Genomic DNA, 104,512 nt, shown 5'->3' with positions numbered 1-104,512 from the left:
CGGTTGTGTAGTTGGCGCTCCGCCGCGCCTCACCTGTCGCGTGGGCGTGCGGCCCGGAGGCCGCCACGTAAAGGGGAGAGGGCCCTCAGCCCACCTCGCTGCTTCCCAGAGCCCAGGGACTGAGAACCAAATAAAGGCTGTGAGAGTCTCCTGGCCCTAAAGTTCCCCCTGGGTGCTGCCGGGAAGGCTGTAAACACAGTTGCATCAGGAGATCGTTCAAGAAAGTATCCGGCGGTTTTCTTCCCTTGCTGCTTACCAAACCAGGCTAGGTCTGGACTGCAAGAGTCAAGCAGCCGCAGGTACAATACTTTGGATTCCATGAGCAACGTGGTAAGACCTTCACCTGTAACCCTCCCTAGAAACTAAATCCCCAGCCGCCCTTCAACACCGCAGCCATTAGCATCACGACAGAACCCCTTTTTTTAGCTTTCACTGCCCCCAAACTGAAGGAATAGGAACTCAGAAACTTTAAAGCCATATATATAATATTCTTTCTGCTGTACATTGCCTATCTTAAGATTAACAATAGTGATAGTCGTGTAAATAATTCCTACCTGTGGAATAAATAAGAAAAACACTTTGAAGAACTGAAACCATTATGCTAATTGTAGTTACAATTCATTCATTCATCCTTTCATTCATTCATCAAAGCATATTTATTTCCTGAGTGCCGAACACTGTTCTAAGTTCTGGGGGTACAATAGTGCACAAAAACTGAAAAACACCCCTACCCTTATGGTGCTTTCATTCTAATGGGAGACAGAAAATAAGTAATAAATATGTAGTACATCTCTACAAATGCTATGGAGAAAAGGAAAGCAAGGACAGGCTGGAAAGTGTGCGTGTGTGTTGGAAGGGGGAGAATTTGATGCAATATCTTAAAGAGGGTAGTCAGGGAAGGCCTCGCTGAGAAGGTGATATTTGAGCAAAGAACTGAAGAAAGTTAAGGGAGGGAGCCTGGTATATTGGGGAAGTAGTGTGACTGCGGTGGAATGAGATGGTTGGAGAGCAGTGGGAGTTGAAGGCAGGTAAAGGGGTGCAGGTGGAGTGAGGGAGAAGTGATTGGGGCCAGACCCTGTAGGCTATTATAAGGACTTTAGCTTTTATTGTGATTAAAATAGGAAGGTTTGGAGCTAAGGAGTGACATGATCATGGTATGATTAGATTTTCAAAGGACCCATTCTCTGTCCCCTTCTGAAGATATACTAATACATCCTAAAGTAATATATTTTAAACAGAGACATTTTTAAAACTATATATCACGGTCTTGGAACGTTTATCTTTCCCTAAATGAACTATTTATTCCAATAAGGAACATAATAAAAACCACAAATATTTTCTTTTTGCTATGTAATCAGGACTACATACACAAAGCTGTTATGCTTCGTAAGACTGCAGATTGTTAAGGAACCTACTTCCTCACATCTAATTGTTGGCTGTAAAACTTCTCAAACAATATGTCTGAACTACCTTTAGCAAAGTTAATAGAGGTCTCAGATATTACTGGATACTATACTGGTATATGATATTTTCAGTACGTTAGTACTATTATTCATTTATAAGGGTCCTTTCATCGAAAGTTAGAGTACTTCACTAAATATTAATTAATCATGCTATCAAGTTCTAGAGACAGTTTTCAAGTCTTCCTATCCTCATTTAACACCTGGCTGGTTGCCTGGCCAAGAAGTTACTTCTAGATTCAGTGCTAATACCTCTCAAAATAGCAATGATTTGGTAGCATATGATGGTCATATCCAAGTGTAGCCTTAAACCCAGAGAAGAGAGTATAGTGATGGAAAGTTTACCTCTCATCCTGAAACAAGATGTTTTTATTTATAACTGTAGACAGTAGGCTCACTTAAAGTGGCCTAGAGGAATGTTTTCCAAACACTATTACCTTTTAATGAAATAAAGTAGAATTCAGAAGAAAAAAAATACAGTGCATGACATAGTACATCTTCACAAGTACTATTTTGTGAAAATTTTGTTTCACTTATATATGCCTATTTTACTGAGTTGAGGGATTAAGATATAAAACATTTATCTTATTTTGAACAGACATACATTCTGTTTTTTATTCCCTCACAGTCAGAAAAGGTCTAGACTGGCCTAGAACCTAAGGAAAGAGCAGAAGTAGGAATTAACATTTTTAAAATGTCTGCTATATATCCCATTATTAATCCTTACAAGAGCAGTATCTATTATCATCTTCATTTTACATATTAAAGAAACTACATTCCAGAGAGGATTAGCAACTCTTCCAATGTCATATAGCTAATAGCCAACCTTATTAAGGATTTGAACTTAGTTCTCTCAGTTAGGTATCTTCCCTGGACTTTGCATTCTCTCTCTTATAATTGTTACAGCCTACCTTTGTGGTTAGGATTATTGCATAGCAATTCTGAGAGATCAAAACTCCTATTTATCTCGTACTGATGAGATTTAGAAGACTAATGCTGCTCTGAATTCCCCAGATTTGGCAGATATTCAAATTAGGCTTGGTATGTAATCCCCCTAGGCCTTCTACTGAAAAAAGTTTCAACAAAAATAAACTTACAGCGGTGTTTAAATGTGTAAATAGATATGATCACCATTTTATCTATGAAATATGAATTAATTTAACCAATCAGCAAAGTTTGCTTTGTTGAGCTGTAAATACATTCACGGTTTAAGACTATTTTGCAGCTTTGAATGAACAAATTCAAACTATCAAAATCAAAGTAGCATAATCTTTATGCACTTAAATCCATACTGTCAAGGAGAAATCTCCACTGTTGCAGTGAGGAAGAGTAGAATTTTGTTGAAAGATTAGCAAAAGCGCTATTGCTTCGTGCTGAGTACTTCTTGGTCTTCATGAAATAGTTATCAACACGACTTTCCTGTTCCCTTAAGTTCAGGTTTGCAACAAAGACAAAACAACTTCATGGATTTTGTCTGTAATAATTCTGTGGAAAATCGTAATTTTAAAATTCTTTGTTCAACCTAGGGTAAATCTAATGAGCATAGTCAAAATACCATCTTAAGTTTCAGGAAGTAATTAATAAATTGCTATTCTTTTAGCAAATTTCATTTGCTATATTTTTAAACTGTGGAGAATGGAAGAAAGAACAGTATCCAGATTTTAAAGTAGAACTCCACCAATGTACCCAGAAGCAGATGTCCCTGCCTATGGGTTTCATTTTCTGGGATGTGCAGCAGGTCTTCCCTATCAGGAACTGGATGAACCTAGGTAAAGTGGCTTAATGACAGAAGCTTTCAAGATTATCCCACCAACTCCCCTTGCTCTGATTCCATGCTTAAAAGCATTCTAAGGATTATATATTTGCCTTCCAAGTAGGTATGCCTATAGGGTGAAAATGTACTTATATGCCTATTTGAGTATTTTATCATATTCTTTTCTGTTTGCTTTTAATTCTTTATTAGTTCCCTTCCAGTTTCAGACTGATGTGAAATCTTTAGCAGTATAACACTATGAGGCTCATAGAATATTAAAATTGGAGGGATCTTGAGGAAGCCTGAATAGAAAGATGGTCAAACGCAGATATTTTCGAGATAATTTAAAATTTCAGCATTCATATACACAATACTATATATAAAATGGATAACTAATAAGGACCTACTGTATAGTCCAGGAACTTTTTTCAATACTCTGTAATGACCTATATGGGAAAAGAGTGGATATATGTATATGTATAACTGATTCACTTTGCTGTACAGCAGAACCTATCACACATTATAAATCATCTATACTCCAATAAAAATTTTTTTAAAAGAAAAAAACAAAGCAAAACAAAAAAGAAGGAAGCAACACCCAGAAAAAAAAATTTTTTTAATCCCAACATTAAACATTTATTAACACCACTAGATCTTATATTAACTAAATAAAAGCAGAAAAGCAATGAAGCAATCTAAGTGATCCTCTTAGTATTCTTCACTTTAAATGCTCTAGAAAATGTATAATTAAAAATAACAAATTATAGGGACTTCCCTGGTGGTGCAGTGGCTAAGACACTGCTCCCAGTGCAGGGGGCCCGGCTTTGATCCCTGGTCAGGGAACTAGATCCCACATGCATGCCTCAACTAAGATTTCGCATGCCACAACTAAGGAGCCCGCCTGCTGCAACTAAGGAGCTCACGTGCTGCAACTAAGGAGCTGGCGAGCCACAACTAAGGAGCTTCCCTGCAGCAACCAAGACCTGGCGCAACCAAACAAAAATAAATACTTTTAAAAAACACAAATTATATCATAAGAAAAAATTTAATGCTGACTAGATTTTTTTTTTTTTTTTTTTTTTTTTGTGGTACACGGGCCTCTCACTGTTGTGTCCTCTCCCATTGTGGAGCACAGGCTCCGGACGTGCAGGCTCAGCAGCCATGGCTCACGGGCCCAGCCGCTCTGCGGCATGTGGGATCTTCCTGGACCGGGGCACGAACCCGTGTCCCCTGCATCGGCAGGCGGACTCTCAACCACTGCGCCACCATGGAAGCCCCTAGATTTTTTTAATACTGCTTTGAATTGCAGTTTCACAGAAAAATATATTTATATTGAGAAATGCACCTACATTTTTCTTTTAGTAAAACTAATCATAAATCATTAAGAGATACATCCATAAACATGACTGATCATAATTTTTAAAAAGAAAACATGTAAACATTTAATACAATAATCCCATAAGAAAGCAAACTCAGTAGGAAGTGAAAAATGAACGACTAGTATAAAATTTACTATATAGTACCAAGTTAAGCTTTTCACTAAGTGATTGTTATTATAATTCACTCAAAACACTATAAATTCTATAAAAGCATACTTATGATCAAATATCACAACAGTAGATATAGTGAAGAAAGCATAATTGGATTTATATATCAAGAAATGCTTTAAACTAGAAGAAATTAACCTACTGTAAATTAGTAATTAGGATATTATTTCTAAAACATATTTCTTTTCTACTTGAGGTCTGATTTTGATGCCTGGAAACAGTCTTCAACATGCTATGATTCTATAGGATATACACAATCACAATGTCATAATCATAACAAAATGCCATCTTTACTGAATAGAGAAATAGCCATCCTGCCACTCTTGATAGTCCCATCACATCCACAATTTAACCACTATCCATTTCTTAACAAAGGAAAGGAGATAATGAAGGTTACTAAAATTTAGATTTTTTTTTTTTTTTTTTTTTTTTTTTTTTTTTTTTGCGGTACACGGGCCTCTCACTGTTGTGGCCTCTCCCGTTGCGGAGCACAGGCTCCGGATGCGCAGGCTCAGCGGCCATGGCTCACGGGCCCAGCCGCTCCATGGCACGTGGGATCCTCCCAGACCGGGGCATGAACCCATGTCCCCTGCATCGGCAGGCGGACTCTCAACCACTGCGCCACCAGGGAAGCCCTAAAATTTAGATTTATAAAACTATACAAGACAGCGATTTCATTTGTTCCAGCAGTCTGCTTCTAGCAAGATTAATGTCAAATACACCCAAAAACTCCATGCAGTCAGAAGCAGAAAATAGGCCAATAACAGATAAAGCGATAGCGGTGAGTGAGGAATTTTCATAAATTCTTTCACAATAATCTTTTCACAATTTACTGGGAGTTGGGAGAAGTCTGGTGTGAGGCTGAGGGAGCTAGCAGGCTGCTATTAATTAGCAAAATAATTTACTTGTAAACAAGAGCTTTAATGAACAAAGTTCAAGGCAGTAGACATAGGTAAAACAAAACAAAACGTTTACATTTCTACTTTACAACTTGTGAAAGCTCTCAGGGTATGCTCCTATAGGACAAAGACAAATGTTTTATACTCTACAAAAGAGATATGAAAATAGAGAATTGCTTAAGTGAGTATCCCAGAAAATTGTCTATTTTTTGATGAAGAGGTACAAGGATCTCCATACTCCAGCTTATCAGGGGAGATGAAAAAATGCTAGACTAGAAAAAGAAAATAATACTGAAGAACTATAAGAAGTAAAAACTTCTGAGGCAATGGTGAAATAAAGACAAATTTTTTAAAAGATGAAAAATGGAATACAAAAAACTGGCATTAAAAGAACAGCCAGTGAAGGGACTTTCACTTCCAGGCAGGATGGAGTAACAGAGACTGGATTTAACCTCAACTTGAAACACCCAAAAGAAAAAGAAAAAATATATGAAGGAAAAAGAAAGGTTTTCAAGACACTGGATACCAGGTAATGAAGGACAATCATCTCAAAGAGATGGGAAACAAACTACGTGAGCAGTTTATTGCCTTCAGAGAGTTTTCAACTGATGGTATGGGTAGGGTGGGGCAGGATGTGAGATCCATAGAAAACCCATCAGACTCTCTTGGGTTGAGGAGACAAAGCTGAAGGTACAAGACAACTAGAATGTGCAGGACAGAGTACTGGAGAGGAGAAAGCTGGACAGAGTTGATATGCAGAGGGTTCCCTCTAGTATTCAGCAGAACACTGAGAGCACATGTATGGGAAGAAACTATCCTAGTCCAGGGAAAGAACCATCTGAAGGGATTAGAGGGACAGTGGCCAGTAAGACAACATGAAGGTGAAATAAAGAAGTTTTCAGACATTAAAAAAAAAAAAGAGAAATAATTCATCACCCAGAGCACCTGCACACATGTTATAGAAGTCCTTCAGGCTAAAGGAAAATGATAACAAGTGAAAATAATGATTTATGCAAAACAATAAAGAACACCAGAAATGAGGAGATGGAGCTCAAGACCCATGGAGAAATATGTGTGATTTAAAAAAAATTATTTCAGTCTCTTTAAAAGATAATTCACTGTTTAAACAAAAATAAAGAAGTATTGTGGAATTCATAAGTTGTGTAGAGGCAAAATATATGCCAACAATAATGCAAAGACCAGGTAAAGAGAAATGGAAGTATGCTATTGTAAATGTCTTATATGTGAAGTGATATCATGTCAAAGGTAGAATATGATAATGACTTACACCATGTGCCCTAGAGCAGCCTCCTAAATAGCAACAGCAATAAAAAAGCCAAGAAAAAAAATAAAGTGGAATCATAGAAAATATTCAATTAATCTAAAAGAAGGCAAGAAAAGAGATCAAAGGGAACAAAAGTAGATAAGAGAAAAAGAAAACAAGTAACAAGGTGATGATTTACACCTAACTATATTAATAATCTCACTAAATATAAATAGGATAAACATTGCAATTAAAAGGAAAAGATGATCAGATCTGATACAAAAAGCAAAAACCAATTAAATACTGCCTACAAGAAACACACTTTAAATATAAATGCTAATAGGCTAAAAGTAGAAGATTGAAAATGAATATTATGCCCCTACTAATCAAAGGATAGCTGGAATGGATACATGAATAACAGTGCAAATAGATTTCACAGTGAAGAATATTATCTGAGATAAAGAAGGTTATTTCTTAGTGATGATGGGGTAAATTCATCAACAGCACTTAAGAATCTCAAATAATCACTTAAAAATAGAGTATCAAAATGCCTGAAATAAAAACTGATAGAACTGCAAGGAAAAATACACAAATCCACAATTATGCTCAGAATAATTAATATGCTCTAATTATGCTCTCAATAATTAATAGAACAAACAGAAAATCAAGAGTATTGCAGACTTAAACAACACTATCAACAAACTTGACCTAATTGAAATTTATAGAACTTCTTGCCAATAACAGTAGGCTACACGTTCTTTCAAAGTTCACATGGAACATTTATCACGATAGACCAGATCCTGAGCCATGAAAAAAGTTTCAATAATTTTTAAAAGATTCAAGTCATACAAAATATGTTCTCTGATCACAATGGAATTAAATCAGAAATCAATAACAAAGATATCTGGAAAATTTCCAAATGTGTGAAAAAAATATAACAGCTCAAATAACCCATAGGTCAAAAACAAAATCAAAAGGAAAATAAGAAAGTATTTTGAACTGAATGAAAAACAAAACATCAGAATTTGCAGGATGCTACTAAAGCAGTGCCTGTATTAAAAAGAAGAAAGGTCTCGAATCAGTGACTTCAAGTTTTTTTTATTTTTTATATAAAAAACTTTATTTTTCAGTTTCTTTCTACCATAAGAAACTGAAAAATAAAGAACAAGTTAAATGCAAAGTAAATAAAGGAACTAATAAAGACCAGAGAGGAAATTAATGAAATAGATAACAGGAAAACAATAGAGAAATTAATAAGACCAAAACTGATTTTTTTTAGAAGATAAAGAAAATTGATAAATCTCTAGCCAGACTGACCAGAAGAAAGGTACAAATCACCAATATCTGGAACAAGAGAGGTGATATTACAGATTCTACAGATATTAAAGGGATACAGTTATAAAAAACCTTATGCCTAAAAGTTTGACATTTGGATGAAATGAACAAAATACCTATAAGACAAATTACAAAAGAACTCTTAAGAGGTAATAAATAGATACTCTAAACAAGCCTAGGTCTATTAAAGAAATTGAATTTGTAGTTAAAAATCTTCCCACAAAGAAAACCTCAGGCCCATTGACTTCCGTACTGAATTCTCCTGAGCATTTAAGGGAGACCTAATACCAATTCTACATAAACCCTTTCAGAAAATCAAAGATAAGGGAATACATCCCAACTTATTCTATGATGCCAGCATCACTCATCATTTATCTAAATTTCACCATACCATCTACCAAAAATTATCTTATATTCATGTGGATGTGATAAATATGGGGTAAATGACAGTACAGTTAGTACTCCTAGTATTGTTGAGGTAGTACAGTCCTTTTTGATTGACTGACTATGGCAAAACAGTGATTGAATAACAGACTAATGTCAACCGTAGAGAATTTTAATAGAAGCTGAGAACATGTAGGCTATCAAACAATTCAATGAGCGTAGAGCAATAAATAACAGTTTCTTTCTGGCTCATGGAAGGTTCAGTGTGAATTTTCCTCTTCAGGAGGCTCTCCTGGAATGTCTCCTTCAAATCATGGACTCAGGGATCCACTTTTTGTTCTCTCTGAGGTCTTTTTTTGCAACAAGTCAATTGGAGAGAGAGTACATCTTTGCACTGCATGTTTCTGGCCAGCACTGAAACAGATCATAGGGCACTTCTGCCTATATCCCACTGACCAAAACTCAGTCCTATGCCTAGATGCAACAGGAGCTCAGTATGTAGTTGTGCTGTATGCCCAGGAGGAAAATAAAGCAATTTGGTGAACATGTCGCATTATATCTGCCATATATATTATGAATATTTTGTATAACAGCATCAGGATTCACAAACTAAAACCATGATCCATATCTAACAAGATGACATAGGTTTAAAAAATTCTATAAATCCACTTAAATCAAAATTGCAAAGTAAAGATTTGACTAAACATCAGCTAGTTAAAATATGGATCAAATACGTATTAATTTGAGACATTAATTGAAGTATGAAATCCAGGTTAAGATTTTCTCTCTGCACCATTCAGGCTATCCTGAAATACTGTATTCAATCCTAATTGATGCACGAAGAGAACAACTGACTAATGGGAGTAGGCCCAAGGATAATATTGGGTTGGCCAAAAAGTTCATTTGGGGTTTTCTGGAAGATGTTTCTTTGAATGAACTTTTTGGCCAACGCAATATAACTAAGGTGGAAAACTGAAAACTTTCACATGATAATTAGTTGAAAGAACTATGAAAGTTTATCCTGAAAGAAAGATACAGGGATAACAAATAGCTGTTATAAAATATTTGAGTGAGGGGATCATATGAAACAGAGATCACACTTATTCTTTATGGTTCTTGAGATTAGTACAAGGACCTTTCAAGTAGAAGGATAATATGGGCTCAAAATAAAGAAAATCCTTTATAAATAATTGGAGCAATGGTTCTCAAAATGTGATCCAGAGTCCCAGCACAATCTGAGACCTTTTCAGGGGGTCTGCTAGTTCACAACTATATTTAAATAATACTAGGATGTTATTTGCCATTTAGATCCCCATTTTCATGCAAGTGAACAGTGAAGTTTTCCAGAGGCTACTTGATGTGTCATAACACAAAAAAGAAGACATAAGAACCCCTTATTAAGCTAGATATTAAAGAGATTTGAAAAGAGATAAAACCATTTCATTCTTCTCACTATAATTTTTTTAAATACAATTATTTTTTTCAATTTTATTGAGGTATGACTGACAAATAAAAATGGTATATATTTAAGGTGTACAACATACTTATATATATATATATATATATATATATATATATATATATATATATATACATTGTGAAATGATTACCACAATCAAGCTAACAAACCCATCATCTTATACAGTTAGTGTGTGTGTGTGTTGTGTGTGAGAACACTGTAGATCTATTCTCTTAGCAAATTTCAAGTATACAATGAATTATTATTAGCTGTAGTCACTATGCTGTACATTAGGTCTCCAGAATTTATTCATCTTATAACTGAAAGTTTGTACTCTTTGGCCAGCATCTCCTATTTCCCCCCACTTCTTCCAGTCCCTGGTCCCATACTACCCTCTGTCTCCATGAATTAAACTTTTTAAAAAATTCCACATATAAGTGAGATCATGTAGTAACTGTTTTTCTGTGCCTAGCTCAAAATTATTAAAATTTTAAAACATTTATGCTAATATCTAATGGGCTTATTGTTGCTATTTTAAATGAACTAATTATTTAAATGCCTCATTTTAATTCCTAATATCACTATCAATAGATATACCCCATATAAACAAAAAGCTCTTTGTGATGTTTAGTTAGTTCTAACAGTATAAATGGGTCCTGAGACAAAAAAGTTTAAGACCCATTGAATTAGAGCTATACAAAATGGGATGGATTGCCTCAGTAGGTACTGAATTCTCTTTCACTGAAGGAGCTAGCTGGTCAGTTATTAGGGGTATTGTGGGAGGCATTCATACTACAGATTTGGATTAGCCAACCACTGAACCCCTTTCCAAATCTGAAATTTAATGATGCTAAAACTCAGTAATCCAGTAATTTCATAAAATACTGATAAGAATATAAACTTAATTAAAATTTGTTTCATCTAACATCTATTTAGTGTCAGAGCCATACTTAGAATTCTGTCGTCTTTCTACTAAACCACTTTTATTTCTTCCCCTTATCCTGTTCCCATACCTAGCAACCTTATGTTTACTTCCAGGCCTTGGCCAGGCAAATAAATGGACTGTGTTCTATTCTAACTAGAACCATTCATGAGCTCACCAGCTAAGATGTTTGTTGGTTGTGACCAGCTTCCTTTCTTAACACTCCTTGACTGAATAGACAATAGATTTCTTGGACTTCTGGTGTGCTGTTTACCATGACTCTTGTTTTCTATTTGTCTAAGGCATTCAGAGTACATGTTAGCAAACAAAGATTCAGTTGTGAGATGTGGGTGGGAAGAAAATAAGAAAGAAGCCAGATGAAATACTACCTAGTTTTGAGGTCATCCATGGAGTGGGATGAGTCATAAAACAGTAAAGCACATATAATTGTACACCAACAAATACTTTCCCAAATAATGAACCTGAATATAAAAGGTACATTAAATGAATGCCATGCAACACTTTCTAAAGCAAGTGTAAAAAATCAGTAAGAATGGCATGCTATGAGCATGGAGATACTGTAGGCACAAGTGTTAATTAGGTACTACCATGTATGTGCCATAATATTCAAGCATCGTTGTTGGTGTCAAAGTTTTGGATCAGTTACACATTCCTTTAAAATATCCATGGTTCAGAAAATTGTACCTATATTATATTTCCTTGCCGAAAAAAAAAAAAATGTCAAGAGTAAAGGCAAAAATCCTAAGGTGAAATTCAAACAGTAAAATAAAATTGCCCATGGGATACTTGCAATGACACCAGACTGATCTGGAAAATAGTTTCCTACCAGTCGGTAGGTGCCATTTTATGGCTGTCCCAAACTTAAACACTAGAGATAATTTCAATGGTCTCCAAACATTTTTGCACTTATTATCTGAATATTTAAAGAGAAAACAACCTAATTATAATGATTCCTTGTCCTTATATAGTAGGTACAGAAATGTTGTCTTCTTTGAATACTAGAAAAGTAAAGGCCAGTATACCATTTTAGATGTTTTGAAGACAATAGATTCAATCAGAGAGAGCTGGCATTGTTACAATTTTCACCACACATATACAGAACTTCCTTACACTATTCTTGCAAGTTTTCTATAATTTGTAGAAATATAAATTTAGAATAAATTTAGAATAAAAGTTTAAAAATAAGATTTTATCATTACCTTTCATAAAACACTACAATCCTTTCCATCATACTTAGAATAAAATAACATCCTTCCCACAGCCTACAAGGTCCTATATAATTTAGCCCCTGTTTACCTCACCAACATTATAACACTTTACCACTTGCTCAGCATACTTTAGTCATAAGGTTCTCCTATTTCCTTCACATGACAAACTCTTCTCTGCCTCACTGTCCTTGAACTTGCTAATCTCTCTGCCTACAATATTACTTTCCAGGATCTTATAAAGCTGATATTTTCTCAACATTCAATCTCAGCATAAGTATCATATCAAGTAGGCTTTCTCTGTCTTGATTGAAACAATCATCACACACACACACACACACACACACACAATCACCTTGTCCTGATAGCTTTCCTTATATCATTCATCAAAATTCACAAGTATTGGGCTTCCCTGGTGGCGCAGTGGTTAAGAATCTGCCTGCCAATGCAGGGGACACGGGGTTGAGCCCTGGTCTGGGAAGATCCCACATGCCGCAGAGCGGTACTGAGGCTGCGCTCTAGAGCCTGCAAGCCACAACTACTGAGCCCACGTGCCACAACTACTGAAGCCTGTGTGCCTAGAGCCCGTGTTCCACAAGAGAAGCCACTGCAATGAGAAGCCTGCGCACCGCAATGAAGAGTGGCCCCCGCTCACCGCAACTAGAGAAAGCCTGCACGCAGCAACAAAGACCCAACTCAGCCATAAATAAATAAATAAATTTATTTTTAAAAAATTCACAAATATTTTCCTTACCTGTTTATTATTTCTCCCCTAAACCAAATAGTTTTGTATTTCCATTTCTAACATTATAAGCATTCAATAAACATTTGTCAAATGAATCAATCTGAAAGAGAGCCACAAAATAATTATCATAATTATCATTATGATAGCTACCATTTAAACAGTAACATGTTAAGTCCTTTATGTGCATTATTGTATCCTTACCTTACCTACTATATCCTTACCTTACTTACAACTGTATCCTTACCTTACCTTTTTTATTATTTTTTTTAAAGTTTTATTTTATATTGGAGTATACTTGATTAACAATGATGTGTTAGTTACAGGTATACAGCAAAGTGATTCAGTTATACCCTTACAAGTATCCATTCTTTTTCAAATTCTTTTCCCATTTATTACAGAATATTGAGCCAAGTTCCTTGTGCTATACAGTAGGTTCTTGTTGGTTATCTATTTTGAATATAGTAGTGTGTACTTATCAATCCCAAACTTCCAATTTATCCCTCCCCTCCTCATGCCCTTTCCCCCTGGTAACCATAAGTTTGTCATCTAAGTCTGTGAGTGTTTCTGTTTTGTAAATAAGTTCATTTGTATCATTTTTTTTTTAGATTTCACATATAAGCAATATCATATATTTGTCTTTCTCTGTCTGACTTACTTCACTTAGTATGATAATCTCCAGGTCCATCCATGTTGCTGCAAATGGCATATTTCATTCTTCTTAATGGCTGAGTAATATTCCATTGTGTATATATATACACCACATCTTCTTTATACATTCATCTGTTGATGGACATTTACTTACCTTACCTGTCATAGTATGACGAGCAACTTCTGAAATGACTCCCAATGAACCCTACCTCCTGATACTTATGCCATTATATCATCTCCTTCCTTGTGTGTACTGGCTGGACTTAGTGACTTGTCTCTAACAAATAGAATATGTCAAAAGTGGTGGTGGTTCTGAGTTGATAAAAAAAAATAGTAGCTTCATTGAAGTGAAGCCTGATGCATACAACCTTGACCAATTTATCAAAGTTAATAACACTGCCAATATATACTGACATAATGTACCCATGATATGATACAATGGAAAGGGAAAATCACTTTTGTGTTATCCTTCTAATAATGTAAAACCTCAACAAAATCATGAGAAAATACCAACAAATCCAAATTAAGGGGCAGTCCTACAAAATAACAAAATAACTAGAAGTTCTTCCAAAAAAATGTCAAGATCATGAAACACAAGGAAATACTGAGGAATGATTACAGATCAAGGAGACTAAGGAGACATGACAACCCTGAATAGGATCCTGAGTGGAAAAATTGTTGAAATCTGAATAAAGTTGTAGTTTAGTTTTTTTTTTTTTAAAGTGATGAGCTGTCAATTCTGAGACTATGCTATAGACCCCTGCAACTTCCATCTGGCTTGCACTTACTCTTTGGCTCTTCCTGCTTGCTGCTCTGATGAAGTGAGTTTCATGATATGAGCCACATGGAGAGGCCCACATGCCAAAGAACTTCTGGTCAAAAGCTGGTGGAGTCACTGAGGCCCTTGGTCCAACATACCTTGAGAAGCTGAATCCTACCAACAACAGTATGATTATCATACGATTGAACTTGGAAGAAGGTTCTTCTCTATGTGAGACTTGAGATGACTGCAGCCACAGCCGACACATTCAGTGCGTTTGAGGGATTTCAGGGCTGAACAAGGGAAAAAGATATGACTATGAAGTGGCTGTTGTACATATGAGCATTATTTCAGCAACACTTTGACAGGTTTGCATGTGGGGGAAGTCCCTCATGGCATGCTAGTATTTGGAGCCTAAAGCACTATCTAGAAGGGGATGGAGGGACAAGTGAACTCCCAGGGGAAAGGGGGCTTACATGTCTAGGGGATGTCATTCAGGAGACCAGTAGGGAATCTGGTTCAGAGAGTTCCAAAGGGCAGCAGCAGCTCTGCTTTTGTAGCTATAGGGTTTATTTTATCCATGGCCAGCAGATGTTGGGCATAGCTTCACAAGATAGGCAAAGCAGTCAGACTCAAAATGACTAAATTCTGTTTATTTGGGCTATGTTGAAAACAATGTGTAAAAATTTTACTTTGGCACCAATGACCTTTTGAGCTAACAGGACACAGTCTCCTGTGATGAAACAAACAACCTAGGGGACATCTTTGGTTCATTTATAAAACAGATTTACATTAAAGTTCTTCTGTAATTAACTAGGTTAAATAGCAACAACTTGCCTTTAAAAATCTCTCAGCTAAAGTAAAACCATAACTTTTAGTTCTCAGGTAACTCTGCACTGCCACAGAAGTATTATTCAGGCATATAAGAGGCTCAAAATTCTTTGAGAAAAATACTGGCTCCTCTCCAGGCATTACTGTAGACTCTTGTCCCAGGCACCTCCATGAGGTGGGATTACGGATTACCTCTGAGCAAAAATAAAACAACTTCTTTAATTTGTATAACTGCATCTTATTCTGCTATTGATCATAATCCGTAAAGAACATATGACTCTTTTCAATAAGATACACAGTCTTCATTCCAGTCACTGGCCAGAGAGCATAACTTAGAATTGGAAATCTTGTGTGCTAAAAGTATAGATGAGATGTTACAGTCTAAGGGCAATGTTAGCCATGAAGTCTTCTAAATTCTGAAAGTTCTATCTTTAAGCCAGAACTCTAGAAATTAGAGAAACTTAGTTCCTGACAGAAATATTTTTACTAAGTTATATTTAGTATCTGTATTTTTTTTAGGATAAACTATGTCAAACAGCAGTAACAAATTACCACTCCAACTGTGGTGGCTTAAACTAATAAAAAAAATTTATTTCTAGCTCCACTGCATGTTCAAAGAGGATTTGAGAGTGTTTTCTGTGCTTTACATAGCCTCTCAGGGGCCCAGTTTGACTGAGGTGCCATCTTGTAGTTGTACCATCTAAACCATATGGACATGGCAGTAGAAAAGAATCTGATCTGAAAGTGACCCATTTCACTTCTGCTTACATTTCACTGGCCAGAACAACTAACACCTAACTTTAAGGGGACTGGAAAATGTAAGTGAGGGTAGGGAATAGAATATTTGATGAATATTATCTCTGTGCCAGTATCATTCCTATACGTTTGTGAGGACAAGTATGATAGATACACTTGTTTGCTATTGCTGTTTTAACAAATTACCACAAACTAGTGATTTAAAACAACAAAAATGTATTACCTTAGTCTTTGAAGGTCAGAAATCCAAAATGGGTCTCACTGGACTACAATCAAAGTGCTGGCATTCCTTGGCTCACGGAACCCTTCCTTCTTCTATCTTTTTTGCAGTACGCGGGCCTCTCATTGTTGTGGCCTCTCCCGTTGCGGAGCACAGGCTTCAGACGCGCAGGCCCAGCGGCCATGGCTCACGGGCCCAGCCGCTCCACGGCATGTGGGATCTTCCCAGACCGAGGCATGAACCCGTGTCCCCTGCATCGGCAGGCGGACTCTCAACCACTGCACCAACAGGGAAGCCCCCTTCTTCTATCTTCGAAGCAAGAAGTGAACAGTTGTATTTTTCTCACATCACACCATTCTGACACTGACTCTTTTGCTTCCCTCTTCCACATTTCAGGGTTCTCATGATTACATTTAACCTGGATAATCCAGGATAATCTCTCCATTTTAAGGTCAGCTGATCAGAACTTTAATTCCATCTGCAACCTTCTCCTTTGCCATATACTCTAACATACTGACAGGCCCCAGAGACAAGACATGGACATTTTTGAGGGGCTGTCATTCTGCTTATCAAAGTAGGATATGAAAAACATATGTGCAGCTTTGGCATACTGCCTGTTATGTTAAGCAATGACTTTTATATAAAATTTACATTTAAGGCACTTCCCTGGCAGTTCAGTGGTTAAGACTCCGAGCTTCCACTGCAGGGGGCATGAGTTCCATCCCTGGTCGGGGAACTAGAATCCTGCATGCCAGGTGGCGCGGCCAAAAAAAAAAAAAAAACAATTTACATTTAAAAAACTGTTAAAACTTCCTTTCATCAATTCATAAGAACAAAGTAACACAACATGTTTTCCTTTTAGTCTTAGAGACAAGAAGAAGAAAATTGAATTCGGCAATACATTGCCATATGCATTTCAGTATCATTTTCTGAAGCAAGTGAATCCTGTTTTCCTAGGTAGTCTTATAATTTATTTCTCCTTAAAATAAGTGCTCCCTGTTGCTTCCAATGCTTTTAGAACAAAAAGTTTTAAGTACATTAATCAAAAATAGAATAATAATGTCACTATTGCTAAATGAAAGAAAAATTATAGAATATTGGATGCAAAGTGAAAGGAAAAATACATTTTGAACATTTTCTACAGAATGAACTTGTTCTTATATTTTATTTTCAGCCATATAGAGAGCAAGGTATGCATGTACTCAGAAGAGAGAATATTCCAAAGAATGAAGAAAAATCCCTTCCCCCAAGGAGCATAACATTTATTTGGAGTGATAAAATCATACACATAAAGGGATAACTAGCTACACCTAGCATGAAATAAGCAGAAAAGTGTCTTTAGTTAAATGCTACGAGAGTTATATAAGAAGGAAAAGAAGGAAAAATGGGTAATTATCCAGAAAAAAAAGTCTGATGGGACAAGAGTAAGTTTTTTTTTTATAATAGACTTTATTTTTTAGAGCTGTGTTTTCGGTTTATAGCAAAATAAATAAATAAATACATAAATAAGAGGATGTACAGAGATTTCCCATATAAACTCTGTCCTCTGTCCTACACATGCAGAGGCTCCTCTGTTATCAACATTCCCCATCAGAGTGGTAGATTTTGGGTTTTGGGTTTGTTTTTGTAGGTCCTTTTCTTCTCTTGTGTTTCCCACTTAGAGAAGTTCCTTTAGCATTTGTTGTAGAGCTGGTTTGGTGATGTTGAATTCTCTTAGCTTAGTCTATCCTAAGATAGATTACTTGCTAGGCTACAAAACAAGTCTCAACAAATTTAAGAGAACAGAAATATATCAAACATTTTTTCCAACCACAATGGTATGAAATTAGAAATAAGTTACAGGAAGAAAAATGGAAAACACAAACATGTGGAGGCTAAAGAGCATGCTACTAAAAAAGAATAGGTCGATGAAATCAAAGAGGAAATCAGAAAATACTTTGAGAAAAATAAAAATGGAAACACAGCTTTCCAAAATCTATGGTATACAGCAAAAGCAGTTGTAAGAGGGAAGTTTATAGCAATACAGTCCTACCTCAAGGAACAAGAAAAATTTCAAATAAATAACCTAACCTATCATCTAAAGGAATTATAAAAAGAAGAGCAAACAAAGCCCAAAGTCAGCAGAAAGAAGGACTTAATAAAGATCAGAAAGAAAATAAGTAAAATTGAGAATAAACAATAGAAAAGATCAGTGAAACCAAGAGCCAGTTTTTTGAAAAGATAAACAAAATGGATAGCCTTTTAGCTAGGTTCATTAAGAAAAAAAGAAAGTGGGTCCAAAGAAACAAAATAAGAAATGAAAGAAGAGAATTAACAACCAATATCACAGAGATTCAAAAAATCACAAGAGAATACTACTAGAAGTTATATGCAAATACATTGGACAACCTAGAAGACATGGAAAAATTTCTAGAAATATACAAATTTCCAAGACCAAATCCAGAAGAAATAGACAACCTGAACTGACCAAACATTAGTAGTGAAATTGAATTTTTAATTAAAAAAACTATAGCAATAGTCCAGGACTGGATGGCTTTACAGGGACATTCTACCAGACATATAAAGAAGAGCTAATATCCATCCTTCTCAAACTATTCCAAAAAATTGAAGAGGAGGGAATACTCCCAAATTCATTCTACAAGGCCATCATTACCCTGATACCAAAACCAGACAAAGACACTGGAAAAAAAACAGAAGAAGAAGAAGAAAATTAAAGGCCAATATCTCTGATGAATAGAGATGCAAAAATCCTCAACAAAATGTTAGCAAATTGGATTCAGCAATATATAAACAGGATAATACACCATGATCAAGTGTGATTCATTCCAGGGATGCTAGGATAGTTCAATATCTGCAAATCAAAATTTAAAAAAGGATGAAATCACATGATCATATCAATAGGTACAAGATAAGCATTTGACAAAATTCAACATCCATTCATGATATAAACTCTCATAAAAGTTGAGGGAACATATCTCAACATTATAAAGGCCATTTATGACAAACCCACTGCTAACATCAGACATACTGGAGAAAAGCAGAAAAGCAGGAAGTTTTCCTCTAAAATCAGGAATAAGACAAGGAAGCTCATTCTCACCACCTCTATTTAACATCATATTGGAAATCCTAGTCACAGCAATCAGACAAGAAAAAGAAATAAAAGGCATCCAAATTGGAAGGGAAGAAGTAAAACTGTCACTATTTGCATATGACATGATGTTATATATAGAAAACCCTAAAGTCTGCATGAAGAAACTATTAGAACTAATACATGCATTCAGTAAAATTGCAGGATACAAGATTAATATACAGAAATCTGTTGCTTTTCTATACACTAATTATGAACTATCAGAAAGAGAAAGCAAGAAAACAATCCCACTTAAAATGGCATCAAAAAGACTAAAATGCCTAGGAATAAACTTAACCAAAGAGGTGGAAGGCCCATACTCTGAAAACTATAAAACACTGATAAGGTAAATTGAAGATAATACAAAGAAATAGAAAAATATCCTGTGTTCCTGGATTGGAAGAATTAATATTGTTAAAATGCCCATACTACCCAAAGCAATCTACAAATTTAATGCAATCCCTAACAAAATATCCATCACATTTTTCACAGAACTAGAACAAATTATCCTAAAATTTATATGGAACCACGATAGATCCAGAATAGCCAAAACAATTTTGAAAAAAAATAACAAAGCTGGAGGTATCATGCTCCCTGACTTCAGGCTAAACCACAGAGATACAGTAGCCAAAACCCCATGGTACTGGTACAAAACAGACACACAGAACAATGGAACAGAATACAGAGCCCAGAAATAAACCCAAACACTTATGATGATCAATTAATCTATGACAAAGGAGGCACATATATACAATGGATAAAAGATAGTCTCTTCAATAGATGGTGCTGGGAAAACTTGACAGCTACACATAAAACAATGAAATTAGAACATTTTCTCACACCATACACAACAGTAAATTCAAATGGGTTAAAGACCTAAAAGTAAGCCTTAAAATCTTAAAACTCTTAGAAGAAAACAGGCGGAACACTCTTTGACATAAATCGTAGCAATATTTTTTTGGATCTGTCTCCTGTGGCAAAAGAAACAAAAGTAAACAATAAGCTATTCGGACTTCCCTGGTGGCGCTGTGGTTAAGAATCCACCTGCCAATGCAGGGGACACGGGTTCTATCCCTGGTCCGGGAAGATCCCACATGCCGCAGAGTGGCTGGGCCCGTGCACCGCAACTACTGAAGCCCGCACGCTCCAGGGCCTTCGTGCAGCAACTACTGAAGCCTGCGTACCTAGAACCTATGTTCTGCAACAAGAGAAGCCACTGCAATAAGAAGCCCGTGCACCACAACGAAGAGCAGCCCCCGCTCGCCACAACTAGAGAAAGCCCACGCAGCAAAGAAGACCCAATGTAGCCAAAATAAAAAATAAAAAAGATAAGCTATTCAGACCTAATTAAACATAAAAGGTTTTACACAGCAAAGAAAACCACTGACAACTTACTGAATGGGAGAAAATATTTGCAAATGATATGGCCAAAAAGGGGTTAATATCCAAAATATATAATCAGTTCATACAACTCAACATCAAAAACCAAACAACCTGATTAAAAAATGGGCAGAAGACCTGAATATACACTTTTTTCTACAGAAGACATACAGATGGCCAACAGGCACATGAAAAGATGCTCAATATCACTAATCACCAGAGAAATGCAAATCAAAACCACAATGAACTATCACCTCACACCTGTCAGAATGGCTATCAACAAAAAGTCTACAAATAACAAATGTTGGTGAGGATGTGGATAAATGGGAACTCTAATACACTGTTGGTGGGAATGTAAATTGGAGCAGCCCCTGGGAAAACAGTATGGAGGTTTCTCAAAAAAAACTAAAAATAGAACTACCATATAATCCAGTAATTCCACTTCTTGGTATATATCCGAAGAAAACAAAAACATCTTAATAAATCTTAGCACAGCTAAATCTCCATAGCATTTTTGCCCAGCATCACAGTCACTCAGTCCTTTGTAGGTTTAAATGCTGGTGGGCTCACCTCCCTCCTTTGAGATGTAGTTCCTTGAGGGCATGAATTCTCAATAGAGAACAGTTTCATCAAAAATTTAAAATCTGATACTTAAAAGTGTCTTTGCAGCTTCTTCATCTGCACTTGCAGCTTCACTAGATACATTAACGTAGAAAGTGTAATGATCCTTGTTAGCATTAAAACATTCAAAACTAACTCCAAAGAAAGGTATTTCAATAGGATTTTTAGCTGTTTTTTTTTTAAGACTTCTTCTTAAGGTCTTCTCATTAGTAGTGAGAAAGCTTCCTCTGATTGTTTCAAAAGCTGCTAAATTGGTGTTAACCAGTGACTTTGGGTTATATTTTCTCTATTTATCAATCCTCTATGAACTATAATAGTTTGTGACACATGGTCTATTGTAGCAGAAACTTATACGCAAATTTAAGTCTTAACACTGCTCTCCAAATTATTAAAATCTTTATTATAATTGGCTTGTTTTCCAAAAAAACAAAAAAAAAGTATGTAGATATTTACACATACACACAGAAATATATTATAAGCACCTTCAAATTGGATCTGAATATTATTGTTTTACCTTATTTCCTAGTTGCATAAATTTTCAAATAATATTTTTAGACAATAGAATATTAAGAAAGAATATAAATAACCTAAAATTATTAATCTTTAATTCTAGATAAACCTATATTGTACATTGATGTTTAAAATCTTACATACATTAAAAACATATGAGAAATGCTTTATAAGAATGTACTTTATTATGAAAATACAAATCACCACAGATACATTTCTACTACTTCGGTAAACATCACATGTGATTTCCCTTTTCTGAAAGTAGGACAGCAACAGATCTTGTAAAATCTTTAAAGATTCTGTTTTCACACTCTGATCCTCAGATATTCTGCCATCCTGCTGGTTCAAACAGAGAAGAGTCAAACTGTCGAGTAGAGTTTCACATAAAGACTGGTTTATAGATTTTCATAAATGCATGTTAAAGTTAGGTAAGAAAAACATATGGTAAGATATGAATACCCCCTGCTTCACACTTCCCTCTGCCAGCCAAGATGAATAGGGCAATGTCTGCCCTTACACATAGGGTCATTGACTAATGTGAATAACAAAGAAGAAATTTTGTCAGTTATTCATTCTCCCAAGAGAACAAAAGAAACACTGCAGAGAAGTTTTTGTTTCAGAACAATTTCATTTTTATTTCAATATTTGGAAAATTGCTATATAATTTGGATAGATGTAGAATCATGTATGAAATAATTATATCAAAATTTTTCTATAGAAACACATTTAAGCTTAAGAAAAATTCCACAAATGGTTGACACATTTTCTGCATTCGAATTTGAACATTTCTTTAAGTGAAATAATTATGATTAATCATAAAATTAAATATAAAAACACAAAAATGGATATCAACTTAGGTACCAGTAGTCTTTATCAATAAAATTCAAGTCAAGGTAAAAACAGAGAGGTATATGATCAAATTGAATTTTATGTCTACTAAAATTAAAGAAGCATGAAAATATGTATTGCAAACTGGCCAATTGACCAGAGAAATTTTCTGAGGAAACCTCTCCATTAACAGAGATAAATGTTAATTTTAAAATGTCTCCTTTTGGAGAATAAATATGACCTTCATATAAATTTTTATTATATGAACTAGACTGGCACATCTAATATTTGAAAAATTATTGAGAAATAAATATCCACAGCCCAAATGAAAAGTAATAAGAATAAACTATATGAAACCTAAGTAAGCCTACATAACCAAAGAGCAATAACTAATATATACGATACCATTGCAGTCAGAATTAACTTATGTGTATTTTCCCATTTCCACTTCATGCTTTTCTTTCAATACTTTCTATTGAAAGTATTAAATATGTATCTTATAATATCTTTTAAAAGTGCAAAACACAGAGACTATATTATATTTATACTCAAAATATATAAAGCTTATAAGATCACATGAATCACATTCACTTATTAAACATGTAGTTATATTAAATCATTTAAAATTTTATTAATATTTAATAATATCCCATTGATAGATTGACAATGTGTAATTCTTACATAATGATGATCCACTTCTTTCCTTTTTTTTAACTTTTAGATTCTTCACAACTGTAGGCAGGATGTCAGTTTTCCTGTGGTAAATATTTATATAGGCCAAATGCAATAGCAGTGAAGAAGATAGTAACTACTTTGCAAATAAAACCTGAATTTGAAAAAAATACAGCCATCAGATGTGTCAATTTATTTAGAGCAAAAATGTTTGTGGAAAGAGCCATTTACCAAAGAAAAGGTAAGTATATTTCATCTATAAATGTACCAATTTTCCAATTGTAGAACGCAATTAATGTCATAAACTTATGTCAAGTTACTTAAAGGAAATTTTAAAAATATGCTTATAAAACCTTTTAGACTTCTTAAACAAATAGCCCAAGACAAATGCAAAGTGTGTTACTATTTCACAGAATGTATTAATTCTAAAACATAAAAATGTATTTCTACTTTCAGAACTTAATTATCAGCAGAAACTGGAACATTTTTAAACCACTTCATGCAGCTTTACTCCTTGAAATAGTCATCATTTTCCAAATGCCAATAGAAACATTTTAGAAAAATTAATTGACTATGTAAGTTTTTAAATTCATTTTCATTTTTCAAGTTTCGGAAAGTTAATATATTACGGGAATTATATAAAAGTACTTGAAGTTTGTATGCAAATAACCCTGGTCATTAAAGTAAAAAATATTTTACAGCAACAATATCAGTTATCTGACACTATCAATTACAGTGGTTTCAAAGATAAAATAGGAAACATTAATGAGTTATTTGTAATGATACAATACTTCAAACATTTATTTATAACAGCTGAACACTGCAAACAACCCAAATGTCCATTAATAAGAGCATGAATAAGCTATAGCCTATTCATAAAATGAAACAATACTCAGAAATTTTTTAAAAGCACAAACTACTGCTATAGAATAGCATGGATGAATCTCCCAAAAGCATACCATTAAGCAAGACAGGTGAAAAACCCCACCAGCATGTATTATATTTGCATAATTTATAGAACAGGCAAAACCAACATATTTTAATAGAAATATGAAAGGGGTTTATCTGTGGGGGAGGGAAATTGACTAGCGAGGGGCATAGGAGAAATTTCTATAGCTTCTGTTGAGTGCTGGTTCCACAGGTGATTGATAGACTGATAAATTTTTATTAACTTTTTTGAGTTGATAAAATTTTTGAGAATCTGATGAATGCCACAGCCTTCCTTTACAGAAGACATACAATGTACAAACAGAATTTTAGGATCCCCAAAATATACTAAAGTTTAATGTGGGCTCCTAGGGCTCATGCATCCCTCTTGAATAAGCCTTGTTCTAGAGTAGTGGTATGCATAGAACTTTCTGTGACAATGGCAGTGTTCTACATCTGCACTGTCCCATAGAATAGTCAAATGTGACCATTAAGCAAGTGAAATTTGGCTGTTGATACTGAAGGACTGAATGTTTAATTGCATTAAATTAAAGTTAAATAGCTATGTGCAGGTAATGTCTACCATACTGGACAGTGCAGCTCCAGGATCTCTCACATAGCGTCTTCAAAGTTTACTGTGATAAAAATCACCCGAGGTGCTTTATTAAAAATATACATTCCTACCACTAATTCTTGGTTGGTATTCTAAATAAAGACCTCAGAACTTATATTTTAGCAAGCACTCCAAGTGATTCTGATTCAAATGACTCATGGAATAAAATTTAAATACTGGTTTACACTAAATTGCTGCAAATGTATATTCCTATTTCAGTTTCCTGTATTTGCCCTTTCTGAATGTAATTCCCTATGTTCTGTATTATCATTATCCCTTTTTTTTTTTTGTCTTTATTGAATCTGTTAACAACACTGCTTCAGTTTTATGTTTTGGTTTTTTGGCCCCAAGGCATGCGGGATCCTAGCTCCCTGACCAGGGATCGAACTCGCATCCCCTACAATGGAAGGCGAAGTCTCAACCACTGGACCGCCAGGGAAGTCCCTCTTCCTTTATTTTTATCTATCTATCTATCTATCTATCTATCTATCTATCTATTTATTTATTTATTTATTGTGGTACGCGGGCCTCTCACTGTTGTGGCCTCTCCCGTTGCGGAGCACAGGCTCCGGACGCGCAGGCTCAGCGGCCATGGCTCACAGGCGCAGCCGCTCCGCGGCATGTGGGATCTTCCCGGACCGGGGCACAAACCCGTGTCCCCTGCATCGGCAGGCGGACTCTCAACCACTGCGCCACCAGGGAAGCCCCCATTATCCCTTTTAGTAGCTCCCTAGTAGGGTTTCTAATAGTTCATCAATTTTCTCAATTATATGCCACATTTGAAAATAGCTAAGCATATTACAGTTATATCTAAAATGAAAACTAAAAGGTTCAGCAGACTTTCTTAGGAATAATGCCTAGTTTTGTTGAATTATCTCTGAGAGATTAATTTTGACTTCTTAAATGCCACTTTTGACTTTTTAAATTTTTAAAAAATTTATTTAGTGTTCAGTATTGACTAATAAGCTCACTGGACAATTGACTTCTGATTTAGAAGGCATTGCTGAATACTGTTTATCAAACAGATATTTATTACTGTTAAATATTAGAGGCTATCATATGTGGTTCTTTGAACTACTGAACCCACTCAGTAAAACCACAAAACATATAAACACTTTTAAATACTTAGCACACCAGAAGTATCTATACAAAAAAACCACTGAAAGTTAATGCTGATTAAGGCTTCAGAAATTATGTAGTCCAACATCTTCATTTCACAAGAAGATCTAGTGAATTTCCCGAAGTAATACAAGCATATCTAGACTTTCCCCAACACTTTGACCATATCACTATAGCATCCCAATTTTCTATATCTCTTATTTATTCAACAATACTGAATGTTTGCTATATGTCGGCCTTGTTTTATCACTGAGCAAAAGAGACGACGTGAAATTTACATTTAAGTGGGGTGAGAGTATTTTGATACTTTTCAGTGGTGTAAAATTTCTTTTTAAAATTATCCAATCTCTTTTACTGCAGAAATGGAAAGGGCCATAAGGTCAAGCAACTTAGTTGTATATGTATACAGGCAAAATTGCTTCCAAATTAAAATTCTGCTAATCATCACCCTTCATTCAGGAATAACATAAAACAATTGTGTAGTTAATGCAATGTCTCAAATATTTACATCAGTTCTATAGTAATTTGGTTTCTAAAATGTTTTGTATATAATAATATATGCTTCTTTAATAATCAAAGTGTCCATTTGTTCTTAGTTTATTATGACTATAACTTACTCTAAACCGCAAGTTTTTAAAAACAATTGTACCTAGAGTCTGTCATACAGACGTATGCTAACACATATATATGGAATCTAAAAAAAAAAAAAAAAAAAAAGGTCATGAAGAACCTAGGGGTAAGATGGGAATAAAGACACAGACCTACCAGAGAATGGACTTGAGGACAGGGGGAGGGAGAAGGGTAAGCTGGGACAAAGTGAGAGAGTGGCATGTACATAGATACACTACCAAATGTAAAACCGATAGCTAGTGGGAAGCAGCCACATAGCACAGGGAGATCAGCTCGGTGCTTTGTGACCACCTAGAGGGGTGGGATAGGGAGGGTGGGAGGGAGGGAGATGCAAGAGGGAAGAGATATGGGGATATATGTATATGTATAGCTGATTCACTTTGTTATAAAGCAGAAACTAACACAATTGTAAAGCAATTATACTCCAATAAAGATGTTAAAAAATTTTTAAATAAATAAATAAAAACAATTTTATTTCTCAATATTCTTCAATAGATATCACTTACATACTCCTGCCAACAGGTAGGCCATTTTTGTCTTGTTATAGATCCAACAACTTCCAGTGCTTCCACAGCGCTCAGTATCCCGAAGGATGCAAGAAGTTTCTCCTACTATTTTAAAAATTACTGGTCCAGGTATAGTCCCTATGAAAAACACAATGATTGTAAATTCACCATGAAAACACTGTAGGTTGGGATCAGAATGATTTTAATCCTAAACGTAAACTTATATATTTAGTCATCATCACTGTAAACATATCATTTAAAGTTATCTAGGAAGTTGCTTATCAATAGGATTGTTAAAAACTGAAAACGTAATTGAGTGTTTTCGAAAATCCCTATCCCTGTAGATATAAAAAAAGGTAGATCTTCATCTTCTTAGAATGATATGCATGTTGTTATTTAGTTGACATCTCAACATTTTTGTTAATTTCTAAATGAAAAACTTAGGAGAAAGTATTAAAACAGAGATACTAAATATTGATTTTGTCACCTCAATATATCTCCTAAGATTTCAAATTGTGAAATTTTCAATGACTGAAAATTTAGTTTTGAAATGCAATGTATGCCTGTTATGTATCAAGATATTGCGAAAATAACTGAAAATGTAAATGCTTTGGCATGTTTGTAGCAGCCCTAGCTTCAGAAGGCCTCATATGCAGAGGAATAGTTGTGTGCTGAGGGAAATCTCTATATACTCACAGAGACATTTCCTCAGCAACAGTATTGCTTTCAGGTAAAAGTGAATGCAGTCTTAAAAATAAAATTAAATAAGTAAATAAATAAATGCCACTAGAAAGACATTAGAACTGGGTTTTCAGAACTAACATATCTAATGATTGACCATCTTCCTTAAGAAATTTTCGGAGTGCTCATGCCTCATGACGTTTTGATTCCTGTCAAAGACCACTGCCCATCACCAGATTTCCCAGTCTCAGTGAGTGCTGGTACTCTGTTTATAATTATTCAAAGTGAAAAACCTAGGACTACTACTCATTTTTTTCTATTTCCCACCATATTTTTTCTAATCCATGATAAACCACTGTAACACTAACTCCAAGTACACCTTGAATAAGTTGATTTCTCTTTTTCATTATAACCCCCAGAATCCAATTTAATATAACTCTGACTTAGACTTCAGCAAAAGCTTCCTTTTTCTTTTCCTCCACATTTATCTTTGCTAAATATTTCTCCCTCCAGCAGCAGAGTTATCTTTTAAATGTAAATCAGATAATATCTACCCTCTGCTTAAGTTCTCTGATGGCAAAACCCTGAAAGATCTAGAGACAGTTGTATCTAAAATATCATCATCTTATTCCACCCTCTCCCATTCAAAAATGCATCAGCCTCACTGGCTTCCTTTCTGAGGTAGGAAGTTGTGCACTTGCTGTTTCTTATGCTCCCTCCTCCATTAAGAATCCATCGTTATCCATTGGATCACTTTTGACCATAAAAACATGCTCTAATTTTTCTCAATTAAAAAAGCTAATTTAAACATTGCATATTGATCTAGCTACAGAACAATTTCTCTGATCCCCATTAGAGCCACACTTAAAATTTTCTACATTCTTGACTCCATTTACCATATGGCTTTCAGTCTTCAATCCAGTCTAATCTTGTTTCCTTACCCCACCAATAATTTTAATCAACTTCTTGAATCAGAGCTCCTAATATAGTCATAATGTGGATTTGAAAGCTATTTTTTGCATTTTAAGAAAGCCTGAAGTACACAGTGCATCACCCTCAGCAAAGCCAATTTGTTCTTTGGACATAAATCTTTTAAAACATCAGATTCAGTGTCTTTGGTAATGAGAAATTTTTAAAGCACTAGTCTAGGTTAATGACTTCTCAAACATGCAAGCAATGCAAAATATAGTTTCTGTGCTTATATGTGCTTTGTTTCAGCTTACCAAACCACTTGTATAAGCTTGAAGAATATACTTCTGATCAAAAAGATTCTCTTCTAACTGAATATAATATTAATGCATATTTTACATGACAGGATAGGCTTTACATTAAGTATTATTTTTTTACACTAAGTATTGTCTCCTAAATTCTGTAAAGCAGCTCCCCCATTCAATTGTTTTGTGTCAGTTTATCATAATTATTTATTTGAAATTCTAAATATACATGTTGACACATGTATAAATCAAAAAAGAAACAGTTCAATTCAATGTAATAACAGATTGCCAAAAGTCCATACCAAATATTCTCAAAATCACAAAGGTCACACCCATGGCCAGAGAACGGTGTTTGTCAGATACAATCCTGCAAGCAAATAGCAATGATATCATGAAAAATCATTATTATTAGCTGTAGAAAATGTTTGCTAGGTTCAGGGGTAATTTTTTTCCCTGTGCATCCATTAGACTAAGGTTCTTTGGCCAGTTGACAGAGTTCAATCTGGGTGAATTAACTGCAACTCTTCCCATTTTTCCATATTCTGCCCCCTGCCAACCAATTCTAAAGCTACTTGAGCTTCACTAGGAGGAAGCATTTATGGCACAAACTCTCTGCCCCAGCTTTGGCTGAAAAAAATTTAGCACTACCCTTCATACTTCACATTCTTCATTCTGTGGTGCACATCCATTGTTTCAGATCTCTTCCTTTTGTCCCTGTGAAACTTACTCTCTACCTTTCTCTACCTTGCTCTCCATTTAGGTAATGGACTACATCAATAGGCTCTCTTGCCTCTGGATACTGATTGGGTTATGCCAATAGGGTGCTCCAGAGTGAGAAAGGAAAGTGAAGTCAAGGTCTTCATTCCCAGGCTCCCTCTCTGCAGTTACCCAAGTTGACTGGGTCACTAGGCAAAGCAGTACCCTCTACAGGTCTCTCTTCTTCCTACCCTTGTTTCCCTTTGGGTGTTGGGTGGTAAGAGACCTGAAGTATTGCACTATACTTTGGGATTCCTTATACCCTGCCCGCATTTTAAATAGCCACTTTATTCAACCTTACTTGAATTGTCCTAATTTGAGGGTGCCATCTCTTTTCGGTTGAACCTCTGACTTTTACCCTCACTATTCAAAAGTTAAAATAAATAAGAAATAACTTTCTCAAATATAAAGAATGAAGATCTCTGTATTTTGTATTGGTCAAGTATTTGTTTTAAAAAGAAAAATAATGTACAAAAATCACATATTAGTATTTTGGAAAATAAACTAAAATACAACAAAAAATAATCAACCCTTGAACATTTTAGAAAGTAAAGAAATAAAAGCTACATTTAAAATGGATATTTTAAATAAATCCTATGCTTACCCTTTATTTCCTTGTTCCGGAACTTGAATAATAAACAAGTATGACCAATACTGTCATCCAAAATGACTCAATTTCTTAAAATGTAGCATATGTTCAGTACTTTATGACTATTTTGTAAAAAACGAGATAATTCCACCTGTATCAACCTGGTAAAAATATATGTTCTTTCCTCAAATATATACTACTAGGAAATGAAAACGTATTTACCAATTCTTAAAAGATAATGATGTTTTTAAATGAAAAATAATTTAACTTTTATTATGAGCAGATTCATTAAAGGCATATAAAGGAAGTAAAGTGTCACATTTTAGAACCACACTTTAGGATAAAGTTTTTGGTATAAAATAGAAATGTGGGTCATATGCCTAACTAAAATTGAGTATTCTGCTTCATTTAGCATAAGCAGTTTTTTTATATGTAGTATGATAATGGTGTTCTCTGAAGTATATAAAGAGCTAACAATAACTCATAATTATTAACAAATATTTATGTATCTTCAGTTTGATTATAACCTGCTTTCTGACATACAAAAGAAGATGAAAAGATGAATGATTCTCATAATTCTCCAAAATCAGTTAAATGAACAGCAAAACAAGAAATAATATTCATAAAACACAATTTTTTAGTGAAAAACATTACTATGTTTTAAGAATAAAGTGAATTTTTTTGGTATTTTGTCTAAGGAGTAAGGCTATGATGGTATGGTTTAAGAATTTCATGGAATAAACAAAATATTGGTTAGTACTCTTCCAAGATGTAAAAGACAGCTTCCACTATCTCTTATGACTTCTAAATATATATTTTCAGTCCATATCTTTCTTGAGTTCTAGACTTAAGTTCCTATCACACACAAAAGTTGCTCTTCCCCTGGTGCTCCCTGTCACAAGAAATGGAATCATCACCCATGCAGTTTTCAAGCCCAAAACCTGGAAAGAAGCATGCTTGAAAGAGTATTCTTTTCCTCATTCACCACAGACAATCAATAATAAAATACTGTCATTTTTATAAATAACTTTTTATATATATATCTCTGATTTTCTTCATCTCTAATTCCACTGGCCTATTCCAAGCGTGCATTTTTTGCCTGAAGAAAATAAAACAATTTCCTAACTTATCTGCCAACAACCATTTTTATCCCTGCAGTCCACTCTCCACATAGAGCCACAGTGATTTTTTTAAGGTAAAATTCTTATTATTTCACTAACCCACTAGGAACCTTCAATGGCTCATCAGTCTCATTGCATGTCACCTCACAACTTTTGCCTTTACCACCCTCTTTGTTTACGACATTCTATCATACAACACTCTTATATAGCTATTTCTTGCACTCAGAGTCAGAGTCTTTGCATACATTGTTCCCACTGTGTGAAATTCTCATCCTCCATCTTTTAGGGTTTAGCTTAAACGCGATTTCCTTCAGGACACCCTCTCTAAATCCCCAGAGAGGAGATTTAGTTTAGATTGTCCCATAATTCTCTCTTGGCATTATTCTACATTTTCTTTGCAGTATGTTTTAATATTACAACTGAAAACTTATTAGTGAAACTACTTTTTTTTTTCCATCTTGCCACCCTGCAAAGTCCATCAGAGAAGCAGGAATCTGGTCACTTCTGTTCCTCTTTTATTTCATCTTTTTCCCTTAAAGTGCTCATCCACCTTCTTGTTTAAATCCATGGTAACTATCACAGGTGAGAATACATACACATATTAAAATAATGATGGATGGGGACTTCCCTGGTGGTGCAGTGGTTAAGAATCTGCCTGCCAATGCAGGGGGCACTGTTTGATCCCTGGTCCGGGAGGATCCCACATGCTGCAGAGCGGCTGGGCCTGTGCGCCATAACTACTGAGCCTGCACTCTAGAGCCCATGTGCCACAAGAAATTTAAAAATAATAATAATAAAAATTAATTAATTAAATGAGGGATGGAAGGGAAAGAAATGAAGAACTAATTTTTCTTAATGATCACCTTGATGGAGCAAGAACTGACAAATCATGATATTGATACTTTTCTGTTTAGACTTAAGCCTCACACAGCTTCAGATTTCATCAGAATTCTCCAGAGGAAAAAGAATGGTGTCATTCTTGGCCCCATTTGGTCACCAGAAACTATGCCAGTTTGCTTGCCCCCTAGTGTGACACTCTACCTAGACCTAGTCCATGTTGTCAAGCATCTACCCCTCATCAAGAATTGTCAAGAATGTCAGGGACAGCTTTAGATCCCTATTTCATCTCTAAAAGCTTCTGCTCTCTCTGGAATTTTAATCCCTCTAGTTCTCTGCCACTTTGTGCCTTTAAATATATGATTTTTAATTTAACCCAGCTTTTCTAGTTATCCTCTGTAGGAGCATTGGCCTGCAACGCTATTCCATCCTACACCACTTCCATGACATTAGCACTTGATAATGATTTCACAATTTATGTATTTGGTTTTGACTTTTATTGTACTTAAAAAAAATAAATTCTGTTGAATTTGGAGTATGATTATATTTTGGAAAGCTATACAAAGAGCACATGCTGGAGAGACATGCTTACTTACACCCCTGCTCTCATCTACTCTCATTTCTATCCCATCCCTTTAGGTTATCATTTTCATCACTTTCTTATTTATACCTTCACAGTGTTTCTTTATGAAAATACAAATGATTATAAATGCATACCTCTAGACTCTCATTTCTTCAGAGGAAGTAGCAAACTATTGGGTTGGTCAAAAAGTTCGTTCAGGTTTTCTGTAACATCTCACGGAAAAACCTGAATTAACTTTTTGGTGAACCCCATATATTGACTGTTCTGTACCTGATTTTTTCATGTTACAATATATTCTTAAGATCCCCTCCTATATGAACATAGAGCCCCTCCCTATTTGTTTTCACTTTCATTATATTACATTGTGCAAAAATGAAATCATCTACTCAACCTGTCTGTTGCTCTTTCACACTTAGTTTTTTCCCAGTGTTTGTTGTTTCATGTATATAGTACATACATAATATGTGGTTGTATGTAATATAGATAGCCTTATGGATGTAAATATATTTTTTGCAGGATATCTGCAAAAAGGATTTCAAGAAGTACAAGTGCTGGCATAAAGGGTAAACATATCTGCAATTTTTTTTAAGTATTAAAGATACCCTTTTCATCAGAGTTGCACCATCTTGTGCTCTTTCAAGCAATATATGAAAGTACTTTTTTCTATACAGCCACATAAACAGATCTATTATCAATGTTTTATTCCTGTCAACTAGGTACATAAGAAATACTATCACATAAAAATTTTTAATTCTATGACCTTTACTGTAGATATGGCTGAATATCCTTTCATATTTGTATTTTGTTTTCTTTGATGCTTTTCCACTTTTCTGTTGGGATGTTAATCTTAGGAGAGCTTTACTTATTAGAGGAATTAATCTTTTATAGAATATGAGTTGCATAAATTCATTGTTGCTTGGCTTTTGACTTTGCTTATTTTTTTTAATTTTATGGAGTAAAACTTATCAGTCTTTCCCTTATGACTTCTAGATTTTTAGTCATAGTTACAAATACCTTCACCTTTTAAAAATAATAATGAAATTAGCTGATTTTTTTACCACTTGTATTATTTAATTTTTTTTACATTTAAATCTTTGTCCCATTTGAGTTTTTCCTGGTGTATCATATGGGTTCTGGATATAATTTTTTCCCCAAAGTCTGTCCCCATTATACCCAAACCACTTTCTTAAAAGTCCATTTTTGATGCCCTTATTTAGAATTTTACTGTCATTATATTAAATTCCTATATGAGTTGAGATCTATTTCTAGACTTAATGTCAGTCTATTCATAAATCAATATTATATTGCTTCAGTGTTGAGACTTTATGGTGCATTTTAGCTTATGAGGCTAAGCCTCTGTTACTGTGCTTGTTTCAGATTCCCAAGCTACTCTTGCTTATTCTTCCATAAAAACTTAGAATCAGGTTTTATAGTTCAATAATTCCATTAGTATTTTCATTATCACATTAAAATTATGAATTAACTTAAGAAGAACTGATATATTGGTGGTGTTAGGTCTTCCTATTCAATAATCTGAGATATATCCTTTCAAATTGTTCAAGTCAGTTTTTGTGACATTCAAGTGTGTTTCATTTTGAAACTATATTTATTTTGAAATTATTATTTATTTTGAAACTCACAGGTAGTTGTAAAAATAGTACAAAGCATCATGTGTACCCTCACCCAGCATCCCTAAATGGTGAAATCTTATAGAACTGTAATATAACATTAAGACCAGGAAACTGACATTGGCTTACTGCTGTTAACCAGACTACAGACCTTATTTTGTTTTCATTTTTCAGTTAATATATGTTAAATTTTTTTAACTGAATTTGTCTGTGTGTGTGTGTGTGTATAGCTCAATATATCTGCTATTTTTTATATGCTGTTACCTTACCAAATAGTTAGCTAAATGTACTGGCTATTATTTCTTTTTTTTAATAATTTATTTATTTTTGGCTGCATTTGGTCTTCGTTGCTGCGTGTGGGCTTTCTCTAGCTGCAGAGAGCGGGGGCTACTCTTCGTTGCGGTGCACAGGCTTCTCATTGCAGTGGCTTCTCTTGTTGTGGAACACGGGCTCTAGGTGCATGGGCTTCAGTAGTTGTGGCACGGGGCCTCAGTAGTTGTGGCTCACGGGCTTAGTTGCTCTGCAGCATGTGGGATCTTCCCAGACCAGGGCTCGAACCCATGTTCCCTGCATTGGCAGGCGGATTCTTAACCACTCCGCCACCAGGGAAGTCCTATTATTTCTAATGCAATGTAAAAAGAACTGATAATATTGCTCTAGGAAGTTTTACTGTGACTGGGTATACAAATACTGGAGTTCAAATGTCATCAAAAGTGAAGGATCTTATGTTTAACATACCTTTCAATCAGGACCTCTTGAAAGACTATACTCCAGGATAAAGGACAATCTGAAAATTGATAAGGTCTTTAAAAAACTTAAACCTCTCCTTAAATCAGCTAAATTCCTGCTTGGCTTACAGGGAACTGTTCCTATTCTACCTTCCTTAATAAAGCTATTGTAAAATATTTTTGGAGTTATTAATGTTTAGAGTCTCTATTATTTTTGGTACACAAAATCTCACATGATTAAAAATAATTATAGGAGTTATAAGAGACAGAGTCAAGAGAAAAAATTAAATTTAAATAGTACTACAGAATATTCAGATACTAGATATCTGACAGATATTTTAAATTTAGAAGATTAATATGTCCAAGAAAACAGATGACAAGGTAGAGAATTTATCAGAGAACTAGAATCTATTAAAAAGAAATAAAATTCTATATCAGAAAAGTACACTAATTATAACGAACTCATAGGTGAATTTAACAACTAATTAGACACAGGGGATGGTAGAATTAGTAACTAGAGTACAGGTAACTGGAAAGCAGGTGGAAATATTATTAATACATTAGAGATCAGTGAAAAAACTTCAGTCTGAAGCACAGAGCATAAAAACAAATGAAAACAGAAAGTAAAAAAGAATAAAAGATACATGGATATAGTGAAAGGTTTACAATATGTGTAACTGATATCCAAAAGGTGAGTAGATAAGGAATGGAGCAGAAGCAATATTTGAAGAAAGAATAGTTAAGTATTTTCCAAAACCAGTGAAAGATACTGTGGTAGATAATCACTCAACATGGCTATCATTGATTCCTCTTTTCCCCCAATACATGCTTGTTGCTCCTGACATCAAGAGATGGAATCTAATCACCCTCTTTTTGAAACATGACTTTTTTGACAAATAGAATGCAGAAGAGTGACATTCTTGGACTTTCAGCCTAGGTCTAATGAAGCCTTGCAGTTTATGCCTTGTACCTTATGCCTGGGTCTCTTAGAACACTAAAACTTGGGATGTTCCCTTTTGGAATACTTGCACCTTGTTAGCAGATGTTTAAGTTACATAAAGAAGCCTCTATGACCAATCAACAGCCCCACCTAGGCTCCTAGGAAAATTTAGCCTAAACTGTCAGCCATCTAGGAAATCTAACCCAGTCATGCTATCAGGTAACTCAAATGTTATGTGCCATCTGACCACAAGCTCAAGAGAAACCTTAAGCAAGAACTACCTTGTTGAGCTGAGTCAACTTGCAGAACCATAAAAGATAAGGATAAATTGTTGTTGTTACGTGATTAAACTTGGGATGGTTTGTTACTGTTATGGACTGATTTCTGTTCCCTCCAAAATTTATATGCCAAAAATCCTAACTCCCAGTACTTTGGAATGCCATCATATTGGATACAGGGTTTTGCAGAGGTAATTAAGTTAAAATGAGGTCAGTTGGGTAGGCCCTAATCCAATATAACTGGTGTCATTATAAGAAGAGAAAATATGGACATAGACATTCACAGAGGGAAGATAATGTGAAGACTCAGGAAAAGATTGCCATCTACAAGCCAAGGATATCTGGAACAGACCCTGCCTTCATAGCCATCAGAAGGAACCAATCCTGCACCAACTGTACACTTCTAAATAACACATGGTTTAAATGAAAAATACATTGAAAGGCATATTTGAATTGAAAGTATGAGTAAAAATATATATCAAGACTTCTGGGATGCAGCTAAATTTATACTTGGATAGAAAAGGCATATATACCAATAGACAGAAGATATAGGTGAATAAAATAAAAATACTAAAAACATAGAAGTAAAATGATAGAAATTATAAAAATAAAAGCAGAAAGATTTGTTAGTCACACACACACACACGCACACACACACAGACATTCAATTTTTAATTTAAAACATTCTCACAAAGAAATTCTAGGTCAGGTACATGACAATGAGTTCTTCCAAAGATTTAATTAAAAAATAATACCATACCTCCATAAATTAGTACAGATATTAAGAGGAAATATTTCTCAACTTATTTTATGAAACCAGAGTAACATTGATGCCAAAACCTAACAAGCACATTAATAAGGGAAAATTATAAGGCAACCTTATTCATGAATATAGATGTAAAAATTCTAAACAAAGTATCAGCAAATTGAATCAAGCAACTGACTAAATCCAATTTATTCCTAGAATAAAGTAGAGGTATCATATTGCAATCATCTCAATAGATGCATCAAATGCATTTGATAAATTTTAAAATTTATTAATTAAAAAAAGTTTTAGTGAACTAGAAATAGATAGATTATTATTCTGATAGATGGTACCAATATCACACTTAAGGGTAAATTTACAGCAAATTTTATATCTAACAATAAAATACCAAAAACCTTCATCTTGATGGGCATAAAAAACAAGTATACCATCACTACTTCTATTCAACGTTGTACAGGATATCTTAATCAGTGCAAGAGAAAAAAAATGTATAGGCGTTGGAGAAGAAGAAATAAAAATCATTATTTGCAGATTGTGATTATGTACTGTGGAAAAAGGAACTTCAGCATGTAGTCAGTATTGCTAAGAGAGCTCTTTAAAATGGAGCTGGAAGGCCATTAAGGAAGCAGGGCTTATGCACATCCTCACCAGCTGGAACCATGAACTTTTGAATTGGGCCAAACCACAAATATTCCAAGGAGTCTACAAGAAAACCTGCAACCTGCCACAGTAACGAACTTTTCCCTCCCTCTAGTGGTAGCCTTTCGCAACCAATCATGTAAAGATAAAAATAGCTTTGGTTTGCCAGTATCAATTATAATTATTTTGAAACAACTTGTGCAACCTTGTTGGGTTTTTTTGCCTTTATAAACCCCTGTCTTTTATTTCCTCCTTGGAACACATTTTCAACTCTTGCTCAGATCAGTGTCTCCTGAATTGGAATTCTCAGATGCCAAATAAAGCCTTTATTTCTTTGCAGCTTTGCTGTGGTGAATTTTGTTCATTATTACATAGAAAATCTGAAGTAATCCACCAACTATTAGAAATTAATATGAACACAGTCGCAGAATACAAGGTCAAAGCAATAAGAATGAATTACATTTCCTTCATACCAGTAATAAACAACTATTTTATATTATGCTATACTAAATATCAAAAACAGGAATGAATCTAATGAAGGAGGTTTAAGACCTCAACTCTGAAAAAGAAAATTATGAAACGTTATTGGAGAAATAAATGAAGATTTAAATAACTGAAGGAATCATACTTCATTGATTGATCAAGAGACTCAGTGTGGTAAGTATAGCAATGCTCCCAAATTGATTCAAAGACATTCCAATCTAAATCTCAGCAGGTTTTTTTATGGACATTAACTAGGTGATTTTAATCACCTAGAAATACAAAGGGCCAAGAATTGCCAAGATAATCTCAAACATGGACTTACAACAAAGACTGATGTAAATATTCACAAAAAATACACAGGAATTAAGACAGTGTAATGTTGGTACCGGGATGCTCAAATAGACCAATGGAACAGAACAGAGTGCAGAAATAGAACCACATATATAGAGTCTGCTGGTGCATGTCCGTGGGGGGAAAAGACAGCCTTTAAATAAATGGTGGTGAGTCAATTAGTATCCATACAAAAAAAGATGAACCTGGGTTCCAACTTTATACAAAAAATATCATTCCCAGTTGAATTATTGATTTTATAATCTCTTATTAAAATAACATAAGAAATGTCCACATGACTTTGATTAGGCCAAGATTTCTTAAACAGGACATTAAAATTAAAACTTTATTTCATTCAAAAGATGCCATTATCAGAGTGAAAAGGCAAGTCATAAGAGTTGAAGATATTTGTCATGAATATATATGTCAAATGACTCCCACATTTGGAGTATATAAAGAAATTCTGCAAATCAATAATAAAAAAGACAGACAACCCAATGTAAAAATAGACAAAAGAACAGAAAAGACATTTGACAAAATTGCACATTCCTATGGCTAATGAATAAAGGAAAACATGTTCAATAATATTAATCCTCTGAATAGGGAAATTAAGATGACAATGAAATATCAACACTTATACACCTATCAAAATTGCTTGAGTTTAAGAACAATTAACAATAGACTGCTAGAAGAATGAACTAGTGCAAATACTTTAAAAATTTATTAAAAAGCTTAACATACATATGACTCAGCAATTCTGCTGTTTATATGTGTACTCAATAGAAATGTATTCATATGTTTTCCAAAAAACAAGTAAAAGAATGTTCATAGAAACAGCATATTAGCCCTAAAGTGGAAACAACATTAACTACAGAATGAATAAATTTTAGTATATTCACACAATGGACTACTATAAAACTATGCTGTACAATATGGTAACTATTACCCATGTGTGCTTACTTAAATTTAAGTCAATTAAAACTAAATAAAATTAAGAGTTCAGTGCCTCATTCACACTGACCACATTTCAAATGCACAATAGGCACATGTGGCTAGAGGCTATATTGGATATCAGAGATATAGAACATTTCCATCATTTTACAAAATCTGATTGGATAGTACTGCTATAGAGCAATGAAAATGAATTTCTGTTATATACAACCATATGAATGACTCTTAAAAGCACGTTGTTGAATAACGAAATGCAGACACAAATGACTATGTGCTGTATTCTCCTGTGTATGCATAAAGTTCAAATACAGAACAAATTAGCCTATTCACTGCAGAAGTCAGGAGAGTGGTAAACTTTAGGCATTAAGGGTTTAGACAAGAAGGGAGGTGGAGAGGGGCTTTTGGAATACTTGTATTATCCGTTTCTTGGGCTGGACTCTGGTTACATAGGTGTCTTCGCTTTGTTAAAATCCATCAATTTACATTTGCAATTTGTGCACTCTTCTGAAAATATATTATGCTTCAATAAAATGTCTATAAAAATAATATCCCTTGACTCTCCATTTATTATCTATTAGGCAGCCATCAAGCTTATCCTTCTTTTGATCTCTACCCTGTTTACTTCTCCCATTTTTGTTAGTTGTACAATTTCTACTTTATCAAAGCATATTACATTTCATTCTATTTTGCCACCCTTATGCTCAGCTTAGTATTTGCCTTAGTTCTAGCATAAATTAATTGCACTTAGTTAAATATATTAGCTAAATACAGATAGTTAAATCTAAGTAGTTTAACATATTTGATGCTTGCCACCAGACCTTTTTTTAAAAAATATTTATTTATTTGGCTGTGTTGGGTCTTAGTTGCAGCACGCGGGGTCTTAGTTGCAGCACACGGGATCTTCGTTGAGGCACAGAGGATATTTTGTTGTGGCATGTGGGATCTTTGTTGCAGTGTGCAGGCTTCTCTCTAGTTGTGGCGCACAGGCTCAGTAGTTGCAGCACGTGGGCTTAGTGCTCCATGGCATGTGGGATCTTAGTTCCCCAACCAGGGATCAAACCCACATCCCCTGCATTGGAAGGCAGATTCTTAACCACTGTACCACCAGGGAAGTCCCTCGCCAGACCGTTTATCAAAATTTCCCCAATCATATCTTGGTTGGTTACAATTTGCCTTGCTGTCAGTTCTTAAGGAGTATCTAATATCAACATATCCCGGGTACTTCCATATCCAAACTGTTTATAACTGTAGGGCAGTTTGTTGATGATGAAATAATGAGCTCATGTTTTCCTTCCTTGAGGATCTTTTAAGTGTTTCTCCAGTCTTCTGGAGGTGAATACTGCTGTTGAGAAACCTGATGCCAAACTTTTGTTTTTCCTTTTTTTTTTTTAGATGACAAAAGGATTATTTCTGCATCTTTAAATCCAATAATTTTACCACAGTACATCTCAGTGTTGATTGTTCTGGATCAATTTCCCTAGACACTTGATGTGCCATTACAATATGTAGATTCAAAAATTATTTTATTTAATTATTTATTCATTATTTATCATTACTTATTATATCAGTAAACTTTATAGATTTAAATATTTATTGTTTTGGTTTTCTTCTTTAGGGACTGCAATTATGTGCATTTTGGCTCTCCTTTTCCTATCTTCTATATTTGCCTATTTTCTCTAATACTTTTTCTTACTTTTATTTTATATTCTCCATCCTCCCCCTTCTATGCCACATACATGCTTTCTATGTTGTCTTTTCTTCCTTGTGTGCTTTATAATTTAGTCTTCATCTATAAATTTTTTCCCATTTATTTCTTTCCTGAGTTCTGTCAGTTTTCATTCCATAGCCTCCTTCATCTAGCTATTTTTCTCTTGTTTTGTGGCCAAGATTGTTTAATTTTTTTAACTTAAACTTACATAGAGTTACACTTATATTTTTATCTGATTCATGGTAACATTGTTCTAGTGAGTTTTCACTGTCCATTGTAAAGTAATGCTTAATAATTTTCATTTCTCTCACTATAATTATTTGGTATGTAGGCAGAAGCTTTTCCTTTTCTACTTAATCATTTTGAATGAGATGGGTTTTCTTAAACTAGAGGCAGAAAGTTATGGGAATGGAACATGCACCAGCTTTCCAAGCTTCAAACCTGAAGAGTTATCTTCTCTGTTTATATAGAGGAGTTAAATATAGTCCCTATGTGTGGTTATACCTTCTCTGCCTCTGCAAACCTGGCCTGCTTCAAAAGAACTTGTACTGCCAGATCTGGGCTTTCGAGATCTCTTCATATTTATTGTTTTCCAAAGTTATGTATTCACTTGTAGATGGTATTTTGCTGGCACTTTTTTAGATCTGCTATGTCTGGACCCCCTAGGCATTTTGCAAAACTTTTCCCCCATTGTTTCCAAAAATACTCTGCTTTGAGTTATCTACCTCGGTCCTACTCCCAGAACTTCCATCTTAAGGTACAACCCTCTCTTCTTGAGCAGAAATATATGCTGGAGATATTTGAGATCTGTCCATCTTGAGACCCTCTCCACATTCCCTGTTATTCTTTGTAACATCTTTATGAATCTACAAGCTGATTCGTTGTTCTACTTCAATTTTGGCAATATTTATATGCAATTACAACTCTGTCATTTTTTGTTGATCTCATAATTGTACTGAAACAACAGTATATGTGTGCATGTGTGTTTATGTGTGTGTGCATGCATGTTATAGTTTATTCTACTTATTGCTCTCTACAGTTACCAGGAGACATGAGAAGATTCAGAACTAGACTTCTAGAGTATTACTATCATCTTTCTCATCTCACTGCTGAGAATATTTGCTCAGAAGTTTCACACGAACTTTAAATAAGGCGTGCTCAACACTATACTGATTATATTCAATCTGACTTTCTCTTCTCCTTGAATTTCTTATCTCAGTTAATGCATTATCATTCATTTAGCTCCCCAGACTGGACAGGTGGACATAATTCTAGATTTTTACACATTTTATACCAGGAACATCAAATTAATAACCTTGCCCTTTTATCCAAACTAAATATTTCTCTATTATGTTCTTTTCTCTCTATCTCTAAATAGAGATACATTCTAAACTGGTCTCCTAAGTATCTTCCTTTGTTTCCAGTTTTCCCCTATCAGCTTCATCCACATTATCTTCAAACTAATCTATCTAAAACACATATTTGATAACTTTTACTTCTGAGGTTTACTCTTTTCAATGGCTTCTAGGTGCATACAGGATAACATCATTCATGTTAACATGGCAAAGAAAGCCTCCCATGACCAGGCCCTTACCAAGCTCAAATCTCCCTGTACAATTTACAATCATGCTACTCTTGTCTTAACAAACTCCCTGTCAAGATATTTCACACATTTTTGCCTCTACTTTTCCTACTAATTTTTCCTGTTAAGAACTTGCCCCCAGTTTGCTTGCATTATGAGAAATCACTTACCTTCACAACTTAAGTTCAAGTGCCACACTGTCTATAAGCACTTCCAAATCATCCTAGATAAAAATGAACATTTTCTCCACTTTGTTCCCAGGTCAATCTGTACAAGCTTTAATCAAGGCATTTCTAGGAACTCCCTGCACTTCTTTTTTTTTTTTTTTTTGCGGTGCGCGGGCCTCTCACTGTTGAGGCCTCTCCCGTTGCGGAGCACAGGCTCCGGACGCGCAGGCTCAGCGGTCATGGCTCACAGGCCTAGCCGCTCCACGGCATGTGGGATCTTCCCGGACCGGGGCACGAACCTGTGTCCCCTGCATCGGCAGGCGGACTCTCAACCACTGCGCCACCAGGGAAGCCCTCCCGGCACTCCTTTTTATGTGTTTTTCTCCCCCTAGTAAACTCTAAGCAGCTTGAAGGCAAGGTCCATATTTTATTAGTTTTTGTAGTTTCAGTGCCAGATCTAGGTGAATAAGTAAAAACCTGCTTCACTGTATTGATATGTTAAAGTTTTGTCTCCCACCATATGCGCCCAACTCAGATTTTTTTTGCATATATTTATTCATGTTTTTTAGTCTGTTTTCCTAGGGGACAACAAATTCCTCCTCATGACCTAAAGGTTTATGTTAGCCTTTTGAAAAAAATAATTTGAAAATAATGACCAATTAGTCTGCTACTATGATAAAAACAAATGTTAAATATATTTCATATATTCAGGAAGAACAAATGAATAACAAATGTTGGTTTAATTTAGAATAGTAATAAACTTATGTATTGAAATTCCAAAATTCTAGAAGTTATTATGTTCCTTTGTTGATGTTTTCTCATAGTCAAACTGGCTAATATAGAAGTAAATAGTCAATAAATTTCTATAACCAATGAATCAACATTGTAATCATATGTGTTATAATTAAGATTTTTCCTATATTTATGAATTTTCCAGGTTGTTAAATTAAGTAAATAAATTTAGTTTTTTTTTTTTTTTTTTTTTTTTTTTTTGCTGTATGCGGGCCTCTCACTGCTCTGGCCTCTCCCGTTGTGGAGCACAAGCTCCGAACGCACAGGCTCAGCGGCCATGGCTCACGGGCCCAGCTGCTCCGAACGCACAGGCTCAGCGGCCATGGCTCACGGGCCCAGCCGCTCCGCGGCATGTGGGAGCCGCTCCGCGGCCTCCCAGATCGGGGCACGAACCCATGTCCCCTGCATCGGCAGGCGAACTCCCAACCACTGCGCCACCAGGGAAGCCCAATAAATTTAGTTTTAAGTTAAACTAAATGTGTTATCTATATACATACTTTATGCAAATAACTTAGTTAAAATAGAGAATTAAGCATATACATGAATTTTGAAAATATAACAATTTTCCCCTCTAGCAGTTGTTACCTTGAAACAAAAGCATAAATCATTTACTACAATATTCTAAACCTTCCTAAACTTGTCTTTCATATATATTAAATGAATAATGATTATGAATAACATATACATACCGAAGGATGGTCAGGACGCTTGGTATACCAGCAAAAGCAGAAAATACAATTGTAGAAAAGATAAAAGCAATGAACAAAGGTAATTTATAGCACTTTGAATCACATGTCCCATGTCTAGCGTCGATAAAATCACCTTGATTATCTGAGGTTGTTAATCCTTCTTTAATGCAAGAACAATTGTAATATGTCTATGAAAATGAAGACAGGAAACAATCTTTTGGAAATATAGTCATAAGACAAAAACTCTTATAATTGTAAAATAAAAATTAAATCAATAACTGCAGGGAGACTAGGCAGTTTTATTAGTAAATATCCTTATATTAAATCTGCCATTCATAACTTACAAATGAACCACTAATGATAAATAAGATCAAGGTATTTTACCTAACAAAGAATTGTGTATGTTTATATATAATTATAGTTACTTAGGAAAAATTCTATTAATTTAAGAAATTTCACTAAAAATATTTACATTTAATTGTACAAATAATTGTTGGAGAGAGATATAGATTAAGGACAAATATGGAAAATGTAATGAATAAAGTGGAATTTTAGCTGAGATTTGAAATACGGAGAGTTACCCAATCGTAGACAGTTTTAGAACTATGCTGCAAAGGCAAGACTTTATTTTGTATGTGATGATGACAGGGCTGTTATATATCAGGCAGAGTAGGCATAGTGTACCTAGGACCCACAATACTTTCAGAACCAAAAAAAAAGGTTTTAATTTTAGTGTCTTTTAAAATCAGAGAAAAAATAAATATCATAATAATGAATATATTATAATGCATCCAGCCTGGATCATATTTGTCTTTACGCCAAAGCAGTTGTACATTAAATCAATCTCTCTCTCTCTCTTTCTTTCTTTTTTTAAGTGAAGGAAGGGGTTTAAAAAGGCAAAAGTGCCTAAAGCCAACATAAGTCATAATGTAGTCCCTAATGGGAATGAATGAAAACTTGGGGTTGTTATATTATTATTGATAACTCAAGGAAGATGGATAGGTGATATTTTCTAAGAAGAACTAAACAGAGTTGGAGATACAGAGACCAGTTAGCAATTTGTTAATCTATTGAAAAGATTCTAAATTAAATAATAATAATAATTTTAAAAATTCAGTAGAAATATTAAACTAAGTTACCAGTGAAGGAATAAGAGGAAATAAAGATGGCTTGAACCTGGGTGATTCAGAAAATGATGGTACAAAAACCATGTCCGTTGTTTAGGGGAGCTGCTAAGTGGTTACTGGATATAGTAAAGAAAAATAGAAATATCTAAATAGCAAATCATTCATTCTACCATATTTTTTTTATAATGCCTATGTGCTAAACATCATTCTAGGTATTGTGAAAACATAGTAAACAATACAATAGAAATCCCTGCCCTCATGTAGGAAATTTTTTACTTGCATGAGATAGGCAATTTTTTTTAAAAAAAGAATCTTTAATGGAGCACATGGTGACGAATACTATGGAGGAAAAAGTAAAGTAAGGAAAAAAAACAGGGATTATAGGGGTGAATTTAGCATGATCAGGTAATGCTACAATGATACAGTGATATTTGAGCAGAGATTCGAAGAAGGTAAGGGAGTGAGCCATGTGGTTACCTGAAAGAAGTATATTCCAGGTGGGAAAAACAAAACAGAAATTGAAAAGCCTTGGGACTGGAGCTTGCTTGACAAATTCAAAGAAAAGCAAGGAGAAAAATTTGGTTGAATCAGAGTGAACATGAGGGAAACTAAGAGAAGATAAAATTGGAGTAATGAGGGAAGGATTTATATAGAAACTGGTAGGTAATTGCAAGAGCAATTTAAGAACTTCAGTTTTTATTCTTAGTAATGTGAAACCAACCATTAGAGGGATAGATGTATAAATGACATTTTTAAAAAGATCACTCTAGCTGATATATTGAGGCTACTGAACTGTGGAAGCAAGGGTAAAAGCAGAGAAAACAGTTAAAAAGCTCTTGAAGTAAGATGCAAGTCATTGGTGACTGGGGCCCCGGTATCAGAGAAAATGATGAAGATAGCCAGATCTAGTATGTATTTTGAAAGTAGATTTGAAGGGTCCTAGGGTAAGAATGGTTACCAGAAGGAGAAAATCATATGGAGAAGGCCTCCCTGAAAGAAATTAAGACTTGCAGGCAAGGGAGGCAGTCAGTCCATGGTTCAGAGAGGGAACCAAGAAAATAAACACAACGACTTCACTTTTTCCCCCCATCTTTCTGACTTTCTATCAAGACTCCTTATTATCATAGTCTATATGATAATAGATTATATATGATAATAGAACTCTCATCCTATAGTTTGGTCTCTTGGGACAGTGAGGAGGGTAGAGAAGGTGAAAAGTGGATCTGGAGGTCAGAAAAAAGATATCCAGTACAATAAATAATTGCAGACCATAGAGCCTAAGATGACTAAGGGGAAAAGTGAAAGTGTGAAGAAAGTTTAGTGAACAGATGGTAGAATCACAAGATATTAGGCTCTGGAAGGGCTGAAGAACTGTAGAGTTATATCCAAAGAGATACAACCAAAATGGGAAAAATTATATTAAAATGAAATAGTAAAATATATTCAATTCAAATAATAAAAGAAGAAGATAGATCTAAGTCTACCATATCAATAATTATAATAAATGTCAGTTGTCTAAAAACTACAATTGAAAGACAGACATTAACAGAATTGAGGAAAAAGCAAAAGCATATTATACCTTGGCTACAGGGGACACTTTAAACATAAAGACATGAATAGTTGGAAAATAAAATGATAGAAGTAAGATAAACCATGAAAACAGCAAGAAAGCTTACAATGACTGTTTAATATATAAAACAGACTTCAAGACAAACAGTACTGCCCAAGATAGAAAGGGACATTTTGTAAAGATGAAAGGAACAATTCATCAAGAAGCTGTGACAATTATTAATGTGTATGCACACAATAAGAGGGTCTAAAATACAGGAAGTCAAAATAAAGAGAGAAATAGACAACTGTATAATTATATTAAGATATATTTTTCATATATAATGTTCAGGATTTCATATATTATTACAAGGTATGCAAAATGACAAGAATAATTGCCTTAAAATTAGGAAAAGAATATAAGTAGACTGCTACAGATAGTAGACTTAATAGCAAGAACTTTAAATAGTTATGATTAATATTTTCCAGAAAATAGAGGGTAAATGGATAAACTATCTTAAATGATGTGGAATTTCACCAGGGACTTGGATTCTACAGAAACATAAAAGTTAGAACGGAAAAATACAATGAGTAAACTTACAACCTCAGTAATGGGTTTAACAACAAAGCAGACATGGCAGAATACAGAAATAGTAAGTGGAAGACAGGTCAACAGAAAATATCTACATTTAAACAAACAGATAAAAGGAGATGGAAAATAGAGAAAAGAGCAAAAGAGTATGGGATACAGTAGAAAGGTCTGTTTGTAGTCTGCTGTTAGGCAGAATACTAAGATGGCACCTAAGATTCCCATACTGTTATTTTATAAACCTGCATAATCCCTAGATTGATGTGAATTGGTGGATTTTAATCCCCTTACTAAGTTATGTTACATGGCATAGCTGACTTTAAGAAACAGAGGTAAACTTCACCTAATTAGATAATATATAAAAGGAACTGAGCTTTTCCTGAAGTCAAAGATTCAAAGCATGTGTCATAAGGGAGATTCTGTTGCTGGCTTTGAAGATGGGAGGAGTCATGTGGCAAAGAATGGGGGTAGCCTCTAAAGACCTAAAATTGGCCCTCAGCAGACAGCTACCAAGGAAATAGGGGCTTCATTTTTTACAGCCCAATGGAACTGAATTTGGCCCAAAATCTGAAAGACCTTGGGAGTAGATTCCCAGAGCCTCCAGAAAGGAATGTATTTCAGCCAACACCCTGATTTCAGTCTGTGAGACTCTGAGCAGAGGAACCAGCAATGCCATATCTGGACTTCTGACCTGTGAGCTAATAAATGGGTATTATTTAAAGACACTAAGGCTGTAGTAATTTGTTATGCAGCAATATTAAACTAATATATGGTGCATCCTCCACAACCAATAAAAGAGGAGAAAGTGAGGGAGAAATAATAGCTGAGAATTTTCCAACTGATAGACATAAATCCACGGACTAAAGATATTCTGTGAAACCCTAGCAAAATAAATATAATGAAAACCACATCCAGGCATATCAAAGTAAAATTGCTAAAAGTCAAAAACAAAGAGAAAATCTTAAAAGCAGCTAAGCAGCCACAGACATAAAGACAATATAATGACATCTTTCAAATGCTGGGGCACGGTCAGGGGGTGGGGTGGCGGGTGGGCATCACTGCCAATACAGAATTCCATACCAAGTGAAAACAGTTTTTCTTTTCAGAAATGAGAGTGAAATACGGTTCTTAAGGAAAAAAAAAATCTCATATGAAAACATGGAAATGCAAGGAAGTGGGTAAATATAAGTGCATATTGACTGTACAAAAAAACAACAATAACAGTATGTGTCCTTTAAAATATATGGAGAAATAAAATATATGACAAAAATAACACAAAGGTTGGAAATCAGTAAATGAAGTTAAAATATTCTAGGGATGTTTCAACTGGAAGAGATCCTGAAGCCTGGCTTCTTGTAATCCTTAATGCTTTGGACGAGACTGACTTCCCTTCTCTATAGATATGTAGAATGAGGCTCCTGTTGGACTACAGCAGTCTCTGGAAGAAGACCCCTGATACTGCTATTTTATACTGAAAGCCATATCAGCTGCTGAAAAGAGCTAGTCCCAGTGAGAAGATCATGAAGAAAATCCCAAGATTTCTTTCGTATCTATATAAGGAAATTTGAAGATCTTGATAGCATGGATAAGAATATGTGGGTCTCAATGAGGCAAAACACTTGGAATATTATCAACATGAAGAGCAGATATCTATTTTCAGTTTTGGTAAAGCTATGATTTTCTATAGAAACTTAGAAATCTTCAAAGGTGTAGTATTTCCTACCACTCCTCTTGTAAACTTTTGCATAAGTGTAATTGAAGAGCACTCAATTCTAATACATTTGACCCTTATATTTTGAATATGAACATTTAATCCGAATTATTTCAAAGGTGACAAATTTTCACTGAAAAAAATTTTCCAGAGGGAATTCCATTAACACAATTTAGACACAATAATTTTTTGTATATGGTATTTCTCTTATTTTCATTTTGTTAAAATTATTTTTACTGGCATCAGTTCTTTCCCATTTGAAATTAATGTATATTTTATCCATTAATTGGTTTCATCTGTATCAAACTGTATTAATCATAACTTATGCTATTGTCAGTTTTCCTTCAGAGCCATTATTTCTTTCAAGGCTAATTGTCCTGGGTAATTCATAACAGATCTAATTTTTGTCAAAAATATTTTATTCTTTCAATTTTTATTCAGCATCAAATGTTATCACACAGTTTGAGTCACTATTTTGTGAATTATTTCATTATTCATTATTCATTATTCCTTAGAGAAATGAAGAGAAATTATAAAGATTTTTATGAAATAGAAACAAATCCCTAAAAGGGATTCCCCAGAAAAAGAAAGATGGGTTGGAGCTATATAGTGGCTGGCATTTTTAGCTCTTGAATATCCCATGGATCAAAACCCCAAGGTCAAGCAGTTCTGCTTTATTCTGTGGTGACAACATGAGATTTAAAAAATCATTTACTTGTCAAAATAAAATGGAGGAGAGGAAGTAAACAGGAGTGTAAATTAAGATTTTCCATAAGTTAATAAATTGTTGAGGATGGGTAACTAACATATGGGAGTTCATTTTGGTTTTCTATTACATTTAAAGCTTCCCACAGTAATATATTTTAAAGATTTTAAATATCATTTTAAATATATTTTAAAATATATAAATCATTTAAAACATGTAATAGTTTTTAAAATATATAATACATATAAATAACCATTTTAAATTTAAAATTTTTAAAGAATCATTTTAAACATTTAAGACGAAAGATTTTTTAAAGGGTATATAATCCTTTTAATATTAATATTCAATTAAAAACTGAAGATATATTGTTAAATAGTAGGCCAGTGAAAATACGACAACGAGGAAATAAAGTTGGTCAGGCATGCTAATATACTATAATAAAATGATCTGTGTAACAGGAAAAAGAATATTGTTATGTACATACTAATAAATAAAGTACTAATAAAGTACTTTATTGCCTGCTAAGGAAGATGACATAATGCCCATGGGTCAGGAAATATCTTCTTTGTTGCTCTCTTCCCCTCGCAAAGACTAGACAAAGAGAGAGGAGAGAGAAACACAGAATTTTTAAAACCTGGGTCCCTACTTCACTCCCAATTCTCACAAGTCCTATGTATTGTGATCACATGAAGCCATAATTTAAGAAAAATTTAAGAAAGGGAAAATAAGAAGGGGAAAGGATTTTATAGAGAGCAGGAGTAAAATATAAACATCATCTATAAGTTGCACTTCTTAATGGAGAGGAAGAAGCAGAGAAAAAGATAATTACCTTGTGATTCTTTAATGTTTTAGAATATGTACAACCTGCAAAGCAAGGAGAAAAATATCCAATATCATTTCTTCCACATGTAGCAGAATAAAATGAAGATGAACATTTACAATGAGAATTGCAAGGAGCTGTCAGGTTTCCCAACTGCCCTGTTCTGTAAAAGAAGAGATTGAATGTAATTATAATACAACTGTATTATCCTTATTAATGTATACACAAAGATATCAATGAGATCAATAAAATATGATTATTTAAATAATTTTAACAGATTTAGGTACAACAGATATACAATAAACTGTACATTTTTAAAGCATACAATCTGCATACACTTGTGAAACCATCACTGCAATCATGTTAACAAACATAATCATCACCCCCAATAGTTCCCTCGTTCTCCTTTGTAATTCCTCCACCCAATGGCATCTGCTGATCTACTTTCTGAAACTGTTCATTAGTTGGAATTTCATAGCACTTTCTTTGTCTGGCTTCTTTCATGCAGCTGGTCTTTACATGGTCTTTGTATGGTCATATGCTTCCATGTCTCTTAGATAAATATTAAGGAGTAGAATGTTTGGATCATATGGTAGGTGTTCATTTAACTTTTAAGAAACTGTCAAAGAGTTTTCCAAAGTGATTGTACTATTTTGCATTCTCACAAGCAGTGTGTAAGATTTCAATTGCTTTCTATATTCCTTGTCAACACTTGGAATAGTCAGTCTTTTTAATTTTAGACATTCTAACAAGGATACAGTAACTTCATATTGTGGTTTTTAATACGTATTTCCCTAATTACTGATGCTGGACATCTTTCCATGTGCTTATTTTCCATCTGTATCTATTATTTGGTTAAATATCTGTTTAAATCTTTTGCCCATTTTTGTGGATATTACTAAGCATTGAAAGTTCTTTATATGTTCTAGAAACCAAGTTCTTTGTTAGATATATGATTTTCAAATATCTTCTCACAGTCTATGGCTTGTTTCTGCATTACCTTAATGGGATCTTTCAAAGAGCAGATGCTTTTTATTTTAATGAAGACCAATTTATCAATATATTTCTTTATGTATCACATATTTGGTGTCATAACTAAGAAATCTTCGCTGAACCCAACTTCACATAAATTTTCCTCATATTCCTGGAATTTTATATTTCACAATTACATCTACAATCCATTTTGAATTAATTAATCATATGATATAAGATATGGATCAAAGTTTGTTTAAATATAGATATCTAATTGTTCCAGCATCATTTGTTAAAATGACTGTATGTCCTCTGCTAAATTGCATATGCACCCTATCAAAAATCAATTATCTATATATGTGTGTGCTTATTTTTGGACTCTCCATTCTGTTCCACTGACTTATTGGTCTATATTTACTCCAATACTACTTTCTTGATTATTATAGCTTTATAATAAGTCTTGAAATCAAATAGCGTTAGTCCTCCACCTTTGTTCTTTAGAATTGTTTGTGGTTTTTCTAGATCCTTTGCATAACTATATGAATTTAAAAGTCATTTTTCCAATACCTAAAAAAGAAAGCTTGCTGGGATTTTGATTGTGATTATATCAAATACATACATCAATTTGGGGAGGATTAACATCTTAAAGATCCTGAGTTTTGTAACCCACAAATATGGGATATCTCTTCATTTAAAAATTTAGGTCTTTAATTACTGTCAGCAATGTTTTACAGAAATCAGTGCATAGGGCTTTTACATCTTTATCATATTTATCCTTAAGAATTTCTTTTTCTTGGCCTTCCCTGGTGGCGCAGTGGTTGAGAATCTGCCTGCCAATGCAGGGGACACGGGTTCGAGCCCTGGTCTGGGAAGATCCCACATGCCGTGGAGCAACTAGGCCCGTGAGCCTCAACTACTGAGCCTGCGCGTCTGGAGCTTGTGCTCCACAACAAGAGAGGCCGCGACAGTGAGAGGCCCGTGCACCGCGATGAAGAGTGGCCCCCGCTCGCCGCAACTAGAGAAAGCCCACGCACAGAAACGAAGACCCAACACAGCCAAAAATAAATAAATAAATAAATAAATAATACTTAAAAAAAAAAAGAATTTCTTTTTCTTGATACTTTTGTTAATGGTATTGTTAATATCAATTTCAACTTGTTTGTAGGTAGTATGTAAATGCCATAGAGTCTTATATATCGATCTTTTCTTCTACAGTATCTCTTTCTGTTTGATAGTATTGTTAACATTTTTTTAAGTATTTTCCAGAATTTACTGAGATATAATTGACACAGCACTGTATAAGTTTAAGATGTACAGCATAATTATTAGACTTACATACATCATGAAATGATTACCACAATAAGTTTAGTGAACATCCATCATCTCATATCAACACAAAATTAAAGAGAAAAAATTTTCTCCTTGTAATGAAACTCTTAGAATTTACCCTCTTAACAACTTTCATATATGACATACAGCAGTATTAATTATATCTGTCATGTTGTACATTACTTCCCTAGTACTTATTTACCTTATAACTGGTAGTTTGTGCATTTTGACTGTGTTCATTCAATTCCCGATCCCTTAACCCTCTGCCTTTGTTAACCACAAACCTGATCTCTTTTTCTATGAGTTAGTTGGTTGGTTGCTTGATTTTAACATCTTTATTGGAGTATAATTGCTTTACAATGGTGTGTTAGTTTCTGCTTTATAACAAAGTCAATCAGCTATACATATACATATATCTCCATATTTCCTCCCTCTTGCGTCTCCCTCCCAACCTCCCTATCCCACCCCTCTAGGTGGTCACAAAGCACTGAAATAATCTCCCTGTGCTATGTGCCTGCTTCCCATTAGCTATCTATTTTACATTTGGTAGTGTATATATGTCCATGCCACTCTTTCACTTCGTCCCAGCTTACCCTTCTCCCTCCCCGTGTCCTCAAGTGCACTCTCTACGTCTGTGTCTTTACTCCTGTCCTGGTTCTTCATAACGTTTTTTATTTTATTTTTTTTTAGATTCCATATATATGTGTTAGCATTACAGTATTTGTTTTTCTCTTTCTGACTTACTTCACTCTGTATGACAGATTCTAGGTCCATCCACCACACTACAAATAACTCAGTTTCATTTCTTTTTATGGCTGAGTAATAATCCATTGCTTATATGTGCCACATATTCTTTATCCATTCATCTGTCAATGGACACTTAGGTTGTTTCCATGTCCTGGCTATTGTAAATAGTGCTGCAGTGAACATTGTGGTTCATAACTCTTTGAATTATGGATTTCTCAGGGTATATGTCCAGAAGTGGGATTGCTGGGTTGTATGGTAGTTCTGTGTTTAGTTTTTTAAGGAACCTCCATACTGTTCTCCATAGTGGCTGTATCAATTTACATTCCCACCAACAGTGCAAGAGGGTTCCCTTTTCCCCACACCCTCTCCAGAATTTATTGTTTGTAGATTTTTTGATGATGGCCATTCTGACCGGTTTAAGATGATATCGCATTGTAGTTTTGATTTGCATTTCTCTAATGATTAATGATGTTGAGCATTCTTTCATGTGTTTTTTGACAATCTGTACATCTTCTTTGGAGAAATGCCTATTTAGGTGTTCTACCCATTTTTGGATTGGGTTGTTTGCTCTTTTGATATTGAGCAGCATGAGCTGCTTGTAAATTAGGGAGATTAATCATCTGTCAGTTGCTTCATTTGCAAATATTTTCTCCCATTTTGAGGGTTGTCTTTTTGTCTTGTTTATGCTTTCCTTTGCTGTGCAAAAGCTTTTAAGTTTCATTAGGTCCCATTTGTTTATTTTTGTTTTTATTTCCATTTCTCTAGGAGCTGGGTCAAAAACGATCTTGCTGTGATTTATGTCATAGAGTGTTCTGCCTATATTTTCCTCTAACAGTTTGATAGTGTCTGGCCTTATATTTAGGTCTTTAATCCATGTTGAGTTTATCTTTGTGTGTGGTGTTAGGGAGTGTTCTAATTCCATTCTTTTATCCTGGGATAAACCCCACTTGATCATGGTGTATGATCCTTTTAATGTGCTGTTGGATTCTGTTTGCTAGTATTTTGTTGAGGATTTTTGCATCTATGTTCATTAGTGATATTGGCCTGTAGTTTTGTGACATCTTTGTCTGGTTTTGGTATCAGGGTGATGGTGGCCTCGTAGAATGAGTTTGGGTGTGTTCCTCCCTCTGCTATATTTTGGAAGAGTTTTTGAAGGATAGCTGTTAGATCTTCTCTAAATGTTTGATAAAATTTACCTGTGAAGCCATCTGGTCCTGGGCTTTTGTTTGTTGGAAGATTTTTAATTACAGTTTCAATTTCAGTGCTTGTAATTGGTCCGTTCATATTTTCTATTTCTTCCTGGTTCAGTCTTGGAAGGTTATGCTTTTCTAAAAATTTGTCCATTTCTTCTAGGTTGTCCATTTTATTGGCATAGAGTTGCTTGTAGTAATCTCTCATGATCCTTTGTATTTCTGCAGTGTCTGTTGTTACTTCCCCTTTTCCATTTCTAATCCTATTGATTTGAGTCGTCTCCCTTTTTTTCTTGATGAGTCTGGCTAATGGTTTATCAATTTTGTTTATCTTCTTAAAGAACCAACTTTTAGTTTTATGGATCTTTGCTATCATTTCCTTCATTTCTTTTTCATTTATTTCTGATCTGATCTTTATGATTTCTTTCCTTCTGCTAACTTTGGAGTGTTTTTGTTCTTCTTTCTCTAATTGCTTTAGGTGTAAGGTTAGATTGTTTATTTGAGATGTTTCTTGTTTCTTAAGGTAGGATTGTATTGTTATAAACTTCCCTCTTAGAACTGCTATTGCCTCATCCCATAGGTTTTGGGTCATCGTGTTTTCATTGTCATTTGTTTCTAGGTATTTTTTAATTTCCTCTTTGATTTCTTCAGTGATCACTTCGTTATTAAGTAGTGTATTGTTTAGCCTCCAGGTGTTTGTATTTTTTACAGATTTTTTCTTGTAATTTATATCTAGTCTCATAGCGTTGTGGTCAGAAAAGATACTTGATACGATTTTGATTTTCTTAAATTTACCAAGGCTTGATTTGTGACCCAAGAATTGATCTCTCCTGGAGAATGTTCCATGAGCACTTGAGAAGAAAGTGTATTCTGTTGTTTTTGGATAGGATGTCCTATAAATATCAGTTCAGTTCATTTTGTTTAATGTGTCATTTAAACCTTGTGTTTCCTTATTCATTTTCATTTTGGATGATCTGTCCATTGGTGAAAATGGGGTGTTAAAGTCCCCTACTATGATTGTGTTACTGTCGATTTCTCCTTTTATGGCTGTTAGAATTTGCCTTATGTATTGAGGTGCTCCCACGTTGGGTGCATAAATGTTTACAGTTGCTATATCTTCTTCTTGGATTGATCTCTTGATCATTATGTAGTGGCCTTGTCTCTTGTAATAGTCTTTGTTTTAAACTCCATTTCATCTGACATGAGAATTGCTACTCCAGCTTTCTTTTGATTTCCGTTTGTATGGAATATCTTTTTTTCATCCCCTCACTTTCAGTCTGTATGTGTCCCTAGGTCTGAAGTGAGTCTCTTGTAAACAGCATATATATGGGTCTTGTTTTTGTAACCATTCAGCCAGTCTATGTCTGCTTGGAGCATTTCATCCATTTACATTTAAGGTAATTATCGAAATGTATGTTCCTATTACCATTTTCTTAATTGTTTTGGGTTTGTTATTGTAGGTCTTTTCCTTCTCTTGTGTTTCATGCCTAGAGTAGTTCCTTTACATGTGTTGTAAAGCTGGTTTGGTTGTGCTGAATTCCCTAAGTTTTGCTTGTCTGTAAAGGTTTTTGTCATCTTACTAGATGCTTTTTGCCCAGACACTTTGCCAGAAGTGCCAGCTTCTTGCCAATGTCCAGAAATAGTAAATATACTCAGGGTAAAATGCAACTGCAGAAGTTTGCTTCTCCTCACAAGGTTTGCCTTTCTCCAGGATTTTGGTCTTTAAATTCCTAGTTGCCGAAACAACTGTCTTATGCCCTTAAACACATTTTTAAAACGTTATTCAGCTTTTCTAGGTGTTCTTAGTGGGAGCATTGGTCTGCCATAAGCCACTTCATTTTAGCTCAAGTGTAAGTCTTGTTTTCTTTACTTATTTTACTTGCTTAGTCCTTTGGTTTTCAATTCCAGTTCTGTTTCTCTTCTTTAACATCAATCTCTGCCCAGTTCTTTGAATTTTTGCATGTTTAACCTAAAGGAGACATTACTCATGAATACTTTCAGATGTCTTCAGTTCCATTCTTTGATAAGAAGGCAGACATACCAATTCAAAAACAAAGGTAAGACTGGCTTTTTACAGACAGTTAGTATGGTCTCCTAGTTGCTACTCACTTTAATACAGATTTCTACTTATGGGTTCTGATTCATTTCAATATGTTTTTTTTCTTTAGACTATATGAATGCATAAGCAGTCATACTACAAGCTATCATTATGATATTTCTGCCCTTAAAGTGAAAGGTGAAACTATGCTTTATGTTTCTTTTACATGTTCAATAATGCCAAGAATGATATGAGCATATTAGGCTTACTGGATAAATAATTATTAATCAACTAAGAAATATATTGTTGGGATTAGATGTAAAAATCTCATATATATAAAATTATATTTACCCGCCATAATCTTCAGTGATCCCAGCAAATGGTATTGAATCACAGCGTACAAAAATTACAAATGCAAGCAGTACAAGTGTTACAGCAGATGTAACAATTACAAATCTCATAAGGCCTTTACAAGACATTTGTAACTTGGAAATAATGATACCTCCCAGAATCTGGCCAAGAGCACCTCCTGGAATTAAAACAAGTCCTAAAAGAAAGGAGGAAGAGAAAACGCAGTTAAAAATAGTCAGCTAAAGACAGTACAGAAAATTCATACTTTGAGGTAATCCCCTCTGCTCTAAACATATAGCAAACATAGATTTAACTAAGTGACCGAGACAAAACTTAAAGGCATGATATTAATAAATACCTCAACAAACCCTGAACCCTAAGAGAAATACAAATTTGCGAGTGGGGCTGAAGCTATAGGCCTAAAGGACCTAGAATAAGAGGCTCCACAAGATGTTTTACAGCAGTTGTGAGAAATACAATAAAAGGCATACCGGAGGAACAACATTTGAAAATTTGTAGCTAAGAATGAGAAATTTCAATAATTAAAGAAATATTAGTCCTGGGAATAAAAGTGCATTCCAATTACTGAGAAAGAGTAAAAACAAATAAATATTAAATCACATAAGGTAATAAGGTAAGGAAACTTCATAACATCACGATTAAAGTGTAAATTGTAAAAGCTGCCAGAGAGCCTGTAACTTGCAAAAGAATTATAATTATAGCTAATTTTTAAAAAAGATAAAATTAATAACCTAGACCAAACACACATACACGATCTTGAGGAGTGGGGTTAGTAACCTGCAAGTGAGTAGTGAAAATTTCCTAAACCAACTGAGGGGGATAAAATGAATAAAAAATGAGTCCATTGAGAGAGGACAGAATAGTGGGGGGGAAAAAGAAGCAAAAGAGAAGTGTAATAAACAAAATGTACAATTAAAAAGTTAAAAATTACTTAAATATGTCAGAATTTACAATAATGATAAATGGACAAAACAACTATTAAAAAGATAGAGTATCAAATTTGATATTTTTAAAAAAGGAAAGCTTGAAAATAAAGCAGTGAAAAAATATGTACCATGAAAATGTAGATCATGAACATGTATATACCTAATGACAATGCATAAAATAAATTATGCAAACACTGCCTAGATTTCAAGAAAATTAAAAATCTATAAACAAAGTGTTCTAACTCAGCTTTCTCAGACACAGAGACCTAGCTTACAACACTATTAAAGATATGGAAAGTATTAATTGATTTGAACAAGCAGTTATTTCAAAAGAGAAGAGCCTATTTCTACAAACTAAAAATCTCTTTTCAATAATTCATGGCATAAGTAAAAATATGCTGATGAGAATTAAAAATGCTTAGAACTGAACAATAATACAAATTACATCTAAATGTATGAGATGCTACTAAAGAAAATCTATAACTAATGATACCTCCATTATAACCTGTTAGGAGAACTAAATGAGTTAATATTTAAGTGCTTAGAACAGTGTATAGTCACATAGCAAACATTATATGAGTATTTGTTAAAAGGTACAATTTACAGACAAATTCATTTATTAGAAAGCAAAAAAAGTACAAATAGTGTAGTGGCAATGTTTATTAAGAAAATTGTGGGAATTGGAAGTGAATCAGAGGGTGAGCAACAAGGCTGCAGTTAAGAAGTCAAGAAGAAGTAAACCACATTTTACCTCATAATCTCAGAAATTAAGGGCAGTAGTTATGACTGAAAGCAAGAGTGAGGTAGACTTAAAAAACAAGAGGATTTGATGGCCGTCTATATAAAATGTTTGATCCCCAATTCCTATCCCTACCCACAATGCCAGAGAACCCTAGGTTTATTCAGTTTGAACCCAACAACTATAGAGTTAAGAAAACCAATTACATCTGTGAGCAGAAAACTGAGAACACAACTCAGCTGAGAAAGTACTGGCTGTCAGGCTTATTGCCCTAGGCAATAAGAAAATACTGGACACTGGGAGTTCAAAAATTAAATAGCTGGGTCCTTGAAAGACTACCCTAAAAGGACACAAAACAGTTGAAAATTCAACTGCAAAGCACAGAACTTCCAATCAACTTCTTATGTAAATACTTTATTGGTGTACAGAAAAATATACAAATCAATATTACACATTTGATGAATTTTCAAAGTGAACATAACTATGTAACCACACCCAGGTAAAAAAATCAAACATTACCAGAAGGCCAGAGGCTCTTTCGTGCACTTATAGGATTTTATAAAATATGAATCATAAAGTATGCATACATTATGGCTTCTTTTATTGGACATGATATTTGAAAAATCTACCCATGTTTTTGTATGTAACAATAGTTCATGCCTTCTCATTGCTGAATAGCATTCTACTACATGCATACAACACAACTTATTTATTCACTGTGATGTTGCAAATTGTGCTGCTACTTTAAAAATTCATGTATATGTCCTTTTGTAAATGTTTGCATTCTGTTGGGTATATTCTTAAGAGAACTTATGTTGGGTATATAACTAGGAGTTGAATTCCTGGGTCAGGGGATATGTACAGGTTCAGATTTTTATGATACTGCCAAACAGATTTATAAAATGATAAACCAAGTTACATTCTCACCAGTAGTGGATAAAATGTCAATTGCTCCACATCCATGCCAATATATATCTTTCTTTTTCATTTTAGCAATTCTGGTGAATGGGTAATAGTATTGCATTGTGATTTTAATAGGCATTTCCCTGAAAAACCACTGAAGGTGAGCACATTTTCACATGAATATTGGCCAATTGATATCATCTTTTATATAATGTCTGTTCAAGTCTTTTGTCCATCTTTACTGGATTATCTGCCTTTTTATTATTGTCAGATTTTTTACATATTCTGGACACAAACACTTTGTAGAATATTTCTATTGAAAAGGTTGTTTTGCACGCATTTTCACTCTTCATGCTGACATCTGATGAACAGAAGTTCTTAATTTTAATGTAATAGCACATTTTTTTTCTTTATGGCTATGTAATTTGTGTACTGTTTAATAAATCTTTGTCTTCTCCAAGCCATGAAGATATTTTCCTATGCCTTATTCTAAAAAGTTTTATTGTTTTACCATACACATTGAGATCTGCAATCCATCTAGAATTGGTATCTATGTATGTAGTGAGGTAGAGGTCAAGATTTGTCTTTATTTAAATGTACTATAACTACTACTCTATTTATTGGGCAACAATTCTCCACTACCCTCTGATGCTGTATATCCTACAAGTAGAAGTACTGACTGCTTTTTGTTTCATATTTTCTAAGATATTTCTATAGTGAACATGCTTGGATAAGCAAGATAGACCCCCTTTTAAAGCACTTTTGTTGTGGCTTCACTATACTAATGCTGTGGCTCCAATTTCAAAATATAAAATAGGTAATTATTTTTTACCTATTTTAGGCTTGTACTGTATATGCTCTAAACTCCAAAAGTGATACTGGAACACATAAATTGTTACCCTTGCTCCTCAGGTATGGTCCAACAGGAACAACATAGAATCTCAGGAGGAAAAAGGAAAGTCCCAACTCTCATTATGGACTCACATGAAGCAGAAGTAGTAAGAATTGTAGTATCTCAATTCAACAGACCTTATGTTCAGTGAAAAAAGTTACCAGGGGCTTGAGGTTTACAGTGGATTAACCACCAATTGAATTCCATTGTTCCTATAGCCCTGGATGTTCCACACATTGTGATGTAACTAAATTTTTGGCACAGACCGATGGCACTGAATACAGTCTTGGACATTGCTGAAGTCTTCTTTTGCATCCCTCTAGCACCCAAAGAAAAGGACTAATTCTCATTCATGCTACAAGGCCACAAATATACATTTGCAGTATTCCCTGAGGAGTACCTAAATTCCTCTTCTATTTACTACAAGGGGGCAGGTCAGGATTTATTGTGACTACCACTACACTATGATGCCCAAAGCTTTCAGTGATAGATGTTATTCAGTTGGCTGTAGGGTCAGAAGCCTGACTCAATGGCTCTGACTCTGGTACTAGCACACTATCACCAGCAAGGGTGACTGACCAACCCTAACAAAATCCAGAAGTCTGCCTATCTAGTTTTGGGGGGATTCTGCAGACAAAATCACAATGCTCTATCACTCTGGAGGTTAGGGAAAAATTGTCTCCCTTCCCCCAACCAAAAGCCAGCCTAGCATCACTTTGGATTCTTGAGTATTAGAGAGAGTAGCCGATTCACTAGGGCATTCTCTTTGGTCTTGTATACCAGCTAACCCACAGGCCTACACTGGATGCTAATCTGCAAGCTGTGGTATGCTCCCTACTTTGAGGTACCACAAACCTAATGACCTATTTGAGCTACAAGGCTCCATGACTGATGATTTTGTTTGCTGGAGCCTATGGAGAAGGGAGGAAGTCCCCACTCAGAAGCATCGTTGCTTGTATAGGACTCACCGACTCCCTGAAACAGGTACATTTAAAAGCAACTCTTAGCTTACTACTGACCCCTTGTCACAACCAAAGCTCGGACCCACAGAGACTTTGTGATTCTGTGGACTGATATTCTCATTTTGAGATGAACCAAAACAGACTCACCACTAACCATTTGACAAGCCTTACTTGTCAACTGGAATTGGTGTGTTCAAGCCATGGGGGTGGGTCACAAGAGATCTTCAAATGATTAAAGAAACACCACCAGTATCACAGAGCCCTCAGACAGTGGAAATCTCTTTTAAATGTACTTACTTTTGGTTACTCAGGGAAGATTTCCAGAGGGACTACTGATACATTATTTATATGTACCCTGAGGGCAGTTATCTTTATTAATCTAAGAGTAATCCAACTAGAAAAGGTGGTACAAAATTTGTCCCTAATTTTAGCTGAAATAATCAATGACACCTCATCCCTGGAAAGCACTCTGGTCAGCCTCAGTCACTGATCAGCATTGTTATGGATGACAGAATTGCCCAAAACTTCATCCTTGCAGGCCAGGGTAGAATATATGCAATTGCTAATGCATTCTGTTATGCTTAGATTAATACCTCAGGCTAAGTGGAAAGGTCAATACGGAAACTTTAGGAGAAAGCCATCTTGCTTTCTAAGGTAGACCCTGAGGGTCAAGAAATTTGTTCAGCTGGCTTGGTCCAGGAATTTGCCAGCATGATTAGGCCAATACTGCAAGTGGCCTTATCCTGTTCTTTGGAGTCCTGTTGATATGAGCCTTAATTAAATACTCTATGAAACAAACTGAATGGGTTTAGTCCCTATCTCTATTAATCAGAGTGTCAAACAATGTGGTATACCTGTGGAAAAATCTGTCATGGCCCCTGAAACTGTGTCATGTTTGGCTTTTGGACTATGTGCAGTCTGACAGTGGTGTGCCCTTTATCACAAAATCTACTCAATAATAGGCTGATAGTCAATGTTTTTGCACACCTTAACATTTGTTTTTTATTTGGCCCACATGTTTTATGTTCCTTCTTTTTTTCCTTTCTTATTTTTTTAAATTATTAGTAAAAATTTTCAAATAAATATACTCATTTACTGTTCTTTTTACTATTCTTTTACTGGTTACCTGCAAGTTACAGTATGCATCTCTGACTTTTTTTTTTTTTTTTTTTTTTTTTTTTTTTTTTTTTTTTTTTTTTTTTTTTTTTTTTTTTTTTTGCTGTACGCGGGCCTCTCACTGCCGTGGCCTCCCCCGCTACGGAGCACAGGCTCCGCCTGACTTTTTATAGCATAAAATAAATGATCACATTTACCATCTTTCCATTAATGCTGGAACCTTAAAACATTTAATTCCATTTGCAACCTCTTTTGGACAGCCAATTCTCAGTATCTAGTAAAACTGATGTACACAATAGCAATGCCTCTTCAATGTCTAAATATAGATCAACTTTTACAAATGTGCACAAGGAGACATGTACAAGTCTATTTGTTACTGCACTGTTTGGAAAAGTGAAAAAGTTGGGGGCAACTTCATATCCTTTTATATGATATGGATAAATAAACAGTATTCATAAAATAGAATCCCACAGCACTGTTAAAATGCACTAAATAGAGATCAACATGAATCGATGAACATAATTTCAGATGAAAGTAACAGAAGGGTACATACAAAATGATATATGAATTTTAGAAACAGATTGTATGCAGATAGGTACATCAGAGGTAAAAATATATAAATGTGAGAGAAGGATGAACTCTAACTTTAGAAGAGTTGTTACCTATGGGGAGGGAGGGAGAGAAATGGGATAAAGAAGAGGTACAGAAGTCTTACAAAGTTTTTTGTGTTAAAAACTATTGATGCAATGATGGCAAAGTGCTCATATTTTAAAAATTTCAAAAAGCAGTACTTAGATATTTTAAGTTTAAGCAAATGCTACTACTCCTTCTACTTTCTGCTTATTTGAAATAGTTCATAAATACATATAAGAAAACTTTACATAAAAATTTCATAATGAGTACGAGTGGAAATGTCTACCTGCAAGTGTAGTTGCTTCACTGGGTGTTAATAGAAACTGATTTTCTATGTATATAGGCAAAAATTCAGATGCTCCAATCATAACTAAAGATTCTGAAGCTCTGGACAGAGACAGGTACACAAACATTGGATTCTTGATCAGAATCTGAAATAGAAATAAGTTACATATGAATTATTTTATTTTGTTAGGTAAAGAGGAATAGATATACCCACTAGTATGTTAATGACCAATCCATAAAAAGTTTAGCTTTCTCAATCTTAACTGAAAATACATATATATGTATATAAAAATTGAAATATAAATTTAAAATTCACCAATATACACATACCATAAAAGACATGTAGTGTTTTAACCATTTTTGTTATTTGATCTCCACACCACCTATAATTTTTACTTGGGGATCTGGCAGTTTGCTAGAACTGTTAGAACTAAAACACTAACCTTCAAACTAATTTCTGTATTTCCTAAATATGTAGGTATCTTTTAAACTATTTAGTGGTGGTTTATATTTGTATATATTTTTTAACAAACTTAAAATTTCTTTTTCTAGCCCTAAACACAATTTCTAAAATCTAATCATTTTCTGCATATTCATCGAATTCATCTTCTGAGTGCTATTTAACATTACATAGTGTAATTCCACAATATTTATCCACTCCCATAGGGTTACATGCTTAGGCTGACTTCAACTTCCTACTGGCACAGACAAGGCTACATTAAACATCCCTGTGCAACCCTTAAGGAAATAGGATAGAGTGTCTTTGGAAGTACATATCCTAGAAAGGGTTTGCTAGGGCATTGGAATTTGGTATACTTCATTCCATTATTTCTCCAAATCTTTTCTCCAGAATTATCAGTTTATAGTCCCACCATAATATAAGATAGTTCCATTTTCTTCATGTAGCAACTGATACTTTCTAAAATTCATCAGATCAATATTTCTGACTTCACATCCCCTTCCAGAACTTTGCTCTTCTCCAAGAAAGAGGCATTGAACTTCGAAAGGGCTTTACGACTGCCTCAGCAAAGCAAGTAATGCTGCAAGACTTCTGAGGCTGGGTCATAAAAGGATAATATGACTTCTGCTGGGAACTCTCACTCTCTCAGGACTCTGGCCTTGGAACTTGGTTACCATGTTATGAGAAAGCCCAGGCCAGATGGAGAGGCAATGTGCAGGCATTCCAGCAAACAGCCAGGATCAAAAGCTACTATCTGAGTGAACAAGTCTTCAGATGACTCCATCCCCCAGACTTAGTTCACTACAACTGACCACAAGTAGAGCTGAGAAGAGTAAGCTCTGCACAAATCACAGAGAGCAAAACGGATGCTCTAGTATTTTAAGCCACTAAGTTTTGGGGAGGTTTGTCATGTAGGAATAGATAACTGGCACACCCCACATAATCACAAACACTTTAATATTGGCTGGCTTTCAAAAATTTTCCATGCTGATGAATGTATATTACTACAATGCTATATTTTGTATTTCTCTAATTTCAAATATAACTGAGCATTTCTTGATATAATTCTTAGCTATTTAGTACTGTTTTGTGTGTATGAACTGGCTATTTGCATGTTTATTAGGCTTCCTGAAATTCTTGTGTAGATTTTCCAAGAATTCTTTGTTTATTCCAAATATTAATCTCTTGTTGGATTTAGATATCTGTCGCCCACCTTTTAGCACTGTTTATAGCTTCCTTCATTGAATAGAAATCTTTGACTTAATGTAATCTAATCCATAAATTATCAGCCAATATTTGACGCTATTGGGAATCTTGTCTAACCTTTTCCTACCTCTATGTCACAAGGTATTTCTTTCATTTTAAACATTAACTCTGTTTTTTCTAGTCACATTCTAATAACCTAGAAATCACCTTTTTGCATAATGTTAAGTAGAGAGCCAACTTCATTTTACCAAATAGAGAACGAAGTTAGTCATCACACCTATTGAACTATTATCCTTGAAGTGCCTCTTCTATCATATGACAAGTTCTTAGATACATTAATCTGTAGCTGTGTTCTTTATTCTGTTCCACTGGCCTATTTATCTGTACTAAGAAAATGCTACCCTTTTTTTTTTTTTTCACTACTAAGGCTTTATAGCCTGTCTTAATGTGTACTAGGATCAACGCTCTGTTTTACCTATTCATGCCCTTATTCTGCCATAATAATTTTAGAATCAATTTGTCATTTACTAAAAAAATAAAATTCTTGCCATAGTACTGATTACATCACATTGAATTCATAGATTATTTGAGAAAGAAATCACATATACGAAAGTTGTCATTTTATTCATTAAATTGTATATCTCTCAACTTATCCTAGTCTCCTCTAATACTGTTACATAGTTTTAAATTTTTTCATGAAGTTCTTGAGTAGTTCTGAATTACAGTTTTGTGATTTTTACTTTATTATCTAATTTTAAAAATAGATATTTATGAATAGTCTTATTTGAATATTTTATTTTTTTAAATTTTATATTTATGTTGCACATTCAGATACTGCTCAATTAGTGGATTACACCTCTTTTATAGGTCATTCTAGTTCACAAATGTTGATTTATTCATAATAATTATTGAGAATTGAATATTAAGCACAGTCCTTATTCTAATGAAAGTTATAGCAATATTCCATGATGTTGTATGAAATGGAAGTCTGTATTAGATATAACAAGCAAAACAAGAAACAGAAAATCTGTTTTTTTGTCTTGGCTCTGCAACTGATTTTTGGAGCAACAATGAGCAAATCACAATCTCTACATATCTCATTTTCAGCAAGTATTATGTAATAGTAGATAGAGCAATGGCCTGAGAGTAAAATACATGAGGTATTCTTATATTCTTAACCTCAATTCGGCCACCTGTATGTGTGTGTGTGTGTGTAAGTGTGTGTCCAAAGATATACATGTCTTTGGAAAAGTTACTCATCCTCTTTAAATTACTGGTTCATCATCTGTGAAGTATAAATGATAATATCTATATTTATGGTGATCATAAGAATTGCATATATGTAATAATTTATATAATTTCTGGCACATAGTAGGTGCCCAGTAAAGAATATGCATCAGTTTGATAATTTATAAAATAAGAGTAATCACATGAGATTACTAAATTTGTTGTTTGTAAACTTTAGTTAGCCTTAAATCATTTGGAGGGCGGTTATAAAACATGTATTGCCAGGTCCTACTTCCAGAGTTTCTGATTCAGTAGGTCTGGAATGGGGCCTAAGAATTTACATTTTTAACAAATTCCCAAATGATGATGATGATGTTAATCTGAGAACCAATGCATGAGATAACTTTTGTGTTTATGCTGTTTAGGATTAAAATGAACAGACTCAGTGGCTAATTCAGTTGATGTAACTTATCATAATGTTACACAGAAAGTTAAGAAAGCCCAAACACTCTCAGTAGCTAAACAATTCAGAGCTCATAAAGAAATAGAACCATCATTCAGAATAAGATGGCAGCCTATCTTGTCTGCTCAGTAGTGGGAGTTCCGTTGCTTTATCTTGATTGCTTCAAAGGCCCAAATATTCAGTTTCTTTCTGTCAGCTTATTGTGTCTATGTCTGCTTCTATTTTGGCTACTGACTATTCTCTCTCCATTTTCTTCTTTATCTCAATGGCCTTTGCTCATTCATTTTCTCTACGTCAGTTTACCAAAGCTATGTTGCTTGAGTTTCCTTCTCCTTCTCCTATGTATATACTCCACAAGAGAGAGGAACTGATTAGATTAGTTGGTTTAGAGCAAGGTGTCTCTGTTGGTCATTGTTCTCAAGATATGATATTTAATAGGTTTTGGGGAAATCTAAAGATTACTATCTTGGACTCAAGTGCTGATCCCAGATCTACTTTTGGCTTTTTGGAATATATCATACAGAACAAGGCAACTAATGCACAAGGAAACACTTCTGGGCACTTTATTCAGAAAGGCACTGTGAGCCTAGCAAATACTCAGAATACCATGGATTCTCTTCCAGGTGTTCCTGCTTTTAAAAAATCAACCCATTTCTTTTCTTAGATATAAAATACAGGAGGCAAAGAAGAAGGCCAGATATACAAATCGGTATCCAAGTGGTTTCATGTAGCAAAATTAGGCTTAATTCTGGTAGTTGTTGATACACAAAGGGAGAAACTGAATTAGTTCTGCACAGTAGGAGACAGTTGTGTGCAACAGCCATATCTTGCAGTACTGTGGATCTTAGCCCCAGTCAAATGGCATATAATCTATAAAAGTATTAGATCACTATGTTGTACACTTGAAACCATATTGTAAATCAACTACATTTCAATAAAAATAATAAGCTATAAAAATTATCTTTACTGACATTTTAATAAAACTCTTTTCTTTCCTTACTTGTTGAATTTTCTAAAATATATCACACCAAGCAAGAAATACAGTAATACTAGGGAGAATCCATTTAAAAATATCCACTTCTCTGGCTCCCTTTATTAAAAACTCATGACAAGTAAAGAAGACTTTAAAAAAAAAAAACAACTATGTGCAGAAAATCAGGAGGTGTGTATTTCAACCATTAGTAAGTCTTATAATGATGGTGATACATTTTACTGGCTGGAATGATCTATTTGCTGGAATGATTTTCCATTAGTCCTTATATCAGGAGCTTCTAAACAGTCATTGGACTTCAAGCAAACAATACCAACTAAGTGTCATGAACCAGGAGGTACTGAACTACAGGATTAATAGAGGAGAAAGACAATAGGCCTTTAGTAAATGAAGTTCCTCACACTAGTCTTTAATTTTCTTATTTTATAGTTGATAACCCACACTTCTTATCAAGATAAAGGAAAATCTTGTCATGATGTTTTCCCCTAATTTTTTTGTGCATTTTCCTTCCCTAATCTAAAATCAGAAATATTTCAATTCATATTATTTATGCATTTATTGAGTTTTTACTATGGGCTATGCACTGATCTGTACACTTTACATTCCTATGAGGAAAGTACCATTATTGTACCAATTTCTTGGCTGAAGAAAGCGAGGCTCAGAAAGGTTGAAATATCATATTTCATTGAATCTAAAATGCCAATGCCATCTACTGTAAGAGACACCATTATTTTATGTACTTCTAAGTAAAAAAAAATCACTACCACTCGCATTATGGTACAATGCCTTAAGGAAAGTCCTACGTTACTCAGATTTCAGTCTCACCAGCTTTTGAAATACATTATATCTATTAAGAAGATACAATGTCAATTTTTCTGAGTTTTCTGAGGTATTTATATATTTTGGATATTAACCCATTACCATCCAGATCATTTGCAAATAATGCCAATTTTTCCTGACTCAGCTACACAACTTGGCATGTGGGAGGCGATCCTTTTGCAGATATCTCAATGAAAGAACAATAAAGCTATCTCTACTTGTGGGAATTCTTTACTTTAGTCCCATAAAACACTTGACTATTTCTTTGCAAGAAAATGTGAACTAGTGATCATTCCTACAACAGCAAGTATTTGCTTTACTAGTATCAAAAATTATATCCTGTTGCTGTTTCTGTCTTTCTATATATATATGTTAACTTTACAATTCAATGCTTAAATATTGCATTAGCTTTTTAAAGAGTTAAAGAGAAGTTTCTTTCAATATGGACAGCACCACTAATGTATATAACTCAAAGTAATAATAATATGAACAGTCATGACCAAGTTTGCTATATCAGTCAATATCTACTATGTCACAATTACATTCTGACTTACAGCTATTTCAAGATTCCGTAAGTTTAAGATCCTACCCAATTTCAAAGATGTTAAAATGTCCAGGGGAAAAAGTGTATCTCAGAATCAAAGAAATACTTGTATCAATATAAGGTCTCAACAGCAGTAAATGCTATATACTGTCTCCACTGGGTGGTCCTACTAGTAGGTAGGCCTGCTAACAGATCAGAACCTATGGATAAGGGGAGACCTGATTCACCATCAGCCTTGTTAACTCTTGAATATATATGTGGAACACAAAGAGTAGGCTATAGCTGGCTCTCTCTTAAGGCTTTTCACCAAGGAAAATAGGATGCTACTCTCTGGTGGTCAGTCTCTAGTGTGCAACCTGACTTTTGGGCTTAGGTGAAAGTAACAGACCCTAACAAGGAAAATCTCTCTGCCTATTAGATCTACCAGAGAGAAGCATAAACTCACAGTTAGTTCTACCTTCTACTCGTTACCAGAAAGTCATAGACTCTCTAGCCCTTACCTGAGGAGAGATTATAACCATTAACCACTACACAAATCCGCTCTTGCTTCCTTGAATTCCTTTATAATCTTCATTGCTTGACTGACTCACAAGTAAACACCAACCCACCAGAGAACACTGGCTAACCTTTTATCATCAGGGAAGACATGCTCTACTTTAATTTTACCAACATGGCTTAACAGATATGCTCTACTAAGAAACTCATCTTTGGCAGGTGCTAAACTATGAAAGAAAGCAAACACTGCAAATTTTTAAAATCTTGTAGGCCCGTTATCTCTCTGTTTTCTTTCTGAAACTCAAGCCTGCTATAATGTTAAAGGCAAGAGCCTAGATGTATGGGCTTTTCTATTGAATCTTAACATTACATGTCTATAAGGTACCTGGATTTTAGAACATTTGCGTCCCCATATTTTAGGCTTTTTATTTTTCTTTCTTTGTAATGGCTCCAGAAGCTCAGATCATGTTGCTTCCTAGAACGTCTACTTTTTTCTTCCTACATAAATTATTATCAGTAGCCCTGAATTTTATGAATTCCAAGTGATTCTTTAATTGGCTCCTGAAATTGAGTCCTCATATGCTACAGCTGAATAAAAAATTCAACTTTTTATGGCACATACAGAAAACTTCCTGAAACAACACTCAAACTGTACTGACTTTTCAATTCTTAATCCACTCTAATCCATTTTTTACACAAAGTTTAAAAGTTACTAAAACAAAATTTATATTATGTTCATCTTATTCCCCTACTTAAAATAAACTAGTGACTTCCTATTGCATTAAAAATAAAATCTAAAGTTCTTACCCTGTCCCACAAAGACATGAGTTAGCCTCTGAATGTCTCTCCAACCTATCATTCTATCACTCTCCCCACCAAGTAACTATGCTCCAACACAGAGGTCTTCTCTAAACTGAACATACTCAAATCTTTGCTTCCTCAAGGTCTTTCCACATGTGTACCTTGTGCCTGGAATTTTCTTAACGACCATTCTTCACATAGTGAACTCCTTCTCATGCTTTAGGTTCCTCCATGTAAATGCTCCCTGTTCAGTGAAGCCTTCTTTACCCCTCATCTAAAACAGGTTTCACACAATTTTCTCTACTCAGTTGTTAATCAGTTGTTTTTAATCTGAGGGTTTGTTTTTTTTAAAAAATCTGAGACCCATAAGTTCCATAAAGGCATGGGTATTAGTTACTAGTTTATCTTTAATACTGTTGGGCTGCACCCCACAAGCCTATAAGGCCAGTGCCTGCCCAGCTTTAAGACTGAAGAAAGCCTGGAGTCATTGACAGAGACATCAGTGGTTTAATGGATGGGGGAGCTTACATGTCTGAGGCAAGGTCCTAGAGCGACATCTCATCATGTGCAGCAGACCAGCAGACAAGACATGGCAGCAGGCTTTGCTGGGGGTGCAGGGGTGGGGAGGAGGGGCGGGGACTGCCAGTTATAGGGGGAGTCAGGTTGGCTCACCAGGTTACCATGCAAACTAGCACAGCGGCATGCCCCTCACCGCCCCTTTGATAAGAACGGTCACTAGCTGGGCCTGGGGCAAGTGTGTAGAAAGGTCAGTCAGGTGAGTAGGGTTTAGGTGAAGCAGGCACTGGTGGAGCAGAGGAATGTACAGAGAGCCAGAGAACAGCCACCTTGAGTGGCCTGACCATACAAATACCAAACACAGTGACCCTACACAATTAAAAAGAGATGAATAAGAAAAACTAAAATAACAATCCGTTATATTGTACTACTATGTGCCAGGCACTGTTCTAAGCACCTTACATTTATTAATATGTTTAATTCTAAGTATGTATATAAGATATGCACTACTATTACCATTATTTTATAGAAGAGAAACTAAGGCACATAAATGTCCCCAAAACTATTTAAGAATCATTAAAAATGGTGGGCTTCAACAACTGTTAACTTGTAATCATTAAAAAATTAAATGGGTATGGGTCTATCAGGTTGTAACAAAAAAAATAGTTTAACTTTTTAAAAGAGTAACAAGTTATTCCATTTAAATTACACACCAATTTGTACTTGATAAATGAAAATGAGAATTTCTCAAATTATTGTTTATATAAAGTCCAGGTGGGCTCAAAGCAAGGAAATTTCATCTTGACTACTGTTTTGCTCTTGGCCACTTTGTGGCAGTGTGTTAGGAATATCACAAGGTGATTTATGGTTTTTGTAGCCTTCCTTCTTCCTAGGACAGGCACCTATCAGAAACTAAGTTTACAAGCCAACGACATATGCAGAACCTGCTCTGTAATTGTGCTTTCAGAATTAGGGTAAGTAGAAAAATCTTTGATGAATCAGTGATTTTCAAAGTGTAATCTAATTTCCAGAGTTTTGAAATGGTTGTTGACAATTTTGCCAGTTTCAATTACTGTTTTTTGGAGCTTAAGAATTTCTAAGCTCCTCACTCTGACATTCTGGAAGTCCCTTCTAATAAACTTTTAAAAAGATTAAGATATCTTCTAGTTACCCACCCAGACAGGTGTTAGTCAGAAGTCTAAGACTGTTAACTGGACATTATATTATTTTGTATCCTAACACTAGCAATCAAAGCACTCTATTTCCAAGAAAGAAATATTGGAATTGGCTTGTTTTTGTTTCTTGCCTAGCAATAATTAAAAAAAAAAAATCATGTTTAAATTTTCTGAAAAGTGTATTTCAACAACTGTATTTTAATTTTTAACAATGTGAAAAAGTTATACCCAACTTATTTCAGTACTGTTAAAATATACACACGAAATATTTTGTAAAAATTAAAATTAAATAAAAATCTGAATGAAATATAATCCATTACTGGGAAGAGTTCATGATTTGATAAAAAATAAACACTTTTGTGTTTGAATGAAAACAGGTAAACAAAATTTCTGATTTTATACAACAAATCTATTCATTTTAAGAAGAATTAAACTAATATAATAAAAAGTACTATCTGTACACATCCAATATATACATTTATATGATATGATATTTTGAACAAACATCTATGAAAGCATTAAGGAGAGAGAAACTCATTTTGCCTAGGAATGTAAGGTAAGATTTGACAAAGAGGTCTTCTCAAATGGAGAAGAAAGAGAAGAACATTTGAAGTGGAGAGATTTGCATCTACAAAGGTAGAGAATTATAAAAGTACCCAATATGTCCAGGAAAGAGCAAGTGGGGGAGATAGGGATAAATTTCTGAGATGAGGTAGGAAAATTCAGTTGATGGTATTGTGAAGGGTCTTCAAAGTCCCACTGAAAGAGTGTGAAATTCACCTGCCAAGTACTGTGGAAAATGACTTGATAAAACCTACATGTGAGAAACACAGCTCTTCAGACAACATAAAGGATGAAGTTATGAATAGGAAAAGAGAAAACAAATTGAATATAGAATCACTAGAAGTTGGGTTTTTTTAACCCCACTATGTCTGTACTGTAGGCTGTGTTTCTCACCCAGAAAACGAAGAGTTCTTCTCCATTTGATACTGAGATGAGATTATTTTCCATAAAATAAGATGTTCATTAGTTTTGCTGCTTTGGTGGGTCCATAGAAGCAAAACTCAATCATAACCTGTGAGAAGGGCTGACAGGACCTTTATCTGGGTAAGGTCCTATAGGTCATTCTGAAATAAAGATAAACATTTCTAAATGAAAAAAAAAAAAGATGTTTGTGAGAAGATTTGTTAACTTCTAAAATTCTTTTCTAAGTTATTTAAATATAGTAAAAAGATAATGTTAATACCTCTGTCATCTTCTTTTAAAAAAATTAATTTATTTTTGGCTGTGTTGGGTCTTCGTTGCGGTGCGCAGGCTTCTAATTGTGGTGGCTTCTCTTGTTGCAGAGCCCAGGCTCTAAGCCCAAGGGCTTCAGTAGTTGGGGCTCGCAGGCTCTAAAGTGCAGGCTCAGTAGTTGTGGTGCATGGGCTTAGTTGCCCCGCGGCATGTGGGATCTTCCCGGACCAGGGATCGAACCCGTGTCCTCTGCATTGGCAAGCAGATTCTTAACCACTGTGCCACCAGGGAAGCCCCCTCTGTCATCTCATTAAATGGCTTATTTATTTATGCAGGGAGAAAATAAACTCAATATAATATAAAAGTCAAATTAAAAGCAATAGAAGAAAGAAAAATACTTGGTACCAGTATTTGACACTAATCAAATTCTTGGTGATGCCACTTAGGTGAAATGGGTCCTATTTTCCATTACCTATAAAATGAGTAGGTTAATTAAGACTTCAAAAGTTCCACTCAGATTTAAGCTGAACACTTTATAGTTATTTTCTTAAATCCACTACAAAAGAATTGTACATGTCAATTTAATGTGTTTATGTAAAATATTTTACTTTACCCCAAAAGTAGCAAATAAATCCTTGATACTAGCTCCAAATTCCTGATCTTTTGTTTGATCTCTGTCCAACAAATGAGGCTGTTTACTTTCTCTGTCTTTTATCCTTGCTGTGCCTATATGTTAACAAGTAAAAGAATCTTATGACATGTTCAAATAACTAAAACACATATTATAAACATACATACACATCCCAATACACCCAGTTTGTCTTGAAATGGCAAGTGAGCTGTTTTTGAATTGCTAAAGTCAATCTAACTAAAAGGCACATTCTTCTAAAACAGTGCTGTCCTAAAGAAAATTCTGTGATAAGGAAAATGTCCCATATCTGTATTCTCCAATACTGTAGCCATTAGCTGTACTGTGGCTGTTAAATACTTGAAATGTAGCTCCTATGACTGAGTAAATGGATTTTTAATTTAATTTAAAACTTAAATAGCCACATATGATGACTACAGTATTTAACAGCATAGACCTAAAATATAAAAGCACAAACTTTGATATTACTAAAAATATTTTGTGCCAATGAAATGTACTACCATTAGGAGAGTATTTGATTTCTCTAACATTACATGTATATTTTAGTGTTTCCAAAAGAATTTTAATAGTTATTACTCTATCTTACAACAATTCTATGGGGTAATACATGCCTTAAATCATGATAGGTAAATAGGTTTAAATATGCTTATTTCTTTAAGAAAACTTCTGAATTTTAGATATAAAGCATTTTTAAAGAGGAATGACAAGCAGCAAAAATATGTACTAATGAAAGTCTGGTACATAAATAAAATAATACTTGGCTACATGCAGCTTTATTTGTTCAAATAATACTAGCACATGTCACTGTATGTCCATGACAGAACGAAATGTACACAGAAAGAAATGCAGTTCAGCCATATTCTGAGAATTGGTAGGGATGAAGAATACACTGTCCTTTAATTTAATGAATTATATTTTTATAGTCACCTCGAATACCATGTGGAAAGCATGAAAATGGTATTAATGTAGACCATGCAATAACTGCAATAATAACAAAATGAATCCACCAACTCTGCTGCCAGTGTTCATTATCACCACTGTCTTCAACACTTAAATAGAGAAAATGAAAATTTTCAACTTTGTATATTTTATTACAAAGAAAGCCATGATTAAACAAAGCAAGAAAGAGCATTTTCTGTTCATTTGTTATTGTTTTGCTGAACCTGAGTGGTTGTGAGTTCTCTAGTTATGTGGTTCTCTTTTGTCCTGCAGGATACTAAATTTTTTCCTTTCCCCACTTTTCCCCTGTCCATTCACGTGGCAAAGAGTAATTCTTTGTTCCTTTTTAACTTGTTTCTCCAACAGAAACTATGCATTTCGAAGACATCACTCTAAATCTCATCTCTTTTTAGAAATCATTCCTGCCCCTTTAAATCATGTGCCCAATTCTTTAGGATAAGCCTGGCCCTTTAAGTTGCACAACTAACACTGTATCTGGGTACGTGACCCTTTAAATCACATATACTTGGTAATCTTTTTCTTATAGTCCCTTCTCTGAACTCTCAGATTGAGTGTGTATTACCCTTCTAGTGATGATACCTAATCATGCTTTGATAGAACTTTGTCTTCTATCTTCCCTGTGGTTTTTCTTGGTCGGCCTTTGCAAACTACAAGCCTTGCAGTGGGCAGGGTGAGATGAAAATGTGAAGGATCCTCTGCTGGGATTTGTTGATTTTTCCCTTTTTACTCACAGTTATTTTGCAGTTTCAACATCCTTTGTCTTCAGTAATGCTCAGGCCATAATTTTGTGGGGGATTTTCTCAGCTGTGACATTATTTTGTATCAATGTAATGGTATTAGGAAGTGGGGCCTTTGGGAGGTGATTAGGTCATGAGGGTAGAGTCTGCATGAATGTGATTAATGACCCCAGATAGACTTCTTGCCCCTTCATCCATGTAAGGACACAGGGAGAAGCAAGGACACCAGGAAGCAAGATCTCACCAGACACTGAATTTGCCAGCACCTTGATCTTGGACTTCCCAGCATACAGAACTGCAAGAAGTAAATTTCTGTTTTTGTAAGCCCAGTGTATAATATTTCTGTTACAGCTGCCCAAATGGACTAAGATAGTACAGAAGAAATATTCCTGCCTAGAATAAGTATCTTTCCCTATAAAGACAAATCTCTATGTTAAAAGAGGGCCAACCTAATAACAAAGTAATCAACCTGATGACAGCTTGTCTCCCAATGAATGTGTCGTATCGGGAACTCAGGGTTGACCTCTACTACTGATGAATTGGATACTCAGCAGTAGTAATACTCATATCCTAGTAAATATTCTTGTTGAGAGATTGTCCTTAGTGTGAAAAAGTCCATGTTACTGCACTCATGCAAAGTCACCATTACTGTCACCATGGCCACTTTTCACATGAGCTTATTGAGGAAGAATTAGGGTGGTTAGAAGAAAAAGAGAGAGGCTGGCTAACATTAACAGGATGGGTCATCTTGTCCAGCTGATTAAAGAGCCTCTTCCAAAGTACATACCCTTGTCATGTGCCAGTTCTAAGAGTTTCATCCACATATTCTCCTGGTTACTTATTTTTTTTTAATCTTGTTCTAAGTCCTTGGCTACCCAACCATAAATTAGTATAAATTTGTACCTCAGGCCATCCCTCCTTCTATGCTAAGTGGACAACGAGCCTGAAGTTCTACTCACTAGAATGATCTCCTGATTTCAAGGCCACTGTTGAGGGGAGTTGCAATATAGTGGCCATCCCCTTTCTCATCTCAATGAGAGAACTTAATATTCACACAATTAAATGTTTCCTTTTCCCTGGGAATATTTTCTAGTATTGTTAAAAGAAGCCACATGACCCAGAACTCTTAAAATAACTTCTGTCCCTCCAGTGATTAAATGCTACAACTATTTAATTTCCTAGTCTTGCCCTCCCTGAACTTAATCCCATCCTACAACCTATGATCATTTTAGTAACTATCTTCAATTTACTCCCAGCAATGAGGTTATCTGTGCATACAAATATGCAACCTAATTCTGGAATCCTAAAGCTACTTCTGATACTATTTTTAGTATCAGTTAGGATACTGATAGGAAACAGGTGGTATACTCATCTGAAATAATCTGAAGAGAGAGGGACAAGAAGACTATTTCCAGTGATGTGGGCAGAGTTTAGGGAAATGAACAGGGTACAGCACAAAATTATGGGGTCAGCAGTACAGTAGCAAACTGTTATGACAAGCCTTAATGTCAAGTGGAACAGTGCTTAATAAATGGAAAAGGAAGCCTCAAAGGAGGTGTCATCTTTAGAATAGGGATACAGCCAATCTGGGTACAACCCCTGCAGAAACTGGAAGGATAATACCCTAGCCTTAATTTGCTCCTGCCCTCTCATTTGCCAGTGCCTCTCATTGGCCAAATCCAACTGAAATCCAGAGTTCAAGGGATTATGTTGAGGCTCTCAATATAGCCTCCTGTGGAAGAAAAGAGAATGGAGAAGGTTTTAGAAAGGTGGAAGTGAATTTAGAGGGTCAAAAAAAATACATCCAATACATATTCTCTGATACTTTATCTGCCCACCCACCCTGCCCCTTCCAGCTACCAAAACTTCACTATGGCTAGGTAAGAACCCAGATGAGCTGGCAGGGGAGCTAGGAGGAGAGCTTCCACATATTATCTGTAGCAATAAATAATTATGGAAATAGTTGGCAAGTTGGCAATAAATAACAGGAGCTAGTTGGCTTCTGTACCTCAGTTTTAATTAGTTCTACATTTATATAAAACCAGAGGTTCAGAAATGGAGGGTGGACCTTTCTGTTTTCTTGTAGTGGTAGATTTTTATCTCCTTCATTAACTCCGTCATCTTAATGAGAGAACTAAAAAAGGCAATAAGTCACTTATAGTACCACTTCCCAATACATAATTAAATATAACTTTAAAAATACATATTTAGGGACTTCCCTGGTAGCACAGTGGTTAAGAATCCACCCGCCAATGCAGGGAACACGGGTTCGAGCCCTGGTCCAGGAAGATCCCACATGCCACGGTGCAACTAAGCCTGTGCGCCACAACTACTGAGCATGCACACTAGAGCTTGCGAGCCACAACTATTGAGCACACGTGCCTAGAGCCTGTGCTCCACAACAAGAGAAGCCAGTGCAATGAGAAGCCTGCACACCACAACAAAGAGTAGCCCCCGCTCGCCGCAAATAGAGAAAGCCTGCGTGCAGCAACGAAGACCCAACGCAGCCAAAAATTAATTTATTAATTAATTAATTTTTAAAAATACATATTTATATAGCAGAAAGAAGGAAACAGTAAAGACTAGAGAAGAAATAAATGAAATATAGAATGGAAAAATAATAGGGAAAATCAATTAAATTAAGAGTTTATTTTTTTTGAAATCAACAAAATTGACAAACCTTTAGCTAGACCAAGAAAAAGACTCAAATAACAAAAATCAGAAATGAAAGAGAAGATATTACAACTGATGTCACAGAAATAAGAAAGGATCATAAGAAACTACTATGAACAATTTTATGCCAACAAGTTGGATAACCTAGAATAAATGGAAAAATTTCTAGAGACATATAACCTATGAAGACTGAATCATGAAAAAATAAAATATCTAAACAGACACAGAACCAATAAGGAGAGCAAATCAGTAATCAAAAACCTCCCAACAAAGAAAATCCCACGACCAAATGGCTTCACTGGAGAGTACCACCAAACACTTAAAGAAGAATTAATACCAATCCTTCTCAAACTTTCCCAAAAAAATTAAGAGGAAAGAATACTTCCAAACTCATTCCATGAGGTCAGCATTACCCTGAAAACAAAATCAGACATAGATACTACAAGAAAACTACACACTAATATTCCTGATGAATAATGATGCAAAATTCATCAACAAAATACTAGCAAACCAAATTCAACAACATATTAAGAGAATCATACATCATAACCAAGTGAGATTTATTCTGGAATACAAGAATGGTTCAACATATGAAAATCAGTTAATGTGATTTACCCCATTAACAGAATGAAGGACAAAAGCACATGATCATCTCGATGCAGAAAAATTGGGCTTCCCTGGTGGCGCAGTGGTTGAGAGTCTGCCTGCCAATGCAGGGGACACAGGTTCATGCCCCGGTCTGGGAAGATCCCACATGCCGTGGAGCGGCTGGGCCCGTGAGCCATGGCCGCTGAGCCTGCACGTCCGGAGCCTGTGCTCCACAACGGGAGAGGCCACAACAGTGAGAGGCCTGCGTATCTCTAAAAAAAATTTAGCACCCTTTCATTGTAAAAACACTCAACAAACTGATAATAGAAGGAAATTACCCAACATAATAACAGCCATATATGAAAAGCCCACTACTAACACTGCACTCAGTGGTGAAAAACTGAAAGCTCTCCCTCTAATATCTGGAACAAGGCAAAGAAACCTAACTATTTTTACCACTTCTATTCAACATAGTACTGGATATTCTAGCCAGATCAGTCAAGAGAAAGAAATAAAAGGCATCCATATTGGAAAGGAAGAGGTAAAATTATCTCCGTTTACAGATGACATGATCTTCTATTTAGAAAATGCTAAAGACTCCAAAGAAAAAAACTGTTAGAACTAATAAATGAATTCAGCAAAGTTGCAGGATACAAAGTCAACACAAAAATCAAGTGTGTTTCTGTACACTAACAATGAGCAGCATGCAAGGCAAAGATTTGTACACCGAAAACTCCAAAACATTGCTGAAGGAATCAAAGAAGATACAAATAAATGGAAAGACATACATGCTCATGGATTTGAAGACTCAATATTGTTAAAATGCCCTTAATACCCAAAGTGGTCTACAGATTCAATGCAATCCCTACCAAAACCTCAACAGAATTTTTTGCAGAAATAGAAAAAAAATCCTAAAATTTCATATGGAATCTCAAAAGATCCCAAATAGTCAAAACAATCCCAAGGTGGGAACAGATGTATATGTATGACTGATTCACTTTGTTATAAAGCAGAAACTAATAAAAAAAAAAAAAAAAAAAAAAAAAAAACAATCCCAAGAAAGAAAAATAAAGACAGAGGCTTCACACCTCCTGGTTTCAAAATATATTACAAAGCTATAGTGATCAGAACAGTATGGTACTGATATAAAGACAGATATATAGAACAATGGAAGAAAATAAAGATCCCAGAAATATACTCTCATAAATATGGACAAATAATTTTTTACAAGGATGAAAAGAATACACAACAGGGAAAGGATAATCTTTTCAATAAATGGTGCTGGAAAAACTGGATATTCATGTGCAAAAGAATGAAGTTGGACCCTTTCCTTAAAATATATACAAAAATAACTCAAAATGGATTAAAGATCTAGACATAAAACCTGCAACAATAAAGCTCCCAGAAGACAACATACAAAGAAAGCTTCATGACATTGGATTTGGCAATTATTTTTTGATATGACACCAAAAGCACAGGCAACAAAAAAAATTAGAGAAATGGGACTATATCAAACTTAAAAACTGCACAGCAAAGGAAACAATCAACAGAGTGAACAGAAAAACTACAGAATGGGAGAAAATATTGGCAAACCATGTATCTGGAGTAGGGCTAATATCCAGAATATAGAAAGAACTGCCTCAACTCAGCAAAAACAAAAATCTGATTTTAAAAATATGCAGTGGACTTGAATAGATATTTCTTCAAAGAAGATATATGAATGGCCCACAAGTATATGACAGGATGCTCAACATCACTAATCATCAGGGAAATGAAAATCAAAACCACAATGAGATATCACCTCATACATATCTATTAGGATGGTTGTTAAAAAAAAAAAACAATATGGAAGTTCCTCAAAAAAATTAAAAACAGAAATACCATACAATCTAACAATTCTGGGTATATATCCCAAAAATATTGAAAATAGAGTCTCAAAGAGATATTTGCACACCTATGTTAATTGTAGCATTATTCACAATAGCCAAGAGGAGGTTGAAGTAACCTAAAGGTCAACTGACAGATGAATAGATAAAGAAAATATGGTTTATACATACAGTGAAATATTATTTAGCCTTAAAACAGAAGGAAATACTGTTATATGTTACAACATGGATGAGCGTTGAAGACATTTATGCTAAGTGAAATAAGCCAGTCATAAAAAGACAATTACTTCATGATTCCACTTATATGAGGTGTCTAAAGTAGTCAAACTCTTAGAAACAGAAAGTAGAAGAATCACTGCCAGGGCTGGGGGGAAGGGGGAAATGGCAAGCTGTTGTATAATGGATATAGAGTTTCAGTTTTGCAAGACGAAAAAATTCTAGAGATACGTTACACAACAATATGCATATAGTTAACATAACTGTATTATACACTTAAAAATGGTTAGGATGGTAAATTTTACACTATGTGTTTTATACCTCAATTAAAAAAAAAACTATATGTGGAAATAGTAGTATGGTTGTCATTATAAATTGTTTTTTGAATTATATTTCAAACAGCAAAGATAAAATGTGTATTTTAGATATATTTATATGTATACGTATGTGCATATCAGTCACATTTACATATTTTTAAAATAGTTATTACAAATTATATATTTATAAGCTACAGTATGTATCCAATAAATATTTTATACAGTGTAAAACAGAAAAAAAAGAGAAAAAAAAAAACAGCCTACCTTTTCTCAAAAGTACTGTTCACAGAGGCCTTAATTAAGGGTGCTCCTATTGCATACCCCAAAGCATATCCGAGTATTCCTGCAGCTTCCACAAGGCCTATAAAATGGATACTGAACATCAAACAACTACATAACCCAACTGTGTTGTAAAAAGATAAAAATTATCTCACTGCAATGGATTATTTCTGAAAGCTTCATGGAATATTCTATTAGTCTCCAAAGAAACAGAATCAATAGGATATTGAGAGAGAGACAGAAAGAGAGAGAGACAGAGAGTCAGAGAGGGAGGCAGAGATTTTAAGGAAAGGTTCATGAAATTGTAGGGCTGGCAAATCCAAATTTGTAGGGCAGGCTGTCAGGCTGGAAATCCAGGTAAGAGTTAATGTTATAGTCTTGAGTTCATAATTAAGTCTTAAATCTACAAGGCAGGCCAGCAGCATGGAAAAACTCAGGCAGAGTTTCTACACTGTAGTCTGGAGACAGAATTGCTTCTTCTTTGGGAAACCTCAGTCTGTTCTGAAAGGCTTTAACTGATTGGAAGAGGCTCACCCATATTATGAAGGGTAATCTGCTTAACTCAAAGTCTACTGATTGTAAATATTAGTCACATCTAAAAATTATCACAGAAACATCTAGACTGGTGTTTGACCAAACAACTGGTTGCCATAACCTAGCCAAGCTGACACATAAAATTTATCATCATACATATTATTCAATGCACGTATTAGAAAAACTCAGATAATTTTGTAATTCACTGTACCTTATTTAATCTATATATTAATGTAATATAAATAAATATGCGTATATTTAATACAAATTCAACGGGTCTTATTTCAATTTAATTTGTGGTACTAAAGCAAGATGATACTTTAACATAAACATCACCTTTGCATCCTTCACTTTAGCTGCCAGGGTGGCAGGAGGTAGCAATAAAGTAAGCTACTCTCTGTAGTGTATACATGTGTTTTAACTGCTATTCAGTAGAACCAAAAGTAAAACAAACAGATTTGTTGCCACCATCAGCCAACGGTAATGAATGGCTGCAATTTTTTTTCTAAAAACAAACATAAATATGAATATTATCTATTTTAGTTTATTGACATGACTTTCCTTACCTCTGGTGGAAAAATTATTATTCTGGTGAAAAATGTTATTTTCTGTTAAGTGACCTTCACAATAAGTATGCAAAAACAACTTTAAATTTTTTTCCAAAAATGATAGTTAGATAATCCTGTATAAGTAGATGATCTACCAGGACCAGAAGCTATTACAGTATAAAGAGGTAGAGATTACTGTACCCCAGGGCTACTTACTGTGTGATACACTAGCATGAAATATTATAAATAGAGGATACTACATGGTAGTTAATTAAATAGCACATCACTCCTCTCCTTGATAGGATGAATGAGATTATGTTTTCATTAACTTCAAAATACGAAAGCTCCCCAAAACGATTGTGTTAATGTACGTAAAGAGCTTAGTAATGATTATTTCAGCATCACACTGAATCTTGCTCTAAGCAAGCATAAAAAATGTTTCTATTTCCTTATGGACATTATGGCAGCAACATCCCACTATATCCTTGATATCAGTCAAAAGGCCAAGAAGTGATACCCCACTATATCCTTAAAGTTAAAACATACAACTACTCGAGCAATTTAATCTGGTAATTTGAGATTTTTTTTCCTAGTGAAATGAACTGCAGCCTAAATAGGTTGATAGGATGAAAATATATAAAAATCACATTAGAAGGGGAAATAACTTGCCTAGATAAATACCAGCTGAATGTGTGGCAACGCTGTTATAAATAAAGGTTATTCCAAGGACATAAAGAGGTATAGCTGCTATTCCCTGCACACTCTGCCCAAGGATGAAGAAAGTCATATATTTTGATTGGAATGATAATGAAGTTTTCTTGCAAGCCTTGTCCATCTTCATTTCTCGGCAAATATCTTTTGAAAAGATAATTATATTTTTGTTAAATGAGTCAAAAGTTAAACATACAACAAATATGCAGTATCTTCTATGAAATGTTTTACCTTTTATAAGCTATTCCACCATTATGCTTTTATTTTAGTCGACACTCATTTATATTGAATATAGTAGTTCTATAATCAATCATCATGTTCTCAGAAAAAAAGCAACGATAAAAGAAAATTTGTGGGAATACTGGAAAATATGCACATATTATAAACCAAATATAAATGTGTATGCATGATTATATGTATATATATACTTATGTGTGCATAAGTATATATATACATATATGTATATATGTATATACACACACATACACACATATTCCTCTTAAATTTGGCATCTGGTACCCCTGAGTTTGGACCCCAGGGTAAAAGTATTTCTAATGTCCTAAATTATCTGAATTACTGAAGATTACCTTCTGAGTTTAGTTCTAGATCCACTTCTTCAGCAATCTTCACATTAACTTCGTGTCACTAAATAGTTTCCCATTTTAGACCCACTAACTTCTAGAATACAGGTGCATAAAAACAAGGAACTATACAATAAAAATTTCTCTCTGTTAGTCATTATATGGTAATGTACTAGATTTTAAATTCCTTTAGGTGACAGTGTATTTCTTATGCTTTTTCAAATTCACATGGTTGTAAATCAATAGTAAATAAATGTTTGTTGGAATTACATTTGTCATTAGATTGGTAGATCCAGGTAATGCTAATTAGATCATTCTGACTGTGTCTATTTTGACTGGAATTTAACAAATGCTCTTAAAATATTAGTGGAAAACTGGTAATAGTATAGATTGCAAAATAGTACACAAATGGAAATTTTCAGGTGGTTCAGTATCCACAGAGAATGAAACTTGATCCCATGTCAAATGGGAGGAGGTCTCTAGAATTGTGATTCAAAATACTGATGATTCAATTTTACATAGACATGTTAACTTGTGGTGATATCAGTATCAATATGATATTTCCAACACTCTAGCTTCTTAGTTCCTTGAACTCCTCTCCATTCATGTACTTTTATTCCACTTACCCTAGCTACTCATTTTAAACTTTCAGAAACAATAACTACAAACCTTCCTTAATTGTAAGCATCCTACACTCAAACTCTCTTTTTCCAGATCACTCCTTCTAGTAACCCAGCTGCTACAATCCTTAAAACTCACCAGGACCTATAATCAATCCATTGATCCTGCTCCTTTTCACTATCTCAATGTTCCCTTCATCTCCTTACTTCTCTCATTATCATCTTAACACTTTTAAATCCTTTGTTCTTTTTCATATCATGCAATCCCTTAGTAAAACTTCAGCCCTGGTCAAATTAAACTCTTCTCCCTACTCTACACCTACGCTTTCAAAGTTGAATGAGGCTGGAGGGAAACGTACAACGATGCAAATCTCACTTTGAATGCATGATTATTAAACTCAGGTAGGTCCTTCACCCTCCTGATAATCAAGTATGTCCCTAATCTACTACTCTTGTCTCCTTCTAGAAAAAAAACATTCAACTTGTTTCCCTTCTCCTAAGGATCATGGTCCTGAGATTCCTGCTGCCCAACATCTGAAAACAAATGTCTTCTACCAGTAGGATCAAACTAATCTTTTAGTGCCCTTCTTGAAATTATAGTCCAAACAAGGGATTTTTTAAAGTGAAGAAGGGCACTTGGACCTTGGACTCTCAGCCTTCAGAGCGGTGAGAAATAAATTTCTGTTTTTTAAACCAACCCGTCTACGATATTTTTGTTATAGCAGCCCAAACTAACTAAGACACGAGGAAAATCAAAAATCTTTGTTGTGGGGCTTCCCTGGTGGTGCAGTGGTTGGGAGTCCGCCTGCCGGTGTAGGGCACACGGGTTCGTGCCCCGGTCTGGGAGGGTCCCACGTGCCGCGGAGCGGCTGGGCCCGTGAGCCATGGCCACTGAGCCTGCGCGTCCGGAGCCTGTGCTCCGCAACAGGAGGGGCCACAACAGTGAGAGGCCCGCGTACCGAAAAAAAAAAAAAAAAATCTTTGTTGTGAATTATAGAAGGGAACTGAAAAAAAAAATCAGGGGAATGGATCCATTTGAAAGTATAACTGCGGTTGAAAGTAACAAATTCATTGTGGGGCTAAGCTGTCCTCTTGTGTGATTTTTCTCTAAAACACTCATCAGCAGCCCAGATATAGATATGAAAGAAAGGTATATGGTTGGATCAAAAGTTTTCCAGACCAGGAACAAGAAAGGACAATGGGACAGAGAGCTTAGTATAATGATTAGAGTATGTCTGAAATATTCTAACATGTCATATTAAGGAACATAAAATAAGCTACAAATGAAAGAAAGTAACAACAAGGAGAATCTGATAAAGGGAGAAAGTAAACGTCAATACACTAAAGGTTCCAATGAAAGGAAAGATCTGATGTTTCTGTTATATGAGTGAGTTAGAAGAATTAGTGGATATAATCAGACAGTGAGATAACAGATATTTAGGAAGTTCTTAGTAACGTGACAGTGCACTGCAACCATGGATATGTTGGGTGTTCAATTATATGTAGAGATCTAGAAACTAAAGATCAGAGTGTGATACAACTGTTTGCATGAACTAGAGGAGAAAATTAGTTTTAACTTCTGAAGGATTTGGTTTACTATGATTTCTACATGTTAGTTGACGCATAGGGACTGAAGACCAATTTGTCATTAGTACAGAAAACTGAGATGGGGTAGAGGGGGCAGAGAAAGGGAGTGTAAGGTGGTGATAAATGGACTGCTCCAAGGTTCAGGCCAGTCATACAGGAAGATGAGTATGGCAGGTAACTGGGGAAAATAGAGAATAGATTAGGAGAGATATTCAGAAAAGAATAAGAGAAGGACCCCCCCAAAAAAAGGATGAAAGAAGAAAATACAGAAATTAAAAATATATACATACATAAACTGAAGTATGTACATAGAGTAGAAAATTAGTTATGGTAAGAACTAAACTTTTCAACAAAATGAGTGAAATATCTGCATAGATGTGTGTATGAAATAAGCACTTCTACCTGCAAAGACCATTTATTTACTTTATTTCTGCTTCTCTAACAAGCAGAGGGTTACCCAGTAAATACACTGAATGGTTGTTGTTAGATAAATTACACGTTCCTAATCACAAGCAGAAAATAAAATATGTAGAATCTAGATACTATAAAGAAAACACAAAGGAAGAAAGACTGTACTATTTCTACTCTCATTACTCCTGAGTACTCATCAAGCAGCATTTTTAATGTTTCAAGCAGTGCTTCCTAACTTTTCACCCTTTCTGACCAGAACAGGGTTAAGGGAAAAATGGGAGTAAAGTGTTATCCATTCCCTTCTTCCCATAAGTCATCTTCTAATTCAATTAGCTGTCCATTATACAAATATAATAAATATATTACAAATATATTCTATAAATTAATAAATGTATTTATTCTACATATAGTCTACAAATAATAAACAGATTATAAATTTATTTGATTATAGATTTCATAAATTATATGATATAGATCATATACATATCAGTATATTATTTATAATATGAATTACATAGTATATATAGCTAAATATCTTATTATATAAATTATATTTAATATGAACTATTTTTATTTATATTGTAAACACACAGCATAAACACACATCACAAACATACTTTTAAACATCATAAACATGTATATACACACATACACACATATAGAGACATCCTCATGCCTTTTCCATCAGTTTTTGCTAAAGCTCAGTTTAAAGTTTCTAAAACTGGTAAATGCATTCCAACACTTTTATAAGCCTATGCATAACAAGAAAGTCCCTGACACAAAAGTGTCAGAAATAGTGCTATGAACTTCAAATAGCCTTTTTATCTACTGGGAGTAGCAAAAAATTGTGGAATAAATCAAAAAAAAAAATGAAGAAAGCAAAGAAGCCTCCAATCTTTCCAGATTCGAAGTCCTGTGTCAAAGGGCAGCATTTTGAAATGGCAGAAGTAGCTAGAAAAGTTCTGACTTTTTGTGTGTGTCTGTGTAAGTTTGGTTATCTTTGTCTTTGTACTTGTGTATATGTGTGTTGAGGTCAAAATAAAGGGATCAATTTAAGTATACTGTGGAAGACATAAATCAAAAGATTTATAATATATATGAAAATTGATAAAAGAAAACCAATTTCACAAAATAATTATCCCACATATCATCCAAAATATTCTTTCATCTTACTAGGCCCATCTCTTAGATGAAAGGGTATATGATCATGAGCAGATGGGAGAATGACATACATGTTACCAGGGAGCTACCATTAATTAGCTTAATAAACTTGATCATATAAGTAGATACAGATGAATGAATGTATAGACAGATAAATATCACAGTCTATTTTAAGTTCCCAGAGCCAATGGTTTAAATGAATAATGATTTGACGTATGATAGTATCTTTTAAAATCTTACCTTCAGTTTCTACCATCATTTTATAATTTCCACCACTAAAGTATGGAAAAGCAAATAAAAGTGATCCAGATCCTACTAAAAAGGAGGAAACTGTAATCCATCCTGGTATGTTTCCTTTCCCTCCATAATATGCTATAAACACTACTACCAGGCAAGATGAAATATCATAGGTCAATGACAGCACTAAATTCTCAATGGTTTTCAGATGATTCTCCTTCTGAAAACTGTCATTGCTCAGATCTACAAGACCAAACACAATACCTAAAATGTAAAAAGAAAAAAAGAAAGCAATAATATGCATTAAATTATCTTTATAAAGACAAAATAGATTATCATTATAATCACTGAAAAACAAAACAATTTGCAATGACTTAAGTTTATTTTACATTACTCTGAATGTTTAAGATCTATAAATACATAATAATTCCTTTTCTAAAACACTAATAGGTCTTAACCTCTATGAAATATTAGCTAATTGAATTTTTGTAACTATTTTTAAACTATATTTATGAGTAATATACTGAAGAATATGCTCTTTTTAATCATCTCAGTACTGATCTTTATTTTAACGTATTATGTTTCAATTATTAAAAAATGAATAAATAACAATCTAATGAATATTTGCTTATCTCCCATCCAGAATAGGAAATAAAACATTAACAAAATAGTTGAAACCCAACATGTACTCCCTAAACACATTCTTCTTTCTCACTCTGTAACCCATATCCAATATTTGGAGTTTACCATTTCTGAGCCGTTTTAACACTTTTTTTGACAATGTATATATACATCCTTTAACAATATAGAGTATCATTTGTCATGTTCTTGAACAGTAAGTAAATGGTATCATATATGTGTATTTCTATAACTCAGCATCCAACTGGGAAAAATAAACATACTAAATATTTGAAACAGAAAGAAATTGATATCAGTGTTGGTTACAAAAGTAATACATTTGTTGGAGTGAAAAGAAAAAAATAGTTACTAATCAAAACTCATGATATAAATGCCACTAAAGTTGCTGGAGTAGTGACAGCTACTGCTGCTGCTACTGCTGTTAGAACTGCAATCACTACCTCTTTGTAGGAAGCCAGGACCCACACACCTATTAATGCTATGAAATTTAGCTACCTCATAGTCACCTGCTGTTTCTGCTGCTCTTGCAGTTGCTTGAGCCAGTGGCCATGAACACTGTACTGCTGCATCATCCACTGTTGTTTCTGATGGAGCTTTATTTATTCCTGACTATAAATCCAGAAGCCTTCACCTACCCAGTATTGCTGCTGATGCCAAAATCATCACCAGAATAGAGAGAGAAAAAAGAGAGAGGCTTCCCCTTGCCCCTTTTTCAAATGTACTGCCACAGTCTCTTACTGGCAACACCTAAGTGGAAGCCAGCTGGCAAGGAAGTCTGGTAAATGTAGTTTACAGGCTGCCAGTCCCCTTGGAAATAGGAGTGAGTCCAGAAGGGCAACAATGGAGTGCATGGCCAACAAATAACTTGAAGAGTTCACCCTCTGGACTACTTAGGACACATTTTCACCTTTCTTCCCATATTTAAACTTCCATACCAAATTAATAGCAACATAATCATGCTTCTGCCAAACATGTTGCAATTATCATTCTTACAAACAAAGATGTTCTCACTTTTTCCCCAAAAAGGGAGACACATAGTCCAATCAGTCACCATATCCATTTCAAGGTAATTTTAACCCTTCTTCTAGTTGAATCACAAACCTGAATGGGTTTTCTTTAACATTAAAGTTAAATTGTAAGGTATAAATGGTATAAGTAAATAAATAATTAAGCAAAGATGTAGGCCTAACTAAATCTGTGAGGGAACTGTATTGCAGAAGAAACCATAATCAGACCCAGAACCACAGCAGTTTAACAGACCAAAACCAGCAAGAAACAAGATATAGAAACTTTGCTGCACCTAAAAGCATTTTCTTCAACTCTCATTTTTTAAAAATTTTTTTAACATCTTTATTGGAGTATAATTGCTTTACAATGGTGTGTTAGTTTCTGCTTTATAACAAAGTGAATCAGTTACACATATACATATGTTCCCATATCTCTTCCCTCTTGCATCTCCCTCCCTCCCACCTCCCTATCCCACCCCTCTAGGTGATTACAAAGCACCGAGCAGATCTCCCTGTGCTATGCGGCTGCTTCCCACTAGCTATCTATTTTACATTTGGTAGTATATATATGTCCATGCCACTTTCTCACTTTGTCAACTCTCATTTTAAATGTGGCCAAGGAGGATACTGGCCAAGGCAAAGAATGTCCTGTCAGTAACTGTGTCCATCTCTGGGGTTGGGGTATTAATTCCTCTTCCAATTCAGGAATATTATGTAGAGACAAATTTGTAAAGTTATCTTCCACAATACTCTCCTATAAAATAGTAAGGGAAAGAGGAAGAGAAAAAAATTAAAAATTGAAATACATACACACACAAATGTATATATATTTGTGTGTACGTACACTTAAAACAAGAGAAAAATGCATAGTTGCTACAGTTTTTATGTCTCTAAATGGTTATGAGACTACAGTTGATATTTATAACTTCCTCCTTCCAAAATTCACCCTCTCTTCTTCCTCTTGATTTCAGATAACATATATAGGTTACTATCATAAAGCATATGCCTCACTCTACAGGACAGTACCCAAACTTTTGATTGCTGTCTCCTAGCTGAAGCCTTATCTGAGTCTTCAATAGGACACTAAAACTATCTGTAATGCCAAGAGTTTCTGGTTATTGAACTCTGTAGTAAGACCAGTGAATTCCATGAACATGAACTTCCTGATGTACTTCTTTTGCTGTAAAATGAGTTCCTTCGTTAAAAGCAATGTGATACTACATAAGATGATTATGATGGTGTATGAGACATTCATTAAATCCAATTATAGTTGTTCTGGCAGAACTGTGGTGATAAAAGAAGAACCCAGATCTAAAATAAATATCTATTTCAGTGATGAGAAATTATTGCCCACTCTATAATAGAAGCAGATAACATAATCAACCTGTTTCCAGATAGCTGGTTTGTTTCACTAGGGAATGGAGTTATTTCCTGGATTGTGTTGAATTTTCCTGGTGGCAATTCAGGCACTCCGAAATGCAATAGCCAGGTCAGCTCTGGTGAAGATAAAGCCTTGCATTCAGCTCTCATATAAACTCTTATCTTTGATGTGATTGTCACTATAAATATGAGCCCACTGAACAAGACATACAATGGCAGAGGAAAGAGGCTGGTTAATATTCACAGGATAGTTGTCCATCTACTTCATTACTGAGAGCTTCCTCTGCAATGGATTTCTTTTGGTGAACATTCACATAGGATAACTTTGCCCATTCAGAGACACATATCACTTACCCAACCCTTTCCTAGTCACCAAATGGTCAAACAGTTAGTCAAAGGCAGCCTGGTATCTAGGCAATACAGACAATCAGATGTACTCTCCAATGTTTTGCCCACTGGAAGGACTTCCTTTTTTCTCTGTTTTTCAGGGCTATGATGCTTCCTATAGCATTATACTACAGCAGACTTTCGTCTTCAAAAAACCACAGGTTCACCAAAGGTTATGTTTTTTCTTAGTAGTGGGTGGTAGAAATGAAAAACTTTTCCTTCGTTTGAGAAGAGGTAGCCCTGCACACTCCATACCAATTGGTCCCTAGAGATATCACTGAAGTGGCAGGCAAATTTTGGGTGTATAAAGATATTATCTCCCAGGACAGATTTTATGTTAGTCATTCTGGGAAGGCTGGAATCTGATTCTAGCTATGAGTCTAGTAGCAATAAGGGATGGTAGGGTGGGTCATGAGGGCAATCAGCATTCCCTTAACTCAGGTGAAGTAAATTCAGGGTCTCCAAGCAAGGAATTGCTTCTTTTTGAGACACAGCAGGAATAGTTGCTCCTACTGGGAAAGGAGGTTCAGGATTTCAGAGTTTACAGTTGTTGGATTCACAGAATTCCACCCAAATGCTTTTGTCCCAATTCTCAGGGCTCCACTCTTCTCCAATCAATGCCCCAACTCTCACATAAGTGATCTCATAAATTTATGAATTCAACTTATGTTGTAATTCTGAAAGTGTGAATACGGGTTGGTACTGTTCCAAATATGCAGTATGTGCCTAAAAGTGATAAGATTCTCACAGAACCAGCAGAAAAGCTCACGCATTTCTAATCATGTCCTAAACTTCTCATTTTCTTTCTGTGAATTTTTCAGTGTGGTGAGAAACAATCAACCCCAAAATCTTTGTAGTCAAAAGTTCCACCATAGGACTCAATTGCAGAAGCTATTTGTCTCCCAAAGTCTTGCCTCTAGTAAGAACTTTATCCCAGGCAACATTTTAAATAACTCTTTTAAGTCACTACATGCCACTGACTTCCAGTGTACCATTTTCCACAGGCACAAATATTGCTTTTTTCATTGCTTTCAAGCCCAATCAGGTCAGATAACCAATTCCAGATTCCCATCTTTAAGGGTTGTTTTGTTTGTATTTTTCCTGGTTCAATGCCTGGTATGGAGTACTACCTAAAAAATCATATAATTTTTTAAATTTATAAACCAACTAGTTTTATTACATTAGTGAAGCTAAAAATTTAGTCAAAAACTTTTTAAATATCTTTATATTATGTATCATGATATTTACAAAATAAAGGAATATTATTCTCATTACACACTCAGATACTTTAACCAATTTTTTAGCCATACTTACCTCTAATAAAATGTTAATTCATATTTTTTCTGAAGAATATATTTTAATATGATCTTATCTCTAATTGTTCTTATAAAATTAACTGTAGGGGCTTCCCTGGTGGTGCAGTGGTTGGGAGTCCACCTGCCAATGCAGGGGACACGGGTTCGTGCCCCGGTCCGGGAGGATCCCACATGCCACGGAGCAGCTGGGCCCATGAGCCATGGCCACTGAGCCTACATGTCTGGAGCCTGTGCTCCACAACAGGAGAGGCCACATCAGTGAGAGGCCCACGTACAGCAAAAAAAAAAAAAAAAAAAAAAAAAATTGTAATTCAGAGTTGCTTTTTATAGTTTTGCAGTAAAGAGTTAACTCAGGCCTGGGTTGTTCAAAAAAAGGCCTGTCTTCAAGACTGGTCTTTGGTTGGCTCCTGGGAGATGACTCTGAGCCCTTGGAATATTCTACCATATAAGAGTGCTTTTATATGCTGGTGGCCTTGAGCCACACAGTCCCATTTTGGTCAGACAGTTTATGTTAACAACATGATTTATGGTGAATGCCTTTTTTGTTGGGTGTGAGGGATGGAGTAATAGAATCTGAGTAGCTGAGGTCAGTCACACAGATGCTGCATGCCTAGAGGACTGACACCCCCTCAAAAACAAAAGCAAAAGCAAAAACCCTGGACACCAAGGCTCACATGCGCTTCGTTGGTTGGCAACTCTTTGCATATGTGTTATCACACATTGTTGCTGAGAGTATTAAGCATAACCCTAGTATTAATTTCACTGGAAAAGGACATATGGAAGCTTTGCCTGGTTTTTTCTGGACTTTGTCTCATGTGCCTTTTCCCTTTGTTAATTTCAATCTGTATCCTTTTACTATAATAAATCATAACTATGAGTATAACATCTTTCTCTGAGTCCTTCTAGTGAATCATTTAGCCTGAGTAAGGTCTTAGAGATCTCCAATATAATAGTTAATAAATTTGAAGTTGTTAAAGCCTCCAAATGACTCTTTACTACAGATCATAATATTTTCATTGAATAAACACTCTTTATAAGTGTGCAAGTATCCCATAAGCTCAAAGAAAATACTACTAAATAATGTCTTCAGTTATATTTTTGTACTGAAATATTTCAGACAAAATACTCAGTTCAGAGAATCTTTCTTTGACAAATACTTTACAAGACAAAGCTCTTTAAATAGGTTGTCTCTATGATTATTTTGAATGTTTCACCAAATTTAAGTGCCCAAAGCCACAGGCCTCCTTAATTTCAATTCAATATATGAAAATGAATCATTGTAATTCACTAAATTAACATAATAAAAAATAAAAGCCACATGAACATCAAAATGCAGAAAAAGCATTTGACAAAATCTAACCCCCTTTCATAATAAAAACACTCAATGAACTAGGAATAAAAGGCAACTTCTTCAAATCGTTGAAGTACATATATGGAAAACCTAGAGCACACTTAAAAATTAAACTGTAGAGGTACCGTATGACTGAGCAATTTCACTCCTAGGTATAAATCCAGAGAAATGAAAATATGTGTCCACACAAATACTTACACACAGTTCAGTTCCACATGTAAAGAGCTTAGAAGTTACCACTATGTCCTAATAAGTAACAAACTGAACAGACTGAAAAATTAACACTCATCTTGAATACATAAGAGAGGGGAAGACACAGGGCAAATTTGACAAGATTTTGAATTCAACTGTCATTATAATTCATCAATCCATACATTTACATTTTGTGTTTGATTTCCAGAAATATCTGTTCTGTGGTTAAAAGAAATGAGAGCTTACTTCAGGGCTTTGATGGGAGCCCTTGAATTCTCAGACTATAACTTGGGCTGAGAGCTAACAAACCTAAGTTTGTCATTTTCTCTTCATAAGTGCTTAGGGGCATTCAAAAGATTCCATCCATCACCAGAGTCCTTATAGTCATCATTACTACCATAAGGTAAACTACAGCATCCACTCGGCTTTCAAGGTACATGCTTCATTTGGCATTTAATCCCAATCAAGCATAGGTGATAGCTTGATTAATTATGATACCACTACATGCCAAGAACTACTACCCGTTTTCCACTGGCAAAGAGCTCAGCACTTCACTCAAGATTAAAGGCATACAAAACCAATCCTAAAATTACAACTTTATGAGTATATCTTCTGGGACTACTCCTGACACCAATTCCATCACAGTCTGAATCCAATCAGAAGAGAGAAACCACACAGTAATTTGAACAAGAAAAGTTTAATATAAAGAATTATTAGCTATAACAGGAGATTAATGTAACAAGGCATCAGCTAGTTAGATGTAAAGAGAATGCTAAAGAATATAGAAATAGCCCATATAAGGAACAACCACTCCCCCAGGGCTGAAAGGGAGCACTCAAGGGCTAAAATTCAGACCTTGCTGAAGAGAGCATAGCCATGGCTTATTGAATGACCAAGAAGTCACTGTGGTGCCATGCTAACAAAACTGACAGGAAATCTATACTCTAAAACTTTGTGGTAGTTCTCCTTCTATGTGCTGGGGAAAGCTCTTCATGGGGAATGCCAAAGGAAGCTGCCAGCCACTGAGTGCTTCTGGCCACCATGCACTACAGCAGAGGGATACTGGAGAAGATGCAAGCACTGTAACAGCCTGATGATAGAGAAACCTGTATACACTGCAGGAGCTTGCCAAGCAAACACACTAGAACCAAGAAGTAAAATTTTCTGTGTAATGGCTCTCCAGTACCTTCTACTGATAAAATTTAACATTGTGACAGCTGGTAAAGAAAAATATTTAAAGGGCCCAGGTCTATTTTCACAGAGCAGGCAAAAAGTATGAGTTTGAAGCTGAGAGGCAAAAAGCTGATACTAATATTGATATAGAGAGGCAATAAATCGACAAACTAATTCTGAAAGAGTTTGTGTAGGCACCCAATTATACATAAACTCTTTCAGAAAAAAGAGGAGAAAGGAACGCATCCAAATTAATTTAATGAGGCCAGTATAACCTGATACTAAAGACAGACAAAAACATTCCAAGAAAACTACAGACCAATACTCTCATTAAAAAAAATTCTTAGCAAAATTTTGGCAAATTTAATCCAGCAATCTATAAAAAAAGATAATAGGCCAGCAATAAGGGTTTATTCCAGGAATGCAAGGTTGGTTAAACATCCAAAAATCAAAAAACACAATAATGTTAATAGAATAAATAAGAAAAACCATATCATGGTCTCAATAGATACAGGAAAAGAAACACTTGATAAAATTCAACACCACTGATGACAAAAATTCCCAACCAACTAAGAATAAAAGGGAACATCTATAAACTGGTAAAGAGTATCCACAAAAACCCTGCAGTTAACATACTTGTGAAAGGCTAAATGATTTCTACCTAAAATCAGGAAAAATAAATGAATATCTCTTTTCAGAACTTCTATTCAACATTGTACTGGAGGTCCTAGTCAGTGCAAAAAAGCAAGAAAAAGAAATAAAAAGCATACAGACTGGGAAGAAAGAAGTAAAACTGTCCTGATTCACAGCTGACATGATCATGTAGTTAAAAATCCTAAGGAGTCTGCCAAAATGCTCCTAAAACTAATAAATTAATATAGCAAACTTGTAGGAGAGAAGACCTAAATAGATACACCATGGTCAGGCATCAGAACACTCAGTATTGTTAAGATGTCAATTTTCTGTAGAGGATGGACTTGAAGACACAGGGAGGGGGAAGGGTAGGCTGGGACGAAGCGAGAGAGTGGCATGGACATATATACACTCCCAAATGTAAAATAGATAGTGGGAAGCAGCCGCACAGCACAGGGAGATCAGCTCGGTGCTTTGTGACCACCTAGAGGGGTGGGATAGGGAGGGTGGGAGGGAGATGCAAGAGGGAGGAGATATGGGGATATACGTATACATATAGCTGATTCACTTTGTTATAGAGCAGAAACTAACACAACATTGTAAAGCAATTATACTCCAATAAAGATGTTAAAAACGTATATATATAGGCTTAAGTTGATTGCAAAATGAATCTTTCATTGGGGTCTGGAAAATCTACTCTCCTAGCAACTATCTTTCAAAAAAAGAAAATAATATATATATATATATAATTCTAATTTGCTATTTGAGGTTTCCAGGAGAATGACTGTTTTGAGCAATAGTAATTTCTGTATTCTTTCTTATAATAAATCAAAAGGGAAAAAAATGTGAATTTTCTCCAAACCTATAGAATCAAAGCATACCCAACTAAAATCCCAGTAAGTTTTTTACAGAATTAAACAAATTGATTCTACAATTAATGTGGAGAGGCAAAGTAACTAAGATAGCCAAAACAACTTTTAAAAAGAACAAAGTCAGAAAAATACCTGATTTAAAAACATATAATAAAACCAGAGTAAACAATGCAATACAGCATTTGCATAAGTTAGACATATTAGTTCAATAAAACAGAATAGAGAGGCTAGAAAAAGACTCTAGAGATTGGAATTTCAACAACAGCGTCAAGGTAATGCAATGGGTCAAAAGACAGTCTGTTTAATAAATCATGCTGGAATAAAGTATCCATATGGAGAAAAATGATTTTTGACCCTTTCCATACACACACAAAAAATTCATTCAAAATGGATCAGAGATCTAAACATAAGAGCTAAACCATAAAAATTCTAGAAGACAACAAAGCAGAAAATCTTCATGACATTGAGTTAGGCAATACATTCTTAGATAGAAACCAAAAAGAATGAACCATAAAAAATTAAGAAACTGGACTTCAACAAAAGTGAACACCTTTTTCATCAAAAAGGCACAAGAAAATGAAAAGGCAAACCACAGATCTGGGGGAGAGAGAGGGAGAGGGTGGCGGGCAGGCAGGTATGGCCTGAGTCTGGTCATAAGGAATGATCAAAAAAACCCATTTCAAAGTTCAACATAGAAAATGAAAGACCCATATACTTTAAGACTGGCATGGACATAAGAAACAGGGAAAGAATGAGGAATTGTTGCAGACTAAAGAGGAAGTCTAAAGTATGACAACTAAACGCAACATGTGTTCCTGGATAAAATTTTGGACCAAAAAGGAAAAGGAGACAATATTGAGACAGTTGGCAATATGTGAGTGGGGGTATGAATTCGTAAGATGATGGTGGTGTCACACTAATATTCCTGACTGGGAGGGGTGTAAGGTGGTTATGCAGCAGCATGTCCTCACTTTGGGAAGATGCACACTTAAGTATTTAGCAGTGATGGGGCACCATGTCTGAAAAAGTCTATACGTATAGGAAAGAAAAGGTGAAGGAACAAATGTGGTAAAATGTAAACAACTGGACAATCTGGGTGAAGGGAAGGCAGGAATTTTTTGTATTGCCTTTGCACCCTTTCTGTATGTTTGAAATTGTTTAAAATGTAACAATGAATAAATGAATTGATAAATGGAAAATGAAGAATTCATTTATGAATTCATTTAAATAAATTCATAAATTCATTTATGAACGAAAGACTCAGTATTTATACCCAAACTGTGCTAATGATCTGTATGAAGTCAGTTAATAAGTAGTAGAGCTAAAAACCATTCACTGCAACCACTCGTTAAAAACATTCACTGGCTCCACATTACCCACAGAATAGGGAGATTATATTGAGATGATGCTTGTAAAGCACCTGACTTATTAACCCAGTACATTAATGGGAAGTAAACACCTTTTAGTATCCTTTCAGAATTCTCAGTCTGGTATTTAAAGACCTTCATAATGTGGCTACAATTTGTCTTTTTCTTTTTTTTAAATTTACTTATGTATTCAATACATATTTATTTCTTTTCTGCCTCAGTCACTATATTAGGTCCTGGGGAGACACGATGAATAAAATAAATATAATTAGCAGTTTGGGTGGTTAGGTGAAACCATCATCCAGCCAAACTTGTCACTCACCATTCTGAAACAAGGCCTTCCTGTATCTGAGTGTTTATTTACCAAAACACTCTTTCATTCATTTCCTTATTCAATAAATATTCTACATCCCCAGCTATCACTATATCTATTTGTCAAGGCATAATTCAAATGCTTCTTTCTCAAAGAAACTTCTTTGATGATTTCTCAAGACAAATTGATGACTATTTATTTGTTCCTCTCATATGGTACTTATCACATACAGCCTTTTTATTGAAGTTATTTAGTCACAGCAAAAAGAGATCATGTTTGGCAAACTCCTATATCATCAGTGTAAACAGGATAGTAAAGAATCTAGGTGTAATGGGAGTAGTGAGGGCTGTGGCCAAGTAGAAAATATACGTCTCCTCTAAAGGCATTCAAATTCACATTCTTCTTCAAACTGTGTGGGCAAAGATAAACACCTTTGAGTTTGGTTTCTCTGATATAGTCTGAGGTCCCACTCCACCTCTTCAATCCACACATAAGGAAACAAGATCCAGGAGACAAGTGGCTTGGCCAATGTGTCTCAAAATTGTGGGTAGGGGGCTTCCCTGGTGGCGCAGTGGTTGACAGTCCGCCTGCCGATGCAGGGGACATGGGTTCGTGCCCCGGTCCAGGAAGATCCCACATGCCGCGGAGCGGCTAGGCCCGTGAGCCATGGCCACTGAGCCTGCGCGTCCGGAGCCTGTGCTCCGCAACGGGAGAGGCCACAACAGTGAGAGGCCCGCCTACCGCAAAAAAAAAAAAAGAAAAAAAGAAAAAAAAATTGTGGGTAGAAGCAGAAACAACCTGGTGATCACAGATACTGTTTTCGACTTTATTTTAATCTCCCAAGTGATTCAGCCCTGAATGACAGAGCTTCTCAGGGCTGGTGACCAAATAACGGTTCAACGACTCAACGCCACCCTCCCTCCATCAGGCTCTCTGGAGGCCAGGCCCCCTTCACTCACGAAGCGGGGATTATGTCCATCAGGTGCCTGATGAGGTGAAGTAAACCAGGCGGTGGCCCGTTTAACCAGCTTTGATTCCAGACGTACCTTGAGAACGCTGGAGAGTTCCGCCACACGAAGCGGGGCCGCCACACCACACGTGGCACTCCCCACGCACCTCGTCCCTCTTCCGCCTCCCCAACGTAGGCAACCCTCTGACGCCCCGCATTGGCCCGCACCAGAACCACCTCTCCTCTACCCAGCCCCACCCCAGGCTTACATTGAGAGGTGACCAGGATGCAGAAGAAAATCAGGAAGCAACGGATGTTGTTAAAACGCTGACAGCGGGAAAAAGCCATACAGCCCAAGCCGCAGGGCCCCTCCAAACTCTCTTCCTGTTTTTCCCGTACCTTCTTGATACTGGGGGGCGTGGACCCAGCCTGGTCTCTTTCCCTTTTTTTGAAATTTCCGAACTTGATCAGGTTAGCTGGAAAGATCCTGAAGCGCGAGTTTTTCCCCCTGGCTTTCCCGGCCTCGGCCTCCGACGGTACGGTGTTCTCGGCAGGCTGGGCCAGCGCAGCCCGGGGCTCCACTTCCACTAGGCCTTCTTGCATGGCTCCGCCGCGGCCCGCTGAGGCAGGGGTCGTGGCTGACGCTGGGCGGCGCAGGCGGGGCGGGCCGTGGGCTGCGGTTCCCACAGGCGCGGTGCAGCCTGCTCTCCTTGCTTCAGCGGAAAAGCCTGCCGGGCCCGGACGTCGGGGAACTGGTGGCCACCCAAACCTCCAGAGGGAACGTTTCTCCTTGGGCAGGAGGCAAACGTCCCGCGGGGAGGCTGACAGTTGCCCTGGGAGAGCTTACAGGGCTGTTTCCTTCTTTGCTTCCACGTGGGGAGGGGGAGGGGGGTGGAGCGAAAGCTAGTACGACTAGATTCTGATAACTGCTCACACAGACAGGGGCCGCCAGAGGAACTCTAATGCAAAGGATCCATTAGATATTTTGATCCACTAGCATCAAAGGATGCTACTACTTATTTAATACTTTCTCGTTAGGAAGCAAGTTAAGAGAAATGTTCAATAATGGGACAGTAGAACTGTCTCCCAGTTTACCCAGACTTATTTTATCGTGGTGTTTTTTGAACTGGATGATCTCACTAGAAACAACCTGAAAATTGTTAAATGACCAGGAGAAATCAGAAGACATGAAAAAGAAACTTCCTTTCCATTACAGTAAGGTTGTTTTTGTACCTGGGAAAGTAAATCACTTTCCCATTCCCCTATTTAGGGAGGAAAATAATAATCCTTTCTGTTCTTAACTAGGGATAGAGTTTCCAGGACGATAATTTCTATGTGTAAAACACTTCACTTAGGAGCAAATGGATGAAAACCAGCAAGAAGAAAAAACAATGTACTTTCCCAGGCACAAAAAATCTTTCTGAAAAGAAAGAATGTAAGAGAATATTACCAGGATATGAAACGTGTGTTTTTATGTAAAAATGCAATTTCTTATTGGTTTTCTTTTCTTAGGCAGAAATACAAGTTATTCAGGACATATGTATGGGGAGGATGACTTTCCAGGAGAAATGAAACTATCTTTCCTCCCCTGGATTAGACATTGTGTTATCAAAAACAATCCAGCTCTTCAACAAGTTTTTGTGCTGCTAAAATGGTACTGGGACTGGTAGACCAGGGGGAAAAAAATCACTGAGAAGAATTGGGGAGGAAGGTACCAGAGACACCACCATTGACCTGAGGCTGGGCTTTCTTCAGCAGAGCTATATGCCCATTGGTGAATGGAAATGTTATTTTGCCTATACTAAGAAACTTAACTTGTCAAATATATGTAACTACATACAGAGGAACAATGACCTAGTTTTCGCATGTTCATCATACTCAACTAGGATTCTCCCTTCATATTGCTTCATGACATTAATAAGCATAAAGGAAACAGAAAGCCTAGGAGGTAGGAAAGAGATTGAACTCTTATTCTTGTGCTTTGGTACCAGACTGGGCACTGCCTGAGAGCAGAATGAAAAAGACAGATCTGATCAAAATAAATGGTACTAGTACTTTTACTTCTACTGAAAATACAGAGAGCCAAACTGAATGTTACCCCCATTCTAACAACAACAATAACCAAAGGAAAAAAAGCAAAAAGAAAGCTAGATAATTTTTTAAATTATCACTCTTTTGAGCCCAAAGCAACCAGGTGAAATGATTCCAAGGATACAAACACCTTGGAAGAAGGATGAGACTCACAAACTGTTTCACCTTGGGCAGAGCACAGAAGGAAGAAATAGCAACCATAAAAGAAGATAGGAAGAAAACACCTGAAATTTTAATGAATACATAAAGGCTAAGTGAGGCTGGCACAACAGTTTAGAAACTTTAGGAACCTCAGACACAAGGGGAATCTACACCCACTTACCAGATCTTTGCTATTCAAAAGGATAAGTGTGCTCTCCTCAATGAAGAAAGCATTTAATGGTGATAGGTTGCCACTAAGGGAGAAGCAGGAATACTCGCTCATCCTTGTACCCTCCAGCTCTGTATTCCTGACGCTTTTGGAATGCAAAGCAAAAGCGGTTCTGTCTCTGAGATTACTGGCCCCTAACCCCTGGTAAAGTTTAGATGTTACAGGGAGAGGGACAGAACAAAAGCCATTTGTCATTGAGGGAGGGGCAGGAAACCATCCTGTTCTGTGGTCCACCCAGAAGTTGGCTACCACCAGAGGGAAGGGTAGAAATAAAAACTATCTTCCAAAGAGGGAGGGACAAGAACATCATTCCTTCCCAAGGACTGTCACCAAAACAAGGCAAAGTCCAACCCTTGAAGCTCAGGCACTCAGGGCCTAAGATTGAGCCCAGACTGGGGAACTTATCCCCTGCTTCCATTATGAGTTTGGCGTGAGTAAAAAGCAATAGCATTCCACCAATGTAAGTGGGTCATGAGAGGAAAGGGAGACCCAATCTTTGGTGCCTGAAAGCTGAGGACGGAGTAGTAACACTGACCAAAACCCTCAAGTACTCCAGGTTTTACATGATATATAAGGTAGCTGCAGTCCCCATTAGAAGAATTCTAACCCTGTGGTGCACTGAAGATAAATATAGGAAAAACAAAACCCAAATCGAACTCTACTTCTGTCAACATTGACAAACCTACACTAATAGCCAAACAAAAGATGAATCATCATTTCTAGATATAAATACATCAGTCTCCAATATTCTTTTATATACAATGTCTGGAACTTAGTATTAAATGGTCTAACATATGTATAATTGAGGTACCAGAGAGAAACAATGAGGTAGAAGAATTATTTGAAGATATAATGGTTACAAATTTTACAGAACTAATGAAAGATATAGAACCACATATGCAATAACCTCAGAAAACTCCAAGCAAGATAAATACAAAGAAAAACACACTTAAACATACCATAGTCAAGCTGGTAAAAATCAATCCTAATTAGGGATATTTAAAGAAAGTCAGAAAAAATAGAAACATAACTTATGGAGCTATTAATTTTTTTAAAATTATAACATCAGAATTTATGCAAGCCAGAATACAATGAAACTATATCTCTAAAATGTAAAAGAAAAAAGATCCAACCAAGAATCCTTTATTCAGCAAAATATCTTTCAAAAATGTGTATGTAATGTAATACAATATGTCATTAAAAGACAAGATCTACATGGTCATTTTAACAGATGCAGAAAGGGCATTTGAAAATATTCTTCACCCTTTCATGATAAAAAATACTCAAGAAACTAAGAATAGAAGGGAACTTCTTCAAACTGATAAATGGTATCTGTGGAAAACTTCCAAATCATATTTAAAATGGTGTAAGACTGAATGCTTCCCTCCCTAAGGTCAGGAACAAAACAAGGATGCCTAATCCTGCCATTTCTATTTAACATTGTACTGACAATTTGCTATAAACTGAATGTTTGTGTCTCCCTAAATTCATATTGAGATTCTAACTCCCAATGTGATGGTATTTAAAGGTAGCGCCTTTGGGAGGTGATTAGTTCATGAATGCAGACCCTCATAAATGTAGTATAGAGCCCTCATGAATAGGATTAGTGTCTTTATAAAAGAGAGCCCAGAGAAT

General features: G+C 35.2%; 1 protein-coding gene across 1 annotated transcript; it reads right to left on the bottom strand.

Annotated features, from left to right (window-relative positions):
* Window positions 1–27,134: 27,134 nt before the first annotated feature.
* On the bottom strand, window positions 27,135–84,370 carry SLCO6A1 (solute carrier organic anion transporter family member 6A1; the record flags this gene model as incomplete). Its single annotated transcript, XM_079701593.1, has 8 exons — window positions 27,135–27,280; window positions 29,340–29,404; window positions 44,605–44,792; window positions 51,115–51,268; window positions 57,733–57,928; window positions 64,211–64,355; window positions 74,756–74,868; window positions 84,199–84,370. The coding sequence occupies 8 exons, from the start codon at window positions 84,368–84,370 to the stop codon at window positions 27,135–27,137; spliced, it is 1,179 nt and encodes a 392-aa protein (XP_079557719.1).
* Between the last annotated feature and the right edge of the window lie 20,142 nt (window positions 84,371–104,512).

Source organism: Hyperoodon ampullatus (assembly GCF_949752795.1).
Source record: "Hyperoodon ampullatus genome assembly, chromosome: 4".
NCBI lineage: Eukaryota > Metazoa > Chordata > Mammalia > Artiodactyla > Ziphiidae > Hyperoodon > Hyperoodon ampullatus.
The sequence above is the reverse complement of the archived record's forward strand: the minus strand, read 5'-3'. Positions and strand labels throughout refer to the sequence as shown.